This window comes from Berghia stephanieae, chromosome 10 (assembly GCF_034508935.2).
Source record: "Berghia stephanieae isolate SIO BIC M18660-M18661 chromosome 10, UCSD_Bste_1.3, whole genome shotgun sequence".
NCBI lineage: Eukaryota > Metazoa > Mollusca > Gastropoda > Nudibranchia > Aeolidiidae > Berghia > Berghia stephanieae.
Genome location: NC_088369.1, coordinates 28,935,550 through 29,048,049, shown reverse-complemented (window position 1 = coordinate 29,048,049; position 112,500 = coordinate 28,935,550). Strand labels below are relative to the sequence as shown.

Below are 112,500 nucleotides of genomic sequence, written 5' to 3'. Positions count from 1 at the left end.
ATCTCCCATATTCCCATGTTCAATCCCCACTGATATCAACTTCCCATAGTCCCGGCTTCACTCCTCAATTGTGTCCACATCCCATACTCCCGGATTCACTCCCTATTGGTATCCAGCTCCCATAATCCCAGGTATATTCCCCACTGATGTCCACCTTCTATGGACCTAAGTTTACTCCACACTTGTGTCCACCTCCTCTAGTCCCGGGTTCAATCCCTACTGGGGTCCACCTCCCATAGTTCCTGGTTCACTCCCCATTGGTGCCTTTCTCCCATATTGTCTGGTTCACTCTCCACTGGTGCCCACCTCCCGTGGTCTCTGGTTCAATCCCCATTGTTGCCAACCTCCCATAGTCTCTGGTTCACTCCCCACTTGAGTGGATTTCTGTAGATTTCGGTGGAGTTCGGTTGATTTCTGTAGATTTCGGTGGATTTCGGTATTCAGCAGTATCGGTTGCCTCTTTGTTTAGTGGTTTATGTGAAGATTTATTCACTTTCAGATTATCGAGAGTTGTTAATACAAACAAGAAAGCAAAATAACATTTAGTTTCGGTAAATCGTATCTTCCTTCCTCCTCCCACTTTTTTGAGTAATTGTTTTATTGTTCCTGTTTTCCTTCTTTAATTTGGTTTTTTCCCCCATGGGGATTTTTACCAATCAAAACAGGATTTGTAACACACCCTCGTCACTGCTCGAGCAAACATAGCTGATAGTTTTGAAACAATAGAATGATAAATTGACGTCTCTCTGCTCTTTGTTTGAATTATAGTTTTTCAAATTCCTATTGGGTGATTGTTTTCATTAAAATCTCTCAAACATACCATAAGCGTCTAAGTCTAAGATGAAACATAGATTTGTGAGTTGGTGCGATTGATCTAATGATAGAACAAGTGAATATTTTACAATCCATTGAGAGTAATGGTAGCAGCCACTTCCATTGCTTACTAAATAATGACTGTTCGGGCTGTCCGAACCAGGTTAAGGGTCGTGGTAATTTTCCCTCCTACTACAATTTTATTGATTTAAACTTTTAAAAATGTTAACCGTGTCATCAAATATTATCGAATAAAATTAACGTATTTATCTGCAAATAGTCGTGTTTGATAATTTGCAAGGCATAGCAACATGAAGAGGAGGTGATAAATTAACAATATTGCTGATTTCTCGTTTAAGTATACCATATATCATTTTTTTTAAAGTAGGTACATAAATGTTACTGTTGAGACAAATGTAATGGAAATGAGGCCGAATAGATATAGGATGCAGTTGCAGATCAAGATTGTGAGAATTGCACTGAAGTGTTCAACAATTTGGTTTGGAAATTATACACCTTTATCATTAGAATAATATAAAAATAAAGATAAAACGAAGTTTTTCTCATATATGATTGTTTTGTGTTTTTAACTTTTTTAAAGACTTTAGTGAAACTAACCAAGCTAATTGCATATGGAGCCTGATGTATACAAGACCCCCACAGCCATTGAGAATGTTCAAAGGATAGTCACCAAGATTGTCGCTTAATTATATTATTTGCCTTAAAAGGAAAAATTAAAACGCCTTTCACTTCCTTCTTTAAACTACAGATGAGTTACAGGTAATACACAAGATCGACAACTTGGATTCCAGGGAGTTCTTCAAATTTCCGGTTTTTTATGTCAACAAGTGGTGGAGTTTTCAAAATCTTCAAATATCGATGTTCAACCCCAATACGTCCCCATTCTATAATTTTCATAACCGTAGATAGTTGGAACTCTTTCCGTGCCTGTTCACGAACTACTAGGAATGTCAACGTCTTTAAGAACTGTTTTGATAAGGAATTAGATCACCTTAAGTTTCAATTTGATGAGTAATATGATAAGATAAGATAAGATAAGATATACTTTATTGATCCTGAATGAAAATTATCATAATGTTACACATCATGAACTAATTGATGAAAAGACGAAGCTAATTAAAAACAATTTATGCTTATTTTATAATTGATATCCTATACTTTATATAGGCAGGATATCAAATGCCACACTCTTGGCTTAGTTTAGCTCTTAAAAGGTATTGTATTGTATTGTATTGTATTGTATTGCATTGCATGGCATTGTCTTGTATTGTATTGTATTGCATTGCATTGCATTGCGTTGTATTGTATTGTATTGTATTGTATTGTATTGTATTGTATTGTATTGCATTGCATTGTATTGTATTGTATTGTATTGTTTTGCAATGTATTGTGTTGTATTGTGTTGTATTGTATTGCATTGTAATGCATTGCATTGTATTGTATTGTATTGTATTGTATTGTATTGTATTGTATTGTATTGTATTGGATTGCATTGCATTGTATTGTATTGTAATGTATTGTATTGTATTGTATTGTGTTGTATTGTATTGTAATCTGTTGCATTGCATTGCATTGTATTGTATGGTATTGTATTGCATTGAATTGTATTGTATTGTATTGTATTGCATTGTATTGTATTGTATTGTAGCATATTGTATTGTATTGTATTATATTATATTGCATTGCTTTGTATTGTATTGTATAATCTATTGTATTTTATTGTATTGTATTGTATTGTGTTGTGTTGTATTGCATTGCATTGTATTGTATTGTATTGTGCTTTATTGTATTGTATTGTATTGTATTGCATTGTATTGTATTGTACTGCATTGTATTGTAATGTATTGTATTGTATTGTATTATATTATATTGCATTGCTTTGTATTGTATTGTATATTGTATTGTATTTTATTGTATTGTATTGTATTGTGTTGTGTTGTATTGCATTGCATTGTATTGTATTGTATTGTGCTTTATTGTATTGTATTGTATTGTATTGCATTGTATTGCATTGTACTGCATTGTATTGTAATGTATTGTATTGTATTGTATTATATTGTATTGTAATGTATTGTATTGTATTGTGTTGTATTGTATTGTATTGTGTTGTATTATATTGTATTGTATTGTGCTTTATTGTATTGTATTGTATTGCATTGCATTGTATTGTATTGTATTGTAATTTATTGTATTGTAATGTATTATATTGTATTGTATTGTATTGTATTGTATTGTATTGTATTGCACTGGATTGTATTGTATTGCATTGCATTGCATTGTATTGTATTGTATTGTTTTGCATTGTATTGTGTTGTATTGTGTTGTAATGTATTGTATTGTATTGTATTGCATTGCAGTGTATTGTATTGTATTGTATTGTATTGTATTGTATTGTAGGGCATTGTATTATATTGTATTGAATTGCATTGCATTGTATTGTATTGTACTGTATTGTATTGTATTGTGTTGTATTGTATTGTATTGTATTGCATTGCATCGCATTGTACTGTATTGTATTGTGTTGTATTGCATTGTATTGTATTGTAGCGTATTGTATTGCATTGTGTTGTATTGTATTGTATTGTATTGCATTGTATTGTATTGTATTGTATTTATTGTATTGCATTGCATTGTATTGTATTGTATATTGTATTATATTGCATTGTATTGTATTGTATTGTATTGTGTTGTATTGTATTGTATTACATTGCATTGTATTGTATTGTATTGTGCTTTATTTATTGCATTGTATTGCATTGTATTGTAATGTATTGTATTGTATTATATTGTATTGTAATGTATTGTATTGTATTGTATTGTGTTGTATTGTAGTGTATTGTATTGTAATGTATTGTATTGTAATGTGTTGTATTGTATTGTATTGTATTGTATTGTATTGTATTGTATTGTATTGTAATGTATTGTATTGTATTGTATTGTATTGTAATGTATTGTATTGTAGTGTATTGTATTGTAATGTATTGTATTGTATTGTATTGTAATGTGTTGTATTGTATTGTATTGTATTGTATTGTATTGTATTGTAATGTATTGTAATGTATTGTATTGTATTGTATTGTATTGTATTGTAATGTATTGTATTGTATTGTATTGTATTGTAATGTGTTGTATTGTAGTGTATTGTATTGTATTGTATTGTATTGTAATGTATTGTATTGTATTGTATTGTATTGTATTGTATTGTGAGACGAATAGTAGCTCAATCGGGTCGTTGTTGTTGCTGTTCATGTCGTTGTTGTCGCTGTTGCTGTTGACTCCTCTTTCTTCGCAAGACAATATTACTCAATATCAACAATATTCCTGCCAAAAAGGCTAGACTGCTACCGACATAGAAGGCCGAGTCATAACTTCCTGTGACGTCACGAATTAAACCTGGAAATGAAAATTAATGGGAGTAAAACACCATCGAGTGGACACAGTCCATGAAAAGAAAGCTCGCGTCGCTCATAAAATTAATTTCAACAACAATTGAAAAAAATGTAACAATGACTCGTGAACTTACAAATGCCCTTTTGGCTAGATAATTTTTATACTTAAAATATCGATGAAAGATTATCCTAAATTTTAATAACTTTTGCCAGAACAGAGTTTTTAGCACAAATCCCCCTTCAGATAAATAAGTAATAAATAGACAAAACATATCACATGCCTTATTTTTGTGTAAACAGTTTTTATAAAACGTTATTAATTTGGCCCGTCACAAATAGGAAACTTAAAGAAAGAAGAAGAAAAACATAGTAAAATACTCGAATAAAAATAACATTGAATCTTTCTTTTCGTGGTGTTTTGGGGGAGTTTGTTTGTTTTGTTGGTTTTTTTTTTCTTGTTTTGTTTTTTTTCCTTGCTTTGTCTGGCACTGATCAATACACACATTTTTCCAGATCTTTATCAAACATGATTGGTTGTTTTACTTCAAGTAACATAATTACACTGCATTATGAATCAATTCATGTCTCATTAGATAGTTGTCAAACGTATGAAAATGTGCAGTAATCTCATGTCAGTGTTTATAAGCTTCATGGGCGTAGGGGTGTCACATTGGTATGCTGTTTGTCTATTAACCCAAAGGTATCGGCTCGCTTCCCACCTGCCGCAAAAGTGGCTTTAATTAAGCGAGTTGTCTGCCTTTAATCAAAGGTCGCTTATCTCACGGGCACCCAGAATGGTTCTTTCTTACATCTCAAAACAATGTCCCTCACAGGCATAAAAATCTAACCTGATTCATTTTTTTCTCTAATAGTAACACATCTCCTCAAGACGGTATTGTGTCTGGGTTAATAAAAAGATCGAATATGTAAAACTGAAATTTTGCAAGTTAAGAAGCTGAAGTCATCCTTGGCATAAAACAAATAAACTGAATCCAAGTATTATTTTTGTTTATTATAAATTCAATTTTCAGCATGTTATAAACGTAAACCAACCCGAATGAATACCGTGTTGAGGGGGTAGATTACCATTGTTCTGCCAATGTGTTTTATGAATTCTTGAAAGGTACGTATTTTCAGAGCAAGATCATAGAGCTAGAGATTTCATAAAATAGAATGGCCCTTACCAAATATCAAAGGTCCTGTCAACACTCCAATGGCCTGAAATACTTGTGTGAGACCCATGCAGCTCGGCAACAACTCCTTGCCGAGTAAATCCACAAGAACAACAGGACGTTGAGACATATGTGCACCGAGATGCAAGAATATTAAAGAACATATCACTACAAGCGACTCGAAACTTTCTAGAAAAGGAACGCAAAGCCCTGTGAGACCAAGACCAAAGAGAAATCCGATGAAAAATAATGTTCTATAAGGTTTTAGTCTGGGCAAATCGAGAGAATATCCAATTCCTAAACGTGCAAATGTGTCAACAGCTCCACCAATGCTTAACACTAGCGCTGCATCGGCTTTTGTTAAACCCTTGTCTACACATGCAGCCGGGACAAATGTGAACATTGCTTTCAATACCATTGTAAACAGCACAGTACCAAAAAGATACAAGAGGAAGGAGAGATCTTTGAGGAGAGCAAAGTCAAAGATTTTTCTTTTTGTGTTGTTCCCTTTCCGCTCGTGATCAGCTGGAAAGCAAATTTTGAGACACGACTTAAATTCAAGATAGCACGATGTTGGGGTTGCTTGGCGATGAGTCTCCTTCCGTGTCTTGGTTGTAGTCACGGGGTTGATGGTCGTAGAACATTTCGCTGAAGGGGATTCCTGGTAGTTGCAGCAGTTATCAGAGGTCTTGTAGTGTAAATGTTGATGCTGTTCATCGTTGGCCGTGTGTTCAAGTGCATTCACTGTTACAAAGTCATCCGTTTCCATGACCGTAGTTTCTTGTAATGGGATGCCACTGTTATCTCCATCTTCCATTATATATTTATCTGACCAAAGAGTCCGGTCTCTTTTTCTGGTATAAAAAAAAATAGAAAACAATTGACCTCACATTTGATGAAGTTTGCAATAATGACAATGTAGGACAAGTTGTATAAAATATAATCAGTACCAGTACAAGATTTGACATAATGGTATCTACGATGTCCTTTGTTGCACCAAAGTCAAGCAATGTTGAATGTGATCAGTGAACGATGAGAGTCATTGTAGAAAAAAGTGATAATGGCATATTATGTCATTGAGTAAGACAATTCACAAACATTACTTCCTCAACTTAGTAGTACTTGGGTATATATAGGCTTACTTTTTCAGCATCAGTAGGTACTTTTGATGATCTCGTAACGGCCTGAATAACATGGCGACCACATATCCGTTGGCGAGAATGCCCGATAAGATGAGAAAACTTCCCTGAAAAAAAAAATCGACAAGCATTTTATTCCACAATATATACTTGCTGTAAAAACCGTGTGTTCCTTGTGGTCAGGTGATAAGAATTTTGATAAAGGTTTGCTCAAATATTAAAAATACAGAGAAAAGTCTTTGTTCATCAGTTGAGAACGAAAGTTTAAGCCGTTGCTTTGTTGGCTTCAAATGGGTAAAGCTTTTATTTTGAGATAGACAAGATAAGACCCGATTCATTCATTCTCGCTCTCTCTTGACCCTCAAGAATCCACACTCTCAGCACCATCAGTGCTGTTTCATTACTGAAGCCTATTTCAAACTTTAAAAAGTCAACTTGCTGTTATCTACTCTCTTGATGGTGCCTCCCTTTGTTTACTCGAAAATTGGAGATCACCGCAATGAACTTAATTTACGTTTCCATTTATTAATTTAAATACCTTTTCATGTATCGACCTATTTCTTCCGGGCTTATTACCTTGAAACCGTAAACACTGAAAAGGAAATTGACAAGCGCCACCATGAGAAATGTGCCTACGCCCACTCCAGCCGAGGACAAGGAACAAGCAAATCCGCGGCGTTTATCAAAGTACGAAGACAACAGGAATAGACCGGGGGTTATCATAAAGTTAATACCTGCACCTGTGAAGAAAAGAAGAAAAAAATTGGAAAAAAACATTGGATATGGGAATTAAGCGCTCAAACCAATATTATAATAGTTAACAATAAAAGACTTATAATTGAAATAGAAAGGGGAAAATCGAAAAATCTTATATAGAGCAATATTCTTTAGATGTGTTCAAACCGCTTTACAATGGTACCCAAGTCAACAGAAGCACTGAACATAAAAAGACGAGACGTGTTACCTGAAAGACAATATTACAATTTCTCCACAGAGACTATGTTGTTACTAATCAGGTACTCATTTTAATTTGAGTATCGTGAGGGAATGGGGATAAAGAGCCTTTTTCAAGGACTTTACTTTGCGCTGTCACATCGGGATCCAATCAAGGGTCATAGCACAAGATATGCCGAGTTCCATACCACAAGACATGCCGAGTGTCATGCCAAGAGAAATTTCGATACCACAAGACCAGAGAAAGACAAGGTGGTTTAATTAACGAATGGGCAATCAGTAATCAGACATAAGTGCATTATAGATGACCATGGTAATAAGTAGGCATTAATTTGTAAGTTAAAGTTATATAAATGGAATGTGTTCGGAAAGAATGAGGAAAGTATAATGCTCCTCTTACCCTTATACAATACTATAATTATGTAATGTCATTACCTCGCTTTTTCCAATTGCAAAATGTGTCTTAAACATTACCAAGAGAAAAGGGAAAAAATAGGAAAATATGAAAAAAAAAGTTAATGACAATTTAAATTACAATTTCTTAAAAAGTGTTGTGCACGTGTCTAGCTTTTCGTGCTGTTCTAATGTTAAAGTCAAACAATTCATGTTCTAAACTGCACCTTGTATCAGGGAATGGCAAAAGAACAAGAAATAGAAGTTGTCCACAATGGAATTCAATACAAGTCCAACGAAGACCATGGTGGTCCCCATCATCAAAGCGGTACGGACGCTGTACCGATTGCAGACAGCAGATACCAACGGACCTGCAACGAGATGCATTTAACCTGTTAACTGTTAACTACCATACTATGGAGAGACACGTATTTTGAAATTTGGTCAGAAAACTCGTCCTTCAAATATCGATTGATATAAATGGCCCTCATCTTGGCAGAAACTCTCAAACCTGGGACTTCGCGAGTTCAGTTTCTTACTGTCTCCAGAACTTTTTATTGTTTGCTTACAACTTGGAAGTATTTTTCATGATGAAAATTGCTTACTGAATTCTGTTTGGATAATAATGATTCAAAACCGAACCTCAATGACCCTTTCCTTTAGTTTGATCTTTAGTAACAGGCAATGGCTGCCAAGTATAAACCCTCTCCAATTAATCACAGTTTACATTGTTCATTGGAATTAGGTCATAGAATTATTATATCCATTCGTATTTTTTTCAAAGACATTGTTATTGAAGATATAAAATGTTCAGTAGTTATACCCATAAAACAATCATAACAAACGCACCTCTAGAATGAATGAGGATAACGTCACTCGACTCTTTTACAATTATTTTAGACCGCCAGTTGGGTGATTAGTTCTCATTTCAACACTTCTAACAGACTATAAACGTTAAAGACAACGAATAGTTTTGTGCTTTAGTATGATCCATCTGCCGGACATAACATGTGAGTATTATCCAAACGATTATCTTCATTTAGAGAGAATTCAATGAGAACTAATCATCTCTCTAAAACAAATGATATAGAACTCAGTGGCATCAACGTTATTCATTATATTCTATTCAAGTCAACCTGAAAAATATTCTGATGGAAAATTTTATAGGACATACAATCACAGTGGCATAATATAGGTAATTACTTTTCTAACTTGCGTCGTATATTCCATAGCAACATGGGCACACCTCAAAAAGAGATACACTCCAGCACGGTTTCCTCGAACTCCTCCGGACATGCAAAAAGGTTCGGGGAAACCGTAGTTCGAGGAAACCGTGCCTTGTCAAAAACGACTTGATGGAGAGGAAAGGGGGGGGGGGGGGGGGGGGCAGTGTAACTCAGCGGTATGGCTATTGCTTCGTACGCGAAAGAAACCAATTTCGAATATTCACTGCGCTATATGGTCCAAAGCAAGCCATTTCTCCATAGCTCAATTTGCGATGATAAACTGCGGCTGACGCCTGGGTTATTCTACTCTTTCCTTGCCGCTTGCGGATAAATAAAGGGAGCTTTATTATTTATTTACTTTACTGAAATGTTATACACAACATGTTACAAGGGATTGGTATGGGGGGGGGGGGGTATCACTGCTGTATCACAATATTCATTTACAGCCGTAGCAAACCATTAGCAAATCATGGCGCGTGGCATTGAAATGAGTACGAATGGCGAATTGATAAGAATAAGCAGAGAGGTGTCGGTTATGCGAAACAGCGATAGAGTTTGTGTGTGTTTGCGTGTGTATCATTTTGTATACACACAACTGCAGTGTATATAGATACACACATACGTAACTATCAATATCACAGTAAGTCATCAGTGGTCGAAATCACCGGGCGCAATTAAAAAATACCCTTTATTTCATTTATTGTTTTAACGTTGGCTGGGTGAAATTAGTTTGAAGAAACCGTGGTCGAGGTAAACTTAGTTCGAGGAAGGAATGAGATGATAACAAAGAATAATAATGAAAAAAATTCGGAGCATTCAAATATGAGTTCGAGGAAATCGTGTGTTCGAAGAAACCGTGCTGGAGTGTATCTTGAACCCGATCTTGTTTGTTGAAAATTAACTAAGAGATACAAAAAAGCACCTGCCTATACCACAAACGAATTTGGAAATGTTCTTCCGTCAGAAATTGCTTACATGGATAACATCAACTTTGTCAGCCTCATTCAAATTATCATCAACAAAGTAAAACTCACACTTAAAAACCACAAACCCCATGTCAACGTCCAAAAAAACCCAGCAATAACGCTTTTGTCAAAGGAGGAAAAAAGCTGGCAAATGACGACAAAGGTGGGATCACTACTTGGAGAAAAGATGGATATCCAGATAGAGAAAAAACAGCTCTCTGCAATTGCCCCTAAACAGACTGCAACAAATAAAGGTTAAAAAGGACAAAATCAAAATAGCCTTAAAGATCAAGCTCTACAAGTTTCTTGTCGAATCTGCCCTCATTTACAACTACGGAACTTGGTCACTTACACGGAACAAAGAAGAAAAACTTGACAAATTCTTTAGAAAGCGGTTAATAATCATGCTTAAAATCCACTGTCCTACAAAGACTGCAAACAAATCACGTCATAAACGTTGCAGCAAAACACCCCTTTCAACCCATAGATTAGAAACACGATGGAGGCTATTCGGACACATACTAAGAAGAGACAACAATATTCCAGAAAGCAAAAGGCGAAAGCATACTTTACACAATCAGGTCAAGACAAATATCGAGGCAGACCAGCAGCAAACATTCACAATAATAAACAAAGACTTTTTACATATAGATATCTTTTTTTTAATGCTCTTATTTGTCTTATGATCTGCTGTAGCCCAAGAGTTCTCTAGATAATTAAAGAATAATCGGTTTAAATTAGGTTTATCTTCAGACATTAGGACAAGGATGCTTGAATTTACCCCGCGGATGTTTACCTTTTTTTTTTTTTTTTTTTGCTTTTGTCAATTTTTTTTTTCTGTTTGCCTTTTGTTGAGATTTGTGTTGTTGTTGTTGTTGTTGTTGTTGTTGTTGTCATTGTCGTTGTTATTGTTGTGTTTTATTTAGTTTTGGAAGTCTTTTTTGAGTGGTGGGATTGCTTTGTTTTGTCTGGGTTTTTTTGGGTTTTTTTTTTTTTGTCTTGTTTCGAGAGAGCTAAACGGATTGTAACATTATATGTGATAAAATTGAGAGGGAAAAGATCAGACACCAAGCGCAATTTTAAATTCAACTCACCGGTTCCACTTAAGACTAGAGACATGATAGCCCCTGGCCAAGCTGCCTGCATGGCTCCTATGCTATAGTGTCCTTGAAACTGAAGGAAAAATATACCAGCACTTTTCATAAAACCAGCTGGAATGGGAAGGAATGGAGACAATTTTAAAATGGGGGCTGAGACACTTATCTATATATTCATTATTATTATTATTATTATTATTATTATTATTATTATTATTATTATTATTATTATTATTATTATTATTATTATTATTATTATTATTATTATCATTATTATTATTATTATCATTATTATTATTATTATTATTATTATTATCATTATTATTATTATTATTATTATTATTATTATTATTATTATTATTATTATTATTATTATTATGATGATGATAATGATGATGATGATGATGATGATGATGATGACAATGATAGGAATGATTATGGTGGTGGTGGTGGTGATGGTGGTGGTGGTGGTGGTGGTGGTGGTGGTGGTGGTGGTGGTGGTGGTGGTAATGGTGATGGTGGTGTAATGATGATGTTGACTACGACAACACCTATAACTCACCTCCAATGATCATTGCAATGAAATGTCCTATTACAATGACCCAAGCGTATCCGGTGTCTAGACCAACAGTCGATTTGTCTACTCTACGGCATTCTTCTTCCTCTCTATCTTCCAAGTGTTTTGCCTCGTCGTTCTCCTTTCCTTCCACCGTCCGTCCACCAGCATCAGTCTCAGTATTCATTCCGTCGACAAAAGAGACAAGATGTCTCTTGTTATTTATTTGGTGACAGACTGTCACTTGTTTTTATTCCTGTCAAATAAATCAGAATCTCCCTCTTTTTCTTTTTCCATTTTACTATTGCCATAGACTGGGTAATGAGACGACATAGGACCACAACAGAGGGATTCAATGGACACGTTTCTCTTCGCTAGTCGACATAACACGTTTGGCACACATACAAACACACACTCACACACACAGAGAGAGAGAGAGAGAGACACGCACACACAAAAACACACCAACACATGCAAGAGAAGTCATTAAGACTCAACACTTTGGACAGCAACTAGGACTGAACAACAATACTAAAAAGTCAGAATTAATAGCACTAAACATTCAACACCCCATCCCAATTCTAATCAACGCACAAGAATTACAACAACAAAAAACCCAAAAAAACCGAATAATTCATATATTATTTAGGCAGCCTTATTACAAGCACTGGTGTAACAGCGAGACATTCATACGCGTATTAATAAATCAAGGGACGCATTTGAATTACTGAAAAAAATTTCGAGAGCAAAAGGTTACAGTGAGAAAACCGAACTTAAAATTTACCAAATTGTATCATTTCTACACTTCTGTATGGATCTGAATGCTGGATGATGACAGAAAAGTGGTGGAGCAGGCACGACTTGTGTTGATAATAACAAGAAATGAAGTGAGTAGAAAGTTCCAGAGGACAATAGAGAATAAAATTTTCGCGGCGGCGATGGGGGCTCGAAACCGCGACCTTACTGGTACGACAACTCAGCCTAGATAAAATTTCCCACAAGAAATAAAAGGGAGTGTATATATTTCTCGAGTTGATTTTGATTTCACTAAGAAAATAACTCAAACCAAAACGGCTACCACAAAGAAACACATGATCCAATTTATAGTGTATCTTGGGTGTGGTAGCCTATTAAGTGAATGCATTTACTACAAAATTCAGTCCCTCAATAGGATTCAACAGTCGTGACGTCACTGCCCTCGTAATGACACATAGTAACTTAGTAACTGGTTCTAAACTATTGGAACAATGGCGGACGCCCTTATGAAATACTTCTCCGACGAGCATAAAAGTGTATCCAGAGGAGAAAAACATTATAAATCTGATCATGTTTTGACTTTTATACGTTCTGAACACATGACATGTGAGAAAGTTCTAGCCAGAATGAAGAATAAAAAGTACCGATTTTCTTTGTTTAGAACCAAGCTTCTTGTTGCTGGGCGGACATGACATCAGACTATTGAATCCTATTGGTGACCAAATAATAATTACAAAGACACTATCCACACGGTACTGAAAATTGTGGCTTGTTTTTATGAATTGTGTGCTTTTGTGAGTGATATCCACTTGTAGACATCGCCGAGCCCAGACATCAGTGTTTACATGTGTTTTGTCATAATTGTGTTCACTGTGTTGGACACAGATAAGGGACAGAACCTGCGACAAACGCATTCACCTAATAACTAAAACACGGTTGATATTTGATACCACAGTATTGTTTGTCGTCATTTTCAACAAGTCAGAATAATTTGGACCAACTTTGTAATACGGAACAGTGTGATGTCAAAATACAGATTTCAATCTGAAACATAAGTACACATCCAGTTCGAAATATTATTTGTTTTGGTGTGCTGTTTTGGTCCATTTTATCAATTACTCTTATGGTAATTTTGACCCCAAAAGTAATGACATTTAACGTTTGCGTTATCTGTACGCTTTCTGCTGTCTTTCCTTATCAGTGGTTCAGGTTTTTTCCTCCTTTGCAACGGAATGACAATGGCACTGATTTGGGTATTAGATATTTAATCATTTGAAATAGTGATTATATACTCAAAATGGTCAAATTAACGATGAATCTTATTAATAGAACTTTGAAAAAATTGTATCGATGCATGAACGTTCCACAAGGCCTATTACTATTAGCTCTTAAACGATACGATACGAATACTATGGTCTGGAAATAATGGACAATTCGTTCCATACCATGGCATACTTTATAAAGGACATTTTCAAACACAACACTAATATATTACAAAGGTCAACCAAACAAAATCGTGTTCCGCGTCTCAAGTCATTTAAGATAATCGTTTAAACGAATTATGAATTGATCTAATTTTGAATTTGGATGTTTTGCTACGATTGTTCATGTCAGGGTTTTTGTGGCCTTAATTAGTAATTAATTGGTATGAAATTGTAATTTTATCATTATTACCAATATCATTATTGTCACACTTACCATCCTTATCATCATCATGATCATCATCATCACCATCATCATCATCATCATCATCATCTTCATCATCATCATCATCATCATAGTAGCATTATCATTCTTATTATTATCATTACTGTTAGTAGTAGTAGTAGTAGTAGTAGTAGTAGTAGTAGTAGTAGTAGTAGTAGTAGTAGTAGTAGTAGTGGTAGTAGTAGTAGTAGTAGTAGTAGTAGTAGTAGAAGAAGTAGTAGTAGTAGTAGTAGTAGTAGTAGTAGTAGTAGTAGTAGTAGCAGTAGTAGTAGTAATAGTAGTAGTAGTAGTCGTAGTAGTCGTAGTAGTAGTAGTAGTAGTAGTAGCAGTGTTGGTGGTGTTTGTAGTAGTAGTAGTAGTAGTAGTAGTAGTAGTAGTAGTGGTAGTAGTAGTAGTAGTAGTAGTAGTAGTAGTAGTAGTAGTAGTAGTAGTAGTAGTAGTAGTAGTAGTAGTAGTAGTAGTAGTAGTAGTAGTAGTAGTAGTAGTAGTAGTAGTAGAAGTAGAAGTAGAAGTAGCAGTAGTAGCAATAGTAGTTGGTGTTCATATTTAAAAGTTGTAAAAGTAGCTATCAGGCTGACTGATTCGGCTGTTAGGCATTTTCTAAAAATGACTTTGCCCTGGATCATCTCCTCTGCTTTAACTTAAAGCAGTTTCTGTTTTAGTTTCCTAGTACTACATTTTATGAACCTAGCTCACCCTTAACATATTGTGATAAATTAGTTAAATAATAAAACAAGTTGCAGAAATTGTCAGCCTCGGCATTTTAAAAAATAAAGAGTGGCAATTTTGATAAATATTGACACCCCCCCCCCCCCCCCCCCCCACTTTTTTTAAATAGCAGAACGTCCAGGCGGTTTAAATTTGGGGAATTTTCAAGTCAATGGGAGTGGATGCTGTGTAAATATTTCAGATACTCCGGGGGGGGGGGGGGGGAGTACCATAAATAACAATATTATTTTATAGTTGATTTTAATGTAACGATTTCAGAAAGGGGACGTGTATAGGGTTACAATCATCCTCGGTATATGCCTATCAACCATGTTTACCAGCCAAACCAGCAGCCTTCCAGTTTGTGAGCATGTATCACTATGTTTTGACGTAGTGGCTCCCTAGTATGCGGCGATGTGGTCTTGTTGTATGACACTAGCTTTCGGATCAGAAAGTCCTGGGTTCGAGGCATAGTTGAGTCCTTGGAAAAGGCACTTTACTTACATTCTGTCATCGTACTCGGGTGTAAAATGAGTACCCGACCATTAACAGCGCTGTGTCTGTCGGAAAAGAATTGTAATATCTCCTAATAGGCATCGTGTCTCGTTCTAGACGTTACATGTTGCTGTTGGTCAGGGACCCCTTGTAAAGCGCGTTGAGCACGTTTAGTGAATATTGCGCTATATTTTTCAAGTTTTAAGGCATACAATTAGTTACATTATCTGCGTCAAAAAATAGAAAATAATGTTCAGAACAATTTAGGCCTGTCGGCATGTTTTAACGCACTCAATCCTAGAGATTTTTGCTGTTTTTCAAAATTGGAAAAAATGCATTAAAAATGAGTTTGCACATAGATAGTTTTATTCAACTATCATTAACATGCAAAAACTAAAAACATTAGCTTTGATACTACGCCTATAATTTGTCTCAGAATAATGTAATAAATAGGCATGAGGTAAAAGTAACTTAGGTAAACTACGGGTATAGTCGGTGTTAGGGTTGAGTGAGTTAATTAAGATAGCGAGGCGACCAGCCCAATAAGTCGGCTCTGCAAATGCTGAACATCGTTTACTACATATTGACTTTTGAATACAAATAATTAAAGAACACACGTTGAACAATTTTACAAGTGTATTTCATAGGTCACTCACTGTATTTTTTTTTTTTTTAATGTAATGAATAATCACAAAATCTTAGGGCCAACTAGTATGCCTCGTGAACATACATAAAAGAGGCGATGATCCAGAACAAAGTCACTTTCAGTACATGCCTAACAGCCGAATCATTCAGTCCTTTAGCTACTTTTACAACATGTCTGCCAGTATGTAAGCATTATTCATGTTTTCACGAAGAATTCAACTTAACACTGAGCATTTTTTTTTCATCTTCTGCGTCAAAAAAGTGAACAATTTTCAGAATTTGGAGGACCGATTCTTTCGGCTAATCGGCATGAAATTAAGAAAGCTATGGGTTAACCTATGTCTACCCTCGGTGCATGCCTTACAACCTAGGCCTCAGGCCTTCAAGTGAACTATTGATGCAATGCGATTAAGTATCAACACACAAAACTGTGTAAAATCAACGTTTTTATTGATATATTTCAATGACAACCAATCACCCAACTGGCGGTTTAAAAAACAATAACAAAAATAACTGACGTCAACTTCATTCAATCTATGAGTATGAGATTGTTTACAGTTGATACAAAAAACCTACAGTGTATTTTCATATCAAGCAGACAAAGGCGGCCTTGTGAGTCACATTGTATCCTCCACGGTCGCACTGAAATGTATTCCCCATATCTTCCGCGTTGATATTAGGCGCTTTATATTCAGAATTATTTTTTTGGAATCTTTTCAAGGGAACTTTTGAATTTCGCAATCATTTCTGAAAACAGGCAAAATAAACCTAAAGCGATATGTTTGTTTTGTTTTGTTTTGTTTTTGATTGTTTTACGGCGCTTGCAACACATTAAGGTCATATCAGCACCAGTAAAAAGGAAGAAAATGGGATTGTAAAAAGGTCTAGAATTACAATTAAATCACCCAAGAAAAGGTAAGACAAAGGGGAATTTGTTCAAATAGGAAACAGATATAGATTCCAAGACCACACTATCAGAGTACTTTAGCTTGAGATCACCTAATAATCTCATCCAGACACAAGCAAAGGCCCCAACTAAGAGAGATACTCAAATGCTTACAAATCATATATAACATGTAAACAAAACAATACAGTGCATAACAGAGAGATGATTGACAAGGAAAAAAATATCATCTCCCAAAACTCTAACTAAACATTTGACTGTTTCCCTCCCAGCCAGGGTATCCGGCCTGGGCCAGGACAAAACCAAGTTATCTCATTCCAAGACAAAGACAGCATGTTGAAAAACAGATAGAGGGGGATAGAAGACACCGTAAGTGCCTCCCTGCCCACTATGGAAGGCTAAAGCGATATGAAATATTTACATAGCTATATTTTTATTCTATGCTTTGTGACAGAATATCTTAAAAGACAAGTATTATCTTATTATTCTTATTAAAGAAATAGTCCAGTTGTTGAAAACAAATATACATATTGAGACTTGGTACCAGATGAGATGAGTGTATCTTCATGCTTTATTTTTTCCACCTTCAATCGATATGTACAACAGTGTGAACAAAAATTGTTCACTGGCCCCAGGTCAGAGTCACAGTCACAGTAGTCTTATTTGTTTTACTTACCATGCGTCCTAGACGGGGCTTTTTTTCGGAAAGATGTGGCCCCTGCCGAGCGACGCCAGTTTACCGAAGCTTTATAAACTGATGATTCAATTTGCCAAAGAAAAAAAAATGAAAGCCCTAAATTAGATAAAAGCCAATTTCAAAAGGACATTATTATTTTTTTTTTTTTTTTTTTTTTTTACAATATTGCCAAAAAAAAAAAAAGAAAGAACAACGCCAAGACATATTTAGAAATAAACTGTGCTTTAGAATCGTTTTTAAAATTAAGATGCAATTACAGCAATCAATGGGTACAAGTGACCGAGTAAATAAAAAGGAAACAATTTGAACAAATTTCCCGCTGCCCTGATATCATCAGTTGATCAAAGAAATCCCAACCGCTGCGGGACGGATAAGACATTTGTTGTTATGTCAAGATCAGGCCATGCTCACTCAGTTATGGATCCACACCAGCGACATCTATATGAAGTCCTAGATCCACACCCATTAAAAATCATTAAAGGACAAGAGTAGTACCCACTAAATTTGCTCAAAGCAGTTTCCAATGGTTCACAAGCAAAAAAACAACAACATTGAGCTTGTTAGGCATTATTACAATGATGGTAAGGGGCGGTTTGGGTCTTTTCTAAAAAAGTTTAATTACCTATATTGGGCGGTTTTAATCATTCTGTATCGTCAATATAGACGTCAAGGTTAAAAAACATTTATGGTGAAAAATTGTAATTTTAATTGTGTGTTGATACCCATTTTGCGACCTAATTTGGGGGTCTGACATAAAAAAATATAACAATCTTGTGGCAAACGTTCCACAAAAACTAATGAAGGAATGACCTCCATATTCTTCCCTCTTGTCAACATTGTACCATAGTGTGTCACAACAGAGAGATTTTACGGCTTTAGCTAATGGAATTTTTATTAGAACATTACAAAGTTGAGAATCAAAATGTTATGACAAAATTGACCTTAAAAATTCAGAATTAGGATTATAATTCAAAATTCACATGTCTTATCAAAAAAAATCTCTCTGATGTGACATAATACGTTATCTCTGTGATAACTGTGGAAATTTTCAGACAATTTCATTGAATAGATTCTGAGAAACGTTTGACACAGTTTCCCATACCCTTAGATAAATGACATATTGAGAAAATAGCAAAATGGCTTCCCGTTTTTCACACTTTTCTTACTACCTGTACCATGTTCGACTTTGTTTTTCGTGCCTTTATAGTCTACTTTAAGAATTTGGACTTCAATTATATTATTTCTAAGATAATAAAATATCATTTTCCACAAAAATCTCAAAATCAATTTTTCGAAGGATTTTCCTAATAATTAGACCCAAACCGCCCCTTAAAACTGTTACCATTACCAGCCAGGAATTGAGTATGGTGATAGTATGTTAATGAAAAGCCTTTTCTCTATCGACTTGACTTGGCACCCAATCAAAGGGGGATTCGAACCTGGGACCCACACGTTGTCATGGAACAAGACCACAAAGCCGCACAAAATGCTATACTCACCCAGGGCAAATCTTCAAGAGAGAAAAAAAATCGCTCTTTTATGACCACCCTTCAAAAGGTCTTGGAAACACTAAGTAATCTTATTCCAGGACAGGGAGAGACAGCCAAATATAGATAAGGATTGTAGAAATGACAGTACAGGAAAGATTCTCTACCACTACCAGTGGCCACAGCAATCATCTAGGTGCCGTTTAAAGTCATTACTAAATATTATGTTTTCAGACACTTAATTATTCACGCTTGACTCGATGACACAAATTTATCTAAATATGCTATATCATTTGATTTTCTTATGGTAAACGATCTGATGGAGGTGGGTGTCTCAAGTTGTAAATAAAAGGTCAAACTTATCATCTTTTCCAGGGGGGGGGGGGGGGGGGGGGCAAGAGAGATGGACTTACTTGCCTTATGCCTCTTGGCTCCTGGTGGAACATAGGGTCTCAACAGCACTCTTCCATCTTCTTCTGTCCTTGGCACAGACCTTTGCCTCACTCTAGGTAAGATTGGAGATGATCAAATCTTGGTGAAGGCTTCTCCTCCACGTCTGTTTTGAACGACCCCGTTTCCTCTTGCCCTGTGGGTTCCATTCGAGAGCCTGCTTGGTTATATTGCAGGGCTCTCTCCGCAGGGTATGGCCAACCCATCTCCACTTTCTGCGTCTGACCTGGACATCCGTTTGTTCTTGGTTTGTTCTTGTCCAAAGGTCAGCATTTGGCACTTTGTCAAACCATTTATTCAACCTGAGTATTTGTCGAAGACTGCGATTGACAAAAGTTTGTATCTTGGATGATGTGGTCAAGGTTGTTCGCCAAGTCTCTGACCCATAGAGCAGGACTGCTTTAACATTAGTGTTAAATATTTTGAGCTAGGTGTTTGTGGATATGATGGACGCCATATTGGTCTCAATATTGCAAAGGCCTGGCGCGCTTTCTTGATTCTAGCGATGATGTCTTCATCAGTTCCACCCGACTGACTGATTTTGCTGCCAAGGTATGTAAATTCCCTGACATCTTCTATTGCTGTGCCGGAGATGGTGATTTGTGCTTATTGTTTGACCATTAAGCGCAGTATTTTTGTCTTCTCTTCACTAATCTTGAGACCAACTCGTTGAGCTCATTTTTCCAGGGCCGTGACTTTGTTCTGCATGTCTTGTAGGCGGTGTGAGAGGAGGGCTAGGTCATCTGCAAATTCAAGGTCTTCAAGTCTTTTAGAAAATGTCCATTGGATGCCATTGTTGGAATTGCCATATGCTGTCTTTGTCACCCAGTCCAATATCACAAGAACTAGAAGTGGGGACAGCAAACAGCCTTGCCTAACTCCTGATGTAATGTCAAAATCCTCTGAGAGTCGACCATTATGGATGACTTGGCATGAAAACCCATCATAAAGTCGTTTGATGATGTTTATAAATTTTTCTGGCACCCCGTAGTGGAGAAGGATGTTTCAGATGCTTTCCCTGTGTACGCTGTCAAATGCTTTCTCAAAGTCTATAAAGCATACATATAAGGATGATTGCCACTCAATCGACTGCTCAACAATGATTCTTAGAGTTGCAATTTGGTCTGTGCATGACCGTTCTTTTCTGAAGCCTGTCTGCTCATCTCGTAGTGCTTTGTCCAGAGTAACTTTCATCCTGTCAAGCATGATTCTTGTGAGCACTTTGCTTGGTATGGACAACAAGGTGATTCCTCTCCACTTGTCGCACTGGGACAGATCACCATGTTTGGGTAATTTTACTAGCCCTTTTTTCAATCAGATGGTTTCTTCTCATTTGTCCAGATCAAGTTAAACAGGTGGTGGAGTTGATCCACGATTATGTTTCCACCCTCTTTCAAGGCTTCAGCAGGGATGTTATCTGTGCCAGCAGCTTATCCACTTTTCAGACTGCCAAGTGCCCTTCGGATCTCCGCCTTAGTGATTTCACCTGTATTGATATTGAGGGGTTCTCCAGGGTTCAAGTGTGGTCTTAGTACTGGGGGTGGTCTGTTGAGCACTTCACAGAAGTGTTCTTTCTATCGTTTGAGTTGCTCTTCTATTGATGTGATTAGTTTCCCATCTTTGTCTCTGACAGGTCTATTTGGGTTGTTTTTCCGACCGCTCAACAATCTGGTGGTGGCGTAGAGGGTCTTAAGATCTCCTTCCTCTGCGGTATCAGCAATTTCATTTATGTAGGACCGTTTATCTGCCTGCAGCTGTTTCTTCACTTCATTGGCCACTGTGGTGTATCTGGTCGCTGCCATTTGCTTTTGGAATCTAGTTTTTGCATTGTTCGTTGCATGCTTCTCCCTTCTCCTTTCTTCTAATTTCTGCCACGTCTCCTCTCTGATCCATGGTTTATTTTTGGGTTGTGGTCTTCCAAGCACTTCTTCACGTCCCTGTCATCTCTCTCAGAGTTGCCCATGCTGCCTCTGTTTCTTCGGGCTCGTGACTTTGAAGCACTTCAAAGCGGTTTCGGAGTGAAATCTTAAATGTTTCTTTAGTGTCTGGTTGTTTCAGCTTGTTGATATCGTATTTTTCTCAGGGGGTTTGAAATCTTTTTCTTGCTGATAGTCGCATCATGATCTTTGCAACAAAAAGGTGATGATCTGAACCAATGTCTGCGCCTCGTCTAGCTCGTACATCTAGTAATGAGCTTCTGTATCGTTGTCTCACCATGACATGGTCTATTTGGTTTTCTGTCTGATGATCTGGAGACACCCGTGTAGCTTTATGACAGCGCTTGTGTGGGAAAAGTGTGCCGCCAATTACATCCCCCTTGCAGTGGTGAGGGGGCTTGAGGCACACGGGAGGGCAAAGGTGTAAATCCCGGTCGATCGTCACGAGACCATCCCGGGTATCGAGCCAACGAGCCACATGAGCTGCTCGCCCCGGTGTGTGACTAAATTTGATCCAACCCGGTGCCCGAATAGCAGCCCTATCCCAGGCGCCACACTATTACCCTTATGTCGAGTCCCAATCAGTCCCGTCAATGGCAAAGCGGTCTGCTGCCTAGCCAAATAATACCGCGTTCGTGTCGCCAGGGTCGTCGGCACGTCCGAGAAAAAAGCAAACGTCCCATGCATCAATTGATTCGCGGCCTGCCAATCGGAAAATGCGACGGCGGGGATGGCGAACTGACGCAATTGTCCCTGAACGTCGAGAGCCAGAGTATGGCAAAAAATGAGCTTTTATCAAAGCTATTGGCTGCCCACTGCGTAGATATCCTCCTGTTACAGGAGACCCACCTTTATTCAGGCGCGTAATCTTCCCGATTCCAGATCCCAGGCTATACGGTGGTCCAACGCGAGGACACTTCGAGGCTCAAAGGAGGGGTTAGCGTCTACGCTAAAGAGCCATCGAAGGTAAGGGTCATTGAGAGCGTAACGGACAGCAATGGGGTGAACCGAATTTCCGTGGAAGTAGGTGGACTGTGTTTGCATAATATTTACAAACCACCTAGAGCGACTTGGACTACACCGCCGGTACCGGTGGTCAGCCATCCTTCCATCTGTCTGGGAGACTTTAATAGCCACCATCACGAATGGGGCTACCGAGACTGCAACGAGGCAGGAAGACAACTCCGCTTATGGATGGACTGTAATGATCTACACCTAGTGTACGATCCTACAGCCAAGGGTACCTTCCGGGGTACCCGCCATAAGAAGGAGTATACTCCAGACCTCACCCTCGTAACGAAAGGCGCGAACGGTGAACCGCTGCAGGTGAAGCGAACAGTCCTCTGGGACTTTCTGCATAGCCAGCACAGGCCGGTTCTTGTCACAGCTGGGGTGACAATACCGAGGGTGCAGTCTCTCCCACTTTGCAGATGGAATTTCAGGAAGGCTGACTGGGAGGAATTCAGTTCCTATATCGAGCAGGTCTGCCCTGCCATTCCTCCCAAGTCCAAGAATATAACCAGATTCAGTAGGCTACTGGTTAAGAGCGCTCAACGCTCTATTCCACGGGGCTAACGGAAATTCTACACCCCTTGCTGGCCAGCAGAGTCGGAAGAGCTGTACCGAGAGTACCAGCAGACCCAGTCCCAGGACGCAGCCGATAGACTACTTCAGTCTCTGGCAGAGGGAAGGAAGCAACGGTGGCAGGAGACCGTGGAAAGTCTCGACTTTACACACTCCAGCCGCCACGCTTGGCGTTTGATAAAGAAATTGGACCCAGATTGGAATTACGCGAAGGCTGCACCGGAATGCGAGGCAGACACAATTGCCAAGAACATTAAGAACCGTAGTAAGCGGGTCCCTAATCAGGCTTTTGAGCGCGGTGTCCGCAAGGCGTACCGTACGATTTTGGACTCGCTACCTGCGGAGGAGTCGGACTGGACAGCCCCGTTCAGTCCCCGAGAAGTGGGTGCAGCCATTAGCGAAGTGAAGAACGGCAAAGCAGCAGCGGATAGATGGTGTATATCCCAATATGGTGACGCATCTGGGCCCCAGGGCACGGGCCTGGCTAGCAGAGGCAATGTCTGACATCCTTGCAAAAGGAAAGCTTCCACAAGTGTGGAAGCATGCGAAGATAGTTGCCATCCTGAAGCCAGGGAAACCGGCGAAGGAGGCAGACAGTTACAGACAAATATCGCTGCTGAGCTGTCTTTACAAATTGTTGGAGCGTGTTCTATTAAACCGATGGGGGCCGGTCCTAGACGCTGCCCTGCCACCCGAGCAGGCAGGCTTCAGGGAAGGGAGGTGCACCACGGAGCAGGTCATTGCCCTTACAGAGCATATTGAGCACGGGTTTGAGAGAAAACAGCAAACAGTTGCTGTCTTTATAGACCTATCAGCGGCGTACGATACGGTCTTGTTGCGATGGGTTAATGCTCTAACTTGCAAAAATCATAAGGTGCAAAAAGACCTTGAAGTTGTTCTCTTCGATCTTAGGGGAAAGGCAATTCCACGTCGCGCTGGGAGACGTCACGAGCAAAGTAAGGAAATTGAAGAATGGGGTCCCTCAGGGGTCGGTACTTGCGCCAATGTTGTTTAACGTTTACATTAGCGATATGCCGAACACTTCCTCCCTGAGGCTGGGATACGCAGACGACTGGGCACTCGTTACTCAGAGTAAAGTGTGGACCCGTCTCGAGAGCGTACTCAGCGAGGACGTCACCAGACTCAAATCCTACTTTGACAAGTGGTACCTCTGAAGATGAACACTTCAAAAACCGTGGCCACTGCATTTCACTTATGCAGTGGCTGGCACACCCGTAAACTGAATGTCCTAGTCAGGGACCAGCCACTCCCATATGAGCCGCATCCAAAATATTTAGGGGTGACGTTGGATCGCAGCCTTACCTATCGGGTTCATCTCGAAGGGGTTGCCCGGAAGATAGAGAAACGCAACAGTCTTCTGAGGAAGCTGGCGGGATCGACTTGGGGCGCTAGCCAAGCGCTCCTGAGAACGTCCGCCCTGGCACTATGCTAGTCCACCGCGGAGTATTGCGCTCCAGTGTGGGGTAGAAACAGAAACGTTGAGAAGGTGGATGTAAAACTTCGCAAGTCGATGCACATAGTGTCGGGACGCTAGCAACAACCCCTAGAGAATGGGGCCCGATAATGGCAGCGATCCAGCCCCCCGATGTCCGGAGGGAGACCATTACGGGAAACTGGCTGAGTAAGATCAAAGAGAGAGGGAATGGGGATACCCCTCTCATGCGCATAATGGACGAAGCCCCCGTTTCGAGCCAAAATAAGTCCCGGCAACCCTTGTACGCAGAATCCCTTGAGCAAATTTAGTGGATATTAAACACTATATAAAAAAGCTCAAAATCGCAACAGAAAGCACCCGCAGTCCATCAACTATGGATCATCCCTGAAGGCATTATCATAACATCAAATGGGACAATCTTGCCTCTAATTCTCTGGCTCGGGCGCAATTTGAATGTTATTTTTTATCTGGGACAGCCTGTTGTCATTACACATGGGATTATACTGTCATGGCAGTTTTTTGCATCGCAACGCGGCCGCAAAAAATGGCAAAAAATCGCTGATTTGCATTGCGGCCGCAAAATTTGCAATTTTTTGTAAATTTTTGCAACTTTTCGAGATTCCCCCCCCCCCCAAAAAAAAAAAAAAAAACAATATTTTAACAAATTTAGTGGGGACCAGTGATGATAATCTTCCACGGATTTTTTCATAAATATTCCGTTGTTTTTGTCATGTCAAACATTTTCTGCTAAGTGGTAGTTCATGAAAAAAAATATGCCTTCTATCATTTTTTGACACCTCTGCTCAGTTGCATGAATTTTGGTGACACTCCTTTATTTATGACGTTAGTCTAGACACACTGGCGCCAAATGTCAAAAGTAACACAAGACACACGGTGACCATAGATGAGAAGATGATCGAAGGGAAGAGGATGGAGCAAATGGGTGTAAATATTCATGTACCTTTTAGCTGTAGCATGATAGTACCTTTGGCGATTTTATAAGTTTTATAAGCCTGTCTTTTTTTTTCTTCCTTTTTGATTTTTTTGTTTTGTTTTATTTTGATTGTTCTGAAGTTGTTAATAGTATTCAATACAACTTGTGTCTAATCATAAAACAATTTTTATAATAAAATAAATTCATCAATTCTCTCTCTCTCTCTCTCTCTCTCTCTCTCTCTCTCTCTCTCTCTCTCTCTCTCTCTCTCTCTCTCTTACTCTTTCTCTCTCTCTCTCTCTCAGCCACCCTTCTATCTTCATATTATGTTTATAGATATCATTTGGTAATAGTAATAGAGAGGTAATAAGTTAGGCTGATCGATTTAAGAAATGATTGTTAATATTAATAAGCTAATTTAAATTTGATTTGTTGATGGAATATGTTTTGCAATTAATTAAAGATTCTTATTTATAAGCTGCGTCATCACAAGGTTGCAATAATACAGACACTAACCGGGTTTGTTATGTAAAAACAAATACCTCCTGGTCTTTTGGCCATAAGTTTATCATAATCACTTGATAAAGTGGGCGACATTATAGTTATAGGCCTCTAAAATGTTTACTTGGAAATGACAATTCATTAAATTATATTTGCAAAAGGTCAGGATGTGTCTAATGATCAGAAGTGCTTTAGAACTAATACTAATAATATATTAAATAACTATGACTAGCTAAAGCTATGTTATATTTGCATTAGATTTGGGTTTGACTGACGGGCCGGTAGATTTTCTTCCTTTTTGACAAATTTTCATTATCGTCACTGGGGGACCTGAGCAAAATAAGTACACTGATAGCGTGTTCTTCCTTTTTCTTGGGTACTTTAATTGTAATTCTAGAACTTTTTACTAGATCCCATTTACTTCCTTTTTACTGGCGCTGCTATGACCTTACATTTGTTGCAAGCGCCGTGAAACCCTTAAAAACAAACAAATACCTTTTTCTTTCATGAACGAATTATTGGGTTTTTTTTTATTTTTAGGAAAATTAATCGCAACTTTTTGTAAAATGTTTGCAAATTTTTTGCCATTTTTGCTGTTTTTAGCTTGCAAAATTTGGGATTCAAACCGCCATGTCAGATTATTAAAAAATCCATAAGATTTAGCCTTGTGGCAATCATTGTATCCCTCGAAAAAAGATTAGATTTTTCTTTCATAAAGAAATAACTGTCACATAACTCAATACACTCTAATTGATCCAAGTAATCCTTTTAGGCAACGTTTCTCCATTGGACACATTTTTCCCGATTGGACGGTGCAATTCACCTTCACATGGACCATCCCTATTATATCAGCTCTTTTTGTTTTGAAATTGAAAAAAAAACCCACATATTTAAAGATGCAGACTAACTTAAAACATGAGGTTATTCAACAAAACAGTATTTATTTCCATGAAATAGTGCCAAAAACTGTTATTATTATTATTAAGTTTCATTATCACCATTATTACTCAATTATTATATCATTCATATCAACATTTAATTATCAGTCATAAATTGATACATTCACAAAATCTATTAATGTATGTATTAACGACATATCAGCATCATCATAAATGGCAATGTTGCACATGAATGATAAAAATCATGATACATAATTAACTGAACACAGTATAGGCGGCACAAATATACACATGAAACAAAAATTCTATATCATTTACATCAAATTCTTTAACTTAATCATTTTAAAGATTTGGCCCCAGAAAGCCCATAACTATGATTGGATCTCTTCAAAATCTTCATGCAACAGTCAACAAGATAGTATATTTAACACAGAAACACAGAAATAACAGAGTATCACATAAATTCCATAACTACTTAACAACAAGTTTCCCTTATAAACCATAACATATTGAACTGTACATCATCAAGGCAGTAGAAACATATTTTTTTTGCGTGTAATTTTGGGCGATGATCCTGCATTCTCTTTCTTGTTAATTTCATCTTAATTCTTTTCCCTTTTTAAATCATTTTTTCTTTTTTTAATTTAGAAAGAAAAAAAGACCTAAGTTTCACATCTACAATGCATCTACACCAAAATGTTTATTTTTTAAAGGTTTTATGTTGCTTGCAACACTTTAAGGTAATTTCAACATAGTAAAAAAGAAGATGGTGGAACAAAGGATTGAGATATAAAGACAAAGGGGACAAATTCAACAGAAATCAGAAGTAAATCCAAGAGTCTACCTTTGTGTCTAGTCTGAAACTGAAACTACTTAAAATTTAAAAGTCCCTCAATGACACACCAGATCAAGCCAAAAGAGACTCAATGCAACAGTGCAACCTCTCTATAACGATATTGTCAGGACCGGAATAAAATGTCATTATAGAGAGTTGTCGTTAAAAAAAAATTTTTTAAAGAGGGGGGAGGGGGGAGAGAGAGAGGCATAACATTGTCCCTCTGTAGTTTATCCAGGTTATAGACTGGCATGTAAAGCAAATGCATTCACAGCCACATAAAAAATTCTGTTGTTTTTTGTTTTTGTTTCTTTGTTTTGATTTTTTCTTCTTTTTTTTATCCCGGTGACTTTCTTATCCATGTTTTGTGAAGAAGTCATTGATCACCATCTGTCTTTGTCTGGAGGAGATGACCTTACACACCATCATTCATCAGTCCATTGTTAGGCCTATCAAGAGCATTCATTGGTTGGAAAGCAAGCATTCTCGTTGGCTACAAGTCGTGTGAGTATGGGATATCATTGGTCAGAGAGTAAGCGATTTTCATTTGCTTTATGTCGTACAAGTGTGGGATATCATTGGCCAAAAATCAAGCATTTTTCATAGGCTATGAAGACAAATTTCATTGGTAAAACAGCTAGCAATTTCATCAAACCAGGAATTTCAATGTTGCTATTTAGGATTTTTGCTAAAATGTATGTCGCTATAGTGAATTTTTATTACTATTACTAACTATATATCCATTCAAAAAATCGGGAGCTGGCCATGTCACTATTGAGGGAATGCACTAATTCATTTTCATTTGCGCTACATGTCATACAAGTGTGGGACATCATTGGCCAAAAATCACCATGTCATTATTGAGGGAATGTCGCTAAAATGATTATCATAATAGAGACATTACATTGTGCATATACACTCACAAGTTTACAAAATTTTAAATATCTAACAAGAACATAATGCAATGGAGAGATGATTTGCAAGAGAGAAAAATTATCTCTCAGGCAGTGGAATCCGAAAGCATTAAAGTGACAAATCAGGGCAATGTCTGGCATTGTTTCATACATACTTTGTCAGATAATCATGGGAATCTGACAGCCTTCATCTTCTTCATCTCTTGCTATTACTTTGTATCCATTACCAACCCCTTAGCAGTAAGGCTCATTTTCATAAGTTCAACAATTCATCAATTTCTTTTTTGTTGCTAATTTCTTTTGAAAAATATAGTTTGGTCTTCAAACAGAAGGAGGAGGAGGAGGAGGAGGAGGAGGAGGAGGAGGAGGAGGAAGAAGAGAAGAAGAAGAAGAAGAAGAAGAAGAAGAAGAAGAAGAAGAAGAAGAAGAAGAAGAAGAAGAAGAAGAAGAAGAAGAAGAAAAAGAAGCAGAAGAAGAAGAAGAAGAAGAAGAAGAAGAAGAAGAAGAAGAAGAAGAAGAAGAAGAAGAAGAAGAAGAAGAAGAAGAAGAAGAAGAAGAAGAAGAAGAAGAAGAAGAAGAAGAAGAAGAAGAAAAAAAGGGGGAGGAGGAGGAGGAGGAGGAGGAGGAGGAGGAGGAGGAGGTGGTGGCGGTGGTGGTGGTGGTAGTGTAGGTGGTGGTGGACGACGAGGAAGGGGAAGAGGAGAAGGGGAGAGTAATCTGACAGTTTCCCTCTCAGTAAAAGACTCCTGGCAAAATCAAATGGCCCCATTCCAGAACAAGGACACAAAGCCACATGGACTCGACAAATGACTGAAGAAACTAGAAGAGACAGCAAGAGTGTGGACCAATGAAGAATCCATCAGTCTAGGGGAGCCAGCGTTCCTGGGCCAAACCGGGAATTCCACCCACAACAATTTACAGCACAGCAAGACGTATACCTTTTTTGCTTCCATTATGCACATTGGAACATTTCATAAACTTATTATTTTATTATTATAGTCCAATAGGATAAATTATCTATCTCTGTCTAAAGTCAGTCAATTGTGACAACTATTCAACTTTGATTGTCATGGCAGTGGGTTGATGCAGACGTGCCAGTCCAAGGCCACAGAATAGTTTGCCCAAATCAACATTGGAGTAAGCACTGTTGTCCAGCCAGCGTTTAGCAACTTGCTTCAGCTGTCTGTATGTCTCGACAATTTCTGGATGGACTTTGCGGACTTGAGCTGAGAAAGATTTTTAAAGAAAAAACAACAGGGGAGTTGGGGGGGGGGGGGGGAATCAAAATAGTTTTATTTGGTCTGAGTAGTGGTGTGAACGAAAGTGCCATAAACCAAATCAAAGAAATACAGGTTATCTTAGCCCATTCTTTGTCGTTTATCAGATCTCACATCCTTTTTTTAAACACTATCAATATCTCAAGATTCACTAAATATTTTAATTTATATTATATGTCCTCCATTATTCCAAAAGGGTTCCCACTAATCAGCTAAAAACAAATTCCCAAGTTTTTTCAGGGTATTTCAAGATTTTCAAAGGTGTGCACAGATTCAGCTAGATTTTGGAATCGGTGTGCAACTCAGACCCAAAGAAAGCCTTATCTACTCTTTAAACACTGACATTCAACAAGATAACTTGCCCATTTCATGATAGTCTTCCCATTGTTTTAATGTCTACATTACAACAAAGTTTACAATAAGCTTCACTTTTCTAGTTTCCGCAAAATACAGGTCTTTACTTATTTCAAGTTTGTCTAGGTTCATCCTAATAAGAATTGTGGTTAGGACCTCCTGATTCAGTGCTTTGAGCACATTTCAGTGGATGTTGTTTTATACTTGACTTACTGGACTTAGATGCCTTTCGCGTCTCGACCGAAAGATCGGGTCGCCTTGGCTGTTTCCAGTATTTCCTGTGTGAGGTGTCTCCAATATTGCTGGTCCTCTGCTAGGGTTCTCGGATTTTCAAGGTCCCCTGCCGTTATGAGACTAATGCTTTGTCCAAGTGTTGTGAGGTTTTTGTTTAGGATCACAGGGAGTGTTGTGATCGGTCTTCCTCTGAAAAGGTTCCCGTGTTTTTGGAAGTATCCCGACATGGCTTGGTTAGCTGGTATGTTTTTGTCCCTGCGTAGTATGTGACCGAAAAGTTGCCATCGTTGTTGTAAAATGTCAAGGGAGATTGGTCTTTCTTTTGTGATCTTATAGAGTGATTCATTTGAGATCTTTTTTGGGTATTTGATGTCCAGTACCCTTCTTAGCTGTGTGCGATGGAAGGCATCCAGATGTTCTTCTTCGGATTTTGTCAACGCCCAAGTGTCGCAGTTATACAGTAGTACCGGTTTTACAAGAGCACGGTACAGTTTCAGTTTGGTTTTTCTCTTTATTTTGTCACCTCTAATCCATACATTGGTGAGTTTACTGAGTGCGGCGTTTGATAGCTGTTTTCTTCTTTGTACATCCTCGGTGTCTCCAATTAGTGAGCCGACTTTCTTTGTTCTTTTCCATTCCTCTTTGTTCGTCGATATTGTTGTAAATTCGGTTTTATTGGCATTGACTTGGAGGTTATATTTCATGAGGGTATTTTGTATGATGTCTATATTTGCTGGTGTTGATCCAATAAAATCGACATCATCTGCATAGGCGATTTCTCTAGGGATTGCATTCTCAATATGAGTCGTTGGTTTTGGAATGACTTTTCGAACTTCTTTCAGAGCGTGTTCTAAGTATATTGTGAACAGAATCGGGCTCAGACTATCTCCTTGGGGGGTCCCGATGTTACTTTCGATCTGCGTCTGTTTTGTGGCCCCGTATATCCTTGGTTGTATCTTTGTGTTGCTGAGGAGAAATCGGATTATTCGGAGCTCGTCTTCGTCTACTATGTCTGTTAATATCTCCAAAAGTTTTCCTCTGTCGATCGTATCAAAGGCTGCGGACATATCGATTCCGGTTATTGTTATGGATATGTTTTCTTTGAGTGCCTTTGCTGCCAACCATTTATGTGTCCATACAACGTCCAATGTGCTTCGGTCTTGGCGAAACCCGCTTTGGCTATGTGATAGATATTTTTCTATTTTCGGTCTAATTCTGTTGAGGACAATAGTTGACAGTGATTTTCTTATGGTATTCAGTAATGTTATTGGGCACAGGTTGTTTACGGGTCCTTTCGTTTTTCCTGGTTTTTGTATTGTAATTAGGACACCGCTGTTTATGTCCCAGTCTTTGTGTGTTGAGAATGTTTTGTTCATTATGTTTGCAATGCTCAGATCCAGGGAGAGGGTACCGCATTTCAGCAATTCAGCGGGAATTTCATCTTCGCCTGGGGATCTGTTATTGTTTAGGCACTTTATGCTATTTCTAACTTCAGTTGTTGTGATGCGGTTGTTTAGGTCTCTAGGGTTTCCTGAGAAGGGCGATATTTGTGAGACTTGTTTGTGAAATTTCTGCTGGAAGTGGTCAGTTACAATGTCAAGGATATCGTTGGGATTTGTTGTCTGTTTGCCAAATTTATCCTGTAGTTTTGGGTTCTCGAATGGTTTTCGGTTCAGAGATTTCGTCGCTTTGAACATAGACGATGCGTTATTTTTGGACTTTTCTCTGTCTTCCACTTTTTTGTCTAATTCCTCGTTTCTGTGTTTTATTGTAAGTGATCGAATTGAATGCAGTATTTTGTTTCGTTCCGTTTTCAGGTTTATTATTTCTTCCGAGTCTTTCGTGTTTTGTATCCTGATCCTAAGTTCTTTTTGTTGCCGCGATAGATCGTTAATAGCGATGTTAGGCGTTCGATTTGGTTTGTTCTTAGTTGTATTAATAGAGCCTGCACTTTCTTCCCCGCATATTTCATTGCCGCTTGCGTCTCTTTCCATTCATTGTTTGGATTGCTGTTTTGCTTTCTTTTCCATAGACTTGAGTTAAGTTCATATTGGTAATGAATGCGACATTCTCGCTCATTTACTATTTTTGCCGTGTTTATTTTGACTGCCGTTTTACCTTTCTGTCTTCGTTGTCTGTACACATTTATGTTGAAATTCGTTTTTACAAGTTTGTGATCGGATGTTAGCAGTGTACCACCGTATGATCGCGAGTTGGTTGAGTAGTGTTTATGGCAGTGTTTTATACTTTAGCATTCTTATTATTTTTTTTCAATTTAAAAAATTCTATTTTCAGTCTTTCATTTGTCTAAAGGCCTTACAGACTTAAAAATCTACCGCTGCTTCCATTTCCATATAAAAAGAAAATCCATTAAAATAATTCCCCTTCAAGTGTGATCTTTTTTCAAAATGTCTCCTGATGGTAATTTGAATTTTATGCTTGGCTTTGTGACCATCCTGAAATTTGTATGAGTTTAAATAAAACTGACATATTTTACGTTTTTATAAAGAGAAATTAAACATTTCGATTGTACCTTTTTCCACATCATTGAGGTAAGAACAGGCCTTGTTGAAATCAAAGACATATTCAAAGTAACAGATCTGGGTGTAGAGGGCAGAGTCTGTGTACTGGAAATGGGAAAAGAATATATCATTTATAAACACCTTATTTTTCTTCTGACTTTCACAAATCACTAGATTGAAAAAAAAATAATTCTTAAATGTTAAAAATTAACTCTGCACTGTATTATAAGTAAAATATACATATTGATCTAAACTATAAGAATTTATTAATATCACTCCTTCATACATACAATGATAAAACATTATATGACCGAAATTAGGTGACAAGAATATATTTTCATTTCATTTGGCATTGGAATGATTCTCTGAAGTTATAGAAAAAGGTGTTAAAGGTTACTGAATATATATAAAAATTTAGAAGTCTCAGAAACACAACATTAGTCTAATTAAAGTTGAGTAATGATGAATAGTTTTGTGCCTCTTTTGTATTTTATCGGAGTCTATTTTCTCTATCATACAGAATGTTGCTGTTGCATGGCTGCATTGTTAGCACTAACAATAAGATTCATTTAGCTACCTCTGGTCTGAGTACACCTCTGTTACAGGTCGGGCACACTGGATGACCTCTCTGAACTACCAATGGAACTCTGTCAATCCTAGCACTGCATTCCATGTCCTCACACTTCAACCAGCCCTGCAATAATTGATGATGACGTATTTCATAATACAAATAGTTGAGGATCATTTTAAAAACAAAAAAGATAATAACAATCAAATGTATTTTAATTTCATTAACACTTTAATGTTTGCATGAACGATAGTTTTTTTTTTCTTCATTTCTACCCATTTACCTTGAAAAAGCTAGACAAGGAACCTAGGTAACATCCAATATATTTGTAATTTATCTATCTAAGACAGGTGGTAAGAAATGTTCACCTAACATTCTTATTTTCGTTCTATTCCCATAACAAACTATCACTGGTACAAATCAAAGAGAAAAATGTGTCCTCCAAGCCCAATCCCAACAAACAAACAAAACATGAAAATGCAACGCAGGTTTATCCGATGTCTTGCTCCAATCTGCAGCCACTCTTTATGGCTATAAAGCATACTGAGAAAGCTCAGGGCAAAGGATGCAGAAAATCTCACAAACATATGCTTGAAAAAAAAACCCAATTATTTATATGTTTTAATATATTCTCACTGTGGCATTAGAAATAGTGTCATAAAAATCTATTACCTTTAATTAACATGTGACGACAGGTATTCAAAAGTAAAGCAATATATCTACATTCAGAGATTATAATCAAACACACAAAAAGGCATGGCAACTGAAACAAACAAAACAAAAACTAGCTTACTTGATAATATTTGTTGACAAATTTGTGAATCTTTAGTTGTACAAGATTCTTGAGTTTGTTCTTCATGGTCCACAATGGTTCCTGACAGTCTGGGTTAGGGCATGCTTGTAATGCAGGGGTCAGGTTAGAGTCCTGGTGAAATATTAATGTATAAATAAAATGTGTACATTGGGAATGTGGGGGGGAGGGGGGGGGGGGGGAAGGCTAATAGGAGTATTTTGGAAGAGAATTTCTTACCCTGCCGTTTGGATGAAGTGATATTCTCTCTGGAGCATGAACTGATTCATTAATTTACCTGAAGCTGTTTTTTTAAATACCTAATGAGGACACTCGATGACATGAAACGCATTTTGTCATCTTTTTTAAAACGTCAGAGTGATATATCCTGCAGATGATTAGACTTAATTAGCAGAATTAATAGTCTGATTCTGTAATTAATATTTTAAGAAATGTATTATCTTAGAACCCTTGTTGTTAAGGCCTTTATTTTAATTCTTTGAGTTAAATAATACATGACCAAAATGTTGAATTGTTTGTAATATACTCTGGTGATTGATACGAAATAATAATCTCTATAACAGATCAAGAAAGTATATTCAATCCCATCCTTATTTTGGTGAGTGTTTTTTATTCAGTGATGATAATAGCAATTTGTCTAAAAGGAGGAAAATGTCTCGGTCTATCGATCGATCGAACACAAGCAAAGTGTAAAAATAACAAGGAACATAGTTTTGTATTAGTATTATGTAATATATTGCTATTACTAGTATAAATCCATTCTTATCATTAGACATACATTTACTTTTTGTAAACATTTAATGAATTGTCCTTTCCACATCTTAAAGGCCTACATACAATGTTATTCAAATAAAAGGCCAGAAAGTGTTGTTTTGTTTTGATTTTTACTTTAGAAATCAGGCTACAATATCTTTTTTACCAAAACCTAGTGGTTATTCAGCTTATAAATACAACCCAAAAATATCTCAAATTTAAAGCCATAGTCCATAACGAAGTGAAAGTAACCCCTAGTTTTATATTTGTGGTTAGAAATTCAATATCCAGCACTTTGTTCACCCCAAGATAACACTGTTCTGAGACAGTGGGTGACATATGAAATAATAATCTCCATAAAAGACTAATAAATCCTATCTCATCTTTTATTTTATTTTATTTTATCATTATTAAGGAAGCAGATAGATGATCAAATTAGAAAAGATCAATAATTTTACTGTGTTTAGAAACACTTCACCCATCAAAGTCCAGAGTCCCAATTGATGAAAACAGGTGTCTAGAGAACCAGATAAATATTTGGAAAAATTATGATTTAAAAAGAAATCCACTGTTGCCATTAAAATGGTGGGGTCCCAATAGCTCAGTTGATATTCTCAATTCTGACGGACCTTATATATCACATATTTATTTTATAAATGTAGTCAAGTTCACTCTTGAGTGCTCATCAGACCATGACACATGTTTAGCATTGCTGTTGGCTAAGTACCATTGTAAAGTGCTTTGAGCATGTTTGGTGGATATTGCACTATATAAATGCTCTAGTTATTATTATTACTATTTTAATTATTTATACATAGCACACCTTTCCAATAAAGCCAGAATCCAGCACAATCTGCCTTCCACACTTTGGTGTGGAGACAGTTAAAGGTGATGCAATCAGTCTTGAAAATTTGCAGCTCTAAGAGACTGCAAAAGGTGAAAATGCTCTTTTCTCACATTCTCTCACTGCAATCGGGTGTAAAATGAGTATTTGGCCGTTAACAATGTTGTCCTGATGGAAAAACAATCGCCTAACAGGTGTCATGTCTCATCCTGCATGTTTAGTGTTGCTGTTGGCTAGGGACCCTTTTAAAGCGCTTTGAGCACGTTTAGTGGGTATTATGCCTTATAAATGCTCTAGTTATCATCATCATTTATAAATCACACACCTTTCCAATAAAAGCAGAATCCAGCACAATCTGCCTTCCACACTTTGGCGAGGGACAGTTGAAGGTGATGCGATCGCAATCCTGAAATCGTTCTTCCATTGTCAGCTGTAAGGTTACCAAATCTTCCTCTTCATTCTCTTCTTGACGAGCAGCTTGCCGGTAACCAGATGGATCCAAACCTGAGGGAAAATGGATAAGAGTTGTAAAAAAATTGACATAATGGGCAACCATGGCAACCATGACCAATATAACTTCCCTGGATAAGGCACCTTTTCAAACAATATTTCACTTGTTTTTTTGGGTTTGTTTTTTTTAATCTGTTGTTGTTGTTTATAATGTGTTAACAAGCACTTGTGACACATTTAGGTCAGTAAAATGAAGGAAATGGGATAATAAAAAAAAGATAGATTTACAATTGAAAGCACACGAGAAAAAGTAAGGTAAAGGGGAATTGGTTCAAATAGGGAACAGATGTAGATTCTGAGAGCACAATAACAGTGTACTTCGTTTGAGATCACCCAGACACCAGCACAGGTCCCAACGAAGATAAAAACACATGTTTAAAAACCAATATATATTTTACACAAAAAATGTAAAGGTAAATAACAGAGATGATTTGCAAGGAAAAAAATATCATCTCCCAAAACTAATACAATACATTTGACTGTTTCCCTCTCAGTCTCAGTCAAGGACTCCGGGTAAGGGCCAGGACAAAACCAAACAATCCCATGCCAAGACAAAAACAAAAAGCAACTCAGTAAACAGAAAAAAGGAAATAGAAGACACAGCAAGTGGGTAAAAAAAAATAACTTCCGATCCACCATGGGAGGTCAAAAGACCCCATCCAGATATTTCACAGGTGTAAATGATGGACTGTTCAAAGTAGAAGAAGTGTATAAGTGTGCATAAATGAGGTTGAAGGTCAATTTGTAAATTTATGTGACAAGATAATATGGACTGTAACACTTTGGAAAATGCAATTTTGAGATATGTGTATGAACCATCTATCTACTTTACTGCTTCTAAAAAATTGAATCTCAAACAAAAATTCAATTGTTTTTATTTAAAAACAAATTCTTTTTTTTTTTTTTTTTTTGTAGAACACCCTCTCTTTTATATAGAAACATTAATTATAGGCTTTTTTTTTTTTTTTTTTTTTGTAATATGTGAAATTTCAATCAGATCAATAGAGCAAAAGGTTTCAAATTAAAACCTATATCTTCCTCAGCAATCATCAAATATATTCATGAGAATTGCTTCACTTCCACATGACTCATCGGTTTATGTTAATGTGATTGCTTAAATCTTTTTTTTATTTTTAAATACATCCTGAAAACACTATCAATACCTTTGACCTTCCAAAACAAAGGTAAAAAGCGGCTTACGGTGTATTATTATTATTATTATTATTATTATTATTATTATTATTATTAGTATTATAACTTCTTCTTCTTTCAGCTTATCCCGCATTTTGCAGGGTTGCTATAATGAATGCCACATCTCCATGTATCTCAATTCATTGCATCATCTTCCTCCAGGCCCAGTTCTTTCATATAGTTCTTTACCCTATCCATCGATCTAGTCTACGAGTGTCCTTTTTTTCTTTTTCCCGCTAATTATGTATCTAATACTTTCTTTCCCCGTGTATTCCCTCTCTCGTCTCTTTACGTGTCCAAAACCATTTCAATCCATCTTCTCTCATCTTTATCGATACATTCTTCACTTCAATCAACTTATGAATCCGTTCATTTCATCTTTTCATGTCCAGTCAAGTGGCCATCTCAACATCTTCATTTTTGCTACCTCAACTTCTTTATCTTGTTCCATACAACATTGCTGGTCTTACAACAAATGTATAAACTTTTCCCCTCAATTATTATCGTTATTATTATTATTATTGTTATTATTATTATTATTATTATTATTATTATTATTATTATCGTCATCATCATCATCATCATCATCATCATCATCATTATCATCATCATCGTCATCATCTATTGATATTATTATAATACAAGTATTATTATCATTGTTAAGAAATGAAAGGACACTAATTAACTTCCAAACCTAGACATTCAGCAATCCTTGCACTGTCCGTGCCCTCAATAGGATCACACAATCTGGCAACCACAGGATGAATCTGGTGTGCCAAGTAGTATTTGCAATCTGCCAAAATAAACATCAATGCAAAAAGTAGTAGTAGTAGTAGTAGTAGTAGTAGTAGTAGTAGTAGTAGTAGTAGTAGTAGTAGTAGTAGTAGTAGTAGTAGTAGTAGAAGTAGTAGTAGTAGTAGTAGTAGTAGTAGTAGTAGTAGTAGTAGTAGTAGTAGTAGTAGTAGTAGTAGTAGTAGTAGTAGTAGTAGTAGTAGTAGTAGTAGTAGTAGTAGTAGTAGTAGTAGAAGTAGTAGTAGTAGTAGTAGTAGTAGTAGTAGTAGTAGTAGTAATAGTAGTAGTAGTAGTAGTAGTAGTAACACTGACAGTAAAGAACAACATTTTCATTTCATGCTGTACAAGTCACCAAGAAAGCATAATTATTTGCTCTTATACTTTTACAGTATCCATCAATGTCCATCGCCAAGTATTTATTCACACTGACGATGGTTGGGGTTAATTTATTCAAATGCATTATAAAAAGACACTATCTTTGTGATTTCCCAATCTTGTCACTCACTCTATCGTTGGCCTCACTTAAAACTGCTTGAGAGAGAGAGAGAGAGAGAGAGAGAGAGAGAGAGAGAGAGAGAGAGAGAGAGAGAGAGAGAGAGAGAGAGAGAGAGAGACTGTGCTACTCAATGTACATAATATTTGAATAATGACCAAACTTCGTGTTCCTATGGTACTGTCATGTTAGAAATCAACAGGTCCGAAAAGTTGAAAGGAATTCCCACATTCTCCTCACTTTTAAGCCATTCCTACTAATAACAACATTGTGTCATAAAACAGGTATGTGTCAAATGAACAAGCAAATCCAAACAGCAGGTTCAAAGAAGCGAGTCCATTCATTAATATGCGTACAGTCGATTAATGGTGGTATAAATAAAATCAAAGAATTGTGTGAACCACTGTCGTTCCAGGGATGGTAAACTTATTTGGACACATGTCATCAAGAATCAGCTTGGGAGGGCTTAGATAGACAGATAGATAGATAGATAGATAGATAGATAGATAGATAGATAGATAGATAGATAGATAGATAGATAGATAGATAGATAGATAGATAGATAGATAGATAGATTGATAGATAGATAGATTGATAGATAGATAGATAGATAGATAGATAGATAGATAGATAGATAGATAGATAGATCCTTTCTTTAAAAAATATAGCCTTGTGGAGAACATTGTGCTTATTTGAGTCAATAAAAAAATTGATACGGCGCACAACTCTACTGAAAGATTTGAAAAATAGAAATGTATTTTTTACAGATAGATAAACAGATAACTTGATTTCCTTTTATAATTTAAAGTCAGTTTGAAAGTTCGTTAAGTCAAACAGATATCATAAAAAATTTACCGAAGACACTAACACCTTATGACCACACCCTCAACTCTATCTGTCCAGTAGAGTCCTTACTTCCTTTGTGTTGATTTAGCGGTGATCAGTGTTATGTAGTAGTGTGTTCTCATTGCGTGTATGTTTATGTGTGTGTGTGTGTGTGTGTGTGTGTGTGTGTGTGTGTGTGTGTGTGGTGTATACATATGTGTGTGTGTGTGTTTTGGAATGTGGTTGCCTGGAAGAAAAAAAAAAAGGGGGGGGGGGGTGTCCATCAAGTAGAGAAATTCCTGAGCAAAAGGGGGGGAGAGCGGGGTGTGTGTTTGCTAGTAACTGTCAGATTGGCATTTTTCAGCAAATCGTGGCATTCATAGTGATATAATTCACTTGATCACATGACGGTATTCGGATTTACAGAAATTTTAAACAAGTTTCACAGATTAACAACATCAACGAATATTACTGCTGATATTACTGTCGTTTTTATGCCATCGATGTGATAATTATTGCCCTGGGAAATATTTAGTTAAACGTTGTCGGCAAACTGTCAATTGGATCTGTCTAGCTTCTGGCCCGAACAAACCAAAAGTAGACAGATTCGGGGACATGATATTTTTCGTGTCCGTTTCAGATTTTCATTTGACCTCACATAAGTTATGTAAAGGGGAGACATTCCGAAAGCTTCTACATCCCCAGTATTCATTCAATTTGTATTTTCACCGTTGATCTTTTGTCAGGCGTTTATTTATTCAATTTGTCATCATATAAAAGAGTTTTAAAAACTCTAGAACAAACCTTGATAGATTTGTGAAAGTTTAAAATGTCCTAATTTGACCATTGTTTTGATTCTCGGCCGCCATTTTAATTTGTGAAGTATTGAAGGTGGTGCAAAGCACTCCCAAGTAAAGCGTGGTAAAGACTGGCGACTTATTGATATTGATATCTACTGACTGATAAACTAAAATCATGCCGAATAAAGCATGGCACTGACGACAAGCACATCGATTAAAATGTGCATCTAATCGTAATCAAGCTAATCAAGAAAATGATTCTGGCAATATCGAATGAAAATAGTTCTTTCCCCACGAAATTGCGGGCTTTTTACTAGTAAATAGATATGTGTGTAGATAGATGGATGGATGGATGGATGGTTGGATGGATGGATGGATAAATAGATAGATAGATAGATAGATAGATAGATAGATAGATAGATAGATAGATAGATAGATAGATAGATAGATAGATAGATAGATCAAAGTAAACAAGTCCCCATCTCTTTTGTCTATTTGTCGATATGTTTAATTTCTATTCTATCATTGTTATTAAAATAAACCTGATCAATGGAACAGAGCCTAAAATGTACATGTAAAAACGAAGTTTAATATTTCTAATTCTAATTTAGTTTATCATCATAAACCTGACCTTTTTTTCTATTTTCCGTCAACAAATCAAGGTTAATCGAGTTCAATCAAAGTAATTAAAATAGAGACTAAATCACACAGCGCCCCTAGTTGCATAAAAATGGAAAATGGCGGCACTTGACCTCTCACTGGCCAGTTTTGATGGCCCTGTTGTCATATCTGCCCCTCTCATTAATCCGTGGAACATAGGGCTCCACGAGCACCTGCCATCTGTTTCAGTCCATGGCTTTCTAACCAAACTTACAACAACAAAAAAACAATACTTTTCTTTTAAAAGCTCAAGAAAACCTCTTAAACTTTGATCTTAAAATAAATCAATAATGAAAACAAATAAGAGAGAGAAATACCAATTTTGAGGTTGTCTTGTTTATTCAGCTCTTCAGGATGATAAGCACGCTGAGTTGCAGACAAGGTTGATCCATCCTGTAAAGGAAATGAGGGTCATTGCAGTCAATGTTTTCTCTAAATCGTCATTTACAACTTAGCATTTGTTCTCAGACTGTAACATATCTGATCAAAAGTTTTGTTTGTTTTTTTTTTATTAAAAGAAAAAAAATCATTTATCATTTATCTAATTCATATTAAATCAATAAAACAAAGTACTAGTTTACCATTTTTTGCTTAAAATGAAATAGCTTATCTTTAAATTTACTGTATAAACTCGATTTAAAAAAACTAACATTTTCTTATTCTCCATTTTAAGAGGAAATCACCAGTTCTTTTTTAAATCAAAAAGAAGAGAGGGGAGAAAAAAAATAGTAGGGATGGCTGATACATTTTTCAATGATTTATGAAATCTTATATTTTACCATTTATCTTGTTTTTAGGAGTGATAAGAAATAAAGGGAATTTTTAAAATGCAGGATGTAAAAAAAATTTAAAATATCACAGTGTCAGGGAGACAAGTGGCTTAGTACTTGTGCACTCACTAGCTAACCTCACTAAACTCTCTCAGTGGTGGGTGCAGCACCAATTGGGTCTTGACATCGTGATATTTTTATTCTATTTTCTCATCTTGCACTTCTTTATGCCCTTTATTTCTCATTATTATTGATACGAGAGTTATGCCTTTTATTTCTCATTATTATTGATACGGAGTTTGCTCCACAATTTCTTCTGACTTTTGAATAGGTGTGTATCTGGCACCCCTTTTCAAATACTTAAATGACAGAAATGATAATGAATTGACAATATAAAGAAAGAAAAATTACTAATTACCTCACAAATGATGTATGGAACCGTATCCCCCGCACGCATCTTGCGACCACCCTTGGAATTAAATCGCAGCGCCACCTGGACATGAGCCAGGCTCTTTTTGTCTGGGTAGTCTTCCGGATTTTTTGTCAAGTTCTGTAATGTAAATTTAAAATATTATTAGAAACTACCTGCTCTTGTGTTTTAACATGGTTATAAAATGGCAAATCTAAGTCTATTTTTTTTTTCTCACCAAAAAAGATAAATAGAGAGAAAAATAAATATTTTATTTATTCATTAAGTTAAAGCAATGCAGTTCATGATAGGAAATATACAAATCAAGTAAAAAATATTGCAAAACCATAGATAAGCAGTATATAAGCATGATAATTATTTTGATGAGCATTTGTCCTGAGATTATATATAGGCGAGCCATATAAGGTGGACATGTATGAGGGGAGAGGAAAGGAAGGGGTACAGTATAGGGAAAGCTACAAAAAAAAAATTTCTCCAGGGTGCAGTCCTTTAATATAAACAAATATCAAAACAGTGGTTTGACAAGTTGGTTGTAAATTTTCAAATACTATTTAATAAAATTTTATGGGAAAAGATCTTTCACCTTGGTAATGTAAAACAGCTCCACAGGAATTTCTCCATTATTGACCTCTTCCGCCACTGTCTGTAGACGATTATGGATGTTATCCACAATTGTCTCCCTTAGGTCACCCGACAGAATCTGCCTCAAAACAAATCTGTAACATAAAGACATAAAGATAAGGTTAGAATATTTATTTCAAGATAATAAGCTGAAGTAATTTTCTATCCTTAGAAGTTAAACAGCACTTGGATAATTTTAATTTCGTGTTACTCCAAGCATGGGTGAAAGAAGGTCAGGCCAAAAATGCCTGAAATCCAACTCTAACAAATTCAAAAAAGCCTGAAACTTATTTTGAAATGTGACCCATTGCCTCAAAATGTTATGTTGGGATGATCTAGATGCCGGAAATAAATTAAAATCAATTTCAAAAAGTCTGAAATTTTGCACCCATGTCCAACTAACACGAAGATAATGAAATTAACAACAACAGCAGCAGCAGCAAGCGCCAGAATATGCAGAGATAGACAATCATGCCTTCCAATTCTCTATACAACAACGATAACAACAAAAACAACACAAATAAACCCACCACCATCATTACTTACTTCCCAGCTTCTTTGGCCAAATCACACCAATCACGTCTGACAATATCAAGACCTTTCATTTCCTCTGTAGTAATTGTCTTGCCATCAGGGCCTTTACTGATGCTTAAGGCTGCATATTTCTTCTTCTTGAGAAGCAACATGGATTTGAACACTCCATCTATGTCAATCTCTAACAGACGGTACAGCTTGTTGACCTCACTTTTGACCTTCAGAATGTCACAAATGACACATCAGTATACATCAAAATAAAAATAAAAATTTGAAGATCGATTTAATTCATTAAAAAAAATTAGTTTCATAAAGGAAATATTAATTGTATTATACAGGTAAATGGGAAGGGAGGGGGAAAGAAATTTATTCCAATTCTAAAAAGTAAACTGGAAATTATGACACTGGTCACTTTTAAACGAAATAAGAAAATCTTTATTAAACATTCCCATGGATCCATGCTTAATGCCCTTCTCAATACTTCACTAATCCCCCTAAAAAGCTATGAGAATATAAATGTTTGTCATTTTATAAATCAAAGTTGCCTGTTCATTTTCTTTTGTAACCTAGCACTAACAAGAACTGTTTGACAAGTAATGCAATGAAAAGTGTTTTGATTTTTGTTTTTTTGTTGTTTTTGTTTTTTTTTTGTTTGTTTTATGCCACAGCTGTTCAGCAAAGCTGCCTTTTCTTTATGAAATATCCATATTTTAAAGGGCGAGGGGAAATTAATATCAACCAAAGATGCAATATTTCTAGCCATTTTAATATTTTCAGATAGATAAAATGTAGGTCAATATAAAAAAGGATTTACTGAAAAAATAGAAGCTAACGTCACCAATTTTCCTCCAAAATTTAGGTTAATTTAGCAAGTCTAATTCTGGAAGGATATAATACAAACTCAAACTTTTTTTTTTTTTAAAAGCAACAATTTGTATTTCAAAATGTATCTGTATAAATATCTGGCAGTATTAAATTGTACATAGCATTAAATTTACCCGGTTTCCCATTTTGTAGACAGTGTCCAGATCTACGCTATTGGAGTTGATCATGATGGAGTCAGTGTCGCCATATATCACATCAAGACCCATCTGAAATCAAGCAACATAAAATTCAATAAGAGATAAAAACAAATGTCTTAATGTCATAAAATTGAATCTCTATTGAATCATAATTTCTCTCAATGATTGACAATATTTAGTTGAGTATTATAAAGAAGAGATAATAGGAAGAGAGTGGAAGACACAGAGGGAGAATGAGTGGGATAGAGATACAGGGAGAGAGAAAACAGAGGACACACACACACGCAGAGAGAGAGAGAGAGAGAGAGAGAGAGAGAGAGAGAGAGAGAGAGAGAGAGAGAGAGAGAGAGAGAGAGACCAGTAAAAGCTATGAGCCAAGAGCTTTGTTTAGATAAAACAGTAACTTATCTACAAAAATGTGAGAATTCAACTAGCTTGTGATAAGTTTTGGAAATAAAAAGATTTCATTTTGTAAGGCAATTTCCTTAATTTGTCTTTTTAAAATGATTTTTCATGTTCTATGCTCAAGCTTGTTTATGATGTCACTTTCTTTTTCAAAAGCGCTGATCCATAGCAGGATTTTGTAATGGAGAAGTACTGTCATGTATTGTGCATGTTGCACCTCTCCCTCTATGTTTTCTATTACAGCAATAGCAAATATTGTGATTATTGTAAGGATGAATGTTTATTTGAGCAATAATCCTTATTCAAGGCCGAGTCATTCAAACAAGTGTATCTTCCTTTTGACTAATATTATGTGTTAAAATACAAAAGGTTATTTCGCAACAAAATACCAACTACGAGTACAATTGTCTTTGAAGACTAGAGGCAATGCAATCAAGTCATAAATAAAAACTACAGATTTGCCGATCAACAATCTCTGTAAAACAGGATAATTATAAGACATTAAAGCATCTGAATTCTAATTTTTAAGAATCCAGTTTTATCTCCAGATAATAAAAGCACAAAAACCAATTAGTCTACTCTGATTCATTCAAAAAGGACATTCAGGAATCCGAGTCTTTACATTGAATCACCATGTCCACATTCTGAATTTACCAATTACTATGGTAGAGTTTTTAAACAAAAATACACAGATAAAACAACCTGACACTTTCGCAAAATAAAGCAACTGGCATGGTCTGTAAACATTTTACATAATAGAAATCAACACAAGCTTTATAAAAAATTACTTACGTTTTGAACCAAGTCCTTAGTTTTTAGCAAGATCTGAGAAAGAAAAAAATAATTTTATGTTCACAAAAGCAATTTATTTTTATGTCAATTCTGAAGCTTCCATTGCTGCAACATTAAGGGTATAACTTTATCATGACCGAAAAACGCTTATGCCAACAATCTCTAGTTGTTTAGTGAAATAGCTTGTTTTTTTGTTTTTTTAATTTCAGAAATAGAACAGATTTATTCTAAATGTTTTCTGCACATGATTAGAATATTAAAGGAAAGAGAGGATTTTTTCCCCCTCCCGACTCCCCACCAAGAAAAAAAGGAGAACTAAATCAAGCAAAATGAAGACATAGGAAGGACAAATCAGCATCAATTTGAACGTAAAGTCTGGCAAAAAATACACCAATATCATGTTATTTTAAAAAAATTATATAAATGATCTGACTGTCATTCTCTGTGTTAAAAATTGACCCCCAAAAAATTAATTAATTTTTTTTTTTAATTAAAACCTGAGCTATCAAAACTGACAGAACAGAAATAAATTCCTTAAAGTGTATCAAAAAATTGTAAAGAAGTATCACCTTTGTTTGCACCCAGAGAACTGAAGAAACAATAGTTTTTCAATATAAGCCAATATTCAAGTCCTTTTTTGTCAAAAATCGATTTTTCCTGTCTCACACCTGCTCAATTTATCAAACAATCAAAATATTTTCAGCTCTTACCTCTCTTCCTTTTCCTGTGACTAGAGCTGCCAAGGGCCTGGCATAGAATCTAGAAAAAGAAAAACCCAGGCACCCATACATTGAGTTGGCTGTCAGTTTCAAGGCTTTCTGTCGGATGTCGTACTGCATCATCTGATCATGACTGACATCACTTCCTTTCATTAATGTCTTTACCTGAGGAAATACGAACAAGACATATCATCATTGCAATCCACAGTAACCAATCAGCAATGCCAGTAAAACAGGTTAACAATCAGAATTTTTTTCCCTAAGCCAAAATCACAAAAACTTATAGTCCTAAAATCATAAGACATTAGGAACTACAAGTCATTATACTTACTTACTTACTTAATCCTCCTTAGGCCTTGAGGCACATAGGGCATCCACCAGACATCTCCTTTTTTGTTGGTCGGCTGCTTTTGTAGTGGCTGTATTCCAGGACAGACCTGCTTCCTCTATTTCTTTTTCCCAGTTGGGTCTCCCCCGCTCTCTCTTCCCATCTGCTGTCCAGTACAGGGCTGTATTGGGAAGTGACCCTTTTTCCATTCTGGCCACATGACCCAGTCAATGCCATCATCTTTTTATTTGGCTTTCAATGTTGCTATTCAAAAAAATCATAATCCTAGGACATGCAAAGGTCATATACAGACAATTTTTTTTTTTTTTCAGATTGTCAAATCAGAACAGTCCCGATTTTATCGAGATATTTGGCCGCTATGCCATCGTTTAATGTGTGTGTGTGGTGGGGGGGGGGGGGGGGGTGCAGTATCACTATTGGTCTATTGGTTGGCTGGTTGGTTTGCTCTCTGTTTTATTTTTAATTCTCTTTTATCCCTTTCTTTTTTTTTTTTTTTAAATGGTTTATTTTATCAATACCTATTGAGGGAAATTATTTTTCACAGATGAACACAACTCAGGATTGCTGTGAAAACATCGTCCCGAGAAGTAAGGCCACACGGTCACTTGGAAATTTCCATAACATCTAATTCTAATGCCCTCACCAGTGGGGAGGGAATAAGAGAAAAAAAAGACGGAGAAATCTTATCTTTTTAAAGAACAGAAACTTGAAAACTTGATACAACAACACAATCTGTGTAGCTCTCACCTGCTTTCTACTTTCTACAAGTTTACGAATCTCAGTGGGCAAAATACCAGGTTCAAGTCCAGGGTCAGGAAGAATAAGATCAGCATCTTCGCCCTCACCTTCATTCTGAATAAAGAAAAAAGACAAAAAAAAGAATAAATTAGATGTTTGCAATCACCAGAATACATCTAACATCAGATACCAAAGAAAATTTAATCCAAGTGATAATAATATTGCGAAAGTCTCTGAATACAATAAGTATGATAATGATAGTTCATTGATAAATATAATTGGCATTTAAAAAATCATCACCAATTTTCATTACCTAAAACTCAAAATCTGGGGGGTTTTTTATTTTAAATATTCGGTGGTTTGTTTGTTTTGCTTTGGTTTTTTTGTCTTTTTTGTTTTGATGTTAGTTTGTTTTTTTGTTTGTTTGTTTGTTTTTTGTTTAGTGTTTTAAAACAATTTTTAAAAATTGATTTCCGACTTTTAAAACACCAAAATCACGATTTTTAAGGTTTCGATTTTAATACTTTGTGAGTAGCAGATCTGCCTGCATTTCATCTGTCTTAATTCAAGTTGTTGTTTCTGGTGTAATACATTTCCTTTTCCTTCTCATTAGTTCAATATTCTCAGAACTTTCACCAAAGAATGTAACCAAAACCAATCATACCAAAAATCAAATCATGAAAATGCAAGACATGACACAAAACTATAAAAATTGTCACATTTTCATACTCAATCAAATTTACGTGAATAAGAAATTATAAAAATTTTGACCACAGACTTTTATAAATAAATAATAATAAATAAGCACCATATTTGATTCTTATATATTCAAATGATGTGTTTTTTTGGGGGTTTTTTTCTTTTTGTAAATGATAGATTCCATCCAATTTGCATTTGAATGTAGCTCAAATAAAACATGAAAAATACAGTCAAGACAAGATACCAAGGCCTTTCAATATTCAGTTCAACAACGACATTCCACAAACTGAACTAGGTCAGTTAGTCAAGAACCTGTAAAGAATAATACAGCATTTTTAAAAACACACACAAACACACTCACAGAGGATGAAGAAGATCGTGAGATGGTTGTGAAACAAATGTTGTACTCTTGGATGATCGATGGATACAGGGAGTTGAAGTCCAGCAACAAGATGTAGGTATCATAAAATCCTGATAGGGGAAGAGAGGGGAAATATTCAAATTTCAGTTGTTACTCTGCATTCAATGATCACATAACAACTATTCTGTACAGTATCAAGACTTTCAGAAAAGCTCAAAGAGAACATGTCATTTATTTCTTTTTCTTTTCTGTCATTTATTTCTCTCCATCCAGTGGAAATTGATTGTTTAAGGCAACATTTATGGTCAAATTAATTTTTTTTTAATTATTTGCGATTCTTTTCTACTGAATATTTTAAAGAGGCCCTGTCCTATGTTGTCCTAAAAAAGATTGAGATGTCACCATTTAAATGAAAGAGAATGAAACTATAACTTTAAACAAAATGCAATCTGATTCAATTTCAAACCAAAGTCAATTTATAAGACATATTTGTATAGTTATGAATCTTTCATCACAGAGGCAAAGTCTAATGAGATAATGATAACACAATAATGTAATTGCTTCCTACCTTTCTTGGGTTCCAACACAAGACCTCCAGTGTAAGCTGGTTTCCTCTTGCCCTGGGTGGCAGCCTTAGCAGTAACAGCCTCATTGTCATCGTCATCTTCTACCACAGTCTAAAAAAAAAAGGCAGTTATTTTGTTTTGTTCCTTTTTCAATATTGAAGAAATATAAAATGGAATGGCTTTGAATGAAATAGAGAAAAGAAAAGCTTTGACCTTTCAACAGCAAAAATTTGACAACAGGAATAATATGACTCTTCAATGACCATTATAATATATTGTACCAACTATGCCATTTTTTTTTTTAGATCATGAAACCATGAGACAAAAATAGGATGTAATTATTTTTAATTCATTTAAAAAAAGAATATCATTTCAAGCTTTCAAGTAGTTTGATCTTAGTTCTTCTTCTATTCAATGTCATTAGAGTGTAACGCAAACGTATCTCCTTTCCTTGTAGATACTTGCACCATTCAGACTGACATGTTTTGTTATTGGTGAGGAATGAGGAGTTCATGTTTTGAAGTAAACTCTGAGTAAGTAAAAAACAGGATCTGCATTATTATTTACTGATTGCGAATTGCCATTGTCATTGTATGTTATGAACCATTGTTCTTTGTTTGTTTTTAAGGGTTTTACGCGCTAGCAACACATTTAGGTCATATCAGCACCAGTAAAAAGGAAGAAAATGGAACAGTCAAAAGTTCTAGAATTACAATTAAAGCAGCTTTACAAAAGCTTTGAGTTGTTTTTAGCAATTTTATGGTATTAGCAAATCTTTAAGTCAGTTCCAGTATAGTTAAAAGAAGGTGGTTCACAAAAGTATGTCGAATAAATCATGAATTCACATTAAAACTCAGCATCAATTGAATATAAACAAACTACAATGAAACTTGTATTGATTAATCAATCAATCAGTCATTATGTCGGTCAATTCACATGAGAAGAGTGAATCACTGGGTGAATGATTGGATGGACAGATGAATATATGGATGATTTCAGTCCCAGATTTCTTATGTTTTCTTGAGCAGATGAATAGATTTGGACAAATGGGTGGATGGATAGATGTGTTGGGGTAGATGGACTGATGTATGGACGGATTGATGAATTGATAAATCACTGAATAGATGAAAGGTCGATAGGCAAATAAAACAAACAGAATTGGAAACAATCTACCATACCTGTTTCTTCTTGAAATCCTTATCAGGGCAGATATACTGTTTTTCTTGGAATGCGTGAAGTAACAACCATTCATTTCTTTCAGAACGACCTCCCATCAAAGTACGAGACTGGAATAGACAGATAGGCAATACTGAGTGATGTAAAAAGGGTTTTCACATCAGGTGAGGCTTTGATTGCATTTTAATTCATGAGCCTACTACATGCATCAATGCCAGATAAAAGGAAGATGATTGGATACGGATAAAAAAGAGGTCCCCTCCAGTCAACAATGATAAATTTTTATACATCCAAATAGAAGAATTCTTAATTTTAGTCGATAATGGAAATACATATCATATATGGAAACTGAAAACCATGGGTCTCAGAGGTAATAAAAAGATTCACTTGACCAAGGGTATGAAGTGCCCAAGCTTTATATGTTAAGAATGAGAAGGATCAGAGGCAAGCTCCTATAGAAAAATGTTGACAATAATAAGTAAATTATGGCATTCTAGATATACTTTGTGTTCATTATATGGACATTTATCATACAACACTATTCCTCTTTATCAACTGAGACACTTATGATCCAACCAAAGAAAAAAAATATATATACTGTGATCATTATGATAATACACAGTACGATGCCAAAAAAAAGACGTCACTTATTGTTGTTTTGCTTGTGAACATAACTGATAATAATTGTGTTGGTGTTAACAAAATCCGACCTTCTCAAACCTCCAATCAAAATTGGCCCAAAATCTAACTTTCCGATATCCCTGCACAAGGCAGACATGTGTTTTAGATACTACAGTGTGGCCAATTTAAATACCACATTTCACTGAATTCTAGTATAGATTCAAGGCCCACATTTATTTTCTTTTTTTTTTTACATTTGAGCATGAATATTAATCAAAATTTTGCTCACTTGGTAATCATGACTAAATCTTTTTGACGTTTGATGAATTCTCTATATTCTTTCCAGAAATAGACAATTGAATTCCAATTATCATCTTTTTATGTAAAAAGGCCTACCATGACGTTGCCACAAATGTTTGTGATCTGAAGTGCCAGAGGAATGACATTGAGTTCATACATGATGCGGAGAGTGAAATTGGAATCCATCAGAGTCAGTTCTATGATCTTGAGAAGATCTTTGGTTTTCCTGGGATAAAAAGAAATGTCAATATCAATCAATAAACAAGAAATAAGTAAACAATTACAAAAATAAACAAAATAAACAATGTAAAATAAAATCAAATAAATTGACAAAGAATCTTTATTATTAGAAATTTAAAATAAAAATATTTCCAATTAATAGATAGATCGTACTTGACATCACTCAGCTCTTTGTTGTTTTTTTAATGATTAGTTCTCACTAAATCCTATCAAATAGACAATAAACGGTTAAGATTACACAAAATTTGTGTTGGTACGTTATATACACATAGCATCAATAACAGTAACAATACAATTGGGTCATTAGAATAAAATAGTATCATCAATTTATTTTTAAAAAAGACTATTTTGCAAAACACAGTGAATAGACTGGCATGGTTATAACAGCTACCATTTGGACTAAAAAACAAAGTGACTTGAATCTGGGTTTATTTCGCCTTTGAATTGATTCCTTACCACTAGGAGGCATTTGAATTAATAGACCCTACTTGAATAAATTGAATCAAAAGGTACGATAAATGGCTTAGCTCATTAACCAGGATACTCACAAAAACATGTCTCGCACTTGGTCATAATCAAGCTCTGATCTTTTCCCCTTTAAAATTTGACTGGTCAATTCTGTAAGATCATAACTGCGGCAACGAATCAGCTCTCGTGCGGACACCTGCACATCACATAGAATTCTACCACAAATGGCTGACTGTTCTGCATAGGTTGCCCTACCATGATTATGCTGCAAATGAGTTTTAAATTGGATATTGTACGAGACACAGGGGGGGGGGGGGGGGAAGGAATCTTTTGAGAGAGCAGTGGTATAAGATAATAAGTGTTTATGAAACAGTACAATGCCAGAAAAGAAATTACAAAAATACAAAGAGATAGAATTTTTAAAAATTCATCCATAACTAGTCCACTTGCAGATGGAGTAATCTAATAATTGAGGTATTAAAACATCCTTACACCACCTCCCCCCTCTTTTTAGATGGCCAGTTTGGACTTTTGAAATTAATAAACATATAAAAATATTTTCCATAAACCTACACATATAGATATAATAAGAGGACAGCACCACCACTACCAACATCGAAGCAATGAAAATCTGGTCATATATTTAAAAAAGAAATGGTAAATTGGCTAGCGTGACTTGAAGCCTACCTTAATTCTTGGCATTTCAGTCCGTTTCAGTCTACTCATCTTTGACCAGTGTGGAATTTTGTTGGCACTAATTCGATGCAGAAGGAGATCCAAATCAAACCCATAAATGTCATGCCCCTAAAAAATACAATGAACAGTAACACATTGCACTATGACCTGAGTCAATTGAGTGTCTGGATGATATACATTCAATAAAAAAATAAATATATAAAACATTTATAACGCAGGTTTTCACCAATTCACCATGCTCAATGCTTTTCAAAATGATTCATTCATCCCCAAGCAGGCCATAAGGGAACAAATTTCCATTTCACGCACTACAAGTCACCTATCAGGCACCATTGTACTACACTAATACAATATCCATTACTGCCTACAGCCAAGTACCCATTCACACAAGTGCAACATGTGTAAAGTGCCTTGCCCAAGGACAAAACACTGGGGCCAGAGTTTTGGAACCCAACATTCGCTTGCATTTGTCATGAGAAGTGGCATTGTACCATTGAGCCGTTTGACGTTTGATGTAAAAAGATCAATAGTAGGTTGGGAATACAAAAGAAGATCCATAACAAAGTGGTTGTTTTGTGAAAAGAAAGGAATTGGCTGAATCAGCAAATTGCTATCATGATATAGTTGTTCACTGTAAGAAGTCTTTGACTAAAAAGTACTGCCTCATCATTCAATCAGTGTCAAAGAATGTCATTTTAAAATTTCCAGTCTAACAGTAAACAGTTGATAAACCTCACAGAATTTGAAATGAAAAGGTCTTTCAGTATAATTAAAGTACTTATTGGCAATTGTTCTTAAAAGTTGTAAACTGCTTACCACAAGCAAATCGGGATCAATCCTGTGAATTCTTGCCAGTAGGAATCCAATCAGCCCTCTCTCTGTTGGCATCACATCAACCTTCATGCGGCTTGACTGAAAATCAAAATGCAGTAAAACATTTCAAAATTATCTTTCAATATAATACATCAATGAACACTGTCACAATTTACCATTCTTCAACACATCTAAATGAGGATTTGACTCAAATGTATTTCAGAAGACCTTGTTTGTTTTTGTTTTGTTTTTTGTTTTTTTAGGGTTTTATGGCGCTTGCGAAAAAATAAAGGTCATTTCAGTGCCAGTAAAAAGGAAGAAAAAAGGATAGTCAAAAAATTCCATATTTACAAGTAAATGTGAAAAAGTAAATCAGAGAGGACTAGATCAAGTAAAGAGGGAACAAATGTAGATTTGAAGAGCACATTATCAGCGTTTTTCGTTTGACATCACATAAAGTCCCATCCAGACTCTAGCAAAGGATCCCAATAAGAGGAATACACTAAAACGTTTAAAAGATGTGTTTAAAACAAAACAAAATTACTATTAGTACATAGCAGAGATGATTTACAAGGAAAAAAAATATCACCTCCAAAAATTAACAATATATTTGACCGTTTCCACCTCAGCCAAGAACTCCGGAAAGGGCCAGGACAAAACCAAGAACTCCAATTCCAAGACAAGGACAGAACAACAGATAAAATAGATATAGGGGGATAGAAGAGACAGCAAGTGACCTCCTGCCAGTGCTGATGGTGCCAAAAACTGAAAAGGGAGAAAAATTTTGATTGATTGCCTTTAAGCTCCATTAAATTTACAGCATTCACCCCCCCCCCCCCCCCCACACACACACACACACACACACGCACATTTTTAGATCAATTGAGATGATAAACTATCATTGATACTCTAGCTAACTTCTAGTGAGTGGGAAACTGCACCTATTTGTTCCACCACACATCAAATCTCTCACTGCCATTACATTTGATTGAGAGAAATTTAACTTTTTAAAAAAGAGGAAACTCCTCCTCTGACTCAAAAGTCGCGGATTCGAGGAAAACCATCAGCATTGCCTCCTGCCCACCATAGTGGGAGGGCCAAACACCCCACATGAATTTTGGAGCAATAATGCCCATAGATCCAGATTTATTCTGGTTTCTGTGACATTACACAAACATTTGCAATTACTTTTAACCCTTTGGATCTGTCACTAAGTACTTTCTGCCAGTTGAGGGGTCAGAAGAAAAAAAAAGAAATGTCATCAAAACCAGTCGCTTTGCTTGTAAAGCAAATGCTTCATCAATAGACACTGAGATAACCAGACCTTTCAGACAATTGTCATACTGTAAACAATGGTCGTGATTGGTTGACATAGCAAACTACACAGGTTTTACTATCGATGGTATGTGTCTTAGTAAATACCCATTATTCTATCGCTTAATCAATAAAACCAACACAGGAAAAGATGTGTAAACTTATACGTTTAAAACATGATCGAGAAAATCGTATGATAACTATCCACCCATTTGGCGGTAAAAAACAAGAACAATGATCAGAGAGAGGTCGATTTCATTCACGTAATTGTTTATAAACAAATAATTATGTTTGTCCAAGCACATGTGAAGGCGTATCACAAATTCCATATTTTGATTGGTCAAAAATCTACTGGTTAATTCAACTATTGGAGACACTTGTTTTATAAGCAAGGTTCCAACCTAATCCATATACCTCTAAAAATCAATCTCCAAAGAATTTAGCTCTTCATCATTTTTTTAAAAAAAGAGATTCATTTTTTCCAATATGTGAATGATTAAATACTTCTTATCAAAACGTTACTGATTCAAAACTAAGTAATATTATCTTTCAACTTCTTTTTTACATCCATTTGCTTTGTACTACATGATGTGCATGGGAATCTTGCCTAACAAAGCACTAACCTGTTTCTTGACTTGGTCCCTAAAGTCATATGGAAAGATACAGTCTTTTGGAGTGGTGATCACTGGTAAAGAAAGAAATGAAATAATTAATTAACTTTATGTACTTCCTGCTGAAAAAGCTCAAGGAACTTAAATATAAATAAATACGCTATTGCTTATCAGTAACCGTAATATCAACCAAAAAAGAACAAAACACGATTAGGCATGATTGAAAAAACTTGGATGAAATCATAATGGGGCAACAACAACAAAATACAGTGGAATCCTGATAAAGATTGGTTGGCTTTAGACAAGGTTGACTTTATTCAATATCAACATTAGACATATAGATAAAGAAGAGAAAATTTGGAACCAATAAGAGCTGATTTAAAGCAGAAGTTGACTTTGAGAGTCTTGACTTTATGGATTACACTGTAGAGAATTTCAAGTCTGAACAAGCTATAAGAGTCCTTTAGCTGGATGACCTTTTTTAAAGATTGGGTCTACAAAATCATTTCATAACAATGAAATTGAAATGTACTTTTGTTTGTTTGTTTTTTGTTGGTTGGTTGGTTTGTTTGTTTGGGGGGGGGGGAGAGAGAGGGGGTCTTGTTCTGGTTTTCTCCTTCAAAAGTTATAGAATTAATGTACACTTTCTTACCACAAAAGTGCTGCTCAAATAATTGTTTTTTTGGTGCCGGTTTGTCCATGTGGAATTTTGTATGGACAAGACATGAACAGGCCACAATCTGTGGAGAAAAATGCATTAAAACAAAAGTTTTAATTTACAAAAAGATTAATTTGTTTTTCATTTCGAACATAACTTTAAAAAATTATTTTTTAAAATAAAAAATAAAAATTCTTTAACATTATTTTTTACTATTTATTCCTACTGATTAAACTGAAACATTATATTTTTCTTGACTTTATATTTTTCAATATATATCATCTGCATATTAATCTCAATTAAAGCTACTAATTTCAAAAAGCCTACTTGTATTCATAGCGGCCAACTTTTCAAAGAACTAAAACGGGTCACCATAATACACAATACAGTCATGACCCAAAACAGTAGTATGTTTGGACTATTATATAATATAATCTAGATTTAGAGCTTTTTCTCTTCCTTGTTTTAATGCCAAGAAGGCATAATCCCACAGCATTCAATGGTCATTTCTATACAGTGTGCACTGCGTGGAATCAGCGCTATTTCAGTTGGAACTCCCAAGGGACCAATAACCCTCCCTGCTCGCTACCTGCATGAGGTCATTGGAGTTCAACTGGTATCAGGCAGTGCCGTGTCCAATGGGGGCAATTATGGATATTTATGGTCTTATAATATGTCTGTATAGCGGGAAAACAATAACAGACTTTTCACTTTATTATTTTGATTTGAAAAATCAGTTGTCTTTCTAAACATCAGTGAAAATTTGACATTTTAGTGGTTAATAGTTTTCTTTGAATATCACAAATTGTTGATCTAATTTTAAGCGCTTGTAAATTATGGTGCACTTAAATAAAAAATTTGTTATTCAAAACTCAGCGGCAATATCTCAAGAATTTTAATAAATATCAAAAGTACATATATGCATCTATGTTCCTGTGCAATATTATCATATTAGCAGTTGATTTTCTTGATTTATTCATGGTTTTGTAAGTTCTGTATATTGTTTTTACCAATTCCGTTCCTCTCAAACAGTTGTGTTGATCATAACAGTAAACTGATATGATTTATGTCTTTATGTGGTAAAATAACTCATAAAGATAATATTTTATTGACCAGTAAAGACTAAAAACCAATATTGTGTATGATTTCAAAATCTCAATTTACTATCAATCTGCCTATAAAGTATGACTTCTTTACAAGAAAAAAATCAATCACCCAACAAGGTTACTGGACATGCTATAAATATTGCAGTATCAATCATCAATTACAACTAACACTAAGCACTGGTACTGTTAAATTAAATGATTTGCTCAAACAGACGGACATGGTATGTGGACAAAAGAGGATTCAAAATTATGAGGGCATATAGTTTATTCCAAGTAGTAACCTTTATCTCTTTATTGACCAACTATATTCAAAACGAACACACTGTCCACATAGGTTATATAGAATCATCTCCTTTCTTCCAAGAATACACATTTAGTCATTGCCTTATAAAGTCATCTGATATACCATTGAACTCCAGTCAGTCAAATTTAGAGATAAAACAATTGAATAACAACCAGAGTCAAATCAGTACAACACCACAGGCATACCACAGCAAGATCATTTAATTTTTGGGAAATCACTGCCATATATATCTGGACGCTTCAGTCTATAAAAAGTTAACACATTCACTTGTGTACAAAAGGAGAACTTGAGCTTACATTATATTACTTATTCAACATGCAAGAATACCCTAAACATTGACACCTATATGACACTATAAAGTTGCGGGTGGTTGGATGGGAGCATCACCCTTGAATCATATACCTATGATGTTCGCATGGGTGTACGATCCGATAGTGATGTCGTTTCTTCTTCTCTTTACTAGCCTATCCTGCTTCTTTGGTTTGTGATTGTATTTTTGACAGGGGATATTTTTTTTTCTGTAAATCTTCTGCCTGTTTGTTCTTGGTTATTTATAATTTAGCTTATGATATCTTTAGGTTATGATTTTGATTTACATTTGTACTATTTTTGTTAGATTGCTTGTTTTTTTTGTTTCAGCGGTCTCTCATATAACCTCAATTGTGTTGGAAGAGACCTAAAGCAACAAACAACAACAACAACAACACTATAAAGTCGGCATTTCCTGAGACAACCACACAAAAGCAGTACCGTATACATCTTCAAACTATAATGCTATAAAAAAATATAATTTTGACTTGAATCGTAAGGGATTTAAGTATAGAAAAAAGTTATCAAGCCATTAAAAAGTTGGCATTCAAATGTGCCCAAAACTCATAATATTTAAATCAGTTAAAAAATCATATTAGTATTATTTTCGTCTAATGGTTTATATTTTATTCCTAAACTGATATTTGGACATAATTCATGGCATGGAATACTATGAGAGAGAAAATGAGGATCTCACCAAGTCATGCCAAATAAGAAATTTACAATAAAAAATTCATATCTTTTAAGGTTTTACTGCCCAGACGACAAAACTTGGCATGTGTCAAGATCATCATTTTTACTTTACAATGATGCTTGTTTCAATCATTTTCTGACGCTGGGAATTAAATTATTAATATGCAAATTACAACAAATTAATTTCATTGATAGCTCAAAAACCACTAAATTGACACCTCTCTTATGAGCAGCCTTAAGAGGATACATTATTATCAATCATGGCATATGATGAAAGAAACCTTTGCTTTGCTTGTGGTGAGGGAACAATTTTCATATTTGTGTTAGCAACTGAGCAATACCATGAAATATTGCAACAATTAATTACCATCAGTGGCATCACAGATTTCCCCTGACCGCTACCTGTTCCACCCATGGGCTGACCCCACTAATGGGGTCAGGTTGACCTAGCACTGAAATACCGCTCAGAGGGGAAAATGCCACGCAGTGCGTGATATATATAAACAGTCCAATTTTTAAAAATTAAAGTTTTACCAGATTGCCAAATTGGGAGTCCCAATTTAATCAGAACAGTTGACCACTATGTGTATTATATACCTCGTTTTGTCTTGTCTTAGGGTTGGGCAGTGTCCGGAAGTTAAGGGTCATCAACACAAGAGGTGGAGGGTCCATTGTAGTCTCACTGATACTAATATGTTGTGGCTTAGATATCAAAGCCTGGGAATCAAATAAGATTAAAATGCAATATAATTATGAAATTTATTTACAATGTTGCTTTGTTTGTAATTTGCATTTTGGGCTCTTAATGCCTGTTTTACTTTATTGCATTAAGCTTGGATTATTATTATTATTTATTTTTATCATTTATCATCATCATCATCATCATCGTCGTCATCGCGTCATCATCAACATCATTATTATTATTATTATTAATTTTATCATTATTATTATTATAATTATCATCATTATCAAAAGTATTATTATTATCGTTAATATTTCCAATACTTTTATTGTTGAAATTAAGTGTGTGGCAAAGGTATATTACTAACAGAAAATAAGAATAAGAAGTATATAAATGCAGTTTAAGATTCATTTAAGATTAAATATTACCTCAAGTTTACACCAACTGACAGCTGGGTTTGGAATCTCTGAAAGAGAAAAGATAAAATATGATAGAAGTAAAGTGAACATAGAAAGCTCTAAGAATAATAGTTTTGTTTTGCTATGGGGCTTTTTACTTTTGTGATAGAAATTATTTCCATGTGTTAAAATATATATATATATAACTCCCCCCCCCCCTTCTTTTTTTTTTGTTTTGTTTTGGTTTTTTGTCTTTTTTTGTTAAGTAAATATGTCTGGAGAGGGATGAGACCTTTAGTAAATAAATGAAATGAATAAGGTTAAATATATTACTGACTTTTATACTGTATGTTGGATTGCCTGGGGTTACTTTACTATTAAGCGGTTTGAGCTTGTTAAGATACAGGGGAGATGCTATATAAAAAAACATTTATTATTATCATGATTATGTTTTATATGAAGAGCACAGGGGAATAAACGGCAGAGCCACATTTTTACTTTTTGAAAAACTTATTTTTATAAATTTTAATACATAATGTTTCACAACAGAGATAATTTCTATCATATAAAAATACTAACCAACATAACATTCTCTAAAAGATAACTTAAATCTACATACACATATTCTTCCACCTCATCCAAAATCGGAAAGTGGTTCTGCCTCTTTACTTCCCCCTGTGCCTTTCATATAGTTCCCATGTTCAATGTGCTAATTTAGCTAGAATAATCAAGCTGTGTTAAGAGCATCAATATTCTTACAAATAATTATTTATCAAAATTTCTCCATATGACAAATATTCATAAAGATTTGAAAAAGTCGAGGAAGATTTTTAGGGATGTTTTCTTTTCTTGTATTTTTCTTTCTTGCTTTGTCTATCACTGTTTTATGCACACTTTTTCAGATCTTTATCTTACACTGGTGCCTGTTCCCTAGTTTGCCACTTTGATATTTTCAACAAATATTCAACTTACGTGGGCATTTCAAATCTAACCAAGCTGGTCCTTTCATCTTCTGGCCAACTAACAACATTTCTAAACTGTCAAAAATAATAAAATGTGAGAGAAATATTTAGTTATAAATCCTACAAGCATCATGTATGAAAAGAAGAATCAAAGTAATATTGAATAAGAGATGAAACACAAAGGCTAAAAATTGAGAAATTACAACTAAATGGCAGAGATATCATTAATCTTATTTATGCCATCCCACTATTGTCATTTTCTTTCCTCTAAATCTGAAGAGCTCCTCACCCCCCCCCCCCTCCCTCCCTCCCACAACCGCACCCCTCATCAATGCACTGAAAATCCTTTACGTAGCACAATACATTCGCCCTGGGTGAAAAAAATTATACTTGGTACAAATAGTCCTTTTTATTTCAAATTGATAGCCATTTTCAATTCTGAAGATAAAGGAAATAAAATTAAACGTTGTATATTGGAACCATAAACTTTGTGCCCTAAAATCTGATACCAAATTTACAAATTTCTAACCACTTGTTGCAGAGGTATGAATGTGAAAACAAAGTTTATAGAAAATCAACTTTAAAATTGAGGCACTTATTTTATGCATAGTCGAATCAGTGGGCAAAGGTAACTCTTTGGATACAGGCGTTTAAAAGTTGAAAAGAGAGATAAAATTTGGCAATTTCAATATAATGAGAAAACTGTTGCTCGAAATAAAATAATCGAAAGAACTTAAAAGACTAAGAGCAATAATTTTATTTATAAAGAAAGATAGTCACAATGTAACCTCACCTCCTTCTTTGACAGACAAAGCTATTTATTTAACCAAAGAAAGTAAAGATCATATAGTGTGTATCAAAATGCATGAAAACGAGCATGTGCACACACACACACACACTCACTCACTGATGTGCATGTGCACCGAGGGGCAAACTGCACAACCACATTGCACACAAAGCCCATAAACAAGGGCATTTAAGTGGTCAACAGTTGCATTTATATATCAGGCTTGACCAATCAGGGACTTGCATTTGTATTGTTGTTCGGGAAAATTTTCATGTTATTTACAGCTTTTAACATTCATTATTGGTAACTATGAAACCCTGGAATCTGTCATGCTTTCTCTGAGCCGGATGTCTAATGTTGTTCTTGAAAGAAGCAACTCAGTATTATTAAATTAAGCCCTGGAAAGGGTAGTTATATGAAGGTAAATAATTCTTTTTGAAAGTGAACATTTCCAATTTGAAACATTTTCTCTGTTTCCCAAATCAAACTTTAATACCACTCCAAGTCAGCAGGTCACAATCAACTGTTAAGAGAGTTCGTTGGATGTTTTATAACAGTATCAATATTTACCTCGATGTGTTAGTACCAAATACATGACTGAAAGTTTCTCCCTTGAGGTCTGCAGGCAATGTAGGCATGTCGGCCTGTTAAAGGAAAAACATGCTGTGAAGATCTCATCTATTTTCTACTGCGTAAAATGAATCTCAGCTACTCAACACGGGTCAAAGTTAGAAAAAGTTAAAAGCCAGCCAGGCCTGAGTCAGCAAAATAAAAAAGGCTGCAAGACAACCAGTCCATCTGTCAAACTCAAACCAAATGCAAAAATAACATATAATGCCATAGTTATGTAATGTTATTATGTAATTTATAACTACTAGGGCGGTACCTATATCCATTCTTATCATTAGACATAACTTTACTTTTTATATATATCTAATGAATTCTCCTTTCCAATCTTAATTGTGCCAGTACATCAGAGACGCCAACTTCAAATTTGGCTCACTGGAATTTCAGACACCGCTATGAGGAATTTCAATGCTGAAACAGGAATTTCCACATACAAAATCCTATCTATTTAAGATGATAATTTGTAAGCACAATGTCAAATTTCACCCCAAATCCCCATTATTTTCAAATCAAGTTAAGATCCAAAACCGGGTATATAAAATGTAAAAATGAACAATAGTAGTAATAATAATAATAATAATAATAACAATGTAAATCATTTATACTGCACCTATTCCATATTCAAACAGCTCTAGACCCCTAACGTGTGTCTTCAATAAATCAATTGCAGCCAAGAGTAGAAGTTGTAGCATTGGTGGTAATGATGAGAATATGGTGATGATGGTTATAATAGTGATGTTAATGATGATGATATGGTGGTGATGGCTCTAATAGTTGTGGTAGTGATGGTGATGATGTTGTGGTTTTAATAGTGGTGATAGTGATGATATGGTGGTGGTAGTTGTAGGAGTGATGATGCGTTGGTGGTGGTGGTGGTTTAGTAGTGGTGTTGTGAAGATAATCATGACCATCATCACTACCACTTCACTCCTACCTATACTCAACCTTCTCCACCATGTCATCCTCAATACCACTGCCACTCAAGCCACCACCACAATATCGTTCAAAATTCAATGTTATAACATCCTGCAAACAGGTCATGTGAGTTCACGTCATTAATCCTGACTTAGCACAATCTATCCAATGCAACAGAAAATGATCTCCATCAGAATATCTAATTGGATTTGCTTTCAATTTCGGTTAACAATTAATGCCACAGATGAAGCAATTTCAATTATAAAGATAACTCACAAACATAATAAAAAAGACCTAAGCTACTTTTAAACCACAAATCAAGTCTACTTACAAACGCATTTTCATTTACATCTCCTTTTAAAAAATTAAATACCTGATGAACTACAAAAAAAGTGTACAATCACATGGAAAAATTTTTAAGCATTTAACAGGTCTAAAAAAAAAGTGTACAAATACACTGTTTTGGTGCAAGGTTGGCAGCTATTACTACCCTACTCAAATTTTACAATCTTGCATCAACTTGACCCCTAGATGTGACATGTCAGCTCAACAATTGGTTGAAATCGACAAGGATATGAAAGTCAAAATTGAAATGACCAAAGAAGAAATCATCAAGTGTTGGGTCAACATTACAACGGAATGAGGGCCTTGGAGATGACAGCAAAACAAATAACTGCTTATTATCATCAAAAAAGAGGGTTGTGACCGGGTGAAAGAGTGCATTCTGCCACATCCCTCTGAATTCTCAATTAAAGAAATTGACCCAGTAATTAATTAAGCTCTGTGAGAAACTGTTTCATGTATGGAAAAATTAGCAATTCAAGGTGTACATCACCCATTTTTTTTCAAAACAACCGTAAACACATATAAAAATCTAAAAAAATAAAACTAAACAAAAAATAATAAATCCTAATAAACCACACATTGCCAAATGATAAGAGCGGCTTATACTTAAAGATGTTTGCTGCAGTGATAAGCTTAGATTACCATGGTCTGGAGTCAAAACTACATGGATGCTACTTGAGGTACTGATTCCATTATCTGGATGTCTTTGTAATCTGGACAAATACTGATTATGAAGACATGACTGTATAATGTTTTTAAAACAATGAAAATAAATTTCCTCACCCCATATCGTACTTCCAGGTAGTCTGCCTCAATTGGAACTTCCTGCTTCTCAAAAGCATAACTTTTCTTCACTTTCTGTGATAAAAAAATTACATATCAAGTCATGAAAATCAGCAATCTCTTAAAAATTCTGCTATTGTATCTCAAGGCATCTCATAAGCTTTACCATTGTATATTGACTGAAAAATCCTTAACATTAGTAGTTAGTAGTAGTAGTAGTAGTAGTAGGTGATGATGATGATGATGATGATGTGTACTAGTGGTGTTAGTGATCATTTTGACATGCTGGTGGTGGTTATTGTAAGGAAGGTAATGATGATGCGATTATGGCTGTAGTAGTGATAGTGGTAGCGATGATGTGGCACTGGTGGTGGTGCTGATGATGATTATGTGGTTGTAGTTGTGGTGGTAGTGACGATGATGTGATGGTAGGGATGATGATGATGATTTGATAGTGGTTGTAGTGATGATGTTGTGGTGGTGGTTGTGGTGATGTTGTGCTTGCAGTAATGGTGGTATTGATTATGATGATGTCAATCTCATGGTCACTTTGATTATTTGATTTCTTGTGTACTGAAATAACACGAGTGCCCCGCCTCTTTATCCTCAAATTAGAGGAGGTGCAATCCATTGCAGTACAAGCAGTTGAGAATTATGGAGCTCTTTTTGATAAAAAGCTTTCTGTGGAAAATTTGTCTTCCGTTGGACGTTCACCCCAGACCTTTTTATGAGGAGGTGGGACACTACCCGGAAAATGTAGTACCGGAAAAACTGTACCCCAGTAAAGTGGCACCCAAGGATATAATAATGATAAATCCAATCCTTAAGGAGATTCATTACTATGCAAAAATAAATGGATTCACCAGTTTCAACAGGGATATAAAGTGGAATCTGAAGATAAAATTTCAAAATTCTTTAGATCCACAGATTTAATTGCAGGGTGCTGATAGCTCATTCTGCTCCTAAAGTAAAGACTCAGTCTGTATACAATGTACTCTAAAAGAGAAAGAAGAAACAGTACAATTGATTTTTATCATAATTACCATAGACTTGAACTTGAGTATCCTGTGCTTCTCAGCTATTCTATCAAACTCTTCATATACATCTGGCATGGTCACTTCATGGTCACTTTCATTGCCTGTCTTCAAGTTAACCCGCTGGAAAGAAAGAGAGAAAAATAATAAAGAGATGATGTTGATACAATTTCGTTACTTTATCCTACAATTTGAACTCATTATCTCTAAAGAATAAAGTGAAATAATTCCTACTAGGACATCCACTCAGCAATGATATTAAAAATGAGTATATCACAATTGATCGTTTCCCTTACGTATCTACAATACTAGGATTTCATAAATCCATTGTTTTGATCTATTTTAGTGAAATGAAACAATGGAAGCTTCCACAGACACTTGCAGTGTTTATAGTTAAGTTAACTTATTGAAAATGATAAATTCCAGACATTTGAGATCACTGTTAAGTGTGTTAAGCAAATGTAATCATTAACCTTGACTCTTGGCAAGATGAAAATCCTTCGATCAATGTTCTTGACAGTCACACAGCAACTGACATACGTCTTGGCATCTTCCACATATACTTTACCAAACAAGTAAACTGTACCTATGTAACAAGCAGTAAGTAACAAACATATAGAAATAGTCTCCAGCATACACACACAAAAATAAATAAATAAATTTTTAAAACCTTAAGCTTTTACATAGCGCAATATCCACTTAACCTGCTCAAAGCGCTTTACAAAGGGTCCCTGACCAACAGCAACATGTAACACATAGAACGAGACATGACGCCGGTTAGGCAATTTTACAAATTTTTCAACAGAGACAATGCTGTTAATGACCAGGTACTCATTTTACACCTGAGTGTGGTGAGAGAATGTGAGTAAAGAGCTTTTTTCAAGGACTCAACTATGCGCAGAGAATGGCTTAAACCCTGGACCTTCCGATCCCAAAGCGAGTATCATACAAGACACATAGCCACACATACACCACCTCTGCTATCATCATCACAACTGCCACCACCACCATCACCTCAATCATCATCATCACCACCAACACTAACAATATCAATATCATCACCTCCACCACCGCAACCACCACCAGAACCACCAATTATCATCATTATATCGTCCATGGCAGAAGTGTCCTCATTATAACAAACAACAATCAATAACTATGCTAATACATCATGAATACCACTATTGAAATATCATCATCATCATCATTATCATCATCGTCGTGGTCGTCATCATAAAGTTAATCACTGTATCTAGCAAAACCTCAATCATACCTGGTTGATGATAAGGATCTTCAAAAGCATCTAACCAATAGAATCGTAGGACCTGTTCCCCTGCAGAATTGTTGATCAATGGTAATTTAGAGGAGTCAAGTTGAACATCAGCGCCCTCTGTAGAATCTTCCATTGTGTCCTTTCCAACATTCTCCCAACCAAGTGTCAGCAGTTCATCACTGAAAACGACGTTTTAAACTTAACTATACTCTAGTAATAAATAGGGCACCTGTAATAAGACATTTGGAATTTAGTTGACAGATAATGTAATCTACTATTTTATTATAAAAATTGTACGATTGCCATCTTTGTCTTTGTAGGGATCTATAATGCGAAGTCCTCTTCTGTTGAATGCAGCATTCATTATAAAATATTTGTTTTTGTCACAAAAATCCTTGAGACATTCTGGGTATCCTTTAGAGTTGCTACCAATGATATTTTCATGTTCTCTGTTCTTTCGTAATTTCGAGTTAAAGTTAATATTACCAAAGCTTTATTTGTGAATAACTTCAAAGTAAACTGATACCAAAGAGTAAAAATCTGGACAGAACTACATTACATAAACATGCGATTAAACATTGTGTAGAACCTTATCATGTGAAGGGGTTTAATGGCACTTGCAACAATTTTAAGTCATTTAAGTCAGTAAAAGGGAAATGATATGCAAAAATTTGTAGCACCAAATAAAAAGTAAAACTAATTCAACAAAGGGAACAGAAGATTCCATCCATAACACAAGTCAGATCCACACAAACTCAAGCATATTTAGCTGAAGGGCCCCCTGTAACAAATGCTATAGCTATAACCAGAGATGCCAACTTAAAATTTGGCTCACATGAATTTCAGACACCACTCCGAGAAATTTCAATGTGGAAAGAGGAATTTCCGCATACAAGAAAATGGAATTGGGATGGTTTTTGGCATTGAGTTTACAAATCGTATACTTCCAAATTGATGCTGTGCACAGTTTTCTCTTTAGATCTATAAGATAGATAAACACAATGTCCAATACCACCCCAAATCTCCTAAACCTCTAATGGCTGTGGTTGTAGTTGTGTTGATGATGATGTGATGGTTTTTGTTGTAGTAGTGGTGTTGGTAGGGATGGTGATGTGGTGGTTGTTGTAGTAGTGGTGGTAGGAATGGTGATGTAATGTTGTATTGGTGGTAGGGATGGTGATGTTGTAGTAGTGATGGTGATGTGAAGGTGGTTGCTGTAGTAGTGGTAGGAATGGTGATGTGGTGACATAGTACTAGTGGTGGTAGGCATGGTGATGTGGCGGTGGTTGTTTCAGTTGTGGTGGTAGGGAAGGTGATGTAGAAGTTGTGTAGTATTGTTGGTAGGGATGGTGATGTGGTGGTGGTTGTAGTAATGGTGTTATGGATGGTGATACGGTGGTTGTAGGGATGGCGATGTGGTAGTTGTTGTAGTAGTGGTGGCGGTGGTGGTAGGGATGGTAATGTGGTGGTGTAGTAGTGGTTGTGGGGATGGTGATGTGGTGATGGTTGTAGTAATGGTGCTGTGGTGGTTGTAGTAGTGATGGTAAGGATAGTAATGTGGTGGTTGTTGTAGTAGTGGTGGTAGGAATGGTGATGTGGTGCTGGTTGTAGTAACAGTGGTGTATGGATTGTGATGTGGAGGATGTAGTAATAGTAGTGATAGTGATGATAATGTGGTGGTGGAGGTTGTGGCTGCAGAGGTAGTGATGATATGGTGGTGGTGATGATTTCTGATTGTAGTAGTAGTAGTAGTAATAGTAATAGTAGTTGTTGTAGTAGTAGTAGTAGTAGTAGTAGTAGTAGTAGTAGTAGTAGTAGTAGTAGTAGTAGTAGTAGTAGTAGTAGTAGTAGTAGTAGTAGTAGTAGTTGTGGTTGTGGTGTTATTTTTGTTGTGTGAAGTAAATGAACGGAAGGAAGTCGGTGTGACACGAAAGACGAACGGAAGCAGTGGAGGGATTTGTGTTGTCAAGGAGAGGAGACCGGAGAGACGTTTTCGTATGCACTTTGTTTTTCCGTTGTCTTGTGGCCTCATGTGATATTGGACCAGTCAGAGGAAGCAAGTGAGGTTGATACGCCAGGTCAGTCCATTCATTATTAACAACAAGCTATTTCGGCCTGTATCTAGAATTTACCAAAAATGGCTGGGTTAGAAAAAGTTATAAAGCCATTTACAGGGGATGGAGATGTGATGTTTTGGATCTCAAAAGTAGCATTGATAGCATCGCTCTCAGATATACAGGGGTGAGAATGACTGGTCACAAAAAAGGAGGAAATTTTTCATAGTGAAGATCATGACACACCCATAACTTATAAATTTGAATTTCACTAGAATTTACTGAGATGCGATCCAAAATTTGTCTTGCAGCATTTTCTGACACGACTCGGTGGAATTTCAAAAGTTGAAAGTGTAATTATAGGTGATTGTAGTAGGGATGATGATGTGGTGGTGGTTGTAGTAGTAGTGGTGGTGGTAGGGATGATGTGGTAGTCATTGTAGTAGTAGTAGTCCTTTGAATGATTATGTAGTGGTGGTTGTAGTAGCTGTGGTGGTAGTTGTAGTAGTAGTAGTGGTGGTAAGGATGATGTAGTGAATGTAGTGTTATTTGTAGGAGTAGTGGTGCTAGGGATGACGGTGTGGTGGTGGTTGTAGTAGTAGTGGTGGTAGAGATGATGATGTGGTGGTGGTTGTAGTAGTAGTGGTCTTAGAAATGATTGTGTGGTGGTGGTTGTAGTAGTTGTGGTAGGAATGATGATGTGGTGGTAGTTGAAGTAGTTGTGGTGGTAGAGATGATGATGTGGTGGTGTTTGTAATAGTAGTAGTGGTAGAAATGTTGATGTAGTGGTTTTGGTGTTTTTTATTCAGTGATGATAACAGTAACAGTAAATTTGTCAAAAAGGAGGACAATTTCTTGGTCTATCGATCAAACAGAAGCAAAGTGTAAAAATAACAGGAACATAGTTTTGTATTAGTATTATGTAATATATTACTATTTCTAGTTTAAATCCATTCTTATCAATAGACATCAATTTACTTTTTGTAAACATTAAATGAATTGTCCTTTCCACATGTTAAAGGCCTACAGTGTTATTCAAATACAAGGCCAGAAAGTGTTGTTTTGTTTTGATTTTTACTTTATAAAACAGGCTACAATATATTTGCCACTGAAACCTAGTGGTTACTCAGCTTATAAATACAACCCAAGAATCTCTCAAATTTAAAGCCATGGTCCAAAGGTAACCAGAAAGAAGAGTAAACTAAGCCAATCACAATTGCTTTATTCTAATACATTATCTCTGTATAACCAGATGATTTAATGGATGGTTGCGAAAAAGAGAGAGAGAGACAGACAGACAGACAGAGGGGTGGGAGAAAGACCTCTACTAGAATAATTTATGTATTGATCTCATGAATTCTATATCAAAAAAAAAAAAGAAGAAAGGCAAAGGGAAAGAGGGAAAAAAAACCCAAAAAATAGAGAGAGAGAGAGAGAGAGAGAGAGAGAGAGAGAGAGAGAGAGAGAGAGAGAGAGAGAGAGAGAGAGAGAGAGAGAGAGAGAGAGAGAGAGAGAGAGAGAGAGAGAGAGAGATTAAAAAGGCAATAGTTACCTACGACAGATAAAAAAAAAATCCAGACCCATTTGTCCCTCCCCTTCCCCTTCAACAATCAACTAATTAATCAAAGAACACCACTGGTCTTCTGTGTCAATTGTGACATCTGGTGCCATTCTGTCTGGCCCGACTTCATAAAAAACCGGACCGTCACAAAATTTCACAAGACTGAGCAAAGGTGTCAAAATATGACATGAGCAAAGGTGTCAAAATATGACATAAGACATAATGGTGATTTTGTGGTTTTGAGGAAAATGTTTGACAAGGCAAATTCAGCGGCAAATTTCTGAGAAACTCTCAAAACTCCGAATAATCACTGTACTGTTTATTTATCCAAAAAAATTAGAAAAAGGAGGAATTGTGATGGGGATGAGCAGAGATAAACTACCATTTAGGCGGAAGATTCTCAGCCCTGGATATAAAAGAGGCGGATCTGGTGAAGCTGATACCAATGTATCTTGAAGGGGGAGCGTTTGCAGTCTTGAGATGCCAGAAGATGTCAGGAGGAATGTCGGAAAACTGAAAAAAAAAGGACTACTGAAAGCTTTTTCAGACAGCCCATTTGTAGCATTCGAGAAGTTGAAATCACTATGATGGAGTGGAGGGTCAATCAATATACAATCAATATCTATGCTACAGAACTGAGGAAACTGGCAAGGGAAAGCGGGTTTGTGGGGGCAGCAATGGAGCGTGTAGTGCGACTGGCTCTTGTCACTGGAGTTCCCGAAAGAGTGTCGATGGAGCTACAACAGGTCGAGAGCAGATAGTGTGCCAGTAGCAGATCTGTTGGATAGGGTGAGGATTTACTCTAAAGAGGTCTGAGCGGGAGTGACTGCTGGGGTGGTGAGTGCAGGAGCAGGCATTGGCAGCAAGAACAGAAAACGATCTGGACAGATGAAGTGCTGGGAGTGGGGAGGGCCACACCCTATAAAGTATTGTAAGCAGAGATAAAGGATTAAGTGCTATAGATGCGGAGGTCCGCACATGATAAAGTTTTGCAAAGAGAAAGATACAAATCCTGCTAGTTGCCAGCTGGAGATGGTACAGAGTGTGCTCAACAGAGTGCCGGTCATTGAGTTGTGCAGTCATTAGTTGGAGGTGTGGATTTCATCGTAGGATGGATATTATTGACAGGTTGGGAGGCGTAACAGTGGTGGGACGAGAAGTGAAGCTTGGCAAGACTGGTGCGTGTGCCATGACGGTCTGTAAGGAGAGGAGTCCTGATATAAAAGAGAAGGATTTTGATGTATGGTTTGATGGAGAAAAGTGGACAGTGAGATATAAGTGAATTGAGAAGGGAGCACCGGAGTTGAAAAACAGAGTCGGTGAATACAAAATGTGCCTAGATGATAAAAAGAAGGTCAATTACGACGCAGAAGTCGAGAGATGGATTGAAGAGGGAGTGCTTGTACCCTAGAAAGGAGAGGAAGGAGGGCTGCTAGCACTGATGGCCGTGGAGCAATCCACCAAGGGGAAAGTTCGACCTGTACTTGACTTCAGAGAGCTTAATGCTCACGTAAGGAGCCACACCACGACAGCTGATATCTGTGGAGAAAATCTAAGAGAATGGCGTCAGGTAGACGGGGAGGCAGAGATAGTTGACTTAAAGGCTGCATATCTACAGGTACATGTGACAGAGAACCTGTGGAAGCACCATTTGGTAAAGTACAACGACAAGGTGTACTACTGTCTTACAAGGCTGGACTTTGGACTGAGCTCGGCACCCATCATTATGTCGAAGATTCGAAGAAATTTCTGCACAAGGATGAGCAGGTGGGTGCTGGGACCAGTTCATACATAGATGATATATATGTCGACCTGCGTAAGGTGACGTCCAAGGCCGTTGTGGACCACTTAAAAAGAAATGGACTAAAATCCAAGGAACCTGAGGCGCTACAGGGCGGTGCTGTACTGGGGCTCAAGCTGCATTGAGGCGAGGATGGTATGCTGCAGTACAGAAGGGCCAATCAGGTGCCAGAGGTGCAAGATGAGATGATGAAGAAGGAGCTGTTCTCAGCATGCGGCAAGCTGGTGAGGCATTATCCAGTCGCTGGATGGTTGCGAACAGCATGTAGCTACATAAAGCGGCACTAGGGTGGAAGCAGCTGGAGTGGTTATGTGGGAGATGCAACCAGAGACAGGATGAGGGAGGACGTGAGAGAGGTAAAGCAAAATGACCATGTGAGAGGTAGATGGCAAGTTCCAAAGTCAGAGGAAGGGACAGTGTGGACAGATGCCAGTGATATGGCGTTAAGAGTAGTGTTGGATATTGCTGATGTTGTGGCAGAAGACGGCACATGGATGAGAAAGAAAGATGACTACAGTCACATAAACATAGCGGAGCTTAAACCAGTATTAAAAGGGATGAACCTATGCGTGAATTGGGGCATCAAGAACATCATCAAGACCACGGACTCTGCTACAGTGGAGGGGTGGCTGAAAACAACTATGACTATGAGCAGAGAGAGGAGGGCAAAAATGAAAGACGCAGCAGAAATCTTGATCAAGCGAAGATTAGGGACTTTCAAAAGCCTCGTTGAAGAGCTGCAGTTGAATGTTTCAGTTCGTCTGGTGAAATCGGCAGGCAATAAAGCAGACGTGCTCACCAGAGTGTGGAAAAAGTTGTTGGTGAATGAGGCAGAGGCTGCCAGTGTGAGTGTGGAAGAAGTGGGTGAGATGCAAAGGCAACATCATATGGGGGTAGAGAGACCGTGGTTCTTCGCGAAGAGACTGAACGGAGACGTGCAGAAGGAAACAGACAAAGAGGTTGTCAGGTTGTATTCACCCTGCACCTCAACGACATGAAGCGGGGGTACTAAGTGTGGACAGAGATTGGACGAGACTGGCTACAGATGTGGTATGCCATATTTGTCAATGGTAGACAAATGGTGGAGCAAGTGTTTTTAGAAAGGGGGCCGGTGGTGGAGGCGTTATTGGACAATTCTCCAGCGTTCAAGTCTGTGGAAATCAAAGAACTGCATCAAGAGTGGGGAGTGAAGAGAATTTTCAGAGCAATCTACAGACCGGCACCACCGGACAATCAAGGCCATGGTGGAAAGAATGAGAAAGAGTCCAGTAGAGGCTGTGTATTGGTATAACATAGCACCAAAAGATGGACAAAAGGAGAGTTCCTTACCCCACAGTGCAGTGCACACATATGATTGGAGAATGAAGGTAGATGCTAGAAGAGAATGAGAAGAGAAGCCAGAATGTGTTGTGAAGGCTGGTGAAGCCTAGTGACGGTTGATGTACGAGATGGAAGCATGGAACGGTAACGAGGGTGAATTGGTAACGAGGGTGAATTCAGCAAACAATGTTGACGTAGACGGGATGGCGAGACATATACTGGACTGTAGTGACTGAAGAAGAGGATGGAGAAGAGGAAGAAGAGATTGACGCTGTGCATGAGGATGAAGAGCATAGATACCCCTCACGGTGGTGGTGGTGGGTGTAGTACTTGTGATGATGGTGTTTGTATTTATAATGGTAGTGATGATGATGAAGTGATATTAATTGTAGTAGTGGTAGTGATTAAGATTTGGTGTCGGTTGTGGTAGTGATGATGATGTGTGGGTTGTGGTAGTGATGTGGGTGGTGGTGATGGTTGTAGTTAAGGTGTGAGTGCAGATGATGTCATGGTGGTAGTTGTAATAGTATTGGTTGTGATGATGATGATGGGGTGGTGGTGGTGGTTGTAGTAGTGGTGTGAGTGAAGAAAATGATATAGTGGTGGTTGCAGCTGTTGTAGTTAGTGGTGGTATTGATGGTGATGGTTGTAATAGACGTATGAATGCTAGTGATGATGCTGTGGTGGTGGTGCTAGTGATGATGTGGTAGTTTAGTAGTAATGATGTGTCGTAGTGATGGTGATGTGGAGGTGGTGAATAAAAGTGGTGGGAGTGATGATGCAATTGGAGAGAGAGAGAGAGAGAGAGAGAGAGAGAGAGAGAGAGAGAGAGAGAGAGAGAGAGAGAGAGAGAGAGAGACTACTCTGTCAGTATACACCGCTCAGAGGAATTTAAATTTCGTGTAGAAGTCGAGAGATGGATTGAAGAGGGAGTGCTTGTACCCTAGAAAGGAGAGGAAGGAGGGCTGCTAGCACTGATGGCCGTGGAGCAATCCACCAATTTCTGCATACAAGAAAAGGGAATTGGGAATGGTATTTGGCATTGTATGGTGTTTGACACAGCAAAATCAGCGGAAAAATTTCTGAGAAAATCCCAAAATCCCGGAATTCTGCGGAAGATTATCATCACTGATATTTTCAACATGTGCAACCATCCAAAATTTCAAATATAACATTTGCAGAATTTATGGAGACTTGTCAAATTAGTAGAGGGAAGGAGAAACCTGCAATTCCTATGACAATCTTCTGTCTGGCTATTCAGATTCTCATCTAGAAATTCGATATTTAATGACATTCAACCATTCCACTTTATCATTATCTCCCCTTTTTGTTGACTTTTTTGCATTTAGCATATTTTAGTCAACATCCCCATAATTGGACCCTCAAGCGTATCAAAATATGAGAATTCATACTGGTTGGCAAGCCTGTACCATGGGTCAAAGTTGGCAAGTCACTTCGTCTGAAAGTGTTGAATGCCATAGACACAGACCTGCCAACCTTCCCCGGATGAAAGTGTATTCCATGACCCTAAAAAGTGTATTTTTTAGCAAAAAAGTGTATTTTGTTCACACGTGGAAAAAAAGTGCGCACTATACAAAAATTTATATAAAAGCTAACATCAATCCCAAATCAAAATAAACTCTGATCTTCATCATTCAAGTAATCTCTTCTAGTGATTACAAAATTATCGATTTATCGAGAAACTAAAACTTAATGATGGCCATTTAAAATTAGCATAAGGCTCAGAAATTGTAATATCAAAGGAAATTGCTTTCGAAACACTCAAAGAAATGACCAAAAGACCCTTAACATGTTGGTAGAATTGATGATAGTGTCAGTGGAAGAAGTGTTGGTTGTTGTTAGCGATGGTGCTCTAGTGGTCGTGGTGGTGATGAAGCTGTGGTGGCGGTGGTGGTAGAAGTGATGTGGTGGTGGTTGTGGCAGTGACAATGCTGTGATGGCAGTTGTAGAAGTAATGCTGTCATGATGTTGATGGTAAGAGATGTTGATGAAGTTGTGATGGTGATATCTGCTAGCCCAGTACATCAGTTATGAGAAAGTTTTGAGATAAAATATCTGGGAGAGTGGTCTTCAATTCAATAGAGGACAATTTGCAACAGTAGCAAGATATTTTCCATATATGTTATCTAATGATCCATATCTCTCTCTCTCTCTCTCTCTCTCTCTCTGTTTTTTTTTTTTTTTTGAGCATTCACTACTACTCCTCCTCCTACTACTACTACTTCTATATACTACTAATACTATTACTTTGGTCAAATGATGGGAAATTAGCAAAGTATGTAGTATCAGAGCTGCCAACCCCATCTGATGAGAATGTGTACAATGGGACCTCAAAATGGGGGAGATTTCATAAAAATGAGTACAATCCTGAAATCGATGGAAACTAACCATTGTGAAATTAACTAAGCCTAAAAGTAAAAGCTTGAAACAGACTTCCGGGCTTACGATGAATATTCGATTTCATGATATCGGACTAAAACAATAGGAGTGGGTTCACTTTAGAATAATAGAGCAATGAATTGGTATAGACTACAAATTTGAACAATCCAGAAAACTTAAGATAACAGCAATACGAGCATCCGGGCTATTAAACTGAAGAAAACTGAAGTGACTCCGAACACTAAAAAATGGGTACAATCTTGGGGGAAATGCGTACAAGCGTACAATCGCTGAAAATGCATACAATTCCGCATTTTTTGCGGTAGGTTGGCAGCTCTGTAGTATGCAGATACAAGTTAAATACTTCTAAAATGGTTCTAAAAAATTCAACTTTGTAATTCAAGACTCGTACAAAATAATAATAATAAAGAAAAAAAAAGATCATTATAAATTTTATAAATCAAAATAGAGTAATTTAAATTATTATAAAGGGAAATAACCCATTTATGTTTAAGTTAATTAGCAATACCGTTTTTAATTGAAGGCTTCATAGTCAAAGATGATGGTTCAATTAAATTTTCACTTAGAATTTTCTATTTAATAAGTGGCAAAAGTTTGTTTTTGTTTTGTTGTTTTTAAGGGTTTTACGGCGCTTGCAACACATTTAGGTTATATCAGCGCCAGTAAAAAGGAAGAAAATGGGATAGTAAAAAGTTCTAGAATTACAATTAAAGCACCCAAGAAAAAGTAAGACAAAGGGGAATTGAGAACAAATAGGGATCAGATGTAGATTCCAAGAGCATACCACCAATGTACTTAGTTTGAAATCACCTACAAGTCTCATCCAGATACAAGCACAAAATCCAACAAAGAGGAACACACTCAAATGCTTACATTATACATTCAAAATAAAAATAATAATACATAACAGAGAGATGATTTACAAGGAAAAAAATATCATCTCCCAAAACAATAACTATGCATTTGACTGTTTCCCTCCCAGCTAGGATTCCGGCCAGTGCCAGGACAAAACCAAGCAATCTCATTCCTAGACAAAGATAGAAAGCATGTTGGATAACAGATATAAGGGGATAGAAGACACAGTATGTACCTCCCTGCCCGCAATGGGAGGTCAGGATCCCCACCCAGTGGCAAAAGTTTAAATGTGGTCTGAGACTATTTAAAGTATAAAACAAGCTTATATGCATAATTCTATGCAAATCCTCAAAACTGTATGAGAAAAATATTGGTGAAAACCGGCATCATATAAGCAACTGAAATGATAACTATAGTAGTAAATGTGATGCATCATTCATTCAGAAACACGGTCAACAGTTGGTGTACGACATGTGTGTATCAATGCTCACATCTTTTAAAAAATCGTATTAAATCCACTAAAATCGTATCCGCGTATTCGGGGTTAAAAAATCGTACTAAAATACGATCAAGCATACTGGTTGGCATGTCTGTAGACAGCAGCCAAGTCATACATGTACCAACTGTCGAACCCACAGTGATCGTGGCTGAGTATGAAACAGATGTAGATTCCAAGAGCACACTATCAGTGTTTGAGATCACCTTAAAATCTCACCCAGGCAACAGCACAAGATCCCACTAAGAGGAATACACTCAAATGTCTACAAATCATATGTTAAAAATACAAAATAACTGGATAACAGAGAGATGATTTACAAAAAAAAAATATATATATATATATCATCTCCCAAAAGTAACTAAACATTTGACTTGTTTCCCTCTCAGCCAGGGCCTGGACAAAACCAAGAAATCTCATTCCAAGACAAAGGCAGAAAGCATGTTGAAAAACAGAATTAGAGGGATAGAAGACACAATAAGTACCTCCTTGCCCACTATGGGAGGTCAGGAACCCCACCCAGGACACAAGACATGATGGTGGTCTGCGGAAGATTATCATTAATATAGTGGGACATGACTTCATTTCAAAGGGAAACCACTAAGTTGTGGGGAAATTCCCACCTATGATTATGATATTACAAGTTACTAACCTGACAAGTGGTTTGGCTTGCTCATTTTTAACTTCGCCTTCACTTGTCATGGCATCATCAATCCCATCAAAATCAAGACCAGATAGACTGTCAGCATCATCATACTCTGGAAACAGAAATAGAAACCTCCAGTGTGGGACCCCGCCATAAGAAACGTTATCAAAGCCACAAATGAAAAACAAGGCAGAAAATGAAAAGCATTTATAAACAAAATTGGGACACATGAACAAGAACAGAATATCAGATGTAAGCAAAGAAAGGAAGAATAGAAAACATTGAAAGCATAAGAATTAACATGGAGCTGTAGTCTAACAATTATAGAATTCTATAAACCTATACTAATACTATCGAAAAGCAAATGATAAATGTAGATGTGAATGAAAGTGATGAATGAGCGGTCGTCAAGCCCACCAAATGAATGTGATATGGGTGAGAGAAAAAATAACACATCACCATCACCTGGCAACTTCAGCAACTCACTCCCCTCTGTCGAAAAGTCAATCCACATCCTATGTTCAAGAGGTAAAACTTTCAAAAACTCTCATAAGAGGGGGAAAAAATATCCTACCCAACTTGAAGACATGAAAATATTCAAATCTAATTTTTTCTATAGATGTGAAAATATAAAAAGTAAAATGAAAGAAAGTTAAATAAGTAAAAGGGACTTGACAATTGACAACCTTAAACCGAGAATGAGATCGAACAAGGTAGCTGATAACTCCAAAGCAGGTTCAGGGTTGTAAACGTGTCAGACAATGTGCCCATCAAACTGGCTGTGAGGAATTAATGACACCACAACAGACAGTCGGAAAAGGCAAATTGAATGCACTGTCAAACTCCTCTAAATCCGGCTCAATCTGCAAACCTGAAAATTGGAAACACGTGGACGTTATGTAGTTGAACTATCGCCCATCTCAAGACTGTGATATGATTGACAACACATCACAAGCTTTGAGCAGGGAGATGAGAACACCATGGAAAGGAAAGAGAAAAAAAAATCATATATGAATAAAATAACCTAAAATACGGTATACAGTAATTAAGTAATATGTCCCAAGGGAAAATAAATACAGGATAAAATACAAATCATAAATCATAAACGTATTAATCCTTTGAACAAAATCTCATGGAAGGTGATTACAGAATCTCAGACACCCCATTCTAAAACTGTGATGCGATTACCAGAAAACGAATCACTAGTCATAAAACAGGATGACTGGAAAAAATATTTCCAAAAAGCTGCAAGAATATTATAATTAAGTTATCAGTTTATACAGTCACTGCAAAAACAATACTGTGCCCAAATGTCCCAGATGCCTTCTTTCTCCAGGTTCGTCAGTGGTCCACATGTCAACTCTTAACCATATTCTTCCCTTCACAAAGAATGCAACTTTCACGTGTTGAAATAAAACTACACTCAGCCCAACAACTGACTGTGATAAGAAATCTGAAGTTAACATATCACAATCCATTATTGAGAAGAGTGAAGAGGAATGAAGTGAATCACCTTATAACTATTTCATGCATCAACAAGACTTCAATAGTATTACATAAATCTAATCTTCAATTCAAATAGATAAAAATTCTGGACTAAGATGATGGGCATCAGCTCTAAAATGTTTCCTTTCAAAATGTAAAGAGAGCAAAAATTCTAAAATATGATGAATTTCCAGCAAGCAAACCCATCCCAAAGTCTGTGATACGAATCTTGTAAGAAATGTTTCACAATCATTGGAATAGAACAGACTGCCAGGTATTCAAATGTAACGATTTAGTATTAAAAAATATTACAACCATAAATGAAAACATCTAAAACTAAAAAAGGTTTTAAAAAATGATATCTTTTTATCTAAAATCTAAGAGAAACAAATTTTGTACATGACTGATGACATGTCACTGTAAAATGAGTGATGATCAGAACATAACTGAGAAGATAAATCTTGTTAAGTTGTTTAAATTCAACTAATCTAATACTTTCGACCAATCGCATTGCTAATAAAAAAAAACTGGACCAGATCTAGAAAAAATGAATTTAGAGCAAATTTCTTAGTCAAAATAGCAACCTACAATTTGTTCACCTCTCCATTTTCAAATAAAACCAGTCATCACATTGTAACACGAATCAACCAGACATGGTGAGCTTGAATGTAGTTCCAGTTTAGCAAAGATTACTTCCAAATTGTTCGCAATGAAAACCAACAGATGAAGCAACAACCCGACAAGCCCACTCAACTACTGTGATATGAGAATCATAAGACATATCAAAATAGACAAATGGGAACATCAGATCAGTTTAATAAAATTAGTCACGAAGAACAGGAGACTGATGAAAAAAAAAAGAGTAACATCAAAACATATTTATCAAACTTGCCCATACAGCAGATGCTAATAAAAACATTTAAGGCAAACCAAGGTTTATTCCTTGACTGCAATGAGCACTGACTTCAAAATCACCATTGTTCAATCCATAACTATTCAGTAGGCCGGCCATAATTGACAAAAACCACCATCACTCCCATTCATCGACTGTGATTTGAATTCAAAATAACAGATCACAAAAGATTAACAGGAATTACAGCAGCTAGGCATTATAATATAGATATGTATATACATTGAAGAGAAATACATGTGTCTTAGCATAAACAAGGCGATAGTATAAAACAGAGGACCCCATTCACAGGCTGTGATATGAGAAATCAACAAATCACAAGTCAATGAACAGGGACATCCATTTCCAGTAGAAACCAACGATGAATAAATTGCAAAATCGTGTAATCATGAATGTTCACCAATATAGTAATAACAAAAAGTCAGTTACTTCTTTCCACAATCCATTTTGAAATGGCACTGGGCATTATTGAATTTTTTAACTCTGAAAAATTCTCATCCTTAACACTTTTTTAAAAAATGTTATTGAAGTCATAAAACTAGGTTATATACATTGCCCTCAGTCACAACAATACTATACCAAGAGTTATAAGGCATTATAAGGCATGACAAAAATGAGTAAACACTTGTCAGAACAAAGAAAAAGCAGAATGTCAATACCATTCAAACTAATTAAATTAAGTATGAAACATCAATGTGGCAGTTTGACAAAAACCCAAATGTGAATGATACCGTGACAGAATCAATGAAGTGTGATGTCAGATGAAGCGTTGAAAAGAAAACAGGGAGATAGGATTGGGGGAAGCAGAGAGAGAGAGAGAGAGAGAGAGAGAGAGAGAGAGAGAGAGAGAGAGAGAGAGAGAGAGATATATATATAGAGAGAGAGAGAGAGAGAGAGAGAGAGAGAGAGAGAGAGAGAGAGAGAGAGAGAGAGAGAGAGAGAAAGAGAGAGAGAGAGAGAGAGAGAAAGACAGACAGAGACAGAGAGAGAGAGAGAGAGAGAGAGAGAGAGAGAGAGAGAGAGAGAGAGAGAGAGAGAGAGAGAGAGAGAGAGAGAGATACAATGCAAGAAAAAAAAAAGACATAACATCACAGATAATTGATGCATCCATAAAAACAGCCTGACATACCAGCCTTAGTATCTACTGTTTCAGTATCCATATCCACTGCAGGAAGGTCATCATCTTCAATTTCCACCTTAACATCCACATCAATCTCAACTCTTTTCTCAGGAGATGCTGGCTCAACAGATTTAATGACACGATGAACGGTCTTGTCAGCATAGGACAGTTCTCTTTTAGCAGGTTTGGATGCTGGACTTTTCCTGACAGGGAGAGGAGAGGGTTTTGAAAATGCAGGCGGCTTCTTGACTTCTGCGTTGAATGGATTGTAGGGTCTAGATGAAGAAGAAAAATTATTTGAAACATGAAAATAATGAAATTTTTAGGACGAAAATATTAGAAATAAATTTAGAATCCCATAATTCACAAAGGAATTTAAATTTGATTTGAAAAATAAAAAAAAATTTTTTTTTAATTACTAGTGCTTTTGCAATATCCTTTACAATGTGTTGGGAAAAAAAAAGGATGAAATAATTATCTTGTTTCAAGATGGTTCACTTAAGTGGAAAACTTATTCCTTACTTTTTTGCCTTTTGCCCAGAACTTGAGCCTTGAGTTTTATTTCCAGAGGAAGAAGAGTCTGATATCTTTCCCATCAAGCCCTCCAAAATGTCATCATTGGTCAAGGTGGCTTCTCTCTAGAGAAATACAGTTTGAAAGAATATGTCAATGATTGGCACCATCTGAAACTCGGACGGAAAAATATCCACAATTAAATTAATACAGTAAATTGAAATCCGAGATATTGTTAAAACACATCAGTCTGTTAAAGAACAATATTTTGCTATAAATCAGTCACAGCTGCCATTGTTAAGTTGATTTAGGCTGATTCTCCTATTTTTCCCATAAAAAAAAAACATTTTCATCATGTGAAACTATCAAAAACTATAAACAGTAACATTTGTTGAATTTATGGAGATTTATCAAGCTAGGACGGGGCTCCCAATAGCATCACATGCAAAGGAATTTGGATATATCAAGTTTTTTCTGACCCCCTTAGCCATCCAACAGTGATTGGGCAGCTAGGTGTTAGATCTGATGGAAAGTAATTTGCGATAACATCCTGTTCGAAGGGTTGCAAGCAACTGCCATTGTCTATTTCATGCAATAGAAACGATGATAAACTCCACCGTCATGGGTATAATGGCTCCTATCAATGTAGTAGAGAGTTTGAAGACCCTGTAAATCCTAAAACTACTATCTGTCTGGCTTCAACGCTTCCACCTTTTGTTCTACAAACTTCTTGTAACATTTAAGCATATTTGGCCAATTATCATGACTATATGACATGACCATCAACGAACAAAACTTCATGAGATTTGAAAAAAAAGGTGAAGAAATTGCAATGGGAGTTTTAGCAAATACCATTGGTAGATTTCCAAACAAAAGTCCCCATTCTAAAACTGTGATATGATCATGGCAACAAACACATCACAATTCCAGAAAAGGAACTTTCATCTGCAGTTCCATGTCGGCTGCATAAGTTGCATATGTCTTGTAGATAGACCCATAAAAAGCAAAAGTGTGGTGTGTAAGTTGCTTGAAGTTTGAAAGATTTTTTTTTTTTAACGAGGGGAGGTCACAATGACTGTGATATGACAACACAATACACATCATCGCCAATGCAACACAACCTCATTTCTTCTAAAAGCTATCTTGGCACATCATAATCAATGCAAAAACTCATTTCTTCAGAAATCTAACTGACACATCGCCAATGCAATACAACCTCATTTCTTCTATATAACCTCTTGGATCATAAAGGTAAAAAAAAAAGTTGAAATAGACATCTAGAAACAATTTAAAAATAAAAATAAGAAGGCAGAGAGGAGAAGCGTAGAAATCCTAAATAAAACATTCATCATAAACTTCTTCAAAGAAATTCTACATAAATAAAATCCAACATTAAACTCTACAACAGACCTTACATTACTTAGATATACACAATAAAACACCATAAACTCTCTCCTATATGGGTCCTAACCAACAAAAATTTAACTTTTTCAGACTACCTGCTACAAAATCACAACAGATAATCTGAATGGAAATACAATGCAAGCATGGCAATAAGCTGTGCAAAGCAAAATAGATATGGATAACAAAAACAAAGGGTAAGTCACAATGACTGTGATATGAATGAATTTTACAATTCACAACCATTCTAACCCAACCTCCACTTGTTCTTTTGCACAATTTGTCACGTGATCACTTAGCATGCCACTCACTCCAAGCAGAAAAATTCAATTTTACCAGTTGTCACATAGTCATACAAAACAAAGTTTTCACAGCACTTTTATTCTTACAAACAACAGCGGCAACGTTTGAAAGGAGACATGAGTGTACCAAGTACCAAAATAGAAAAGCGTAAAAGCAGATAAAATGGAGGCCAACAAAAAACAATAGAAATCAAGCAGTATTTAGGATTTATAAGACAATGAGGCAAGCACGGCCAACAAAAGCAAGGGGCAATAAAACTGCGCAGGGATAGATTCAAAAATTAATTTAAAAGACAGAACAGACATGAAATACAGATCTCCACAACAGAAAGCATGTTTAGAAGAATTTTTAAAAAGAGAGAGTCACAGTGACTGTGATATGGACCGTTACATTTCACAACCACTTTAACCTAATCTCCTTTTTTGTCTCTGTATCCTTATATAGAATGATAAATAATCTTTTTCATCCATGTTATAAAAAGATGAACACTGATAAAAAAGAGGGATAGTCACAATGACTGTGATACGATCACATCAGTAACACATCACAATCATTCTAACCTTACCTCCATCCAAGTGTACACATCACATTCAATGTTGTACAAGCTCAATTTTCAAAGGAAATATACCAACCAAACATAACAGTACTTATGTTTTTAAGCAAGAAAACGTGTTAAAATATAAAATCAAAGGAACTACACAAGTTGAACAAACAATGACAAATTAGTAATTAGTACGACCATGAATACCTCTTGTCAAAGTTAACAGTACAACAGAAACCAGCCACTTAAGCTGATCAGGAAACAGCGGCCAAATGGCCACTACAATGCACAATACCGTCACAACCCAAAACAGCAGTTTTAATTTGCAAGTCCAAAAAAAAAAAAAAATAACAAAAAGCATAATCCTGAGACATGCAATGTCATATCGACAGATATAAACAACCCCAACTTTTCTTTTTTTTCTTCCAGATTGCCAAATAAGGGCAGTTGGCAACTATGCAAAAAATGTTCCGAACCAGATCCAAATGGGAATGATATAAAAGTAGAGGTAAAGTCACAATGACTGTGATACGATCAACAGTAAACGCATCACAACCATTCTAACCCAGCCCACACTTTGTTACACATGTAATGCTTTACAAGTTCCGAATTTAATTATAACAAATACAGTGGCCAAATGTGTAAATCGCAGATAGCATAGATGAGAGTGACCGGGGTGTCAAGCAAAGCCAATCCTCCAGCCTACAGGACATGAATATTTTTTTTAAAAACAGAGGTAAGGTCACAATGACTGTGATACGACCAACAATAAACGCATCACAACCATTCTAACCCAGCCTACATTTTGTTCCAATATGTAATGCTTAAAGACTTCCAAATGTAAATAAAATAAACACAGTGGCCAAACATGTAAATTGCTGACTGAGCATAAAGGAGGAGGGGGGGGGGGGGGGGGGGGAGAGTCAAGCAAAGCCAATCCAGCCTACAGGACATGAATACTTTTTTAAAAACAGAGATAAAGTCACAATGACTGTGATACGTTCAACAATAACGCACCACAACCATTCTAACCCAACCTCCACTTTGATAACCATCCCATCCCATCCAATGCTAAACAACCTCCAATATTTGTGACAATACTTAAACAATACAAAACAAGACACCTTGTTTGTTTTTTGGGGAGTTATGTTGCTTACAACACTCCGAGGACATTTTCCTTCCCGTTAAAATGAATATGGGAAAGTCAAATAAGAAATGGGAAGAGGAGGAGTTATGTTACAAGTGCAAAGTAAACTAATCAACCTAAAGTAAAGACAGGACATGAATATTTTTTTTAAAAACAGAGGTAAGGTCACAATGACTGTGATACGACCAACAATAAACGCATCACAACCATTCTAACCCAGCCTACATTTTGTTCCAATATGTAATGCTTAAAGACTTCCAAATGTAAATAAAATAAACACAGTGGCCAAACATGTAAATTGCTGACTGAGCATAAAGGAGGAGGGGGGGGGGGGAGAGTCAAGCAAAGCCAATCCAGCCTACAGGACATGAATAATTTTTTAAAAACAGAGATAAAGTCACAATGACTGTGATACGTTCAACAATAACGCACCACAACCATTCTAACCCAACCTCCACTTTGATAACCATCCCATCCCATCCAATGCTAAACAACCTCCAATATTTGTGACAATACTTAAACAATACAAAACAAGACACCTTGTTTGTTTTTTGGGGAGTTATGTTGCTTACAACACTCCGAGGACATTTTCCTTCCCGTTAAAATGAATATGGGAAAGTCAAATAAGAAATGGGAAGAGGAGGAGTTATGTTACAAGTGCAAAGTAAACTAATCAACCTAAAATAAAGACAGGAATACAAAAGCAGAAGCAAGGTCACCGACTATGATACAACCCCCCGTAACGCACCAAAAATTCTAATCAAACTATTTTTATACACATTTAACACTCCACAATCCCAACAATTGTTATGCACAAACCACAACAAACCTTAAACAGAAAATATTTTGTAAAATAAGCATAGTTAACAGGAAAGGGGAACATAAGGTTTCAAAGCAAAGCTTTAAAAAGATATGGAACAGTGCACATGGTGACAAAAAGCGAAAGAAGGAAAATTCTGAAGATTACCCTGTAAGTCCCATTTTTAATAAACTAGAGGAATTGAGATAAATTGACACTCTAGCCAATTTATGGAGATGGGAAACTGCACCTGTTTGTTCCACCACACATCAAGTTAAAAACACATCACTTGTGAGTGTACTTTTATTTTTTTAATGCAACAATAAACTCCAAAAAATCAAACCTTGAACACTAAAAACAGAGAGAAAGTCACAGTGACTGTGATATGATGTCTCAACATATCACAACCACTGAGACCGACACTCCATTTATCATTGTAGGCAATTATCACAAGATAACAATTTTTTTTAAAAACCTGACTACATCCACAAAGAAAATGGCAGCCATCCCTGAAAGTAAATAAATCGGCAGGCATAGGAAACAAATGACAATTCACACCGTCACTTTCATAGACCCATTTTTTAAAACTAAGATAATTCATAAATGACATCCAAAAGGCAAGTGCAAAAAATTGGATAAAAGAAAAGGTATGGCCAATAAATGTAAAATTTGGAAGTGAGTAGTCAGAAATTCTATCTGGATTGAATGCAAAAGTCTTGATCAGCCTTGATGCTCTTTGCGCTGTGCTTGAAGTCATGCTTCACAAGATATTGTCTGTACATATTTACAACTAAATAAATACCTCAGATTTTCTCTTGGTTGAAGTTGATGCAGCTGCAGCAAACATGGTCTTGATATCCTGCTTGGGCTTCGCCCCAGGTCGTACAATGTTCTTGTTCTTTTTCTTTTCATCCCTTTTCTTTCCTGGGATGTAAAAAATAAAGATATTAAATGTAGAAAAAAAAATTAATATAAGGATAAGAAAGAAAAAAAACTAACATGCCAGATCAAACTTAGTTTCTGTCATGGAGTCCGCAACATTCACCACAAAGGAGCAAAAAACTCAAAAAACCTGCAGACTGAGCGGTTCAAGACATTTTATGAAAAGGCCTGCAGCCAGTAGATTTTTTTGTTTTGTTTTTTAAGTAAAGGCAATATAACCCCCATATAGGTACAATGAATTAACTGACTTTATCCGTGGCTACACCACAGACCTATTTTGGCTACACCAATAAAACTAAAGTCAACAAGGGAAAAGGGCTAAAGTTGACTCTTATCAAAATATATTTGGCAGATTTAAAGAGTCTGAAAGTAGACAGATACCTGCTAGGAACCACATTTGAATTCAATATAATCAACAGTAACATTCATTATCATTATTTATAAATATAACTGATAATTATTTTGATGATTATGGAAGACATTATTTTCGCAAGAAAGGACAATTCAGTGGTGATAATGACAATTTGTCAAAAAGGGAGCGAGTAAAATGTATCGATCCATCAGTCAAACTCAAAACAAAATGCAAAAACAATGTATAGTATCATCGTTAAGTTACATAACACTTTAACTATTATTAGTATTGTACATTCACTCTTCGCATTAGACAAATTTAATTTTAGAAAATATATGATTTGTCCTTTCCACAAAACAATTTTAAAGGCCTACAATATTACTAATAAAGTTTGCAACATCAAGAAATGATGAAAAACTTTGGCCGGAGAGTATCTGTTTTTACTTTACAAAGCAGGCTACAATCTCTAGTGGTTATGATTTATAATAATTTGTAAAATATATCTAACAAAGTCTGAATAGTTTATGAATTGATCATTTTTCTGTTGTGATGAATTCTACTGAGAGAAGGGTTGCCATCTCAAGAGACAAAAATTGACTGAACTTTTATGCAAACACATGGGCCAACCCATTTCTAAGTGCTGAACTCCAGTAAAAAGAAATTATGTACTTACTTTTTCCCACTCAGCAGGTGATTGGAAAATATACTGAGGGTTTATAACATACTGAATTCTGTAAATATTAATATACGGAAAATTGATACCCTGGGGGGAGGGAGGAGGGAAGCCGATAAGCGCCCATACTATCTATTACAGAGAAAAAGCCACATGTGTACATCCATCAACCCCCATCGGACATTAACTAACCAGACCACCACTAGTTTTGTGTTAATTTTGACATTTGGTATCAGTCTCGTCTAGTCTGACATCACAAAAACAGGAGTGTCACCAAAATTTCCACAAGTGTCAAAATATGATTTAAGAAATGAGAGTAATTTTTTCTCCCTGGCCACCATGCTTTCTCCTACAATCTTTATAGGCTGGCATCTGGCCACAGACAGCAATCTACCATGCATGCATTCACCGACTTTAACAGCATCCTTTAATTTTAAGTACAGCTGAAACTCACTTGCATCAACAGAAGAAGGAGCATCAATATCCATCTCGTCATCAAAAATTTCTCTGCCATCTTCGACGTATCCTGCACCATCTAGATCGTAGAAACAGAACCAATATTGTTAATTCAAAAAACGTTCTGCACATTAAATCATTTAATAATTGAAAATCATAATTCAAAAGTAATCTAATCAATCTTGGAACTTATTCAAAGCTCCTGATGAACAGATCTACCAATGTTCCCAACCAAAAACAACATGAAATATAAATACAAAATCATTCTGTAACTCAATAAGGCGTAGAGAGATAGGTTTGTCTAGTTTGTTTTTTATCTATCCTCATACTCATACTTCCAATTACTCATAAAATTCAGAAATTCTTGATTTCAGATCAAAAAACCTAAATAGAAGCAAGTGTATGCTTCCATAACAATAACCCATTAGCATACAGACCAACAAGTCTCACAACAACAGGTTGAAGTTCCTATACATCACTGCCCAGTGGTTGCCAGAAAGTTATAGTGTCTATCTTTTTACCACTCCCATACTTATCATGAGCTAGTTTATAAGACAAGTAGATAATATAACTGAACATTATCAAAAACCAATAGAAATCAAGATAAAATTAACTCAAATATTAAGCCTAAATCAGTACAATGTCTGCTGCCATTTATGAATTAATAATGCTTAATTTCTAATCAGTCTTTCAAAAATTTTAATGAAAAGATACCTCAAAGTTATCTGCCGTCACAAGACACAAATGGGCAGATGAGATTAAATAAAATCAATGAATAAAAATAGTAAATAGGATTTATACTGGTGATCAGTTGTGGTGGAGGAAAAAACAAGTAAATTCTACTTCTAGAAGAAGAAGAAGAAGAAGAAGAAGAAGAAGAAGAAGAAGAAGAAGAAGAAGAAGAAGAAGAAGAAGAAGAAGAAGAAGAAGAAGAAGAAAAAGAAGAAGAAGAAGAAGAAGAAGAAGAAGAAGAAGAAGAAGAAGAAGAAGAAGAAGAAGAAGAAGAAGAAGAAGAAGAAGAAGAAGAAGAAGAAGAAAAAGAAGAAAGGCGAAAGACAGAAGGAAGAAGAAAAAAAGAAAGAAAGAAGGAAGAAGAAGAAAAAAAAAAGAAGGAAGAAGAAAAAAGAACTACTTTTCCTCCCCATTGCTTAAATTGATTTTTGCAACTGCAAAAATGATAACATTTCACCGATAGCATCACCATGATTGGTGATACTATCAGACTATCAAGTCAAGGGTCACGATCGAAATGAAACAATGAAACTGAAGCTTGGTTTGGCACAACAGTTAACAGTCGACACAGCAGATGCAACCAGGGCAGAACAGGTTACAATGGCCTAGGCTAAGTACAGCTAGACTCCTGTGTCCGTCTTACTTAAGGATGGCTAACCCCTTTGTTTCAAAAAACTTATCCCTCCAGTTCATATGAGTGGAAAACAAACAAATTTGTTTTATTTTCAATCATGGTGAACTCCATACTGATCTTTCAGTGATAAGAATAGAATCTTACCATCATCAACAATCCAATCATCATCCTGCCTCTGTCGCACCAATTCAGAATACTCTCCTTCATCAACTATGTCATAGATATTTTTCTCCTCCTCAATCTGAAAAAGCAAAAGGCACTGATCAAAATCTTGCTCTTAAACTTAAATAATTACTATCATATACTATCTGTCACAGTAAAGGTTGTTCACAATTATCTTATTAAATTATATTTTATTAAGAACTGAATTCATCTCACTCCAGTTATATTTCAGTAGGCTTAGATAAACTTTACCTTCTAATATTAGATCGTCTTTCCTTTTATAGCCTTCCCTCGAATTAATTTGTAATTAGTGAATACTTTTCGTTCTACATTCTGTCACGTAGCCACTTATTATAAAAGCTGATAGGTCTAACATTCTACACTCACTTCTCTCTACAATCTATGCCGGACGGCCAGTCGCTCCATTCCTCATATATATTTGAAGATTTTTATCTTTTGGTACTTTGTGGATATTTTATCTCCACCATCAAGACGCCGGAGCTTTTACCTTTGACGGTGTAATACTCAACATTTTAAGGATCAAACCTGAGCCCTCTGCCGAAGAAATACCTGAATAACCCCTTCCCAACTACCTGGAAGTGGAACTTTACGAGCCTGAGCCCGTTATCAGAGGAATATAGAACCCACGCCTGTCAACTGCCTGGAAACGTAACATTACGAACCAGACATATCATCATAAGTTACGTAATATATTCACATTTCTATTTGTAACTACCACAATCACTATTTATCTCTTTTAATTAAATTTCATCTTTCTTTCTATTTCATCTTAAACAAATCGTTAATTGTTTTTCATTTATAGTAACTAGTAAATTCTGGGGCCTCATTCTACATATCTTTATGCATAGTCGAGTAGCTCTTTACTCACTTGAGACCATGACACTATCCACCTAGAATTGTAGTTAAAATAGGTAGTCTGATTCCAGACAGGTGCCGATTAGCCATTGGAAAATTGAAGCGCTAGTTTGGGTTAAAATTTAAATAACAAAATTTCACATATTTTTCAACGTATCTGAACGGTTCTGATATCAATTTAAAGAGCAGAGATCAAGCTTTATTTTAACGTGATAGAAATCAATTATGGTACATTATGTCAAAAATTATAATTTGATAAAAATTACGTCATTTTAAAACATTTGCATTTTTCTTCAAAATTGAGATAGCAAAAAGAGAAAAGAAAATGCATCTAGATAATCAAATTATCTATATGTCTATGTCAAATTTCATCAAGATTGAAGGCCACAAATGACCAACCCTCTTTTCTCTATGCTAAAGTCCCATTTCAATCAGTAGTCACCTTGTCCAGTGGGGGAATTTTCAGTCACAGATTTTGAGCTTTTTGCAATAGTAAATTTTGAGCAATAAAATCATAATTTTGGAACAGTTTATCCTAGATCAAAAGGTAAGGTATCATAGGGCCTATCTGTATATGTAAAAATTAATTATAAATTTTTACTTTTGAAAAAATATCAAACTACCTAGTTAAAATCATCCAACATAATGAAACATATATAAACTCTTTGTAGCGGAAAAAGCCAAAGAATCTAAATGAATAGTAAACAGCAAGCTCATGTGAGCAAAACAATGGCAGAAAACTAATTTGCGCGGGAATTAATCGGCTACTTACCAATGTTCCTTATAATTAGGTACTAGACCTGTAAATGAGCTCTATAAAAATTGACTGAAACTCTTCGACAAACTGAAGATTCAATTATTTTTTTAAAAATAAGGGCATCATTGGAGAGGAGAGTGATAAATACAATATATTAAAATAGTGGGTGTTATTTCTTACTGGAAGTATGATTGCCACAATTTGATGTAGAAGGAATGCTAAATAAGCATGTCATTCATATAGGTAAAGATGACTTCATCAAAGTCATATTCCTGCCTCTGGAATTTTTTTGACATAGTCAGAAAAATAATCACCATTATCATCTTTAACTTCAAGCCATGACCAATTGAATTTATTCCTCACATCTTTATCGATAATCGACAAGTCTGAATTGCGATCCACGAACAGCTTAGGCATTGTGAGAACATTAAAATAATGTAGCAATGAGCAAACTTGATTTTCAATCAGTAAATGACAGAAAAAATAACTTAAATAAATATGACTTCTGGTCAATACACTGAATTATTAAGTAGAATTATCAAGAAGAAACTTCAGCAGGCGTAGCGGAAAAATTCAAAGAATCGAAATGAAGGCAAATCGCCACAAAACAGCAAGCTCGCTTGGGCTTGAGCAAAACAATGGCAGAAAACGTCCTGATTTGCACGGGAATTAATTAGGCTACTTACCATTGTTCCTTATAATCAGGTACTCAATCAGTGAAGAAACGGTCAACCAGTTTGTTTACAACGTGAGGCAATCGAGATGCGTTTGTAGCAATCATATAACTTTCGATTTGAAAGTGTCTACAATTAGTTTCCGACGATCGCATTTCACTTTTTCATTATTTTACTTTCTACCAGGTCAATGTGGTCAATTTTGGCTTAGACTAAACAGCAGCTCAGTTAAAATTGGCTAGCATTGGGATCACAACAGGTTTGGAAAGTGAAAAAATAAGTTCATGAAGGATGTGTGAAAATACACTGGGATGTGTTCAGACAATTATAAAAAGCATCACTTAGCCTTGGCAATATATCCATTGTTAATATAAACGGCCGGCCCCATGAGCTGTGCATATCCCTGTGGAACATTCCTAATTACTTTACGGTTATTCAACTATGAATCATGAATTCTTTCTTTCTTCAGTTCCTTCTGTACAATATTTGAATTCGACAAATTGACTGAGAATTTACAGGTCTATATAAAGCTTAATAAAGTATGCATGACAGAAAATCATTCATTTGATTTATTAAAATAAGGATAGATATAATCCAGATTTCAAAACCTGGATGCCAGAAAGTATTTTCATACTGATATACAACATTAATAAGATTGTCAAATTCTGCCTTTTTGAACACAAATAAATAGCATTACTACGACAATTTAAAACAATCTGTGAAAAGATATACCTCATATTTATTCTTAACTCCTTCTTCCTTTGCTTTTTTCAATTTTTCAAATGCAGAAAGACGGCCTTTTTTATCAATCTTCTGTCTCCGTGAACGACTTTGAGCAAGAGAGAAGTTCCCAGCATCTGAAAGGAAGAAGCTTAAGATATTTCAAACCTGTAAATGCTGAAAATAGAATAGTCTGCAACATTTTTCAAACTCAAGTTTGTATTTTACACCACAAAGCGATCAAAATCTTCTAGCTTTTTTAATTTCAAATGCAAATGTAAAAAGTAAAAGGAAGGACTGCAAACCTTAATACAAGTACAAGAAAAGTGTATATGCTTGCCAATAGAGTGAGATTTCGAGATTTAGAACAAAAGTACAATTTGTGATCCAACTCGCCCATTAGAAAGTTGTGACTGGAAACAGTTGTTCGTGTTTAGGGGAAGGGGGGGGGTTCAGTTAAAGATGCATAACTTTGTTATGAAGAGGAATATCGCAGACATTTTGGTATCATTTTTTTTTTATATTAAGTTAAGATGTGGCAATTTTCAATTGCGTATATTTTTTTATTATTTACAGAGTGTTTCTAAAATAAAAACATATGCCTTTAGAATAACATCTAAACTTTATTCATGACAAATTTCAGGGCTCTATATCTATGAGCAGACACTTTTTAACTCTGTGCCAAAATGCCAGGTCTTCATTATCTTCTCATAATGGCTGCCCAATCATATTACCCAAAATTTTGTCCATAATAGCTTCATTACTATCATTTACTATGTTTATATTTGTAATACATACTTTCCAATTTATTTTTATTTTTCATTTTTTTAAATTTGTTTTCTTTGTAAAGTCCGATATTAGTAAAATCGATATTTAAAAAATACCAATTGATTTTTGCCATCAAGTCATCAAGTTTCTGTCCCATATATTTGTTTCCAGTTGTATACACATTCTAAAGGTCTTAATAATTACGGTAAGAAGTTCTTTCGGTTATAAATCTTGACAACCCACACCACAGAGGAGGGGGGGGAATTATATTGTCAATTCAAGGGATATAGTAAAGTAATAGCAATGATAAACCCAAGCTTGTGCTAGTGAGAAGGGTAAAGAAGACCAAAATAAAATGAACGATGCAATTTTTTTTTTAATGATCAATATAAATTCAATAACAATAATAGCAAACAACCTGAAATATATTTTGCAGGAAGCATAGAGAATGCCAAACAAACCTTACGACTACGAGAGACGAGATAAAAAAAAAAAACTTTTTTAAATTAAACATTTAGATCCCCATGAAAATAAACGGTGGTGGGTACTTACAATTACAATACAAGCAGGAAAAAAAGCATAAAAGTTTGGATATTACTCTACACAATGCTACTAACACAAAGCTAAAAAAAAAAAAGACCAAAATCACGAAGCCTGCACTGGTAGTGATCGTGATAGCCGAGAGAAGTTGTTGTTGTTATTGTTATAGTCAAGTTATAGCGGTTTTTAGTTTCCCGTGCCGTATCTAGAAAATATTGGACCATTGATGAAATGCCGTGAAAAAATTTTCAAAACTCGATTTACTACACGCACATAGTAATTGACACAGCAATAAATGTTCAATACTTTTCTTATCACGCTCAAACAAAGGCGGTTCCGTCCGAACAAAGAATGCTAGAGAAATCGATACTCAGTAAAAACAAACAAAAAGTTCTTAACAAAGATGACAACACATGCACAATAAATAAACAACTTCCATTCGATCCAGAAAATGTATCAATTGTTTGCACCATTATATCTAAAATATTCAGCCAACAATTCAATTTTTTAAAATCAAAAAATAAATTCAAGGAGATTCCGTCATCTTCTCATCCTTTCTTACCCTGCGCAAAAAGCTGACAAAGCTCTGAAGTTGAGTCATCAAGATTATCAAGGTCTAGGACCATCGCGCATGGCCATGGTGATTTTAGTAATTTTAACTTAAACAGTCATAAAAACGACAGAAATCTTAAATTATAGCACACAAGAAAAACCACCATAAAATATGATAATTGCTACATAAATTGCAGTATATTACAGATAAATAAGCACAACGTACCGTTATTTTCTGGAGCAGTGTCAGTTTCCTTTGTGGGCGCCATTTTCCCGCAGTTTTTCTTTGTGTTTCGCGCGAGCGAGAAGGGCTGACAACTCTTTCCACTAGGCTTAAGGGGAGGGGAAGAATGGGAGAGTTAGGTACCCTCGGAGATGAGTCTTTGTTGTGATCAGAGATTCTGATACTAAAAATAGATTGAACCGCGTGATGACACATTTTACAGTAGAAGCAAGCGGTATCAACACATTAAGTCTTACTAATAATAACGGCAGTTGTTTGAGCCAATGAATTGCAGTCATCAGAATTCTTCGACCGATATCAATATCCAGTAAATGATACTAATAATTCTCAACAGTTGTTTTATATGCCAATCAGTAATCTTAACATTTAGAATTCACACAAGTAAAAAACGTAGTAAGCAACTTACCTTCCTCAAAAAACTAACTTCATGATCAATCTCAGCGAGGTTTTCGAGAAAACCAAGCAAGGAAAATTCACTTTGCTGTTCTTGAACTGATTAGTGATTAACATTTATTTTCAATTCCGAATGATGAGTATAGTATAACTAACTTGGTCAGCAGGAAATATTTCCCGCCAAAAATCAATCATGCGGAAAGTAGGCACGCTTCCAATCGCCCTTCTGTTTTTGCACACTGCCACAACAAAACCTGTCTGTGATGAGTGGGGCTAAATCAAGCGAGACGTCCTAGTGGGAGGGGCTAGATTTATGACGAGGCTCGAAGGAGAAAGAGAAAGAATCAGGGAGCCTTGTGGTAAAAATAGGTATGAGATCACCTTAGTTGTGGGGGGAGGGGGTGCCGAAGGAAGCAACTAAAAAAAAAAAGCATATTATGGGGATAACGTTCCGTTATACGCTAAACTGTCGTAGATGGATGCTGTGGGTGTTTTTGGGGGGGGTTTTCAGAACCACGGTGAATTAGATAAATGTTTAAGAGTTCAGTACCTAAATGAGCTGCATGCCACATATTGTTTTTTTTTAAATTATTTATACGGTATAATGAAGATTTTATTTGATCACGAAGTTTGTTTTGTTTTGTTTTTTATGTTTTACCAAAGACTTTATTCATAATCCCGTAGATAGAATAGTTTTGCATTGTGTACGTACCACTTAACAACACACAGATTGCTGAGGCAGTGGTAGACGCTGTTATTGGGGGGGAGGGGGGGGGAGGGGAGAGAGAGAGAGAGTTTAGATTGGCGTTTGTCCTCAGTCGAAAGGCAGACAGACGTTCAACGAAAGGTAGTTATCGATGGCGTGTTAGTGCTGTTTGCAACGTTCACTGAGAAATCACTTCGCTGGTGGGGAAACGACAGTTGTTAAACAAAGAGCGAACATGGATCCATTGAGAACAATGAAGATTTATTTTTAAATTTTCGATGTCTACGTGACCTTGGCAATCTGGAATAAAACATCAAACACTTTTACAAAGAAACTTGACTGAGTTATGATTCAGAAATGAAGAAAGAGCATGTCACCAGAATGTCATTAAAAAAAAAGAACAGTTTTGTTTTTAATTATTTAAACTGAACTGTACAAAGACACGAGTTCAAAAGAAAGCAGGGATTTATATAGTATAGAGACGAGACAAATATTATTAATACTGTTAATTATTAATGCTTTTCTTTACTGCTTTTGATTTAACATCATCATCATCATTATTATTATTATTATTATTATTATTATTATTATTATTATTATTATTATTTTGAAAGTATTAATAATAAACAATTATTATTATTATTATTATTATTATTATTATTATTATTATTATTATTATTATTATTATATTATTATTATAATTATTATGAAAGTATTAATAATAAACAATAATAATAATAATAATAACCGGTTGTTATTGAAGCAGGTTGAATAATGGTTGTGGTGATAATAATAATGGTGGTAATCGGGTGATGGTAGTTGTGACGATGAATATATGATAGTGTTAGCGATAATGAAGAGGAGGAGGAGAAGAAGATCAGGACTGAGAATCTTCCGCCTTAAGACAGATTTCGCCCAAATGGTTCACAGCATCCCATCACCATCACAATTCCGCCTTTTTCAATTTTTTTCTATGAATTAAAAAGACTCACCACAAGTACTTCATCAACATCCCTGCCTCTACTTCAACAACCACCCCATCATCATAATCATCCTGCCACTACTACTTCAGCAACCACATCAACATCCCTACCACTACCATTGCAACAACAATCACTTTATCAGCCCTACCATTACATCCACAACTATCACATCATCATCCATACCACCACTACTACTACAACTACCACCACTACCATTATCATTTTTCCTACCACCACCACTACTATTACAACCGGTACATCATTCTCATTATCATCATCATCATCACCATCTTCATCATTCCTACCACCAATACTACAAAAACCACTACCACCACCACATCATCATAATCATCATTATCATCATCAATTCTACCAGCACTACTACAACAACCGCTACCACCACATCATCGTCATCCCTACCAACACCGCTACAACCACCACACTATCATTCCTACTACCACTACAACAACCATCACATCATCATCCGTACCAATATTTCTGCAAACGCATCAGCTCACCATCTCTACCACACTACACCATAATGATATTACCATTATCCCTACCACCACTACTTCAATCATCAACCACTACCACCACTATTACCACAACCGCCACAATATTATCATCATTATCCCTAACACCATTTCTACAACTACCACCTCATCCTTCTATTGCAAAGACCACCACCAGATCACCATTGTCCTTACCACCACAACTACTAAAACCATCACATCATCACCCCGATCACCATCACTGCTACAACCACCACTAGATCATCATCACCACCACTACAACCATACAACATCATCACCCATACCAACACCTCCACCACTACAACCACCATCACAGCATCATACATATCACGAGTAATACTACCACCACACATTCACTATACCACTATAACCACAACCACATCATACATGCCAACAAATTTAAATCATAAGGAAGTTTGTTTTTTTTTATGTGAAAAAAAGGTTGGGGTAGGGGGGTGTGCGCCTGTTGTCATGGTATGATCACATGGCACCACCCTACGTCCGTAAGATTGAATTATTTTAAAAATCCTTCGAGTGGTGTCAGAAATTCCTACGTGACACATCTTGGATTGCATTTCAGTAAATTCTTAATGAAATTCATATTTATTGTTATAGTTTATGTGTTTTAGTCGCATGCATGGACCATGGTATTCCCGCTGAAATTGGTATGAACTTCTTATCAACTGGGTTAGAAAAAGATATTTCCTCTTTTTGTTTTTTGTTTTTTGTTTTGTTTTGTTTTTGTTTTGTTTGTTTTTTTGTTTTGTTTGTTGTTTTTTTTTGTTGTTTTTTTTTGTTTTTTTTTTTTTTTTTTTTTGGGGGGGGGGGGTTTGGTGACCACTCATTCTCACCCCCAAGTGTGAAGGAGATGGTAGGAATAGTGGTAGTGATGATGAAAGTGATGAAAATGATGATGATGTGATGATCCAACCTGTAATATTCAAAAACGCTGCATTAATTAAAGACAAGCCAAGACACGAAAAATTAGTCTGATGCCTTCGAATTTATTGCCCCGCTATCGGCGTTACCTATCTTTATTCTTCTTCTTTCACGTCATGATGTCTTTATGGCTGAAGGTCAACAAGATGCGAACGCTGTGGTCTTCCCAAGCTCTTAGTGAGATCCTCTCGGGCCAAACAGTCGCACTTTGCTCATTGTACGTTGTACAGTTCTGCAAAACAATTGTGACATCCTGCTTCCCCTCTCCACATTCACAAATAGCTGTTTCTCCAATCTTAAATGCTTTGAACATGTGGTGTCTATAGGTCAGTTGCACAAGCTCAATCTCTGTATGCTTCAACTCTGTGTTATTTGGATTCTCCAATGTTTCTAGGTCTTGCCTTGCATCAGCCATGAAGACCATCTTGGCATTGATTGCACTGCTTGAATTCTTCAAAAGGTTTGCACCTTCGCTGATTGCAATTGCTTCTGCTTTATTGCTTGTGCTACTTGTGCCAAATGCTTTGGAAAGTTCTTGTGTTTTACCATCTGGCCATTCAATGAATACTCCAGCGCCACTTTGTTTTTATATCTGCTGTTGCTGATCCGTCCATGTATATTCTAATCCAGTCTTCTTTTTGGGTAATTGTCCTCAATATGTCGTATTACAGTTTTGAAGTATGGTTTATGGTTTGGTTCCTTGCTTTTCAAACCTTGTATATTAGTGATGATATCTGGCATTTTATGTCTGTCCCAGGATGGGCAAAATGATGGCTCAATTTCTTCAATTTGTATGTCATTCATGTCGTTTTCCTTTTCAAGTTTCCTTGCTATTTCTATGACGCTCATTATTTTTCAGTCTTTTTTTTAGTTTTTGATTTGGTGTGTTTGTGGAGTGATTGATTAGGGTAGGCTTTCATCTTACTAAATTGTTTAAGTATCTTGTGATTCTTTCTTTCCATAAGAGACTCTAGGCCGCACGTGGTTTTCATTTGTACAATAGGTGTGGATTTTATTCCACCTGTGATTCTTCGAAGATTTTGATTTTGAAGTTTATTGAGCTTTTCCAATCTTGCATAATATTTGAGCATGTTCCCCATGCTGCCACACTATATTCTAGGCTTGGTCGGGCATATCTTCGGTATGTTTGTAGCTGTATGTACATGTTTGCTCCCCCATGGTGCCATATAGTTTGTTCATGACTTTGGAAGGTTTCGAGCCTTTTTTTTCTGGCATTCATTAATCTGGTTTCTCCATATGAGTCTGGTATCAAAATGCATATTTTTGTGATTGGTTATTTGTGAGAATATGATCTCCAATATTTAATTTCATTGTTTGTGTTTTGGGAGATGGTATATGTTGTTTTTTGAGCATTGATATTTATGTGCCACATTTTTTTCCATTGCTCTAGATGTTCTGACGTAATTTGTAGTCTTTCTCTTGCCACTCCAATTTTTTTCAGAGCTCACTAGTGCCAGGTCATCTGCGTACATTGAAGTGTTTACTTATTTGCATACGATTTCTTTGATGTCATTCATAAATAAATGAAAGAGAATTGGCGGTAGCACACCACATTGTGTCACGGCGTGTCTGATGGAGCTTGTCTACTTTTTGTTACTTGTACTTCAACTCTAGCAGTTAGGTCACTAAGGTAATTTTCGATCCACTGGAACATTTTCTTTTTAATATTACGGGCTTCCAATTTTAGAAACGGTCCATTTGTTCAAACTTTGTCAAAGGCTTTGGGTTTGTCAACCCAGATGGCAACAGTTTTCTTTTCCTCTTGGAATGAGTCTTCGATTTATTTTAACAATATAATATGTTATTTAGTCTTCTGTGTTTCTTGCCTTGCTAAATCCTGCCTGTTCATCTATGAGTAGATCGTTATGTTCCAGGTACCAGATTAGTTGTTAATTGATTATTCTTTCCTGTAATTTACACGAACAACTGGTGAGGTTGATTGGTCTGTAATGTTCTGGTTTATCTTTAGCCCTTCTTTCTTTCTTGACTGGGATAAGTATTGCTTCTTTCCATTTCTTTGGGATTCTTCCTATTTTCCATGTTGTGTTTAAGAGTTGTTGGAGTTTTCTTTTGGCGCCTTCCGCTAGATTCATAAGCATTTTATTTGTTAGACCATTCGGTCCAGGAGTATTTTTGTTTGACAACACTTTTAAAGAATCATTTAATTCTTCCTTCATGATTTTCTTTTCCTTTATTTCTTCAGCTTCGTCATTTTCTTTTTTTCCATTCATTTATTTCTTTTCTAATTACCTTTATTTTGCATTTTTCTTCTACGATGTCTCCCACATGTTGGAAATGTTTTATAAAAATCTTTGCTGTTTGCTTTGGGGGGAGAGAGTTTCCTTGCTCTGATTTTAGTACAGGTGGTGAATAGCTGTTTGGTTATTTGTTTACAGTTTTGATTAGGATTCAAAACTTGCTGCCATTTTTTAAATCCATATCTAGACTTTCTGCAAACGTGATTAAATTTAATCATGACATTTTGTTTGATTGATTTGTTGAATTTACCATTTTTCGAAGTCGAACATTTGTTGCGATTAACCGACGTATGTTGCAATTAACCAGTGACTTTTATATAGAATCATTTTCGTTTCTTGGGAAATGTTGTGATTAAACGAAAGTTGCGACTAACCGAGTTGCGATTATCCGGAGTGGACTGCATTATTATTATTATTATTATTATTATTATTATTATTATTATTATTATTATTATTATTATTATTATTATTATTATTATTATTATTATTATTATTACTTCAGGTGGGATGTCATCAGGTCCAGATTGTTTTCCATCATTGAGAGACTTTTTGGCCTTCTTTATCTCACCACTGTAAAGTCACTCTCGTCTATACAGATATCTTGAAGAATTGGGTCTAGGTCTACGTCATCTTCTGTTGCTCTGACTGGATCTTCTCCCAGAAGGGTTTGGAAGTGTGAGAACCATTTCTGTCTTCTTTCTTCACTTTCTTCTTTTGTTTTACCCTTAAGGATCCCTTGTCGACTTGCTTTCCTAACAGTTATTCTACTTATCAGTTTCCAGCTTTCACCGTGTTTGCTTCTCTCGTCGGCTTTCTCCACTTCCTGGATGAGACTATATTATAGCTCTCGCTCTTCTATATCCCTATAGACAGTTTATATTTTCTGTTTTGATACCCTCCACCTTTCTTCGTTTACTGAGTTTGGTGTTTGTTTGTGTTGGTTGAAGGCATCTTGAGCTTATTTTCTAGCTTCAACAATCAGTGGGTGATTAGAGGTGGATCTTTTCGTGACTTTTGTTCTCCTCAGTACTAGCTTCTCTGCGTGTCCCGGTTTGCTTTTATGAGTCTCTCATATCGTTCCGTTGGATCTTCTTCTCCCGTACATCTCCTGTGAATCTATTCCTCTCCTCTATAGTAGACTGGTTCTGTATAGTTGAGTCTTTTAGAGAGGACCAGTCATAAATCACTTTTGATGGTGTTGATTTGCTTTTTCGAAGACTCAAGTGAATTGTGGTAGATACGAGACGGTGATCTCCTCCTAGGCTACTGAAGCTACTGAATGCTTCGACATTGTAAACTGAGTTCTTCTGCTTTCTGTTCACTAGGATGTAGTCAATCTGTGTTTTTCTGCCATTCATGTCTGACATGTATGTCCATAGCTTGCCTTTCTTCTTTCTCCTGAGCGTGTTTGTGATAACCAGGTTACTTTTGTTGGCATGTTCTAGGAGAAAAGAGCCGTTGCTATTTGTGCTTTCATGGTACGTGAATGGTGCATCCTTTTCACCAATATGAGCATTGAAATCACCACACTCAATTAGGAAATTGTGCTTGGAAATCTTATTGCAGATTTCTGAAAGTTTGTTATAATGGGTCTCGCAGTCTACACTTCCCTCAACTGGCGAGTAGTTTGATATCACTGTTGTGTTAGGATTTCCATTAAAGGCCAAAAAGTCTCTCAGTGATGGAAAACAATCCGGACCTGATGACATCCCACCCGAAGTATGGAAGTACTGTGACTTAGATGATATCCTGTGGGAGTTTACAAATGGATTACTAAACAGGAATGAAAAACCAAATCAGTGGTCGGAAATGTATCTGATTCCAGTCCCAAAGGGAGGATACCTAAGTGATACTTCCAACTACAGGGGAATCAGTCTTGCTGCTATAGCTGCCAAACTCGCCAATAAGATGATCCTCAACAGAGTCCAGCCAGAAATTGACCCTCATCTACGTTCTTGTCAAAACGGCTTCAGACCAGGAAGATACACGACTGCTCACCTCCTGGCATTGAGAAGGCTAATAGAAGGAGTAAAAAGTCACAACAAGAAGGCACTCATTCTATATGTAGACTTTAAGAAGGCCTTTGACTCGATACATCGCCCTACCATGATGAAAATCTTAAAAGCATTTGGTATACTTCCTAAACTTCTTTCTGCTATTAAAAGAATGTATGAGAACACACGGGCAAAGGTTATCTCTCCAGATGGTGAAACTGAGCTGTTTGAGATCAAAGCATGTGTGTTTCAATGTGATACATTAGCCCCCTATCTCTTTGCTATTGTCCTGGACTATGTGATGAGAAAGACCTACGCTGGCATGGAGAACGAGCTGGGCTTCACGCTACATAGACAAAGAAGTAGGCGCAGTCCAGCTATGATTGTCACGGATCTAGATTTCGCAGTTGATCTGGCTCTACTGAACGAGGAGATGGAGCAGACACAAGAAGTCCTCAATAGACTTGAAATTGAGGCTGAACGAGTAGGTCTGTGCTGTAATGCTAAGAAGACAGTTTCCCAAACCTACAACCAAGAAAGGCCAATTAGCATACAGGCAAATAATGGAGAACGGCTGAAGGAAGTTGACAACTTCAAGCAACTAGATAGGAAGTTGGACCCAAAACAGTTCCTCTGATATCTCTGTCAGGAAAGCATTGGCTTGGAGTGCCTGTCACAAAGTCGGGAAAATCTGGAGTTCAATCCTACAGAGGTAAATAAAGCAACGGTAGAGTCAGTGCTTCTATATGGAGCAGCGACATGGACTCTAACAAAAGCCCTTGAGAAGCAACTGGACGGCTGCTGCACCTGTATGCTGCGGATGGCCTTCAATGTAAGCTGGGAAGAGCACATATCAAATGAAAAACTCTATAGTGACCTCCCCCCAGTGACCTCAAAGATACAAAAGAGATGACTAAGACTTGCGGGGCACTGCTGGAGACACAAGGAGGAGATTGCAAACAGTATAGTAATATGGGAACCACATGAGAGAACCAAACGAAGAGGCAGGCAGAATAAAACATACATTGACTGTCTGGTAGATGACACAGGAATGGACAACACCCGGGAGCTGCGTACGCTTATGGAGGACAGGACAGAATGGCGAAGACTTGTCTAAGTAAGTAAGTAAGTATTATTATTATCATTATTATTAATTATTATTATTATTATTATTATTATTATTATTATTATTATTATTATTATTATTATTATTATTATTATTATTATTATTATTATTATTATTATTATTATTACTAGGGGGGGTCTATTATTGTTGTTATTGTTATTATTATTGTTATTATTATTATTATTATTATTATTATTATTATTACTATTATTGTTGTTATTGTTATTATTATTGTTGTTGTTGTTGTTATTATTATTATTTATTATCATTATTATTATTAATATTATTATTATTATTATTATTATTATTATTATTATTATTATTATTATTATTATTATTATTATTATTATTATTATTATTATTATTACTATTATTGTTGTTATTGTTATTATTATTGTTATTATTATTATTATTATTATTATTATTATTATTATTATTATTATTATTATTATTATTATTATTATTATTATTATTATTATTACTATTATTGTTGTTATTGTTATTATTATTGTTGTTGTTGTTGTTATTATTATTATTATTATTATTATTATTATTATTATTATTATTATTATTATTGTTATGCACCAAAGGCAATGCATACATTGACTGACAGGGAAGGCACTCATTGGTGGCCAATCAACAAGTTCGTCCTTCGTCTGGAGGCAGGCCAGGGCTCGTCCTTCTTCGTCCGGAGGCAGAAAAGGGCTCGTCATTCTGCGTCCGGAGGCAGACCAGGGCAGGGCTCGTCCTTCGTCTGGAGGCAGACCAGGGCAAGGCTCGTCCTTCTTCGTCCGGAGGTAGGGCAGGGCTCGTCCTTTTTCGTCCGGAGGTAGGGCAGGGCTCGTCCTTCTTCGTCCGGAGGCAGGGCAGGCAGTCCCCTTCATGGGTTGGCAGTCCTTAAAAGGACCAGTGGGTGCGAAGTAAAGCTTAGCGAGACAGTGATTTCATGTGCAGTCCTTAAAGGGACTAGTGGGTGCTAAGTAACGCTTAGCGAGACAGTGATTTCATGGGACCTACAGCTGGAATCCTCGTCGCCACTGTTATGCACCAAAGGCAATGCATGCATAGACTGACAGGGAAGACACTCATTGGTGGCCAATCAACAAGTTCATCCGTCATCCGGAGGTAGGCCAGGACTCGTCCTTCTTCAGTCGGCATGCAAACAGCTTTGCTCTGAGTTTCCAGACCTTTTCAAACAAGAGTTGAGAACGTTTAAAGACTTCAAACTGGGGGTCAAATTAAAACCAGACGCTACTCCAGGAAGCCAGGAGAGACTGTCCACGAGTTAGCTGTCAGAATTTGACAAGAGACAGCTACGTGTGATTTTGCCTCGATCAAGGACCCGTTGGACGAGGCAATGAGGACTCGATTCGTTTGCTCGATCAACAGCGAGGCTACCATCAAAGCCTTGTTCAAAGTAAAGTACGACGAGCTGACGTTCAATCGAGCAATTCAGATCGCCGCGGAAATGGAGGAGGCTGGAAAAGTTGCCATAGAGACGGTCAGCACATCAAATGCCGATGTGTTTAAGTTCCAGCCCAATCGTAATCCGGCTCGTAAAATGCCCACGGCGAAGAATAAACCGTCTCCAAAGATCAACGGCCAATCAAAATCAACGGAAAACACGAACCAGAAAACCTGATGCTACCGGTGCCTCGGGAACCCCTCAAGTGATGCCTGTCAATTCAAGGAAGCCCTTTGCCACCACTGCGGCATTAAGGGCCACATAAAGTCTGTCTGTCGGAAGAGAAGTCAACATCAACGAGTAAAGACGGTGACAAAGGTCAAATGGAATGACCATTGTGGAAGACCTGCTACTCGAACGATGTGTCAGTCGTTTTCGAGGTGGACACTGGTTCCAGGGACATCATTTCGGAAAAGACTTGGTAGAAGTTGCGACGGCCTGCACTGTCACCACCTACGCGCAAGTACCGTTGTGCTTCCAACGCAGACCTCTTAGTGATTGGTGTTACCAGCCAGCGGACCTCAACAATTATCATTATTATTATTATTATTATTATTATTATTATTATTATTATTATTATTATTATTATTATTATTATTATTATTATTATTATTATTAGTATTATTATTGTTATCATTATTATTATTATTATTATTATTATTATTATTATTATTATTATTATTATTATTTTTATTATTATTATTATTATTCCAACCACCACTACATCATCGTCATTACCATGATCACCATCACTACTACAACCAACACCACCACACCGTCGTCATTACCACGTCATCATCATCATCATCATCATCATCATCATCATCATCATCATCGCCTTCACTGTTGCAACCACCACGACAACCAACACATCATTATCATAAGTTCCATCACTGCTACATCCTTTACTACCACCACATCATCATTTGTGGTGACCACCACAAATATTGCAACTTCTCCATGTCCATCCACCACATCATTATCGCACTGACCACTACTGAAAACACCATACTACTACAACATCTTTTTCACCACATCATCATCATCATCACTATCCCCAATACTACAGCTTATCCTCCACATCAGCACCACTATCACCACTACAACAACCATCATATCGTCGTCATCATCATCACTATCCCAACTACTACAACCACTACCAGATCATCATCATCACGAACAACACGATTGCAATCACCACCACATCATCGTCATCATCATCATCATCATCATCGTCATCATCATCATCATCATCATCATCATCATCATCATCATCGTCATCACCATCACTACTACAACTACCACCATCACCACATCATCATCATCATCATCATTATCATCATCATCATCATCATCACCACCACCAATACTACACCAACACCACCACACCATCATCATCGTCATCATCATTACCATCCACACCATCATCAACATCACTACCACCACTACTACAACTTCACCACATCGTCACCACTTCCACCACTACTGCAACCACCATATTGTCATAATCATCACTACTACAACCACCACCAGATCATCATCATCATCACTACTAGTGCGATTGCAACCACCACCACATCATCGTCATCATTATCGCGAAACTTCCACCGCCACATCATCATCATAACCATCACTACTACAACTACATCATCATCATCATGATCACTATCACTACTAAAATCACCACAACCACAGCATCATCATTATCATCACCATCACTACTACGATCATGACCACCACATCATCTTCATCACAACCACTACAATCGCCACCACCATCAACATATCATCATCATCATCACTATCACCACTACTGCAACCACAACCGCATCATCATTATCACCATCCTCGTCATCATCATCATCATCATCATCATCATCATCATCATTAGCAGCACCTCTTGCGCATTACTTTTTTTCAGCTGAAATCGTGGGATTGCTGGATAGAGTCCATTGCATCGAGTCATAACTCATTGGAGACAATTCATCTTTAGAAATAAACCGAATGTGATTTCTGCTTCGTATTGAAAATCGTGTAACATAAATAGAAGCAAAAACTTATTTCACACTTTATTCCAAATTATATGGTTTTTCAATAAGCCAAGGCAACTTCCCACACTATTAATACTGCAGTGCTTAAAGCAATTCGCAAGTTTGGAAACTTTTGATATCCTGATGTTTGAACGACTTTGGTATAATCGACACAGTGTCTTTACCAAGAAAGGACTTTTAATTAAACTTGCGAGTTAATTAGTAAATTCGTACATTATTATCAGATAGCCAGGAGTCGTTGCGGTCATCTCGCGCTGACGTAATCACGCACCTGAGTAAATAACAGGTTGGTCGACCATCCGACTATATAGGGCAATAAAAACTCGCGCATGCGCGCATTCGGAAGTATTGGAGTTCACGCGGATCGATAACAAATCACAAACACTAGTGAGGCTTGGAAACAAAGAATTAAATGACGTCCAGGCATTCACTTATTTGAGGAACAAGATTACTAGAAATGGAAATTCTGAGGCTGAAATTTTTGAGAGGCTCTCTAAAGTGGTTTTGGGGCTCTTGAAAATATTTGAAAGTCAAAGGGGATACAGACCAAAACAAAGATCTGATTTCTCAAATCCAACATTCTCTCTATGTTACTATATGATGCTGAAACATGGATGGTGACAAAGAGCATCTGTAAAAAGCTTAACACATTCCAAAACAATCATCTCAATAGAGACTTGATGAATAGAACAGGACTAGAGCCTGTTTCCTTTCTTGTAAGAGAGAAGAAGATGGGGGTGAACTTGCCATGTCCTCCGGGTGAACCAGATTAGTCCTCATATGGACCCCACAGGGAACAAGGAGGAGAGGAAGACCATTGGAAGCTTGGAGAAAGACCCTGGAGCGTGACATGAAGACCCAGAAGTGAACGTTGGGAGAGATGTCAAAGATGGCAGAAAACCGTAATGGTTGGAGAGCTACTGTATCGGCATGTGTGAGACTGAAGCACCAAGAGGTTAAGTAAAGTGAGTAATATCTACTAAACGTGCTCTAAGCGCTTGACAGGGGGCAATAGCCAACAGCAACACTGAATATGCACGACGAGACATAGTGCGTGTTAGGCGATATTACATTTTTTCCCCTACAGAGACAATGGTGTGAACGGCCACCTACCCATTTATACTTTCCTACGATGAGTAAAAAGCCTTTTTCAATTACAACTACGCGCCGCTCAGAGCTGGACTCGAACCTTGAACTTTCCGATCTTCATGATACTGTTACTGTCTACCACAAGACCGAACAACAATATGTGATAAATTTAGAACAACAATGGCCCAAGGAAAATCATGTTCCATCAATCTCATGGGCATAGATAGTGACTACGTAGTCTATCATAACTGGATGAAACCATGGCCCGTTTTCATGACCGAGGACTAAATATAGTTATTTACTAGTGTAATAAATGACTAGCTAGTCTTAAGCCCAAGCGAAGCAAGTGACTAAAAAATCGGATTTCTATTCTCGGACTTGCTAGTCTCTTGCCTAGAAGTGGGCGTTGTAAGGATGGTGACTAGTTCGGCTATTTTGTGCGGGTAACATCACGCTCTCTAGAACTCGACGACAGGTAAGATATCTACCTTTATAGAGCAGTAAAATTAGGTGCCCCAAACGTAAACAATAACAAGTTGCTAGTGATTTACGTTAGGGACCGGAATAATTTACGCACAATATAGGTCTCACAATTTTGTAGTTTGAGTTGTAGGCAATACACTTTCAGTATTGAAAATATGTTTACATAAAATTTAACAGTTTCAGAAATAATAATATAAGGCTAAATTATTCTGAAAACCAGGCTCCGAATAATTCTCGTCTTGTTCACACCAGCGCAATAATTTGCTCTGGTCTAAAAATAGATAGACTGTAACTTTTGATAAATTTTACCTTTTGTTCCATAAAATATCCATATCTAGACATTATTTGATGCATGATCGAGTATTTATGAATATGTGTTTCTTTTGCCACCTAACAGCCAAATTTTAAAGGTTATTTTTTCTATAATTTACATTGGAACGTGAGCTGTCAAGACAGGAACATGTGGTTTGCCATGTGCTTCTAGACCTTTGTTTACGTTTGGGGCACCTAATTTTACTGCTCTATACTTTCAACGCAAAAGATTTCCAAAGAGGGATTAGCAACACATGCAGTATCGATAATATATCGTTCTTTTCATATTTTAACTTACTTTTGTTAGGATGAATCAAATCACTTGATATTGACTGTCGACTGTTTTAGACTGCAATGTTGTCCATCGTCGACTGTTAATTCTATATAGGCCAATGGAAGTTTCATTGAGACCGACGTACACGGGGATTGAAACTCAAAGAAATTGAACACCCCCCCCCCCCCCCCCCCCCAAAAAAAAAAAAAAACAAATAAACAACAATAACAAATAGACAAACAAAAGAAAAAGTTGTTCTGATTAATTTCAGTCAGTTACAATGGCAACAGGTTAACTTTTATCTCCACTATACTTTCTAATCATATATTTTTGGTTGTTCTTTGACGCAAACCCTTCGATTTCGAGGTCTCGTTCACTCTCAGCGCGAGCTGGTAGATTCCTTTTTTTTTTTTTCAATTTTTACTCATAAAAATGTGTACTTTCGACGGTCTGCACTTATCTTTTTCTTTTTTTTTTTTAACCCATTGTCAATGACAACAGGACACTTTTTGCCTCTATCATCTTTTTTTTTCTGAATCGAAGTGCACTCAAACAAAAAATAGCTGCTATCTTGTTGACGCTATGACGTCTCCTAGTAACAGTAACTAGTCTCAGACTAAAGAATGAAGTCTTGCCTCAGCAAATCTGACATGGCGGGGGGTTGTTTTTGGAAAAAAAAAAAGAAAAAGCAAAATCCAAAATTATGCATGCTAAACAACAGCAAAATGTGCAAAAAATTTGCGATTAATTTCCTAAAATCCCATAGACTAATAATAAGTTCATGAAAGAGAAAGGTATTTGTTTGTTTTTAGGGATTTCGCGGCGCTTGTAACAAATGTAAGTTTATACCCGCGCCAGTAAATAGGAAGAAAATCAGATAGTAAAAAATAAACTACTCTTAATTATCTTTCACGTTCTACGCGAGCTATCAAATGAAATGGAAAAAAAAAATCGTCTTTTCTTTTTAATTATAGTTTTTTTTTCCTTATATTATTGGGGGTTTTTTCTTTGCATAACTTCGAAAATTGCAAAAATTTGAAAAAAAAATTGGTAGATTTTGTGGCCGCAAAACAGATCAGTATTATTTTGTGATTGTTAAGCGATGGAAAAAAAACCTGCAATGCCAGGCAAACGACTGAAACTTGGCCAAACTTAGTCCGAAAATGCTGTGATTTTAGTCTCTGACTTGCTTAGTCAGCTCACATAAAATCCGATTATATTTTTTAAAGTCATTGTCTAAAATCAGAGATAGTTAGAGACTAAGCGCTAGTCCGATACATGAAAACGGCTCCATAAGTGACTTCGCTCTGTAACCTTTTGCCTATACCTCGTTTCACATAATCTTCTGTCCAGCTCTTTTATTCTTTAACTTTGATTGTGAGTTACATTCCAGTGGCCTTCATCTGGCATCTTTGCCCGGGAACTATCAGTAGGACTCTATTATTATGATGGAAATGTCGAAATAAAGAGATCATATGATGAGTCATCACTTCATGGCGTATCGTAAGTTTCCCGAGAAGCAGAGTACACACTAAATTTGTAAATTAGTAAATTAGAGCGTCTACAAGGTCCAAGCACGCCTATATTTGCGTCTCAACCGGTCTGGACTAGACTGAACTGGACTGGAAAGCGTCATGCTGTGTTTGAAGGCCAGAGATTAAACAGATAATTGACCGTGGTAAGAATGTGTAACTGTTGTTATAGCAACACACAAGGGGGCATTTTAGCTCAGCAGTGTAAGAAATGTGTAAGAAGCCCCAAGGCACAATTTGAATTTTCAATCTCATCCTATTTTTGCGGGCTTCCAACTTTATCCCTTCAACTCGAGTTGAGGCAGTAGAGGGTAGAAGGTAACTGCTCCAAATTTTATACATTTGCCCGTTATTTTATAGATTTATTCGAAATTATAATATAAGCTACAGATATTAAATTGTTCTAAACATTCTCCTTCTGGTCCAGATTTACTAAACTAAGACTAAGAAAAAAAGAAGATGAATATCAATGTAATTTTACTTAGTAAAATGATACCAAAGCAAAATACAACACATGTTAATCCATTTATAAGCAGCTTAAATTGACAAGTGCGAATGTATAATGTTAGGTTGATACCATAGAAGTAAATTCCTTGGTTGATACAGATTTTGAAATTGAAATTCGGAATTTTGGGACCAAAAAAAAAAAAGCTTGTTTTGTTAATTTGTTTTGTTAGTTTGCTTTATTATTTTTTTTAATTCATTATTTTTTGTAGTTTTTTTTTAAAGTTTTGTTTTGTTTTTATTTCTGTTGGTCTTCAAGATTTTGTATTGTTTTGTTTGTTTTTGGGTTTATTTGTTTTTTGTTTTTGTTTTTTATGAGAAGTGCATACACATTAGCAGGTCTCATAACCGAACGCTATTATGGGCTTGATTAAACATTAATGTAATAGGCCATGTTTTGCCTTTGTTTGAGATCTTTTCCACTACAACAAGGAACTCATAACAAATTCGTTTATCAGACCTGAAAATTTGCACACGTCGAGCCTTTAACTATAGATATGTCTGTTGCATAAATAAATACATAAATGGATAAAAAGTATATCATGTTATGTCATAATGATTTCATAATGTTCGTTGACACATTTATTAATCGGCCGCTCTTTCAATGAAATCACCTTATCAAAAAGAATTTAGTGCTCATTAAAAAAATATATACCTTGCCACCCCCCCCCCCCCACCGTCTTTCTCTCTCTCTCTCTCTCTCTCTCTCTCTCTCTCTCTCTCTCTCTCTCTCTCTCTCTCTCTCTCTCTCTCTCTCTCTCCGACGTGCACTTGTTTCCAGGTCCCATCACCCAGTTCTTTGTGGGCTCATTGTTTTAATGGAATCTCCAAAAATGACGCAAAATATTATTCAACACTGCTAGACTAGGCCCATAAGTGGGTTCGGATGTCAGACCTGCATGTATGCATACTTCGCACCCCCCCCCCTCTTCCCCATTGTCCTTTAAATACGCGAACTTAACAAAACATAAACTAGAAATGATGATGATAATAA

At 36.3% G+C, this 112,500-nt stretch overlaps 2 protein-coding genes across 7 annotated transcripts; both read right to left on the bottom strand.

Annotated features, from left to right (window-relative positions):
* Window positions 1-1,864: 1,864 nt before the first annotated feature.
* On the bottom strand, window positions 1,865-13,864 carry LOC144980939 (monocarboxylate transporter 12-B-like). 4 transcript variants are annotated; one of them, XM_078928921.1, is made up of 8 exons: window positions 13,774-13,864; window positions 11,732-11,981; window positions 11,167-11,283; window positions 8,109-8,252; window positions 7,111-7,274; window positions 6,538-6,641; window positions 5,408-6,249; window positions 1,865-4,227 (listed from the first exon to the last, which is right to left on the bottom strand). In XM_078928921.1, exons 2-8 carry the CDS (start codon window positions 11,910-11,912, stop codon window positions 4,055-4,057), a joined length of 1,725 nt encoding a protein of 574 aa, XP_078785047.1. In that variant the 5' UTR covers window positions 11,913-11,981; window positions 13,774-13,864; the 3' UTR covers window positions 1,865-4,054. The 4 variants fall into 4 exon arrangements, with proteins under 4 accessions (XP_078785047.1, XP_078785045.1, XP_078785046.1 ...); XM_078928919.1 differs by lacking the exon at window positions 13,774-13,864 and adding an exon at window positions 13,432-13,598; XM_078928920.1 differs by lacking the exon at window positions 13,774-13,864 and adding an exon at window positions 13,400-13,576.
* A 13,038-nt stretch (window positions 13,865-26,902) lies between these two features.
* LOC144980938 (DNA polymerase alpha catalytic subunit-like) lies at window positions 26,903-95,475 on the bottom strand. Of its 3 annotated transcripts, XM_078928918.1 has the most exons (40): window positions 95,251-95,475; window positions 94,827-94,932; window positions 92,753-92,877; window positions 89,696-89,792; window positions 88,184-88,264; window positions 86,565-86,686; window positions 81,581-81,696; window positions 81,068-81,333; window positions 77,550-77,655; window positions 66,390-66,568; window positions 65,590-65,702; window positions 65,126-65,239; window positions 64,083-64,157; window positions 61,983-62,056; window positions 60,636-60,700; window positions 59,694-59,731; window positions 59,181-59,300; window positions 56,166-56,253; window positions 55,526-55,587; window positions 53,592-53,687; window positions 52,767-52,883; window positions 52,160-52,344; window positions 51,468-51,597; window positions 50,453-50,560; window positions 49,277-49,385; window positions 48,709-48,818; window positions 47,658-47,762; window positions 46,553-46,726; window positions 45,843-45,875; window positions 44,622-44,714; window positions 43,636-43,841; window positions 43,052-43,184; window positions 42,457-42,588; window positions 41,586-41,661; window positions 38,393-38,491; window positions 36,323-36,501; window positions 34,383-34,514; window positions 33,599-33,715; window positions 33,033-33,126; window positions 26,903-29,860 (listed from the first exon to the last, which is right to left on the bottom strand). In XM_078928918.1, the coding sequence occupies exons 2-40, from the start codon at window positions 94,867-94,869 to the stop codon at window positions 29,685-29,687; spliced, it is 4,488 nt and encodes a 1,495-aa protein (XP_078785044.1). In that variant the 5' UTR covers window positions 94,870-94,932; window positions 95,251-95,475; the 3' UTR covers window positions 26,903-29,684. The 3 variants fall into 3 exon arrangements, 2 of the variants coding, with proteins under 2 accessions (XP_078785044.1, XP_078785043.1); XR_013646989.1 differs by lacking the exons at window positions 94,827-94,932; window positions 95,251-95,475 and adding an exon at window positions 94,611-94,689 and having other exon boundaries at window positions 33,500-33,715; XM_078928917.1 differs by lacking the exons at window positions 94,827-94,932; window positions 95,251-95,475 and adding an exon at window positions 94,611-94,689.
* Window positions 95,476-112,500: the final 17,025 nt, after the last annotated feature.

Excerpts from the sequence above, each read along its gene's own strand:
- LOC144980938 (XM_078928917.1), bottom strand. The coding sequence starts at position 94,674 with ATGGTCCTAGACCTTGATAATCTTGATGACTCAACTTCAGAGCTTTGT. Across the intron at positions 41,662-42,456 it reads TTCCATACATCATTTGTGAG|GATGGATCAACCTTGTCTGC; the intron begins GTAATTAGTAAT and ends TTTCCTTTACAG. Across the intron at positions 38,492-41,585 it reads ACAAGACAACCTCAAAATTG|ATTGCAAATACTACTTGGCA; the intron begins GTATTTCTCTCT and ends TTATTTTGGCAG.
- LOC144980939 (XM_078928921.1), bottom strand. The coding sequence starts at position 11,912 with ATGAATACTGAGACTGATGCTGGTGGACGGACGGTGGAAGGAAAGGAG. Across the intron at positions 11,284-11,731 it reads CATTGCAATGATCATTGGAG|CTGGTTTTATGAAAAGTGCT; the intron begins GTGAGTTATAGG and ends TTCCCATTCCAG. Across the intron at positions 7,275-8,108 it reads TTGCCATTCCCTGATACAAG|GTGCAGGTATTAACTTTATG; the intron begins GTGCAGTTTAGA and ends TTTTCTTCACAG.